At 52.7% G+C, this 140,336-nt stretch overlaps 3 protein-coding genes across 18 annotated transcripts in view; 1 reads left to right on the plus strand and 2 right to left on the minus strand.

Annotated features, from left to right (window-relative positions):
* Positions 1-623: 623 nt before the first annotated feature.
* CNTN2 (contactin 2) lies at positions 624-27,120 on the minus strand. Of its 2 annotated transcripts, XM_053998101.1 has the most exons (23): positions 27,032-27,120; positions 18,236-18,339; positions 13,973-14,117; positions 13,052-13,227; positions 12,671-12,766; positions 12,248-12,457; positions 11,554-11,653; positions 11,186-11,361; positions 9,698-9,834; positions 9,083-9,212; positions 8,076-8,226; positions 7,682-7,809; positions 7,196-7,371; positions 6,187-6,307; positions 5,715-5,873; positions 5,455-5,604; positions 4,875-4,945; positions 3,844-4,078; positions 2,996-3,111; positions 2,484-2,670; positions 2,185-2,297; positions 1,931-2,099; positions 624-989 (listed from the first exon to the last, which is right to left on the minus strand). In XM_053998101.1, exons 2-23 carry the CDS (start codon positions 18,288-18,290, stop codon positions 880-882), a joined length of 3,111 nt encoding a protein of 1,036 aa, XP_053854076.1. In that variant the 5' UTR covers positions 18,291-18,339; positions 27,032-27,120; the 3' UTR covers positions 624-879. The 2 variants fall into 2 exon arrangements, with proteins under 2 accessions (XP_053854076.1, XP_053854077.1); XM_053998102.1 differs by lacking the exon at positions 27,032-27,120 and having other exon boundaries at positions 18,236-18,362.
* A 7,344-nt stretch (positions 27,121-34,464) lies between these two features.
* NFASC (neurofascin) lies at positions 34,465-112,584 on the minus strand. Of its 14 annotated transcripts, XM_053998094.1 has the most exons (32): positions 112,516-112,584; positions 93,307-93,498; positions 92,810-92,827; positions 91,832-91,937; positions 91,483-91,679; positions 90,595-90,717; positions 89,439-89,609; positions 86,212-86,262; positions 82,001-82,112; positions 81,207-81,391; positions 80,503-80,634; positions 79,865-80,008; positions 78,948-79,059; positions 78,682-78,848; positions 77,353-77,500; positions 76,639-76,763; positions 75,801-75,836; positions 74,876-74,977; positions 74,604-74,801; positions 73,248-73,318; positions 72,074-72,296; positions 69,927-70,042; positions 68,641-68,845; positions 66,725-66,847; positions 65,739-65,912; positions 62,172-62,186; positions 53,157-53,462; positions 50,470-50,586; positions 48,746-48,901; positions 43,321-43,452; positions 42,500-42,569; positions 34,465-36,812 (listed from the first exon to the last, which is right to left on the minus strand). In XM_053998094.1, the coding sequence occupies exons 2-32, from the start codon at positions 93,398-93,400 to the stop codon at positions 36,581-36,583; spliced, it is 4,161 nt and encodes a 1,386-aa protein (XP_053854069.1). In that variant the 5' UTR covers positions 93,401-93,498; positions 112,516-112,584; the 3' UTR covers positions 34,465-36,580. The 14 variants fall into 14 exon arrangements, with proteins under 14 accessions (XP_053854069.1, XP_053854062.1, XP_053854061.1 ...); XM_053998087.1 differs by lacking the exon at positions 112,516-112,584 and having other exon boundaries at positions 34,465-36,782; positions 93,307-93,468; XM_053998086.1 differs by lacking the exons at positions 92,810-92,827; positions 112,516-112,584 and having other exon boundaries at positions 93,307-93,466.
* Positions 112,585-135,827: 23,243 nt separating this feature from the next.
* The window catches only part of LRRN2 (leucine rich repeat neuronal 2), a 17,315-nt gene continuing 12,806 nt past the window's right edge, over positions 135,828-140,336 (plus strand). Inside the window, exon 1 of one of the 2 annotated variants that reach the window (XM_053998104.1) lies at positions 135,828-135,882. The gene's annotated coding sequence lies outside the window, so the exon portion shown is untranslated. Of the gene's footprint in view, positions 135,883-135,995; positions 136,250-140,336 lie in introns of those variants that run through there. The other variant, XM_053998103.1, reaches the window with a different exon arrangement.

Below are 140,336 nucleotides of genomic sequence, written 5' to 3' on the forward strand. Positions count from 1 at the left end.
GCTGGATGAATTCTCAGTGCAGGGAGATGAATCCGAGTCCAAATTTTCCTTGTTGTCCCCGTGGTGGCTTCCTGGAGTCTCCCGTTCCTGTTTTAATTTTGTCATTTTCTAAAATTCCTTCTTTAAGCCCCTCTGAAATTGGATTTATTGACACCTCCATTTTTAGGCAGAGGTGCCCGAATTAGGGATTCTGGGAAAGGATCCCCTTCTCCCAAAGAGGCAAACAGGGTGACAAATCCCCAAAAAGCACATGGGATATGGGAAAACACGGAATTTGCACCTCACAGCTGAGACAAGCACCAGGCTGGGGCTGCAAGTGAACACCAGAGTAGTAAAAAAAGCTTTTCAGGCTGGGGCAGAGCTCAACCCTCCTGTGGATTTGTCTCCTTGGGCTGGTTCCTGCAGGGTTTTTCTCTTTTTTGTTGTGGGAAAAAGGATCAATCCCATCCCACAAAGGCTCCGAGCTGGCTGTGGTGGGATGGGTGTGGAACATGCTGGTCCCTGAACTCCTCAGTCCCCGTCCCCCCACGGAATTCACTGTACAGAGTTAAAAAAAAAGTCAAATTTAGCAGTCTGGTTATCTCATACATGGCTTCAATAAGGCAGAAAACTTATGGATACAGTGAGGGCGGGGGCAGCTGGCTGCAGAATTCCCGGAGAATTCTTCATTTTCCTCGTTTTCCTTAAAAAACATTTAATCGGTTAAAGACCCATGTCTTGTATGAAAGCTTTTCTTCCTCCAAACAAACAAAAAAAAAAGCTCTTTTTAATTCCTTCCTCCCTTCCAACCGCGTGGTGCAATCCTCTCCCCGAGGTGGGATTTGTGTCATTCCCATGGGATTGGGAGGAGCCGTGTCCGGAGCCGCGTCCGGGGCGCGCTCAGAGCTCCAGGGAGCTGATCAGGGCCACCAGCAGCAGGGAGTTGGTGGTGACGACCACGACGTGTGGCGCTGGCCTCGTCCCCGAGTCCTCCACCATCATGCTCGTCCCTGGGAAAACACGGAATAGGGATGGGGCTGTGGGGTGGCACGGACACCCCGGGGATCTTGAGGGAGGTTTTGTGGGGTTTTTGGTGTGTTTGGCTCTGGTAGAACTCCTGGGAATGCTGGGAACGGGAATTTGGGCGCTGGGAATTCGCCCCTGGATTTAGGGAGTTCGCTGGAGCTGCGGCCCCACAGAGCTGGGATTTCACTCTTAGTGGAAGACTTGAATCGTTTTTAGCTCTTAACTCCTGGGAATTTGGGTGTTGTGGGGTCTCGAGGCTGCAAATCCTAAAGTTGGGTCAGGCTGGACTGAGCTTGGGAAGAGGAGTGGGGAGAAGGAGAGTCAGGAATTCCTATGAGTGAACAGCACAAGGGAACCAAGGGCTGATTCCAGGAAAAAACAATTCCAGAAAGGACCAATTCCAGAGTCTCAGACTAAAACACTGCGGGAGGATGTTCTCCCGTGGCCCTGGAAGGGAGAGTGGGATTTTAAACCACAATTTACTGGGATCGTGCTGAGGCCTCCTGCTGGGAAGGGATGGACGGGAGGTGTCCGGTGGGTGAGCTCCAGGGCCTTGGAGAACCTTGGAAAGGGGAATTTGGGCATGGAGAGGGTGTGGTCAGGGAGTGGGTGTGGCCAGAGGAGTGGGTGTGGTCAGGGTATCACATGGATGGGTGTGGTCAGTGGAGTCGGTGTGTCTAGTGGAGTGGGTGTGGTCAGAGGGGCAGCTGCGGCCAGAGGAGTGCATTGGTGGGTGTGGTCAGTGGAATGGGTGTGGTCAGTGGAGTGGGTGTGGCCAGAGGGGCACATGGATGGGTGTGGTCAGTGGAGCGGGTGTGGCCAGAGGGGCACGTGGATGGGTGTGGTCACTGGAGTGGGTGGGGCCAGAGTGGCACATGGATGGGTGTGGCCAGAGGGGCGGGTGTGGCCGGAGGAGCACGGGTACCGCTGTTCCGGAGGATGTGAACTTCTGCCGGGGTCCCGTCCCCGCCGGGCCCGGTCACCCGGATCTGGACGAAGGCGTGAGTGAAATCCTCAGGGATGGGGATGTCGATCTGGCTCTTGCTGGCCAGGTACAGGGTGGGGGCCGAGTGGGAATCCTGCCTGTAGAGCATCTGTGGGAAGAGGGAATGCTGAGCTCCTGTTCCCTGTGAGTTCCTTGGATCACCTCCAGGAGAAGCCCAGCCACGCTGGCCGTACCTTGTACCCCGTCACCGCCGACTCGTCTGCCTTGGCCACCACGGGGTCCCACTTGATGCTGACTGTGGAGCCAGAAAAAGTCCAGGAGATGTTCCCAGGTGGCCTTTTCGGTGCTGAGGGATGCGAAACCAGACAGGGATTGGGTAAATGAGGGAGGAGAAGGCTGTGCTGGTCCCAGCCATCCCCTGAGCTGTCACCGCTGTGGGGCGTCGAGAGGACATCAAACAAGAGCACCATGATCAAAGTCAGGGTGATTTTGGGGGATCCTGTGGAAAGCAGAGGGGTCAGGGCTCACTCACGAGGTCTCGTGGTGGTGACGTTGGTGGCGGGGCTGGGGGGGCCGGTCCCTGCCCGGTTGTAGGCTCGCACTGACACGTGGTAGTCGGTGTTGGGGTGCAGGCCGGTGACGTGAGCCGATGTCACCAACCCCGCTGTCCTCACTCTGTCAGCCGCCTCCTCCTTGTCCCCGTCCTTCCAGTACCGGATCTGCATGGAATGGGTTTAGGAAGAAGAGATCTGCAAATCCCAGGTCAGCCCACCCCGAAGGGCCTTTGGGTGTTTGTTTCCGTGTACTTTGCTTTGTGCGTGCCCAGGAATGAGGCCACGGCCTCCCGGGAAAGGCAGGCAGGGAAAATGGGATGATTCCCTTTAATCTCTCCTGAGAGAGCGGTGCCAGCCCCATTAGAACCATGTGGTGAGAATTATCCCCCACCTCTGGAATCAAAACATTGTTTCCTTTCACCTCACATAACCCGGGGGAATTTTCCTTGCTGGGCTCTCGGGGTCTCCCATTCCCATTGGAATCTCCTACCTCGTATCCCAAAAGCACGCCGGTCACTTCTCCCTGCTCCACGGGCTCCCAGGACACATCCATCTCCGAGGACAGGACCGACTTGGCAATGACCCTGTAAGGAGCTGCTTTGGGTTCTGAAAAACAGGAATAAAATCCTTTTCCTGACTTTGGGCCCCGTCGGGAACAAAAGGTTTTCCCGCAGCATCATCCCTGGCAGGCAGCTGCTGTTGTGTTACGGAGCGAGGGGAAGGGATTTAGGGACTTAGGAGGACAAGCAGGGCCACAGCTGTGAGCTCTGGGATCCGTGTCTGCCCCGAGGCTGTGGGGCAGCTCTGGGCTCAGGGAATCGTCACGCTGAGGGTTTGGAGGAGTAGAGGAGCCAAAGGAACGTCCGAGCTCCCAGACGGACACGGATCTGCAGGGGTCTGGCTGAGGAAAGGCTGGACAAAACGGGGAATTCTGAGTCTGTGCATGGATTGTGGAATGGTTTGGGTGGAAGGGACCTTAAGGCTCATCCAGTGCCACCCCTGCCATGGCAGGGACACCTTCCACTGTCCCAGGCTGCTCCAGGCCCTGTCCAACCTGACCTTGGACACTTCCAGGGATCCAGGGACAGCCACAACTTCTCTGGGAATTCCATCCCAGCCCCTCCCCACCCTCCCAGGGAAAAATTCCATCCCAATCTCCCATCCATCCCTGCCCTCTGGCACTGGGAGCCATTCCCTGTGTCCTGTCCCTCCATGCCTTGCCCCCAGTCCCTCTCCAGCTCTCCTGGAGCCCCCTCAGGCACTGGAAGGGGCTCTGAGCTCTCCCTGGAGCCTCCTCCTCTCCAGGTGAGCACCCCCAGCTCTCCCGCTGCTCTTTACCTTCCTCTGCCGAGTACACGATGGCCGTGAGGCTCTCGGGGCCCTCCCCTTTCCTGTTGTAGGCCTTGATCTTCACCTCGAAGGGGGTGTAGGGCGCGATGCTCTCGTTGCGGTACACGAAGTGCAGCGACTCCGCGTGCGGCACCCGCGCCCTCAGCCAGGCCTGGCTGCCCTTCCTCCGGAAGGACACGATGTACCCAAAGCCGTCCCCGTTCTGGTAGTCCCGCAGCGTCGGCTGGGAAGAGAGAGAGAGCCTTGGTCTGTCCAAACCGGGCTTTGGCTCACCCAAACTGGGACAGCGGTGCTGATTTCCCGAAGGAAATGTGCGCTTGGTCCATCCAAACCAGCCCTTGGCTCAACCCCGTGTCCAAAGGTGTTGCAAAGCCCGAACCAAGGGGGACTGGGAACGGTGTCCAAACTGGGATGGTGGCGCTGATTTCCTGAAGGAAATGTGTGCTTGTTCCACCCAAACCAGCCCTTGGCTCAACCCCATGTCCAAACTGGGATCTTGGCACTGATTTCCTGAAGGAAACGTGCTCTTGTCTGTCCAAACCAGCCCTTGGCTCAACCCCGTGTTTTTTACTGGTCATTTTACCGGTTTTGCGTGACAGCTTGTAATTAGTCTTTGTACAGAGAACTCTCTGGTCACTTTGTTCCAGCTTTGGAATTTTCTGTCTTTGCTTTAAAGTTTAAAGGGCCTCTCTTATCTCTTTGGCTTGGAAATTTGCATTCTTTCTCTTCGGCTGAGGTAGGTTTTACAAGCGCAGTAGAAACTGTATTTTACTTATGCTAGCAAGTTACTAATAATTTAAAGTAGCACATTTCACTTAAATCTAAATAGATTTTCACCTTGTAAAATTTACCTTGTAAAATGCCCTGTTTCACGCCGATTTCCCAAAGGAAATGTGCGCTTGTTCCATCCAAACCAGCCCTTGGCTCAACCCCGCGTCCAAACTGGGATGGCAGAGCTGATTCCCCCCCAAAAAACGCCACATGGTCCTACCTTGGTGCTTTCCCTGTTCCCAACTCACCGTCCAGGTGATGATGAGCTCGTTGGGAGCCCCTCCGCCGCCGCCGAGCCCAGACGGTGCCACCGTCGGTGCTGTGAGGTCCCCAAAAAAAGCAGAGTTTGGGTTAAGGAGGTGGGAGCGATGGAGAGGAGCACAAACACGGCGTGACACCGGTGACACCGGGTGGGACAGCTCCCAGGAAAGGACTGGGCTCTGTGGAACTCCAGCTTGCGCCTGACCAGGGGATTTAGGGGCATGGGACAAGGATTTGGTGTCCGAGGGGACAAGGATGGAGCTCAAAAGCGGGGATGTGGAGGGAGTTTTATTGGGAAGAAGCTGGTTTGCATTTGGTGGATTGGGTGCGGTTCTCCTGCTGTTCTCCCATCCTTTCTGTCCAAGCCGCTGGACATGGAATGAACATTCCCAGCTGGATGTAGTGCTGGCAAGTGCAGCTCTAACCCTGCTCATTTTTGACACAGAAATGGGCAAAAAGATGGAAAATCCTCTGGTGGCCTCAGCTCTGGGAGCTCTCCAGGAGATGATTCATCCCTCGGGACCATCCTGGGCAGGGACGGGGACCTGGGCTTGTCTCCACACCCACCTGCTTCCTTGGTGCGGATTTTGCTGGAGGGCAGACTGGGCTCCCCAATTCCCAGGATGTTGCTGGCCAGGACCCGGAACTCGTAATCCATCCACGGGATGAGGTTCACCACCTGCGCTGTCTCCGCGTTGCCCTCGATGTTTACGGGATCTGTAAAATCCAATAGCAGCGGAGGGGAAGGAATAGAGCGAGGAGCAGCATGGAGCCAGGACTGGCCGGTGGCCTCGGCGTGTCACCGGTGCCACCGTGGGGACACTCACTGGTGCGCATCTGCTTCCATTGGCTGGACAGGAGGGTCCGGGCCTCGATGAGGTACCTGGCGATGGGGCTGTGGTTGTCGAAGCCACGGCTCCAGCTCAGCTGGACGCTGGTGTCACCGATGTCCCTCACCACCACTCCCCCCGGTGGGCCTGGAGGTCCTGGAGGGATGGGAAATGTGTCTCTGACATGGAAGATCTGGAGGTTTATCACTCTGTGCATTGTGCAAGTCCTAAATTCTCATTGGGCCTTTCTTTTCTGCAAGCTGGGAAGCCTCACTGAGAGCTTTAGCTCTTAAGCCTGATTAAAAAAGACCTCTGAGATGATCAAACCCAAGTTTTAGGTCAAAATAAAACCCACTGGGTCATATCACGTAATTATTTGGTGTGAGGTGGTTACAGAGCAGCTGATGGCACGGGCCATGTCATTGCTCTGGGTTTGCCAGGAGCAGGGAACGTTCCCACACGGAATTACCTCTGACGGTGAGCGTGGCTGACTCGGACGCGCTGTCCACCACGGTCTGGGCCGTGCAGGTGTAACGCCCCGAGTGCCGCAGCTGCGCGTTGGAGATGCTGAGGTCCCCGATGGCCTCCTTCTGCAGGGCAACGGGAGAACACGGTGGGGACAGCACCAGAAGGTGACCGGTCACTAGCCAGAATTCAGTGTGGGTTGGGTTGTGGTGAAGGTGGAGAGGAGGGAGATGGGAAAAGATCCCACCGTGGGTGATGGAGCTGGATGGATCCAGGATGGATCCAGTGCTGCCAAGGCCGAGGCTGTGCTGGGTCTGTTTGGCTTGAGATGGTGATCAAAGAGTGATCAATGAGTGAACATTGAGTGATCAATGAGTGAACATTGAGTGATCAGTGAGTAATCAATGAGTGATCAATGAGTGAACACTGAGTGATCAATGAGTGAACATTGAGTGATCAGTGAGTAATCAATGAGTGACCATTGAGTGACCAGTGAGTGACCATTAAGTGAACAATGAGTGAACATGGAGTGACCATTGAATGATCAATGAGAGATAATTGAGAGATCACTGTTTGATCATTGAGTGATCACTAAATGATCATTGAGTGACCATTGAGGGATCACTGATTGATCATTGAGTGATCATTAAGTGGTTATTGAGTGATCAATGAGTGGTCATTGATTGATCATTGAGGGATCACTGAGTGATCTCTGCCTGCCTTTATCCACAGGCCTTTCCCTTTCTCCTCCAGTTTAGGAGGGGAGTGATCATGGAATCATGGAATGGTTTGAATTGGGAAGGATCTTAAAGCCCATCCCATTCCACCCCAGCCATGGCCAGGGACACCTTCCACTGTCCCAGGCTGCTCCAAGCCCCGTCCAACATGGCCTTGGACACTTCCAGGGATGTGGAATTCACAACCACTGTGGGCAAAGTGACGGAGCACGCAAACAACGAGCATGGAATTAATTTGCCACCCTTTGGATGGGCCGGAATTCCCTCTGGACTCACTGCGCTGGCTCGCCGGTAGTGCCCCTCGGACTTGTCAAAGTCGATGGGGAAATCATCCAGGGACCAGGTGAAGGTGAGGTCCATGGTGGGGTCGTGGGACGCGTGGCACTGCAGGGTGAGGTTCTCGCCCACGTTGATGTCGGCGCTCGATGGTGCCAGCGTGATCTTGGTGGCATCTGCGGGCAACGAGCGGGAAGGGTCGTTAGCAGCCAACGTCCCCGTCCCAGTATCCAAACCATCCCTTCCAGCTCCTCAACCTGCTCCAACAGCTGGAGCTTCACAGGAGGAAGAGGAAGGATTAGGAAATGGAAACGCTTTCCTCAAGGGCCGTTTGTTGGTGGGTCAGGCAGAAGTTTTGCTGCTCCACCTGAAATCACTTTGATTCCCTGATTACTCTGTTTTTTGGGAGTATAAGGAGAGGAGAAACATCACATCATTCATTCTTAGCTGTTCCTTGCTTGATTGACCCCAAGTGAACATCCCTACCTCGGACAGAGAGGATTCCAGTGCTGTTGGCTTTGCCCATGAAGTTCTCAGCAAAGCAGGTGTATTTTCCCTCGTCGGATTTGCTGATGTTCTGCAGGATCAGGGTCCCATCCGCCGTAATCGTCACCCTGCAAAGGAAGAGGAGCCACACAAAAGAATGTTAAAAGATCCGCTCCTGCTGGACATCTGGGAATTTCCACTGATTTTGGAGAAACCGGGGACAAAATCAGGCAGAAAATATAATGTAGGAGTTTGCTAGAGAAGAAATTGGAGGACTAATAAAATTCAGGGATGCGGCAGCACATTTGGATCATCGAGTCCAGTCTTCTGGTGAAAAAAAAAAAAAAAATTTTTAGCTACATTTTCTAGGTGGAAGCTGACTCTGTGCTGCTACCTGCTGCTGTTGACCAGGAGTTCTGTCCCTTTGGTCCAGAGCACGGTGGCTTTTGGTGCTGCTCGTGGTTGGCACGGGATGATGACCTTCCCGCTCCGGGCTGCCGGGATCAGGCGCTTCACCGGGTTTAGTCTAAAATCTGGAGCTAAGGCTACAGGGATAAAAAAAGAGGATTAAGGCACGATTAGAAACACTGCCCTGGGGGGAATTTCAGCGCCGTGCGAGTGGGAATTGATTTGTTGTTGGATGGCTCGGTAAGAGAAGCGAGGCAGAGCCTGGAGAGCGGGAGAAGGGAGGAATTCCTTGGCTGCCGGGTGGATCCTGATGCCTGCCAGGCAGGAATTATGTGGCACACGAGTGGGACGGAGCGATGGGAATGACCCTAACAAGTGCAAGGTCTTTGAGAGACACAACAACAGCTGCTTTGGAACATGTCGAGGATAATCTCTTCAATATCCTGACCAACGCAGACATCCAGCTTGCCTGAAACTCCTCCTGGAACTGCAGATGGAATCGGGATTTACCTGTTGGCCTCGCTGTGTTAATGTTGAGCAGTTGGTGCTCAGAGCCTTTAATTTATCTTTGGCATCTCCACGAGGAGATGAACTTTTGGACTAATATGGAACAAGTTCGGCAGCAGTTCAGCTCCAGTCATCAAACCAGGTGGAATGGAGGCTGAACTCTTTTTTTTTGGACCTCTTTCCTCCGAAAGAGAGGAATTTGTAGTTGAAGAGAGGTCTTAGTGCTGCTGCTGGGTGTCCTGTCCACTTCCTGTGGCTAAACGGAGTTTTTTGTCCACTTTCACACAGAATTTACACAGGATTTAGAATTTCAAGGCTTGCACAGTGTCTTGTTGAACTAGAAACTATTTCAGTGGTGAGCAAAGCAGATTTTGCCTGCTCTTATCTCACTGCGACATCACAGTGTCAGGATCACATCAGGATATTAGGAAGAGATTTTTTTCAGTGTCCCATTGGAACCCAGAGCTCTGGGAAAGGAGGAATTACCTTGCACTGTTAATTCAGCACTTGCATAAACTGTGCCATGCTTGTTCTCAGCCACACACTGATACATGCCAGAGTCCTCCAGGACTAGCTTGGAAAATCTCAGCTCTCCACCGCTCACTTCGATGCGGTTCTGTGCAAACAAGAGGATGAACCCATTAGATGAGAAAAACAAAACAAAACAAAAAAAAATGGAACTCAGTCCTCAGCTGGGTCAGGGTTGAGTTTCGTCACAGACTCCTCAGGGTGGCCTGGTTTTCCATGGGGGAAAACGCAGGATTTGTTTTTATGTCTGTGCGGTCACTCCCCCGTGTCGCCGTGCTCTGTTTGCCGAGACACCTGAGCAGCAAGGTGCAGGTGACACCAGGACACCAGGACAGGCACAAGGCTCTGTTTGTCCTCCCTGCTGGCCGGCTGTGAGTCCCTGCAGCTGCACGAAGCAATGGCTGGGATGGCAGCGCCAGGAGAGGCGATTTGGGGATGGTGCCGTCGCTTCGCAGCCCGATGGGGGCACATGGAGGAGGGGATGCGGGGTGAGAACCAGGGCGGGGATGCAGGAGCGAGGCAGGAGGAGGGGCTGGGGCTGGAGGAGCAGGATCAGAGCTGGCTGGGGGGTACCTGGGACGTCAGGGGCTGCCCATCCCGCAGCCACCGCACCGTGGGCCGGGGCTTGCCCGAGGCCACGCAGCTCCAGCGCAGGTCGGACCCGATGTCGGCCTCCGTGTCCGAGATCACGTCCAGCCATTCGGGCTGGGCTGCAGGGAACAAGAGAGAGAGGGCAGAGCCAAGGAGCTCAGCTGAGAGGTGGCAGTGCCAGGCTGGCAGAAGGACGTCCCTGTGCCAGCGCTGCCGGCACAGTCGTTGGCACAGCGGGATCTGCCTCGGGAGCAGCCCTGGCCTTTTGTGCAGTGAGAGGCACGGCCGGCTCCTGCTGTGCTCTAGGGCGGAATCCAGGGCTGAGGAATTGGTTTCTCTTCTTAAGGGTAAATTCAACCATTCCTGAGCCATCAAATCATGGAATGGTTTGGGTTGGAAAGAAGCTTCAAGATCCTCCAGTGCCACCCCCTGCCATGGGCAGCAACACCTTCCACCATCCCAGGTTGCTCCAAGTCCTGTCCAACCTGGCCTGGAACACTTCCAGGGATAGGGAAGCCACAGCCCCTGTGCCACCATCCCCATCCACCCTGTGCCAGGGCCTCACCACTCTGACAGTAAACAATTTCTTCCTGATATCTCCTCTGAACCATCCCTCTCTCAGCTTCGGGCCATTCCTGAACTTCAGGAAAAGCTGGAATCAGGATGAGGTAACCAGGTTAAGTTTTTTAGCTTGACTAGATCTGCTCAACAGCTCAGAGCATTACCCCTGGTGGAAGCTCCTCAGGCTTGGAGAGGATCTTGAGCGCGAGCCAGGTTTGATTTTAATCGCTCTCCTTCCTTCCCTGGTTCCCTGATGTTTGCTGTGATGATTTCAGAGCCCGTTAAGATCTCTCTCTCTCTCTCCCCCCTTGCCACAGCCCAAATGTGCCCACCGAGGAAAGGTTTCCCCGATCCCTGCAGGTCTTGGGCTTTGCAACACCTTTAATTAGGGCTGGTAAGAGGCAGGATTAGAGGGGGTGGTTTTAGTCCCAGAGCCTCAGACCATTGCCTGGGGCACCTTGGTGTGCTCTGGGAAGTTAAAATGTGTTCCCTGGGTGAAGGACACGTGTTTAGAAGTGTCCCTTGGATGAAGGACACGTTGGTGTTCCTTGGGTGAAGGACACGTGTTTGGATGGTTTTTCTTGGATGATGGACACATGTTTGTGTCCCCGTGGAAGAAGGACACGTGTTGAATGTGTTCTGTGGGTGAAGGACACGTGTTTGGATGAAGGACATGTTTTTGGATGTGTCCTCTTGGATAAGGGACAAGTTTGGATGTGTCCCCTTGGATAAGGGACGAGTTTGGATGTGTCCCCTTGGATAAGGGACGAGTTTGGATGTGTCCCCTTGGATAAGGGACATGTTTGGATGTGTCCCCTTGGATAAGGGACACGTTTGGATGCGTCCCCTCGGATAAGGGACACTTTTCGATGCGTCCCCTTGGATAAGGGATGAGTTTGGATGCGTTACCGTGGATGATGATGCGGCCCTGGTGGGTGTCCCTCCCTTTGGCGTTTTCCGCCTCACACTCGTACGTCCCCTCATCCTCAAATCCAGCGTGCTGGATCTGCAGCAGGGGCTCACTGCCGATCCACTTGGAGGACTGAGGCCCATCCAGCTTCCTCCACTTGATCCGGGGCACGGGGCTGCGGAAAAGCCGATCCGGTGAATCCGGGCTGAGCTCAGTCCCCGCGTGGCCACCCCGGTCCTGTCCCACCGGGCCTTGGCTTTGGCCAGGCCCTCCCTTTTCCCGTTTCCTTCCATCTCTGGTCTTCCATTGGAGGTTTGGAAGTTCTGCTGTTCCCTCCCCATCCCGATCCACGCGGAGCTGCACTCACTTTCCAAAGGCGAAGCACTCCAGGGTCACCACCTGCCCGGTCAGAGCGTAGGTGTCCGCAGGGAACCTGGCCTTGATGCTGGGTGGGAACTGCCTGGCATCTGCCACAGGGAAAACACCGCTCAGGGGACCTGGGTGACACCGAAATGCCACCCAGGGGGTCTCAAAGGGCAGAGAGACCCATGAGGTGACTTCCCAACCCCTTTGTGTGTTTGGGTGAGGGGACAGAGGTTCCATTTTCTTTTTCAGACAGCTCTTGCTGAAGTGTCTAAAAATCTCTTTTATAACATCTCAGGGCTCTGCAATTCCCGAGAATCCCAGAATCCTGGAATGGTTTGGGTTGGAAGGCCCTTAAAGCCCATCCAGTCCCACCCGTGCCATGGACAGGGACACTTTGCACTATCCCAGGTTGCTCCAATCCGTGTCCATCCAGGCCTTCCTCCTGTTTAATTCCCTTTTCCCTGTTCCAGAATTATCCTTTAAAAATAGAGAAACCCCACGGATGGAGTGGAAACATGGAATCTTGGAGAGAGAGCTGCTTCCCTCCCACCCCAGCCCATCCATGTTTTTGAAGCGCTTAAGAGAGGCTGGAGGTTGATTTGGGTGCTGCGGGGCCCAAATGCTTTGCGGGGGTTTGTTAATTCGGATTTTTCCCATAAGAATTGGCGTTTCTGGGACAATCCAAGAGCACTGACCCTCTGCAGCCAGGCTGAGGCGGGAGAACTTGCTGAAGACACTCTTGGTGATGAAGTCGATGTGGCTCGTGGCAAAGCAGGAGTAGTTGCCCAGGTCCGAGGCCTCCGTCTTGGCAATGTAAAGGTTGCCCGTGGTCTGGGAGATGAAACGTCTCCCGTCGGCCGGGATGAAATTGGGGAACTCATTCAGGAGCCACCGGTAGGATAAACCTGGGGGAAAAAGGAAAGGAATAAACTGGACAGGTTTGTCCTCCCAGCTGGGATGGATCCAGTGGGATTCCAGGCTGGAATTGGCCCTTGCACGGACACTCCCAAGTCCTGCCTCTGCTTTGTTGCGTTACAAACTCTGAATTAACCCCAAATTTACTTCCATGAAATTCCCAGAAAATGTGGGAACCCCGTGCTCTGCCGTGTCCCACTTACCTGGGTAGTGGGGCGGGGGGCTGCAGGTGAACATCACCCCCCAGCCCTCGGTGATCTTCACGGGGTCCCGCTCTTCCGCCGAGAATTCCTGCAAAACTGAACAGGCAGAGTGAAACCTCGACAGAAAAATACAGCTGGAGGAACCCCTGCGCTTTCTCTGCCCCTCCTCGGGTGGGTTTGTGCAGAGGGAGACCCAAAAATGTCATTAGCTTTCTCCATAATACTCCAAATTATCCAAACTCTCCAAATCTCTATGGAAGAGAGTTTTCTCCGTGGGGTGATGTGTTGGAGAGGTTCTCTCCAGCCTTTTCCCAGGCAGGCTCAGTTTAAGCCCAGCCTAACTGGGGTTGTGTTTAATTTACCTGGCCGTGCCAAACTTACAGCCAAAGCGGAGCGAGGCTTCCCTGCTCACCACGGTGCCCCTGGAATTGGATGCCACGCACTGGTAGGAGCCGGAATCCTTGGCTTTCACGGGGTTGCTGATCACCAAATCCCCGGCCACCAGCCTGTAGCGGGAATCCGGCTCCAGCTTCAGCTCCGTGCCGTTCATCTTCCACCTGCCAGGAGAAACAGAGAGGGACAGGGATAAATGCCCACGGCCACGCTCATGGGGCTGGGCCTGGTGCATTTCCAGCTGGAGTGGATTTGGATCTGAGCTGTGCCCTGGGAGGGGTGGAACATCCCAGAATCCTGGGGTCACTGAAGCTGGAAAATCCCTGTGGGATCATCGAGTCCAGGCTGTGCCCGATCCCCACCCTGAGCACTCAGTGCCACCTCCAGGGATGGGGGCTCCAAACCCCCCTGGGCAGCCCCTTCCAGCCCTTTCCATGAGGAAATTCCTGCTGGTGTCCACCCCGAGCCTCCCCAGCACAGCCCGAGGCCGTTCCCTCTCCTCCTGTCCCTGTTCCCTGGGATAAGATCCCAAATCCCCCCCGGCTGTCCCCTCCTGGCAGGGAGTTGTGCAGAGCCAGAAATTCCCCCTGAGCCTCCTTTTCTCCAGGCTGAGCCCCTTCCCAGCTCCCTCAGGACTCTCCAAACCCTTCCCAGCTCCTTCAGGACTCTCCAAACCCTTCCCAGCTCCCTCAGGACTCTCCAAACCCTTCCCAGCTCCCTCAGGACTCTCCAAACCCTTCCTAGGTCCCTCAGAATTCTCCAAACCCTTTCCCAGCTCCCTCAGCTCCTCACAGGAGAAGGAATCTCATTCCCAAGTCAATAATTTTCCATGGGTAGAAGTGGAGGGGAGGAAGCAGAATTCTGGATGTTTCTCTCCCGCTCCAGGTGCAGAGGGAGCCCTGAGCTCACCTGTAGGTGGCGGGAGGATTGGCCCGTGCTCGGCAGGCCAGGGTGACCTTTTCTTCTGCCGAGCCCTCAGGGAAGAGGGTGTGGGACGGCTGCTCCTCGAACACCGGCCCGTAGCTCCTCATGCCGCTCTGGGCTTGGCACCAAACTGCGGGAGAGGGGAAAACCTGCTCAGCTCCGCTCGGCTTTTCCTAAAAAAAACCCCTTCTTTTCAGTTTTGTAGGGCGTCCCCAGCAGCGAGGAGGAGAGAAGGAGCAATGTGACAACCGCACCCCATCTGTCAGCACAGCCCGGGCCTGGCTGTGGGAACACAGCTGCCACTCCCGCCGAGCATCCCGCACCATTCCCGCCCTTCCAGAGGGACCAGCGGCCCTGGGGACTCGTGGAGGAAGGAGTAGGGACCTCCTGGGACACCACAAGTGGAGCTGGGAATGTCCCCTTGTCCCTGAGGTTCCTCCTCTGCCCGCGCAGACTTTGCCTGGTTCGTTCTTCCAAAATCCTCTCCAGGGGGAGGGAGGAGAGGGGAGAACCGGGATCTTCACTGCTCTGAACACACCTGGCAGGTCCCCTCTGTCCCTGCAGCTCCACCGGCTCCTGACACCTCAAACCAGCTGGTTGCTTGTGTGGAAACCAGAGCAAACCAGTAGACACCAGTGCAAACCAGTACAAACCACTCTGCTCCGTGGCTGGGATGAACCTGAAGCTGCTTTTGGGGTGTTCAGACTCAGAATTGTCTCTGGTTTTGAGAACGGGGAGGAACAAGAGGGACAAAGGCCCCACCTGCCTGATCCACACCACGCCTGGGCCACCCTTTGGGGACAATGTGCCACCGGGAAGTGCCAGCTGCCTTCGTGTGTCAGAATTCCAAATTCCAGCAGATCCCCTCTCACACAGGGGAATCCCAGAACCCCAGGCCGGTTTGGGTTGGAAAAACCTTAAAGCTCATCCCGTTCCATCCCTGCTTGAGCTGGGACAGCTCCCACAGCCCAGGGCGTTCACTGGAAGGGACACTGCGAGCCAGAGCCGGGCAGAATCTGCCTGGAAATCTCTTTCTTGCAGGAACAGCCGGTGGGATAATTGCCAGCACGTCTGTCCTGGCCGTCCCCGTCCCCCTGGAGACGCCTGGCCCTTATCAGGGAAGGAGCCACCAGCACTGATAAGCTCCGAGCTGCTTCCCCGGCTCCGGGATCCTTCCCTGCTCTGTAATTGAATTAATGAGCGTCTCCAACCCGCTGTGCCAACGCCAATCTGTCTCCTTCCCCCCCTGCCCAGCAGGGCCGCTCCTAAATGAAGCGATTCCCGGGAGCGGGATGTTTTATGGAGGAGTCACTTCCAGCCGGGAACGGCCTGGGATCAGCGGGGGCAGCCCTTGACCTGCAGCTCCCGGGGTTCGCCTCGCGTTCCGGCTGCTCCGGGAGGAGGCTGGGAAGGGATGGGGAGGGATGGGATGGGGTGGGATGGGGTGGGAGAGGGCTGGTAATTGGCTCCGGGCTGGGAGCAGCTGCTCCCCGTGTCCCTGCTCCAGGCAATTATCCCGGCTCCGCACGGATGTGCTCGCGGGATGGTCCCCGGTGCCGCGCGGGGAGAGGCGCCGAGCTGGGATTCTTTGGAATGAAGGAAAAGCAGCGGGTTTGGGGTTGTTTCCCCTCCCAGCCAGCGATGTTTTCCTTCTAGGATGGTTCTGCTCCTAAAGGAAAAGCTGGGAATCCTCTCCCGTTTGGGTCAGTGCTGAGGGAGTCCCGGCTGGAATAAACTCTGCTGACCGGGGGTGGGGAAACGATAATGAGTTAATGGGGGATTAATGAGAAAGAATTAACTGAGTGCTGATAGATGAGTTAATTGTGCTCTGATAGATGGCGGTGACAGGATCCAGGCCGAACAGCTTTAATTTTGAGATTAATTAGGGAGCGTAAGGTAAATCATTTCTATTTATTTAACAAATAAAATATCTCTTGGTACCACTCCCATCCCTGCCCTTCCCCGTGGGATTTTTTTATTCCAATCAAGCCAAATCAGGCTCATCCTCCCTCCTGATCCCACCTGGAGCCCGTGTCCCCTTGCTCTCCTCTGCTGTCCCTTTGTCCCTGCCAAGGTCATGGCTGCCAGTGCCAGGCATCGATTTTCCCACTTGGAATCGATGCCAGGGGTTCAGGTGAATTTTAATCCACACTTCCAAGGTGCTGGGGGTGAAAAGCTTGGATTTCGCTCATTAAACAAATCAGGGTTTGATTAAGGCAGTAATTAAACAGTTAACGAGGTGGGGATAAGGTTAAAATTAAGAGCTGATAAATCCCAGAACTTCTGAGGCTGATCTGGGCCCATTTTGCCATCCCAGAATTCCCAATTTTTAATGTTGCCAGTGCAGGATCTGTCCTGGAGCTCTGGCATTTGGAAAACAGGGAGAAGACAGGCACAAAGTAAAAGCTTTTAAGGCAAATTTCAAAGGAGCAGAGTGACCTGCTGGGAATTTTCCATGTTCCATCCAGCTGGGAGAGCTGGGATGAAAAACCCCACCATGCCTCTGGAATAACCTTCAGTATCAGGGAAAATGATAACTAACCCCAAAATCATGAGAAACAGGTGAAAGCAAAACACCTGAAAGTGAAGATTTGGAGAAGCAGCTGCAGGGAGGTGACTCCAAAGCCTCCCTTCTGGGTTATTTTATTTTAGGATATTTTTAGGAATTTGCTGAGGGCCAGGCCTGGAAAGCCCAGGTGTGCAGGAGGCTGCACTTTGTGCTGAGCCCAGGAAAGGATGAATTTCCTCGGTGGAATGTTTTCCAAGCTGAATTCCTTTTTCTGAGGACATGCAGAGCACGGCCCTGGAGCTCCTGGATCACAGGGGGGAGCTGAGCAATAAATTGGTTTTACAGGAGTTTTATGCCCAGAATCCAACTGGATTTGGGTTTTTTTTTTCTGAGGATCAGCTCTCTGAGGAACCGAGGCTTTATTTTGGGTTGTTTTTAATGAGCAGCTTTCTGTGGAACAAAGGGTCAGGGCTTGGATTCTCAGATTTTCCAGAGGTTTTCCCAACTGAACAAAGGCTGGGGAAAGTTCGGGATTTTAGAGTGGTCTCTGTGCACTTTAGAAGCTTTAAATATTTAAATCCCCCTCCAGACCTGGAGGTTTTGGCTCTTTTCCCACTCCATAACATTTCCCTGAGCCTCACCCATCTCTTCCATCCTTTTGTCCAGATCCCTCCTCCTATTCCCAGGATTTCCCTGTCCCAGCTGCCCTCAGAGCTCCGTGACACCAGCACCCAAATGCCAGTGAAAATCACCCTCCCAGGCTTCCCAGGGCACGATTTTGGGGGGTTTTCCTGCGCTCAGGTGGTTGATGGGAGACCCCAAGTCCAGCTCCGTGGCCGCTCCGGGGTCAGGCTGATTTCCAAGTGGGATAATTGCCTCCGGATCCAGGGCTCCCCCCCTGCCTGGGCCTCCTCGAGGATGCAGAGAACATTAAAAGGTAATTAGATATTTATGAGGATGGGCCAGCAGGCTCTGCCCGGGGTGATGGATTGGCTGGAGGACATTATCCAGTCTCAGCTGGAGAGGAAATGTCTCCCTGCGGAAAAGGGACCTGCAGGGAGCAGCCTGAGCCTCCCCGAGATCCAGGGATGGGCTCTGAGGTCTGGAAATGGTCCCCAAAATCCAGAAATCATCCCCTAAATCCAGAAATGGTCCTTGAGATCCAGGGATGGTCCCTGAGGTCTGGAAATGGTCCCCAAAATTCAGAAATCATCCCCTAAACCCAGAAATGGTCCTTGAGATCCAGACCTTCTCCCTGAGATCCAGGGATAGGCCCTGAGGTCTGGAAATCCTCCCTGAAATCCAGAAATGGTCCCTGAGATCTGGAAATCCTCCCTGAAATCCAGAAACGTGCCTGAGATCTGGAATTTCTCCCTAAGATCCAGAAATCCTCCCTGGCATCCAGAAATGCTCCCTCAGGAGCAGGGGGATCTTTTCAGGGTATGGCCAGCAAGGAATCCCTGGAAGAAGCAGGATGGGGAGTGGAATGAATCCCACTGGCAGGAGGAAATTCCTCCTCCACCTCCCTAAATCTGGGTTTAGAAAGGGGAAATTGTGTCAAACATTCCCGGCCCAGAGGGATGCTGGGAACAGCACAGACAGGGAGCAGCCTATCGCAAACCACGCGGGGATTTGGGATTCAGCAGCGCTGCATCCCACGGGCAGGAGATTCCCGGTGAATCCCGGGGGATGTCCCGCCCCCGCCAGCCCTTCCCGCCGCTCCCACGGGAATCTCTTACCCAGGAAGGTGCCGACGGCCAGGGAAGCGCGGATGAATCCAGCGGTGCCGCCCATCCTGCGCCGGGTCCTGCGGAGCCTCTACGGGCGCGTGGGGACGGCGGCCCTGGGGGGGACACACAGCGGGATCAGCGGGGCCCTTCCAGCCCCGGATATTCCCTGAGACTGCAATTCCAGAGGATCTCGAATCTGGGGTCAGTGGGGACCTTCCAGCCCCGGATATTCCCTGAGACTGCAATTCTAGAGGCTCTGGAGTCTGGGGTCAGCGGGGCCCTTCCAGCCCCGGATATTCCATGGGGCAGTGATTCCAAAGGCTCTGGAGTCTGGGGTCAGCGGGGCCCTTCCAGCCCTGGATATTCCATGGGGCAGTGATTCCAAAGGCTCTGGGGTCAGCGGGACCCTTCCAGCCCCGGATATTCCATGGGTTGCAATTCCAGAGGATCTCGAATCTGGGGTCAGCAGGGCCCTTCCAGCCCCAGATATTCCCTGGAACTGCAGCTCCAGAGGCTCCACAGTCCAGCTGTGCCTCCCCGCTGGCCGCCAGCCCGAGCGAGAGTCACTCCAGGGCAGAATTCCAGTGGTGCCCGGAGGAGCAGGAGCTGCTGAAGGAGCTCTTTTTGTCCCCATGGGAGGGGACAATCAGGGAGAGGAATTGTTGTCCCTCCTCCTTTGCTATTTCCCATTCTTCCCCCCTCCTCCATAAACGCTCTTTTCCAAGCGTTTTTGATGGAAAACACCAAGGCAGAAGCACACGGGGTATTGGTGGGGAGTGAGAAGGGAGGAATAATTTGAGTTTTTTGCGAAAATAATGAAGATATTGGGAAGGAATTCTTGGCTGGTGAGGTTTGGGATGCCCTGGATCAGGATTCTCCATCCCTGGAGGTGTCTCAGGCTGGGTTGGATGGGGCTTGGAACGGCCTGGGATAAAGGAAGGTCCCTGCCCATGGCAGGGGTGACACTGGATGGGCTTTAAGGTCCCTCCTACCCCAAATCACTCCAGGATTTGGGGATTCTGTGACAAAGGAATCTTTAACTGAAACTCTTTAAGTGCCGGGGCATTTCCTGATGGCCTTCCCAGTCTCTTCCACAGCCTCCTGTGATCCCAAAAGATTCCCGAAAAATCAACCCTCAGCCAAACCCTGAGTTCTTTGTACAGCCCCACCCCCAGCGCCTCTTCCCACGGAACTCCAGCAGGGATTTTGGGCCGCTTTCTCCCTCTTTGTTAACAAACCCTTTGGAAACGGCTGACGGAGCGCTCCCCGAGCCCGGCAGGGCCTCATTTCCCGCTGCCCTCCCCAGAACGCCCCGGCGAGGAGCTGAAGATGCTGCCAAGAGCTCCCGGGCCGCTCCTGCTGCTCACCCCCCCTGCTCCAGCTGGTGCTGCCTGCACTCCTGTCCCTGCCCATCTGTCCGCCCCCGAGCCCCTCGGAGCAGGGATTAGCCCATCCCGGGGGATGCTCTGCCCCTTCCCAACCCCCCCTCATTACCGGCAGCACCTGAGCAAACAGCGGAGCCCAGCCCGCCTTCCCCACCGCCCCGCGCTGCGGAAACCAGCCGGGCTCTTTGTGTCCCCGCCCAGAGAGAGGGCGCTGCTACCAGCACCCCAAAATCCTGGGGGTTTGTTCTGTCTGGGGCCGAGGGCTGGGTCACAGAGCCGGGAGCAGAGCCCAGCCCTGAGAGCCGGGCAGGGGACACGGTGGGGGGACAGAGGGGGGACAGAGAGGGGACAGAGAGGGGACAGAGAGGGGACAGAGGGGACAAACAGGAGGGGACAGAGAGGGGACAGAGAGGGGACAGAGGGAGGACAGAGGGGGGACAGAGGGGGGACAGAGGGAACAAACAGGAGAGGACAGAGAGGGGACAGAGGGGGGACAGAGGGGACAGAGAGGGGACAGAGGGGGGACAGAGAGGACAGAGAGGGGACAGAGAGGGGACAGAGGGGACAAACAGGAGGGGACAGAGGGGGGACAGAGGGGGGACAGAGAGGGGACAAACAGGAGGGCTCAGAGAGGGGACAGAGGGGGGACAGAGGGGACAGAGAGGGGACAGAGTGGGGACAGAGGGGACAAACAGGAGGGGACAGAGAGGGGACAGAGAGGGGACAGAGGGGGGACAGAGAGGGGACAGGCAGAGGGGAGACAGAGAGGAGGCAGCCGCCCTCAGCCCTGCTGGGATTTTGTTCCCTGACAGGCCCCAAAATAAAGCTGGAGCTTCATTATCGCGCCCGGCCGGGGAGGGAGGAACCGCTGCCAGAGGGAGGCGGCAGCTCCAGGTGGGAGAGGCACGAGCTGCGGCAGGGACAGGGAATTTGGGGACGGAGCGCAGCGGGGCGGGAGATGCTCCCACGCAGAAGCCGCTCGTTCCAGCAGCCCTGGAGTGGCTCGGTCACATGGAGTCACTTGATGTCACCGAGAATCCTGCCCCAAACAGCGTCCCGAGCCCACGGCCCTGCAGCCAACACTGTCCCTTTGTTCCCCTGGCCTGTCCCTCCGCCCTGGGGACAAGGGGCAGCTTTGAGCCGGGCGCGCTGTGGGGTTGCAGGAGATGCCAGCCCTGCGCTAATTAATGAGTTGACTTTTCCAAATCTCCGCAGTTCCCTCGCTCCGGGGTTTGGGAGAGGCGGGAGCGACGGAGCTGTTCCTGCACCAGCGGCTGCAAATTAAACTCAGGGAGTTTTTGCTCCGGCGCTTCCAGCCCCGTTTCCCGAGCCTGAATCCTCTGCTGGGCCCCGGCAGCTGCCCGGGAAGGCTCCGGCTGCAGCTTTGCTTTCTTTGTTCCCTCTCCCCCCTACACTTTGAAAACAAAGAGGAAAGAGAGGGGAAAGCTGGATTTTGTTGTTTTTCGTGGAATTCTGGACTGGTTTGGGTGGGAAGGGACCTTAAATCCCATCCCACCCCCTGCCATGGGCAGGGACATCTTTCACTATCCCAGGTGGCTCCAACCTGGCCTTGGACATCTCCAGGGATGGGGCAACCACAGCTTCTCTGGGAATTCCATCCCAGCCAGGAATTCCTCCCAATGTCCCATCTAAACCCACTCCGTGTCAGCTGAATTCCCTTCCATAAGGAGCAGGCAGCGGGAGGAGGTCGGGGTTGGGCCTGTCCTCCCTCCCGGGGGTGAGGGCTCCTTGGGGCAGCTCTGAAATCCAGGGAATGTCTCTGACAGTCCCTGGATTTATCCAACACCAAGCTCCTGGTCCTGGATCCAACCCCCAGCTCCTGATCCTGGATCCGACCCCAAGCTGTGGATTTTGGATCAAACCCCCAGCTCCTGATCCTGGATCCGACCCCGAGATGTGGATTTTGGATCCAGCCCCCAGCTCCTGATCCTGGATCCGACCCCCAGCTCCTCCAAAGCTCGGGAACACTCTGCTGTGCTGGATATTGAGCCCTGCTCTCATCCCTAATTAGGGAAGGGCCACAGGGAGCAGTTTTTCCCCTGTTCCCGGGGTATTTTGACAGCCACCCGAGAGCCTGCTGGCGTCCTGAGAGGGATCTGTCACCGCCGCTAATGGAGGCTGTCACCGATACCTCCGGGAGAGCTCCACACGATCCCTTCCCTCCAGAGCCGCGGTCTGGGAGCGATCCGGGAGCGGGGAGGCAGAGTCAGGGAGCTCGGGGAGATTTGGAGGGGGGCTGGGAGAGGAGGAACTGCCTGGGACAGCACCCCCAGCTCTGACTGCGGAGCTGCATCCTCTGGAGGACGATCCCAGCGGGATTTTGGGGAGGTCAGGGGTGGATTTTGGCAGGAGATGCCGCGTCTGGAGCTGTCCATTACCGGGATAAATCAGTGTAATTCCATCTCCTGCACTCAGCCAGCAGAGGAGCATTTGGGATTAAGTGGGGCAGCTCCTTCTGCCGCAGCATTCCCCAGGGAAGGATCGCTCCGGAGCGGGGCCAGGCTGGATTTCCTCCTGTGCCTCTTTTATTTGGGATCGTGGCTAAAGCTGGAAAGGGCAGGCGTGTGATGTTCCCTGGATCCTGACTCTCAGAACCTTCCCAAGGTTGGGGACATCGTGTCCGTCCCGGCACAGCGTGGCTGGGGAGGGACAAACGGGCTCATGGTCACGGGTTTGTCCTCCTGGAAATCAGGGATGGATGCTGTGGGCACTGCTCCTGTCCCCAGCCACAAGATGTGTCCCCAGAACACTTCTAGAGGGTCCCACGTCCCTCTGTCTTGCCCGGGTGGGTTTGGATCACCCTTTGGATCATCCCATCCTGGGATGGGATGGGATCCACGGGATGGGATGGGATGAGCCAGAAGCTCTCACCCTGCACCAGCCCCTTGTCTGCACTGCTGGCTCATTCACTGGTGGCCTTAAACTGATCATTTAAAACCGATCGTTTAAAATCAATCCTTTCAAATCGATGATCGTTAATGTATTTAATTGGAACAGAACGGGCTTGATAAGGATCAGTATCCGAGGTTTGGCTCCTTTTCCCCTGGCTCTGATGAGATCCCAGCAGGATCTCCGGCCGCTCCCTCTTTCCCTGCTCTTGCTTTTCCCGAATAATTGGCCGCAGCCCCGCGGGTCGCAGCTCCGCTCTGTCCCCGGGGCTCGGGGGAGGTTCCTTTCCATCCAAACTCTGCCTTTGTGCGGGAGACAAAGCCGGGAGGTGCCTTTGGCCCCGGACATGGAAAGGGGAGAGGGCGGGGTGGGCTTGGGGGAAAATCGAATTGTGGAGAAAAAAAAAAAAAAAAAGAATATTTTATTATGAGTGGGACGTTCCTGATCTGGGAAGAGTCAATTTTACATCTGAGCTTTGCAGTGAGCTTTAAAAATTATTATTATTATTATTAATTTATTATTATTATTATTATTATTTTCATTTTCTTATTTTATTTTATATTCTGTTTTAATTATATTTAATTCTCTTTTCCCTCCCCAAACAAACCCGTTCCCATCTCTCTCCTCGGTGCCTCCCGGAGGTGATGGGATTCCAACGTGAGCTATACAAATATCCCTTGGAAAATTCCCAGGGGTTTGGAGCTGGAGCTCCTGGGGGTTCCAGGCTTGGGCCATCTCCAGTGGCACCTCGGGTCCCCCGGGTGGCTCAGCCCTGAGCCAAAGCCTTGGGACAGGTGACAAAGCCAAGGCCACCAGCGGGACGAGCCGGGAGACTTTTCCATGGATCTCCAGCCCCCAGGGATGGGGGAAGTTTGGCCCGGGAAGGGAATTCCCCCCAGGCTGGGCACGGGCCTGGTGTTAAGCCAGGCTGCCGCTCTAAACTCCCCCTCCAGACTCGAGCTCCAACGCAAAGCTCAGCCCAGAGCAGCCAGAATGAGGCTGGAAGTCTGGAAATCCAGCCGGGGGTGATTCCAGCAGGAATTCGGGAGGCGATGCCGGCCCCAAATCCTGGTTAGTGCCTCTTAAAGTCACAGATATTCCCTCAGGCACATTCCCGGTGCTGCCAACCCCTCTCAGGAAATATTCCCTCTTCCCGGGAAATGTTCCTCCTTCCCGGGAAATGTTCCCTTTTTCCGGGAAATGTTCCTTTTTTTCCCCGGGAAATCCTGGCTGCTCCTGCAGGATCGCCCGGGAAGAGGCGCTGGGCCGGGTGGGATTTCAGGCAGCGAGGACGGAGCTGAGCTCCCCTCCCCGGAATAAACTCCCCCTTCCCGCTTCCCGCCGCCCTCTCCAGGCCTGGATCAGCTCGGCGGGGCTCAGCCTAAAGCCGGGACTATCCCGGGCTCCGCCCGCGCTGCCGGTGGCGTCAGAGCGGCGGCGCTTTGATGTGGCTCAGGTATAAATAACTCCCACCTGCTCCAGCCCCTCCCCGCCGCTGGAAGCGCTCCTGGGAGTCGGGAACAACAAGCGGGGAGCTCGGGAAACCTCCTGGAGAAGGGGATGCAAAGGGGAGCCCCGATCCAACAGCAAGAACCTTCCCAAGGTTTTGGGTTTTGGGGATCCCTGCTTGGCTCCAGGGATCTTCCCCAGCCCCCCGGAGCTCCTCAGCCCTCCCAGTGCGCCGCCGGGTGCTTGTACTGGTCGTACTGGGGAGGGGCAGCAGCGCCGAGGGGACGCTGGGGTTGAAATCGCCCCTCAGGGGACGCTGCAGCTGCTCCCCGCGGTGGTGCCGGCTTTGTTTTGCTCCTTGGGATGCTCCAGAGCCGTGTCCAACCTTCTCTCCCGCCCTTGGGTTTGGGGTTCGGGCTCCGAACATTCCCAGCCTTGTCGGGGTTCAGCACTAAACAGATTTTCCTGGTCCCCCCTGTTTTGTTTTTTTTTGGTTTTTTTTTTTTGTTTTTTTTTTTTTTTGGCTCTGAGGGCTGTCCAGTAGATAATAAATGTCCTAATTTAGGGTCAGGGTTGCTGGGCAGGGCTGGGGTTGGGATGACGGCTGGCTTCGGCTGGGAAAGTCCCTCGTGCTCCCTGGGACGCCTCCCTTGGATCATCCCAGTGGGATCCTGGATTTTACAACGGGACCGGGGGTGTTTGTCACGGAAAATGAAAGATTTTGGGTTCAGGGAAAGGGATTTTGTGCAGCTGGAGAGCCGCGCTGAGCAAACACGTGAGAGATGGGGAAACCCCCATCCCAAACTTCCCGAAAACCCCACCCAAACTCCCTGAAAACCCCACTCAAACTCCCTGGAAACCCCATCCCGAGCTCCTTGAAAACCCCACCCAATCTCCCTGAGACCCCCATCCCAATCTCCCTGTAAATCCCACTCCAAACTACCTGAAAATCCCATCCCGAACTCCCTGGAAATCCCATGCTGAACTCCCTGAAAACCCCACTCCAATCTCTCTGAAAATCCCATCCTGAACTCCCTGAAACCCCATCCCGATCTCCCTAAGACCCCCATCCCGAACTCCCCGTAAATCCCATCCCGATCTGCCCGGGACCCCATCCCGAGCTCCGGGCGGCTCCGGGAGCCAGCCCCGATCCCGGGAGCGCGGCCGAGCCGGGAGCGGCTCCCGGAGCTGCCGGGAGATCCCCGGAGGTGCGAGGAGCTCCAGGCGGCCGCGGGGGCTCGCGCCGTGCCCAGCGCTGCCACCCTCACCCTCGGGGCGTGGTGGCACTGCCAGCGACAGGGACGCAGTGACACGGCGAGAGAAACCCCGCGAGGGCTCAGCCTCTCCTCAGGTGTTTCATGGAGAATTTGGATTTTGGGCATTTCCAGCGCACCTTTAACACCTTTAACGTTGGCTCAGCTCCACGTGGGTTCCCATTTTTCCATGGGAAAGATTCCCATTTTTCCGTGGGGTGGACAGTCCATGTGCTGTGGGAAATCCTAACGGCACGGTTTGGGTTTTCTGCCCTTTATGGTTCATTTGTGGCAAATCCGCGGAGAAAATCCTAACCCAGACCATCAAATCCTCTGCGAATATTCCAAAGGGATAAAAGTGGCCGCTCAGTTTTGTAGGAATTAATCAGGGGATGGAGAGGAGCGTTGGGAACCCTTTGTCTCGCTCTACCTGAGCCCAAGTGCAGCTGGGCTGGACAGGACCCCCCCCCCCCACCTCCCGTTTTCTGGAGTTTTTGGGAATTCTGAGCCACCCCTCAGTTATTTCTGGAAAGTTTGGGATCCGCTGCTGAGCAAAGCAAGAGGTTTTTGGGGTTGTGCCGCTGTGATAAATCCCAGCCTGGAGAGGTTCATTTCTTGATCCTAAATCTCCTGCGAGACCCCCTGCTCCAGCTTTGCGCCCTCGGAATTCCTCCTGGATCTGCCTGGGAGGAGCAGGGCCGAGCTCGGGCTCTGGGAAAGCCTCGGGATTTCTCGCAGCTCCGGGATGCAGAGGCTGCTGCCTCCCATCCTCACAGCAACCGGTGTTTCCCGGGAGAGACGCGATCTCCCGGGAATCCGCCCCGGTCCGGCCGCGGGAATAACGCTGGGGGCTGGTGGGAGTCGGGGCCAGCCCGGGGGAGTTTTGGGGTCAGCGTGGGTGGGGTGAGGACGGAGCTCGGGGGGTTTGAAGACACGAGAAGGAGCCGCAGGAAGACACCCCCCCCCACCCCCCCAGTTTTTATCCCTCCGGGAATGGGAACAGAGGAGTGCCCTGATTGTGGGGTGCCCCCCGTGCCCACGGGGGAGAGGATCCGCGGCTCTGCACAGCCCCGCGTGTCCCTGGCACAGCCCCGAGTGTCCCTGGAACAGCCCCAGACACACAAATCCCCCCGGAGCACCCCCGAATCTGCCCTGGGAGCACCCCTGGGATCTGCCCTCAGGAAGGTGAACTGGGACACCACGGCGTTCCCGCTGCTCCCTCCCTGGCGAGGAGACTCTGGGGCTGCTCAGGGCTCTGCCAGCTCCTTCTGGGGCTGCTGAAGTAGTTTTGGGCAGCAGAACCCCCTGCGGACCCCACCAGCACGTTGGAGATGCCCGACGCCCCCAGCGCGCTCCCGAAGTGCCTCGGGCCGGAACGCGCCGGGAAAAAACCCTCGCGACAATCGCTGAGAACCGAAATATTCCCCGTTGTTTTTTTTTTGTTTTTTTTTTTTTTTTTTTTGTTTTTTTTTTTTTCCCGTAAGAGACATTTCTGCTGACAGCCGCCCTGACCTCGGCCGCGCAGCGCTGCCACAAGTGCCACCGCCGCGGCCGCCCCTGCTCCCAACTCCACCCCCGGCTCCTCTCCGGCCGTGTCCGGAACGCCCAAACCACCCCCGGCTGCTGTGCCCGGGCCCGGAATGCCCAAACCACCCTCGGCTGCTGTCCCCGTCCCCGCGGAGCCCAGCGGGACCCCGCGGCGTCCCCCCGGCCGGAGCGGAGGCACCGCGAGGCGGGAGCGATGCCCTGATCCACCCGCAGCCCCCTCCACCCCTCCGGGATGCAGCAGAGCGGCACAAAGCGCTTACCTGCGGCGGGAGGGCTGCGTGGGCATCAGCCGGGGGCCCGCGGGGCCTGGCGGCTGCCGGGGGCTGGGCTGCGAGGCGGCGCTCGCCTGGTGGCTGGCCGAGGGTGGATGTGTGTGCCCAAAGCCACTGCAGCATCTCTGCATTAGGATGTGCTCCTCCCTCTCCTCCCTCCTTGCGTGCGCGCTGCCTCGCTCGCTGCCAACCACCACGCCGCTCCCCGGAGACGGGGAATTGTTGGGTTTTTTTTTTTTTTTTTTCCCTCCCCCCCCCTCCCTGCTTTTACCTCGCTTGCCACAGCGCAAGGAGCAGGCGGGCAGGGAGAGCGGCTCGGGCATCATCATCATCATCATCATGCATAATTCATCCCGCAGCCTCTCCCCCCGGCACAGCCCCCTCGGGGCCGGAGCAGGTGTGGGGCGGGGGGGATTGGAGGGGTCGGAGCCCCTCGCTGTGGGGTGGGAGCAGCCCCAGGGCCCCCCATCCCTGTGTGGGTCCGGGTGTGTGCACCCCCCGTGCCTAAATATATCCACGATTACACAATCGATCCGTAATTACACAATCTACCCGTGGGTACCCGGGGGTTTCTGGGTCTGTAGACAGCCAGGGGTGGGATTCGCGCCGAGGAAATCGCTGCACGGCCGAATTTTGGGATGTTCCGGCCGGCGTGGGTGGTCCCCGACCCTCCGCGAGGCGAGGACGGGGATTCCTCACAGTGACGGAGAGGGAGTGACAGCGTGGTCACCTTTGGGTCACCCTCGGGTTTTCGGGTGTGCCCGAGCCCCCTTTGGCCGTGGCTGTCCCCGAGGGGCTCAGGTTTGCCCCGGGGGGCTCCCCCAGCGCCTTTCCCGGGACGATTCGCAGCTCCCGGCTGTTCTCGGGCCGCCGAGGATCTCCGTGCCGGTGGAGCGACGCGAGGGGATGTGACAGGGACACCCCGGGACCCCCGGCAGGCCCCGAGGTGTGGGGGGCGCGGCGCTGCCCAGGTGGGAAGGGCGCCCGTGCTGGGGGGGCTCCGCTAGGTTGTGGGAACAGAGGATTTGGGATGCGCCAGGGACCCTCCGTCCCTTCCCAGCTCCAGCCCGGAGCTGTTCATGATCTCGGGGGATCAGCGGGCACCGGGGCTGGCCGCAGGTTAATGGGCTGCAATTAGAGAAAAGTAATTAAGGCATTAGTGTCTCTATTGGTTGGCAAAGCTCCCGCGGCCCGGGCTGCGCGCGGGCAGGAGGGGGCCTGAGGGTCGCCTGTCGCTTCCCCTCGCCCAGTTTGTCCCAGTTTGGGCTCCCCGCTGCCAGTTTGGGGGTGAGAATGGAAGAACAGTGCGGGAGCCAGGCCCCCGGGGGGAGGATGGAGGGAGGGAAGGAAATCCAGGGGAGGAGATGAGCCCTGTCCCAGAGGAGGGAGGGGGACCTGCCCTTTGTCCCCTCCCCTCTGTGGCTCCACCAGCAGCAGCTCCGCCAGGGTCACTCTGCAGGTGACAAGGACAGCGGTGACCCCTCGGGTGCCAGCACACCGGGACAGCAGCGACAGCACTCGGAGGGAAGTCCGCTCTGTGAGGAATCCTCCGGATATCCCCGGCTCCAACAGGGAAAACTCAGCCGGGAATGGGCAACAGGCTGGAGCTGCCTCCCGGAGGAGGAGGAGGGAACCCGGCATCGGTCCGGTCCTGTCCCCTCGGAGGTCGGCGACGATGCGGGTGTCACCGCCGGGCCATCAAAGTGCCACCGAGCGCGTGTGGCCCGGATCGATCCCGAGCATCGGCACGGTCCCGCCGCCGCTCCGGGAGGGATAAAATCCCGACGGGAATGCTGGAAGAAGCCCGTGGAGAGACTCAGACCTTGGGTCTGGTGCTTCCAGCGGCTGCGGGCAGCGGGAATGGGGCACTGGGGGATTGGAGGAGCCCCCGGGTTCCAGGCAGATGGAATTTCTACACCAGGAGCCAAGCGCAATTCCACAATTGCACAATTCCACAATTGCGCAATTCCACAATTCCACAATTCCATCCTTCCCTGGGGCACGGACAGAGCGTGACTGGTGCCTCCATCGCGCTGGGAACGTCTCCACTGGGCGAAAAGTGCTTTTCCCCCTCTCTGCTGTTCCTGGAAATGCTGGGAAGGGGCGGGAGAAGCCCCCGCTGCAGCAGGAAGCACTCAGCCCTTCATCCTCTTAGCCGGGCCCGCCGCAATTACATCTCAATTAACCAAATTACTCCGCCGCTCCCGCTCCTTTCAGCCCCTTCTCCGCCCCGGGGAGCCTCTGCCAGGAACACTCTGGAGCCTCGGGCAGGAAGGGCTGGGAGAGAGGGATGGGTCCCGGCGGGAGCCGCGCTTGGCCGCCAGGGATGGGGGGCTGGGGTCAATCCCACATTTTCTGAGCTCTGGGAGCTTCTCCCCCTGTGCTTCCCGAGGGTTTGGGGGCTGGAAATGGGGCTGGAGAGGATCCAGAGCTGCCGTTGAGCGTCCCCCTTTCCCGGCCAGGGAGGGAATTTTGGGAATGCCAAGGACCGGCACAATCCAACCTCTGGTTCTGGATGGGATCCAGAGCTGGTCCAGCTGATCCAGTGTCCCCCTTTCCTGTTTTTTGGCTGGGAATTTTGGGAATGCTCAGGACTGGCACAATCCAGTTTCTGGTGCTGAACGGGACCCAGAGCTGATCCAGCTGATCCAGCGTCCTCCTTTCCTGGTCAGGTTGGGAATTTTGGGATTGCTGAGGACTGGCACAATCCAGGCTCTGGTTCTGGAGAGGATCCAGAGCTGCACCTGAGCATCCTCCCTTCCTGGTCAGGGAGGGAATTTTGTGAATGCCAAGGACAGGCACAATCCAGGCTCTGGTTCTGGAGAGGATCCAGAACTGATCCAGCACCGCTCCCTAAGTATCCTCCCTTCCTGGTCAGGGAGGGAATTTTGGGAATGCTGAGGACCAGCACAATCCAACCTCTGGTTCTGGATGGGATCCAGAGCTGATCCAGCACCACTCTCGGAATATCCTCCTCTCCTGGTCAGGTTGGGAATTTTAGGAATGCCAAGGACCAGGCTCTGCTGCTTTTCCCTCTTGGAATTTGATGGGAATGACTCTCGGGCTCAGCATGAGTTTTGAACAATGTTTTATTATATGTTTAGTGTTTTCTCTATACAAAAAAATCCAGTCTTTTCTTTTTTTACAGTGATTCAAAAAAAAAAAAAAAAAAAAAAAAAGATATCTGAGTAGTTTGGCCTTCTCTCATCTCTCATGCAGTTGGTTTAGAAGTCCTTAAATTAAACCCTTTTTTTTTTCCTTTCTAGTCCATAAATCTAGCTGGAAACTGAATTTTTACAGCCTCAGCTTTACATTTCTCACTGGAACAGGTGGGGTTAACGCAAAGGTTGTGGTTTTTTTTCTTCTTCTTTGTTTTTGTTTTATTTTCTTTTTTGCTTTAAAAAAAAAGGCAAATAAATACACAGGATACTTGAGACCAGCCGAGGGGTTGGACAGAGAGGACAGACAGATCACGAGATATTTACAAATTAAATTAAAACAAAACAGTCCTGGTACTTTCTGTCAGATGTGAGAGGGAGGAACAGACATTTAAAATGATATTTTGGAGGGAGGACTCTGGTCTGGGGGTCTGACATGGGATTTTGGGGATATGACATGGGATTTTGGGGTTGACGTGGGATTCGGAGGGGTTGACACAGAATTTTGGGGGTCTGACATGAAATTTGGGGGGATCTGCCATGGAATTTTAGGATGGTGACAAAATTTTGGAGGGTTGACATGGAATTTTGGGGGTTGACATGGGATTTTGGGGGTCTGCCATGGAATTTTGAGGGTTGACATGGGATTTTGGCTGGGTGACATCGAAGTTTGGGGGTTGACATGGAAGTCTGGAGGTCTGACAGAATTCTGGGGGGTTAACACAGAATTTTGGAGGTTTGACATGGAATTTGTGGGTCTGACAGATATTTGGAGGCTTGACATAGAAATTAAGAGTTTGACATGGAATTTAAGGGTTTGACATGGAGTCTTGGAGGTCTGACATAGAATTTTGGGGTTCGACACGAATTTCAGGGTTTGACATGGAATTTGGGGGCTGACACAGAATTTGGGGGGTCCGACACGGGGTTTAGACAGTGTTGAACAACCAAACCCCGATGCCTGATGCGAGGACACGGAGACACGGGCGAGGGTCGCTACTGATGCCGTGGGTGGCATTGTGAGGACCAGAAAAGCATCGTTATTCTCGTTAATAAAACAGCTTTTAGTGCAAGAAATAGGAGGCGTCTCTCTTTTTTTGTCTTTTTTTTTGTTGTTTTTTTTTTTTTTCCCTTAATAAGGTTTTGGTTTTTTTTTTTTATTGCTTAACTGAAATCTTGGTTGCTGCAGGTACACGGAAAGCCTGGGCAGAGGAGGTGACGTTGCAGGTGGCACTCGCAGCTCTGCTGGGACCTGTGCGATGAGGAGAGAGGGTTTGGGATGTGCCAGGATGGGTGGAGGCATTGGGATGTGCCCAGAAAAGGTGATGGCGTGGCCAGAGCGAGCGCTGTGGTGGCCCTGGGTGACACTGCCCAGCTCTGCCCTTCTCCCTCCTGGATGTTGGTGACACCTGGATTTGGGATCTGTCACCTCCAGGAAGGCAATGCTGGCAGCAGAGACAGCATGTCCTGTTGGGTTGGGTTTCTCCAAGCAGGATTTTGGGGTTTGGACCAAAATTCCAGCTTTTCCCGCTGGTTTTGTGCCTCCAGTTGCCGTGTCACCTCAGGGAGAATGGGAGCAGCCTCCGGATCAGGGAAGCACAGCGGTGTCCTCGTATCCCGAATTCCTGGCGTTCCTGTCAGCTGTCCCAGGGCTGGGTGCCAGAACTGAGATGGAGCCTGGATTCATCTCCAGGACATGGATGTGGAGTTGGATTGGAATGTTGTAGGAACAGGACAAATCTACAACATTTGGGGTTGAGCTCGGCACCTGAGACTGCTGGAATTTGGGGTCTGGCTCTGGAATTTGGGGTTTGATGCTGGAGTTTGTGGTCTGGTGTTGGAGTTTTGGGTCTGGCTCTTCGTTTTTTATTTCTGAATGAGAAGTTGGCTCCTAATTTAAACCCTGGATGAAGAAAGGGTTCTTTCTTCTGGAGAGCTGGAAGTGTTCCCTGCCCCAGAGAGGTCGTACAGATCCCAGGGAGGGATCGTTGTCCCTGTGATGGGAATGGGAGTATCCCTGCTAGTCCTGGGGGCCACCACAGGAATCAGGACAGGAGGTGACTGGGATGTCCCCTCTGGAGAGGGGAGGAAGCAGCAGAGCAGTTCCCAGGGAATGGGATTAGGATCAGGGTGGGGAAGATCCCTCAGCACCACAAATCCTCGTGTGCATTCTCCATCCATCTATCCATCCATCCATCCATCCATCCATCCATCCATCCATCATCCATTCATCCATCCATCCATCCATCCATCCATCCATCCATCCATCATCCATTCATCCATCCATCCATCCATCATCCATCCATCCATCCATCCATCCATCCATCCATCGTCCATCCATCCATCCATCCATCCATCCATCATCCATCCATCCATCCATCCATCCATCCATCCATCCATCATCCATCCATCCATCCATCCACCCATCATCCATCCATCCATCATCCATCCACCATCCATCCCTCATCCATCCATCCATCATCCATCCATCCATCATCCATCCATCCATCCATCCATCATCCATCCATCATCCATCCATCCATCATCCATCCATCATCCATCCATCCATCCATCCATCCATCCATCATCCATCCATCCATCCATCCGTCCATCCATCCATCCATCCGTCCGTCCATCCATCCATCATCCATCCATCATCCATCCATCATCCATCCATCCATCCATCCATCCATCCGTCCATCCATCCATCCATCATCCATCCATCATCCATCATCCATCATCCATCCATCATCCATCCATCCATCATCCATCCATCCATCCATCCATCATCCATCCATCATCCATCCATCATCCATCCATCCATCATCCATCCATCCATCCATCCATCCATCCATCCATCATCCATCCATCCATCCATCCATCCATCCATCATCCATCCATCCATCCATCCATCCATCCATCCATCCATCCATCATCCATCCATCATCCATCCATCATCCATCCATCCATCCATCATCCATCCATCCATCATCCATCCATCCATCCATCCCTTCACCCATCCATCCATCTCCTGCTCCAAGGATGCTCCCGGGACATGGTGTGGGTTCATCCCATCCCTGTCTGGTTTTTTGGGCGCTGTGGGGTCACCCTGTGAGCGCTGTGGAAGGTTTGGGGTCAGGGCTTTTCTCCCCATGCAAACCTTGAACTTTACTCAAAGGAGTAAAGGATGAGAAGCTCAGGATGAGTTTTTAACCTGAATTTTCTTTGGGCTCCAAAACTCCAGGGGAGAAATTTTAAAGAAATGTTGGAATTTTTGCTAAACCTTAGAAATGTAGAGTAATTTTTACACTGAGCTGAGACAGGGCTGCGAGTAACTTACACTGAGTTTTTTGTCCACCTCTGATCTCCTCCCTCATTACTCAAAGTTACCTGGGGAACTTTATGAGGAAATTTGGGATAAGGCTGGGCAGAGTCCAGCTCCTTCCCATCCCTCTTTTTCCAAAGGGATGCTGAGAGACTTCCTCAGGGATGAGGTGGTTCAGGAATACTGGTTTTCATGGGAATGGCACATCATGGATACCCAACAGGGACCCTCTTCCAGCAATCCCGGCCTGATTTCCAAAGGTTTGGAGGTGTTTTGTGGTCCCTGTCAGCAGCGAGGACTGGGAGCACTGGGAAGATCCCAGATCCAGGGGCTGGATTTGTTTCTCATTCCCAGTGGTGCTTGGGCAGGGAGTTGCCTAAACTCAACTGGGAGTTGGGAATGGTTTGGGAATGGGATTGTCCCCATCCCAGGGGTGGTGTCACCTTTGGGAATGGGATTGTCCCCATCCCAGGGGTGGTGTCACCTTTGGGAATGGGATTGTCTCCATCCCAGGGGTGGTGTCACCTTTGGGAATGGGATTGTCTCCATCCCAGGGGTGGTGTCACCTTTGGCCTGGGGGGTGTTTGCCTAAAAGCTGGATGGAATTCTGGGAGTCACCGTCCTGAACGGGATGGGTGGCAGGACCGGGATTGGGGCGTGTCTGTGTCCACACTGAGGGTCACAACTGCGCTGTCCCTGCCTGGGGACACGGCTGGAGGGTCCTGGCAGGGGGTGATGGATGAGGGACATCCCTGGGACAGGTCCCCCAGCTCTGTGAGGGGGCTCTGCCTCTTGACCCTGACCTAAACCATGGAATTCCTTTGCTGTTGGTTTCATGGAACAATCTGGGGGGGAAGGGACCTTTTAAGGTCACCAAATCCAACCCCATGAGCTCCATCTTCACCCTACGTTTGACCTATCAGAGAAGACGACCAAGATAAATGATAATTATTATTTTAAGGAAGGCATTTGCATTGGATTAATTTGCATCCATCTCTCCTGTCGGCCCGGTCCGGGCTCTTCCCACGATCCATTGGGATGTGGCAAAGTCCCTCTCCACAATCCGTAGCAGTGGGAGTATCCCTGTCACCGACGTGTCTCCAGAGCAGAAAGAATAACTGCGTGAATCCCGTTGCATCCCATCCAAAAAACCCTCCATCCTCCTCAGAAAAAAAAAAAAAAAAAAAAAAGAAACAAAAAGAAAATCCGTCCAAAAATCCATCTTTTCAGAAAGAAACCCAATCTCTCACTCTTCGCATAGGTACCTTTGGTTTCAAAAGTGCAGGAAGTGGGAGGATTCATGGGACGCAGTCCGTTAGGAATCCCTGCCTTCTACCCTGATCCATGCTGGGAGAGCTGGGAACGCTCCCAGATACCCCATTCCTACTGCTCGGGCAGATCCAAGGCCGTCGGGGGCGCGGAAGCGGAGTGGGAAGAGCATCCTTGGAGTAACTCCCCGGCAAGTCCCAAGCTGTGTAAGGCATGTGAGGGAGCGCTCAGGGGGGGTCGCTGAAATCCTGGGAGTCTCCAGGCGGGATGGGGGTCCCACGGTGGCTTGGCTGAGTGCTGGAGGGGGGAAAGGCCACTGTCAGAAAGGAGGAGGGGGTTTAGTGGGAAAAACAGCGTCTGTCCGGCTCATCCCGGTGCCCTGGAAGTGTGGATTCCAGTCCAGTGTTCATTCCTCGTGGTGTGGCCCTGAATCCTTCAGGGATTCCTCCACCTGATCCCAGGGGTTTTTTTTCATCCTCAGCAGCTCACTTGGATAATTTTTTTGTTCATCATTCTGGTCTCCTCATCCTGTTCTGATCCCGCTCCTGCTTCCAGGCCCTCTTTGCTACATAGGATTTATGGAGTTGCCTTGGAAAGAAAGCAGGCGTGGGGTGGGGGGCAGGTCCCCCCAAAATCCCTACAAAGCAAATTTAAACCCAAAAAGGCTTTTCTGCAGTGCTGTTACCCTGGGCTTGGCAGGGGAGAGGCTCTTCCCTGTCCTTCCACAAATCCCAGAAGTTCCTCCACAACCTCTTCTCCTCCCGGGATGCTCCGGAGCTCAGTGGGAATGGGGGATGAGCTCCTTGTGGTTTTTCCCAGCCTCAGCAAGAACAAATCCCGGTGCTGAGGGAGGTGGTGGGGACCTGCTCTTCCCTGCATAGGTTTGTTCAGGAAGGAGGGTTTTTTTGGGAGAGGTTATGGGCAAGGTGCTGCCATGAGGATGGACGGCTCAATAATCCGGTGTTTTCACCCCAAAATCCACCCCTTTCCTCCTTCCATGCCTTTGCTCTGCCCAGGCCCCTCTCACCCCTCTTCCCTCCCCAAAATTCTTTGATTTCTTTCCCCCTTCCCCTCTGATCCCAAACCTTCTTGGAAAAAATAAACCCAAAAAGTTGGAGCTCCCTCCTAAAAGAACAAAAAAAAGCCTTGGGGAGCCGAGCCCAACACGGGGCCCCTCCAGACTGGCCCTGAGGAAGCCCCAAACTGGGGAGCAACCCCAAAACTGGGGAGCAACCCCAAAACTGGGGAGCAACCCCAAAATGAGGAGCAGCCCCAAACTGGGGAGCAACTCTAAACCTGGGGAGCAACCCCCAACTGGGAAGCAATCCCCAACTGGGAAGCAATCCCCAAGTGGGAATCAACCCCAAAACTGTGGAGCAGCCCCAAAATGAGGAGCAACCCCCAAAACAGGGGAGCAACCCCAAAACTAGAAAGCAGCCCAAAATCTGGGGAGCAGCTTGAGCATCTCCTCCCCTTCAGCCGCTCCAGCTCAGCCCCGATTCCCACTCCGGCTCCCGCCCCGCGCATCCTCTATCGTTGGCTCGTTTGCTAAGGATAAATGGCATCGGCGGCCGCCTGGGCTGCCTCGTTGCTTGGAATATTTTTCTTTTTTTTTTTGTATTTTTTGCTATTTTAATTTTTTTTTCTCTATTATTTTTTTTTGTTTTTTTTTCAGTCCTCGCTCGATTCCCTTTCCTGTCGGAGGCAGCGGCGGCGGCGGCTGCCGGCGGAACCCCCGGCCGCTCCGAACCCCTCGGGCTGTGGGTGTTTTTCCCGGCGTTTTTGCTATGCCAAGGAATAAATGGCATTGACGGGGGACGTGGCCTCAGAGCTCTCATTGCCCTCGGTCTCCTCTTTGTCCTTCTTGACCGTGTACTGGCCGATGAAGGAGCCATCCTCGTTGAACTGGCCCTCGCCCCCTTCTCCGTAGTCCACCAAGCTGTCGTCGCTCTCCTGCTGCTTTATCGTCCCGTCCAGCGAGGTCTGGCTGTTGGGAAGAGGTTTGTTGTCTTCATCGCTGGCAGCAGAGACAGACAGACACGGCAAGGGTTGAGAAACGGGGCTGAAAACCTTCCCCAGAGGGATGGAGATCCTAAATCAATCCACAGCGGGAATACGGCTTGGTGGAGCCCTAAATAATGGGGGCTCGTCCGGGTGTGGGCGGAGGGTTGGGGGGGTGTGGGAGGTGGAGGTGATTGGGATCTCTGAACACCCAATTTTGTGATTTTTTAGCTCGGAAATCTAATTTCTCAACTTGACTTTCCTCATCTCAAATTTCTTAAACCTCGATTTCCTCATCTTGATTCCTTTCCCTCAAATTTTTTGCTGTCAAATTCTTACTCTCAATTTCTTTCTCTCAGTTTCTTGACTTTAATTTCTTACTCTCAAATTTCTTCCTCTCAATTTCTAAATCTCAAGTTTTTAACCTCATTTCATTAATCTCGGTTTCTCACTCTCAGTTTCTAAATGTCAATTACTAAAGCTCAGGTTTTTTAACCTCGATTTCTTGCCCTAGATTTCTTAACCTCAATACTCCACCCTAAACTTGGATCAATGGGGCTGGATGAGTATCAGGAATATCCTTCCCTTGGATTCTTTCTCTCTCAGTGTTTTAGCCTCCCTTGGTAACCTGGTTAAGTGGTTTGTTCCCAGATTTCCTTGAGAAAACAGTTTTTCCTTGAAAAAACCACATTTTTTTTCTTGGAAAACATGGTTTTACCTTGAAAAAAAAATGCAGTTTTTCCATGAAGAAACACATTTCTCCTTGAAAAATAACATTTTTTCTTGAAAACAGAGCTTTTCCTTGAAAAAATGCAGTTTTTCCTTGAAAAAGTGCAGGTTTTTTTTCTTGGAAACCACAGTTTTTCCTTGGAAAAAACCACATGCAATGGGGAGCATTGCGGGGGGACACTTTTAGGATGCCAAGTTTTGTGCAGCTTCCAAAACTCCAGGGAATTTCCCTTTCCCAGTTTATTTCTGGGCATTTTTTCCTTGCTCACTTTGGGTTTTTCTCCTTTTCACTAAAAACCAGGTCACTTAAAAATAAAGACTTCGACCCAAAAGGGGAAAAAAATTCACTTTAAATAATTCCTTCTAACCAAAATCTAACCAGGGAAAAGCTGTTTTCCCTTGGAGGGCAGGGATAGGTATCCCATAAATTGAGATACTTTGGGAATGAGAGTGGATTGCTGTAAATTGATATAAAAATTAATTTTTATATCAACTATTCCTTAGTTCATGCAAATTCTGTCATATTCCTGAAGATATCCCTAAAATATTTGTCCTCCCACCTTTATTCCTGTCTTTTTCCAGTTGTTTTTTTTGTAGCTTAGGATTTGCCAGGCTCGCTCCACTCCATTCCTTTATTTTCCTTAAAATTGGTGAAAATTTTGGGATTTTTTTTTTTTTTCCACTTTGCTTGGGCTCTTGAGCAGGGCGAGGCATTAATTTTCCCTCATTCCATGGGATTAATTCTCCCTCATTCCATGGGATTCATCAGCTCCCTGAAGTGGGAGAGGAATTCAGGATCCCACCACGCGTTTCCTTGGATCAGCGCTTTGGGAATTCCATGACAAAACAACCCCAATATTTGACACTTCCTATTAACTTGGCATCACAACAAAAAAATTAATTTGTTAGCTCTGGAAGCAGATTTTGTTTTGGGAAAGAGGAGGAATAATTCAGTGAGGAAGCAGGACTGGTTAGAAAGCCCCAAAAATGCGGAGTGGAGAGCGGCAAAACGCAGATCGGCGATTCCCAACGCACCTTCCCAAATTTTGGGGGGCAGCTCAAGCCGAATCTGGAGCTGGATCATCCCTAACCAGGGGGTTTGTGGCACCAAATTCCCACCAGGAATGCATTCCTGGAGAATTCACACTGGTTTTACCTCTCTCCAGGACCATTTATCCCATTAGCGCATTAGGAGGGAGCAGCGGTTTTCTGTCAGCTCCTGATGGGATCTAACCCTGTTAAAATGGATTTCTGGGAGCGCGGCTGAGCCGGGCGTTAGGGAACTGGAGTGCTCAGATGGGAATCACGTGGGAAACGCTCTCCTGAATCCCATAAATCATCAAGAAGAAGGGGAGGCTGGAGCCGGAGGGAGGATTTTCAGGACTAAGAGTGGGCAGATTGGACAGGATCCAACGGTTTTGGCTCATGTCCCTCATCCCCATCCCCTGAGATGCACTTTTTATTGGAAAACAACAGTTTTCCCTTGAAAATCCACTTTTTTTTTTTCTTGAAAAATCCCACATGCATTCCCATGTTCAAGCCTGCTCCACCAGGAGGGATCAGCAGCTGGAGCTGGAGGGCCTGGCTGGATTTGGGGGGTGCACCCAGCCCACGGAGCAATTCCACGCGGGATCTGAGTCTCCGGAAGCCCCGATGGCAGCGGGAATTAGAGGGATCTTGTTTAATGTGTTAGGCAGGGATGTGGGAAGGAGGATGGGGGAGTTTTGGCCGTGAAGAAATCAACGGGAGGAGGGAAGGAAGGAAAATAAAATTCCCAAAAAAGCGGAATGTGCCGGACTTCTGGCAGCACGCGGTCCTACCTTTCAAGAGACCTTCACGGTCCATGTGGATAGACCAGGTGAAAAGGAGGAGAAGGAATGGGAATAAAACAGAGAGAAGCAGAAAGAGCCTGATCAGAGAGAGAAATGAGGAGGTTCTGCATTCACAGGGGCAGTGCTACGACCCAAAAAAAAAAAAAAAAAAAGCCGTGAATCATCGCCTCGTTATACCAAATGGAGCCGGGAGAACCATTCCCGGCAGGATCAGCCTCCTTGGAAGCCATCCCAGCATGGAAAGGGCAGTCCAAGAAGGGCTGGGGATGGTGTCCAGGGGACAGTGGTGGCTCTGGGGAGCCGCGTGCAGCAGGACAAGGGTGGCTGGGTTCACCCCAGCGTCCTGCTGGGATTCCTTGGAATGGCCCTATGGATAAACCTGCACCTTCCCAGAGCGTTTCCAGAGCTTTCCTCCCTCACGAGGCTCCTGGGACAGTTCTGTGTCCTCCCCTCTCGCTGCCTGCTGAGATGTCCCCTCCTCAAGTGGCACTGCCTGCACTGTGTCACCTGTGCCCTTTTCCTGGAAATCCTGACTGGGAATCTGAGCCCTAAATCCACTCGGCTTCCCCTTCCCGGCATCCGGAGTTTCTGGCCGCCTCCCCACGGGCAGCACAGGACATTTGGTATAATGAGGCACCGGCACTGGCATGGAACGCTGTCCATGGATAATGGTCCTGCCTCGGGAAGGAGCTTCCCTGCTTGGGAACACCATTATCCTGGGATCGGAGCGGAGAGATGTGATGGGATCTCGGGATGAGGAGCACGGAGAGTGGCATGCACAGGGCACTGGGGACGTGAGGGTGACGAGGGCACAGCAGCCATGCCATGGGGAGGAGGGGATGGGAGCCGGGGTGGGCTCAATTCCTGCCCTTCCCTGAAATCCTAAATGCTGCCCCTCCCGGAGCCCGGCCCCACAATCAGCCCTGAGCTTGATCGGCCAACAGCTCCACCTTCCCTTCTGCCTCCCAGAGGGAAACCTTCTGGAATTCTCCCAGGAATCCTGGTGTTCCTCAGGAGGAGGGGGCAAAGTTGGTAGGTTTATGGGTTGTAGGATATTTTTTGTTGTTGTTGTTGTTCTTATTAGTTTGGTGTTTTCCCCCCTTTTATTTAGTCCATAAAACTCCATGGACTCCATCCTAGAGTTTTATTGTCTTTCCACTGACTCCTGCCTTTCCCTTGGAAATTTTGGGAATGGGGTTTTCCATAAAAGTCAGAGCTCCAGCTGAGCAGAAGGATGAAGGATTCACCCCAGTCCTTCCCCTTGCCCGGAAGGACACACCCCTTGGATGGTGCCAGGGGATTTCTGCCAGCCATTCCAAGAGTTTGGATTCCCTTCGGAGAGGGAAGGTGCCTGGCCAAGGATTTGCCTCAGGAATGGTGGATGGGGCCAGGAGGGGGTGGCTGGACCCCCCTCTGTGGGGTCCAGAGAAGCAGAGCCAGGAAATCCGGGAGTGCTGCCAGAAGCTCGGCCTGGGGGAATCCCTGTGGGAATCCCTGTGGGAGTGGTGGGGGGTTCAGGCTTCCCACAAAGCACTCCACAAATCTGGGAAGCATGAGGCTCCTTATCCTGACTGGAATCACCGTTTGGGGCCAGGCTGTGCCCTGGTCATGGCTCATTCCCGTGCCAGGAGTGCCCCATAAAATCCTGCTTTGGGAAGGGATGGGTCTGACCCCAAAACCTGCAGCAGGACCAGGCTGGGCTCATTCCTTCTCTGCTGTTTTCCCTGTCCCAGCCTGGAATGCAAAGGGAGTATCCCAAAAATTCACGGGTGGAATTTTTGGCCACCCCTGGAAGCGCTGAGCGGCAGGGAGGGGAGGAAGGTGTTGGTCCTGGGTGTTGTTTAGGGCATTAAGGAATACCAGCTTTTCCCCATAACATCCTGCTTATATTCCATGTTTTTTGGGAGTCTGGGGAGCTTCATGGAATCCTCTGGAATAAAAAACACCCTCTGAAATGGAGTTTCTGTGCCTCTGATGAAATTAATGCGATCCCTGGTTCTGTTCCATTTCTGTTTCTGATTCATTTTGTTTCCCCTAATTCCTCTGGCAGAATCCATTCTTATTCCATCCCTTCCTGAATCCCAAACCCATTATTCCCATGCTGGGAATAACACAGGATTCAATGAACCCCTGGTTTAAGTAAGGAGGAAAAATTCCCACTGGGTTTTGGCTCCAGCTCAGGTGGGAAAAGGAATTTTAATTCTTTAAGAAATTCAAATTAAAGTGTCCCAAATCCCCTCGGCTGCTGGGTGAGCCCTGACAGCAGGACCTGCTCCCGCTCCCAGGGGATCACGGAACGCTTGGGAAGCTCCTGTCCCTTTCTGACACATCCCAGGAGTTTTCCTGGAGGGAAGAAGGCTCTGCTGCTCTTTAAGGGTGACATTTGCGTGCAAAGAGCAGGATGGAGCCAGGGCAGTCGGGGAGGTTCCGGCTGAATTCCTGCTGGAGACCTCATGGGGCTTTTTGTGGGATTGTGTGGGGCTGGAGCACAGGCAGACCCCAAACCATTCCCCTCTCCTGCTTCCAGGGCTGATCCCTACAGAGCTTTGGACATTTCTCCCATGGATATTCCTTTATGGGAAGGACAGGGGCTGAGCTGCGGGGTCAGAGTCCAGAAATACCCTCAGGCTGCTGTAAAGTTTGGGGTTTTGGGGTGTTTTGGGGGGTTTTACTTGCCAGGAATTCTATTAAGGTTGTTCTGCTCCTGGTGGGATCTGTCCCAGGGAACTGATCCCAAAATCCCAGCTCTGCCCAGCCTGATCCCAACAGAACTTTGGGCATTTCTCCTTTAGGCTACTCCAGAAATACCCTCAGGCTGCTACAGAGTCCGGGTTTTTTGAGGTGTTTTTTGGGATTTTATGTGTCAGAAGTTCCGTTAAGGTCGGTTTACTCCTGCTGGGAGCTGTCCAAGGTCGCTGATTCCAGAATCCCAGGAAAAGGAGGTGGAACCCCACAACCTGGCGGCTCCGGCAGCGTTTCGGGAGCCGTTTCCTTCGGGAATTACAGCGGGAAGGCGGCAGGAGGAGGAAAGGGGGGACAGGGATCGTTCCGGGGGATTCGTGGCACCACGGGGTGGGGGAGGGGGCTGTGATGGTGGGGGAGGGGCTGATGGGGGGGGGTCGGACATTCCATGGGGTCCCACCTGTAGTCGAAGGATCCGTCCTCCACGTTCTTGTCCTCGGGATTGAGGTGCTCGTCCTTGTTGTCCCGCACTGCGAAGGAGCAGAGCCCCCCCAGTTAAACCAGTAAGGATTGGAGGGATTGGGAATGGGGAGGAGCTGGGGAAGGGTCCTGGGGGGGTCCCTGAGGGGGAAGAGCTCGGACAGGTGAAAACTGCACTGGGGAGAGCTTGGAAAGGGTTACAGAGGGGTTACAAGGGGTTTGCAAAGTGAAAAAGGGTTTGCAAAGGGTTTGTGAGGGGTTTAAAAAGGGTTACAAAGGGGTTGCAAAGGGTTGGTAAAGTGAAGAAAAAAAGGGGTCTGCAAAGGGTTTGAGGGGGTTTGAAAAGGGTTTGCAAAGGGATTGCAAAGGGTTGAAAAGGGTTGTCAAAGGGGTTACAAAGGGGTTACAAGGGGGTTACAAGGGGGTTACAAAGGGATTGCAAAGGGTTTGAAAAGGGTTGTCAAAGGGGTTACAAAGGGTTGGCAAGGGTTGCCAAGGGTTTACAAAGGGTTTGCAAGGGGTTTGCAAAGGGGTTACAAAGGGGTTACAAAGGGGTTACAAGGGAGTTACAAAGGGATTGCAAATGGTTTGAAAAGGGTTGTCAAAAGGGATTACAAGGGGTTTGCAAAGGGTTTGCAAAGGGCTTACAAAGGGGTTACAAGAGGTTTGCGACGATGCCACACTCATTTCAGTTTTGGGATTTCCCATTCCCAGCTCTCCCCTGGATATTCCCCACCACTGGATGATGCCGAAGAATCCCAGACGGACTGAAATTCTGGGAATGGCCATTCCCATCCTCACCTGGATACTTCCCGCCGCGGCTCCTCTTGATGAAGCAGACGATGAGGAGGATGAGCACCAGGAGGGCGATGGCGCACATGAGGCCGATGAACCAGCCCTGCGTGGCGATGTCCACCTGGTTCTTGGTGTAGGCTGCGGAAAAAGGGGGAAATATTCCTAAGGAATGGAGCCAGCCATGCAGGGAATGGAGGAAGAGGAATTCAGGGCGCTGGTTCGGGAATTTTCTTTACTTTGGGCATGTCTGGGTGTGTGGTTGAGGTTGTAGCGCAGGGATTTGTGGGTTTTTTTGGGGTTTTTTTTGGTGTTTTCTTGGTGTTTTTTTGATGCTTTGTTGGTGATTTTTGGTGGGTTTTTGTGTTTTTTTTTTTTTGTGTTTTCTTGGTGGTTTTTTGGTGATCTTTCGGTGGGTTTTTGTGGTGTTTTCTTGGTGTTTCTTTGAGGTTTTTTGTGGGTTTTTTTGTGTTTTTTTGGCATTTTTTCCACAATGTTTTGGTTTGTTTTGGTGTTTTATTGGTGTTTTTGATGTTTTTTTCCTGTGGGTTTTTTGGGTTATTTGTGGTAGGCTTTTGGTGGGGTCTTGATATTTTTTGATGGTGCTTTGGTGTTTTTTCCATGTTTTTGTTTTTTTTTTTTCCTTTTTATGGTGGAAAATAAAATCAGTTTAATCAGGAATAACAAATAGCAAAGGGGCCCAACAGAAAGGAAAATCTTGGAAAAGGGAATTGCAAAAAAAAAGGCGAACGAAGCTGGGGAAGGAATTTGATGGAATTTGCTGCATCTGAAAACAGCCCTGGGTACAGGAAGATCCAAGAGGAACATTCCGAAGTCCTGCTGTTCAGGGATTTTGGGCAGCACAGCTGGGTCACGGAACTGCTGAGTTCTGAGGGTTCATTGGATGACATCAACTGGGATGAACTGGGATGAACTGGGATGAACTGGTGGCCCTGCAGAGGTGACAGAGGTGGCTCTTCTGCCACCACCACCCAGCTCCTGCTGCCTCTGGTGGTGACCGAGGGTCTCGGGGCTGGGGAGGGCCTGGTGGAAACCCTCCCAAGACCTGGGAACGAGTGGGAACTCCTTGGAATGCCAGCGGGAATGACACGGATCCAACCCCAGTGTCCGGGGATTTGGGGCAGCACCGGTGGATCGGGGAATCGCTGAGCCCAGAGGGTTCATTGGCAACCTTGAACTGGGATGAACTGGGATGAACTGGGATGAACTGGGATGAACTGGGATGAACTGGAGCGTAGAGGGGTCTGATTGCTCCAAGGGTTTTCTCCTGGAGCAAATTCCTGCTTCCAGCGCCTTCCCAAGGCTCCTGCCTGTTTATAGGATTAATTCCAAGCCTGTTCCCATCCTCCAGCTCCCGTGTCCTCTCTGCCATTCCCCGGCTCCCGGCTCGCAGCTCTCCCACATGGTCAGACAGAAAAATCCATGGCCTATAAATAGCTCCAAGGCTGCCTTTTCCAGCCTCTCCTTGGAATTCAGTGAGGCAGAGGAGAAAATAACCTTCTGCACGGTGGAGGGGCTGGGTTTATCCAAGCTGAGGGAAAACCGAGGCGTTCCCGGCGGGAATGTGGGAGAACCAGAGTGACTGGGATGGGGTTGGGAATGGAGATGGGCAGGAGATCCTGAAAATCCCGAAGATCCTGAAAATCTGGCAAGAAAAAGAAGGATAAAGAAAGCAGGGAGCAGCCCTCCCTTCCTGTGTTTGGGGAAAAAGGATCTTGGAACAGAGGCAGCGAAAGGAAAAATGGGTTGTATTGGTAAAAATTCCTAACCCACAAAATTCCAGGGACCAAACTGTGCTTATTCCATTGGAATTGGGGCCAAGAGAAGAAGTGCTTTCCTCAGGATGAAATCCAGGGAATTGCAGGTGAACCATGAAGGGAAATTCGGATTGAAGAGGAGAATGACACTGAGGAGAATCTCTGGTCAAGAAGTGATGCCAAACCCGGAATGTTTTGTGGATTTTGGGCAGCACCGAGAGGGGAAGGAGCTGCCAAATCCCACATTTCCTTGATCCCAGCCTGAGGGGATCCTGGAGGATGTGCTTTTAGATGGAGAGAGAATGAGATGACAACAAAAAAAGGGATTTAATTATCCGAGTGCTGGGGAAGGGAAGGGGAAGGAAGCTGGAAAGCTTGGAGATGGAAAAATTCCATGAACAGCAATGGGATGGGATTTTTCCAGGGAGAAACAAGGAGGTCTTCAAAATATGAAATTCCAGAGAAGCCTGAGAGGCGGGGTGGGGGGTGGAGCTGGGTTTGGGAAGGAGGGAGGATTTTAAACCCCGAGTCCCCAGGAGATCTCACAGGAGGGTGAGGGCACTGCCTGAAGGTAAGGGGAAAATTCCCATCCTTCCCCAAAAAAAGGGGGGAAAAATCCACCTTTCCCAAATAAAGGGAGATAAATCCACCCTTCCCAAAAAAGCAACACTTGAGGACCAAATCAAAGTCCATGCAAAGGCAGATTTGGAGTAAACGAGTGACTGTGGCTGTCCCAGGGGATTTTGTGATTTGCTTTAAGGTTGAGGCCAACCTTAAGGGAAAACGAGAAAGCAGCTGCAGGATCTGACAGGTCCTGATTGGAATTGCAGCTGCAGAGCCTTTTTTAAAAATAATTAATGATAATTTCACTGCAGAATTTTCGTTAGCTCAGAGTCATCATTGACGTGCCAGGAGCAGAGCTCAGCTCCACTGAGTTTTTTCTTGGGTTGCAAAAGAGATCTTTGGGTGTGAAAAGTCCTCCCTGGCTCCAGCCCTTCGTGATTCTATTCCCAGAATCCTGGAAAATCCCTGTGGGATCATCGAGTCCAGGCTGTGCCCGATCCCCACCCTGAGCACTCAGTGCCACCTCCAGGTGACACCTCCAGGGATGGGCACTCCAAACCCCCCTGGGCAGCCCCTTCCAGCCCTTTCCATGAGGAAATTCCTGCTGGTGTCCACCCTGAGCCTCCCCAGCACAGCCTGAGGCCGTTCCCTCTCCTCCTGTCCCTGTTCCCTGGGATAAGATCCCAAATCCCCCCTGGCTGTCCCCTCCTGGCAGGGAGTTGTGCAGAGCCAGAAATTCCCCTGAGCCTCCTTTTCTCCAGGCTGAGCCCCTTCCCAGCTCCCTCAGGACTCTCCAAACCCTTCCTAGGTCCCTCAGGACTCTCCAAACCTTTCCCCATCTCCCTCAGGACTCTCCAGACCCTTCCCAGCTCCCTCAGGACTCTCCAGACCCTTCCCAGCTCCCTCAGGCCTCTCCAAACCCTTCCCAGCTCCCTCAGGACTCTCCAGACCCTTCCCAGCTCCCTCAGGATTCTCCAAACCCTTCCCCATCTCCATTCCCTTCCCTGGACACTCTTCCCAGTGTTTGGACAAGTTGAGAAACCCATTTATTTATTTATTTAAAATTTAGCAGCCCTCCTTCTTTACTCTGCTATTCTTGTCATTTCCAAGTGCCCTTTGCTCCTGGGAGGAAATTTTTTTGGCTTAATGAGCTGCCAGTTAATCAGGAATGAAATCAGAACTCGGCCTCCTGCAGGGGAATATTTCTTATTTATCTGCCCCCCAGCCTGAAGAAACCTTTAGAACAACGATTTACCAGATATGAAAAAAGAAACCCCAAACCCCTAAAACTGCTCGGTTCCTTTTAATCCAAAGCATTCCCGATGCCATAGGATTGTCAGTGGGGGTCTGGCACTTGTGTCAGCAGCATCCAGCCAGGAGAGAAATGGATGTGGAGCGTTTATTCCTGCAGGGAAGGCGACAGCTCCGTGCATCCCACAGGGCTCAGGTCAGCACCAGCCTCAATCCCAGGGATAAAGGTGGCTCCATCCCTTATTCTCCATGAAAATATCAGTAGGAACCTCTCAATTATGGAAAATATATGCAGAGTCTTCCCAGCAGGAATCAGCCAAGGATGTTGTGCTTTTTTTTGGCTGTTTTTTTTAATTCCCGGCCCCTTGCTGTCACCTTCATTACCCCACGGCTCCCAACATGGGGGGAAAAGCAGGGGAGGAAGGAAAAGAGGCGGGTCCAGGTTGGGAACGGTTTTCCAGAGGGATAAAATGGTTATTCAGAGGGATAAAGTCGTTATCCATCGGGATAACTCCCATGGGAGGGCGGGAGCTGACGGAGATTTCAGACTCATGGAAAGATCCGGAAAGAGAAACAAAATTGGGGATTTAACTCAAAACTGGAGCTGTGCTGGGAAGGATCTGGGTCCAAAATCAGCTCTGATGGGACAAGAATATTCCAGAGGCTGCTGTGCCATGGATCCGCTCAGTCCCGGAGCAGTTTGGGGACAGAGCCGAGGGCAGCCCCAGCTGGGGCTTTGTCAGCCTTGAGCAGGGTTGGACACTCCAGAACCACCTGGACGTGGCACCTGGGGACATGGTGACCTTGGCAGTGCCAGGGAATGGTGGGACTCGATGATGGCAGAGGCTTTTCCAACGTTAATTCCATGGAACACCAGCAGCCGCCATCTGTCCCTGCCAGGGAATTACCGGGTGATATTCCAGATTTTCTGACAATTTTGGCTGCGCATGGGGGTGTGGGGAGCTCTGCTCCCCAGTTCCCACAGCTCTCTCGCACTGGGATTCCCATTTTCCTTTTGCCGTTCTTTGCATGGCCTGGAAATTGCCAGAGCTTCTCATTCCACAGCTGGAGCCAAGCAAAACCATTTTAATTCCTTGGAAATCCCCAACCTCTACCTACGACACAGTCAGGGAGGCTGCTCCAGGGTTTCCTGCTCTGTGGAATTCCAGCAGAGTGGAACTGACAGGAGCTGTGCACAGATCCCTTTGGAAAAGCCCCGGGTGGATACGAAGGGATTTAGGGCTGTTTGGATTTACTGGGAATCGTCAGGAGGGAACGGCGGAGTTTTACAAACGTATAAAGCTCCTGTGGGACAAAGGCGGGAGCGTCTGGAGCCGCGTGGGAAACGGGGGAATCCACAACCAGGAAGATGCGGAAACCACACGGATACAAAGCCTGGAAAATTCCACCAGAGGAAACGCCCCAGGAGTATGGAAATCCCTAGGGATACTCTTGTGCCAACACCACATTCCCACTCCCAGGCCTGCATCCCGTCAGTGACATCTCATTGTCCCCCAGAGTCCCAACGGGCACGAAGGGGCCGCAAGCAGAGGCTGTGACAACACGAACGCGCTCTTCTCCCTTTCCTTCATTCCAAGGAATCCCATCCCGGGGGATCCCCATCCAAAAGGATCCCCATCCCTTCCTGGGCTTCTCCATGCAACACCGAGCAACCCCTGGATTGAGAAATGCCAAGAGTTGAGGGCGGTGGGATGAGGGATTTCCATGCAGCCATGGCCAAAGCACCATGGGGACGGTGGGGCCATGCCGGGGCCATGCCGGGGACACGCCGGGGACACGCCGGGGACACTCTGGGGACACGCGGACGACGCCTGTCTCACCTGAGCTGGTGGTAAAGGTAATGTACGAGTGCTCGCTGGGGTGGGACCATATGGGGAACACCCACAGCTTGTACATCATCCCCGGCGTCAGATCCGCCAGCTGCACCGAGGACGGGCCCTGAGCCTTAACGGGGATTGATTTCTCTGTCTTGTTACCTGGGGAACAGAAACCGCACATCAAACCCCGCCCGGACACCCCGCGGGGACACCGGGGACACTGCGGCCCAGGCGCGGGGCTGGCCCTGCGGGCTGGCCAGGAATGACGCGGCTCCTGGACAGGGAGCTGCTGGTTTGGGGTCGGTACTGAGCCAAGGAGCTGCTGGTTTGGGGTTGGTACTGACACAAGGAGCTGCTGGTTTGGGGTCGGTACTGACACAAGGAGCTGCTGGTTTGGGGTCGGTACTGACACAAGGAGCTGCTGGTTTGGGGTTGGTACTGACACAAGGAGCTGCTGGTTTGGGGTTATTTCCCAAGCCAAGGAGCTGCTGGTTTGGGGTCAGCACTGACACAAGGAGCTGATGGTTTGGGATTGGTCCTGAGACAAGGAACTGCTAATTTGGGGTCATTTCCCAAGACAAGGAACGGCAGATTTGGGATCGTTATACTGCAGGCAAGGCATTGTGAAATCCCTGGGATAGAGTGGGAATAATGCAGCTCTGGGGACAAGGAGCTGCTGATATGGGATCTTTTCCTGAGCCAAGGAACTGCTGGTTTGGGGTCACCACCCTGGGGACAAGGAGCTGCTGGTTTGGGGTCACCACCCTGGGGACAAGGAGCTGCTGTGGTCGTTACCCACTGAGAATTGTGGCTTTGAGGTTTTGTTCCTTCAAATGCCACCAAAGAGGGGTGGGACAACCACGTCCGTCCAGAAAGGGCTGAAATCTGCAAGATTTCCTCCCTCAGCCAAATCCTGGAGAGGGAATCCCAAGGGATTGATGCTGCTGCATGGATTCAGCACCTGGGCCTGTTCCTTGTGCTTCCCAGTGACTGGGGAAAAATAGGGGTGGGTTGGGAGCTGGGATATTTGGGATTTAGGGCCTGGCAAGCTCATGCATATCCTGAAATATGGGAATTTTGGAGACCAGGCACTGGTTTTGCACAGGGAATAGTTTTAAACACAGTTCAAGGTCATCTCCTCAGGGAAGCTGGAATGGCCAGGAGGGGTTTCCTGCCTGGAATTACAATTTCAGGGATTCCAGACCGGCACAGCAGCGGATGCGAGGGCTGGGAAATAAACTCGGGGATGAGCAGCAGCCAGCACTGCCTCTCCAGAAACCCCAAACCAACCAACAAGACAAAAACCTCTCCCTAAACCGGCACCAAACCCAGAGATCCCAGCTCTGCTTCCAGCCCAGGACGGAGCCGTACAACGCTAAGGAACACCGAGGAGGAGGTTTGGGATCTTAGAGGATTCTGCCAACTCCAGGTTCAGGAATCCCATCAATTTCACTTTCCTCTCTGTTTTCCACCTCTTCCAACATTCCCAAGGATCATCAAACCCCACGGCCGTCGGCGCACGGAGAGGGAACCCCTCGAGAACCACCTCTGATCTACCCCAACCGCCACAACCACCATGTTTTCCCCTCCCGTTTTTTTGTTGTTTTTTTTTTTTTTCCCAAGCTGGCCATGGAATCATGGAATTAAATCCAAGGAAAGGGCGGGAGCTGGCAGGATCTCTAAGGGCAGCGCCACCCCGTAGAGTCCCCATGCGATCTGATGCTTACTGGTGATATACTTAACCACAAAGTCAGTTCCTGCCGAGAAATTGTGGCTCCAGGTGATGTTTGCCCAGTTACTGTTTGCCATGGCTCTGATGTCCCATATGGACGATCCATTGGCAGCTGGGGGACAGGTTAGAACACGAGTTAGTCTTTAGTGGGGTTAGGCCCGGCTCGGAGCTCAAAGCTCGTGAAAATCTTGAGAACCTGACAGAAACCCTACAAAACTTGACAAAAACCTCACAAAACCTCAAAAAAAAAAACCGTAACAAAACAGTACAAAAACCTTATAAAACCTAAAAAAAAAACCATTAAAAAACTACAAAAGCTTTGTAAAACCTCATAAAAACACATAAGCGTCAAAAAAAGTCATAAAAACCTTAAAAAGCCCTACAAACACCTTACAAAAAATGTCACAAAAACCTCACAAATCCTTACAAAATCCATAAAAAAGACCTTACAAAAACATTATGAAACTTCAGGAGAACGCATAAGCATCATAAAAACCTTAAAAAAAAAACCTTACAAAATCTCACAAAAACCTTACAAAATCCTTTACAAAAACCTCACAAAATCCTTACAAAATCCTCACAAAAACCTCACAAAAACCTCACAAAAACCTCACAAAATCCTTACAAAGACCTCACAAAAACCTCACAAAATCATTACATAAACCTGAAGCGAACACTTTGGTCTCAGCCTAAGCATGAACGAACCTCAGCCTAAGGTTGGATCGATTTTTTTTCCAAGATTCCCAACATTTTTAGGGAATTTTGGTGGTGCTTAAACCCAACGGCACTCGGCTCATCCTGGAATTCTTCCGGGCCACATCCCTGAGGATCTGGGCCAGCAGGGAAACCTCTTCCCGGAATTCCTGCATGGATGAGCACGGATCCAGTGCTGGGAGTGGCAGGGAATTGTCACTTTGCTGTGGCCCCGGTGGGACAACGAGGTCACCCGTGTGTGAGGTTGAAGTTAAGGGATCTCGACGTTGCTTGGGATGAGTCCCGTTCCTACAGAAGTGGGAGCCGATCCCACACTTTAGTGGGGTTTTAAGGGACAGCGGAGAAGGAACCCCTTGGGGTTTTATTGTCATTTCTCCTTGAGGTATTTCAATGTTTTGATGCCACAAATCTGGGCTCGACCACCACAATCCCTTGGAAAAAAAGCCAGTTTTGGGGTTTTTAGGGCATTACAAGGACCTGGCTCTGTGGGATGACCTGGAATTTCTTAAATCCCAACCTGGGTTGGATGGGAACACCGGAGGTTCCTCGTTGCCTCCTGTCCTCTTTCTCTGCTCCGTGCCTCACGCTTAATTCCCTATTTCTAATTAGCAGCGTTTTTCCATGGATTAATGACTGGTGTGGGGGTGATTTCACTTCGTCACCAACCCTGGCCTGTCAGGTGGGGGCAGATCCCCCCTGCAGAAAGTTTTGGTGGCTTTAAAGCCTTTTTAACTGATTTTATGCAAAAATATGGAGAAATGGCTTTGAACTCAGTCATGGAATCATCCCATACTCATTTGAGCTGGAAGGGACCCTAAAACTCTTCTCATTCCACCCCCAATCCACTTTTCCCTCTATCCCAGGCTGCTCCAAACCCCATCCAAGTTTTTAATCCAGATTTCATTCCCTTTTATTGCTCGATTGATTTTTTGAACAACCCTAATTATTTATAAACCGTCAATTCCGTTATCCTGGCGTTTCAAACCCAGATAAATCCTTCCAGATTTATCCCTCAAACACATCCAGGAGGGAAGATTTCCCCACCAGAGCCGAGTTTGATTCTCCTGATGTTACGAGAAGACCTGGGAAATGCCCGGCACAGGGATGGTGCTGGAACTCCCACCCTTCCCCAGCGTTCCCGGGGGCTCCGGCAGCGCAGGGAGCAGCGGGATAAACCCAAGAACTCGGATAAATCCTGACAGGTCTCCTTGCTAACAGCTGAGGTGCTAAATCCGAGCTGACATCTCCTGCAGGAGCACCAGAACCCGTTTGTAACAGCTCTGAACACCAGATCACACTCTGGGGGGAATTTGTAGGGTTGTCCACCTCTTCCCGAACCGCATCCGGCATCACCACAACACCAGCAGGGCTGGGTCGTTCCCTGGTGGCGCGGAACTCTCCAAATTCCCGCTTGTGCACTCAGATTCCACAGAACCCTCCAAATCCTCACTGGTACACCCAGATTCCACAGAACCCTCCAAATTCTCACTGGTACACCCAGATTCCACAGAACCCTCCAAATCCTCACTGGTACACCCAGATTCCACAGAACCCTCCAAATCCTCACTGGTACACCCAGATTCCACAGAACCCTCCAAATCCTCACTGGTACACCCAGATTCCACAGAACCCTCCAAATCCTCACTGGTACACCCAGATTCCACAGAACCCTCCAAATCCTCACTGGTACACCCAGATTCCACAGAACCCTCCAAATCCTCACTGGTACACCCAGATTCCACAGAACCCTCCAAATTCTCACTTATGCACCCAGATTCCACAGAACTCTCCGAATTCCCACTGGTACACCCAGATTCCACAGAACTCTCCAAACTCCAGCTTGTACACCCAGATTCCCGTCCCAGAGCCGCGGGATGGCTCCGGTTTTCCCGGTATCCCAAGGAATCGAGGTGGGGAAGGGTCCCAGTAGGGTTAGAGAGGGGTTAGAGGAAAAGGAAAGCTCAGTACCCAACTCGTGCCTGGTGGTGGCTGCCGGAGCCCTCTCGGCAGCGGCGCTGGTGCTGGCGGCGGTGCTGGCGGCGGTGCTGGTGGTGGTTGTGGTGTCGGTGGTGGTTGGGATGGTTGTAGGACTGATTGTAGGACTGATTGTAGGACTGATTGTAGGACTGATTGTAGGACTGGTTTCAGGACTGATTGCAGGACTGGTTTCAGGACTGATTGTAGGACTGGTTTCAGGACTGATTGTAGGACTGGTTTCAGGACTGGTTTCAGGACTGGTTTCCTCCACTGTGGTTGGAGGCGGCCCAGTTGCCTCTGGGAGAGGGAAACACCGGCTTTGTACCTCAGGTGGCGTCTCCCGAGCACTGCCCTCCCCGGAGCGGCGTGGCACGGAGCAAATCCCACTGGGAACACACGGCTGGACCCCTTTTCCTACCCCTGACCCCATGCAGGGATGGCTTGGGCTGATCCCAGGGGCTGGAGCAAATCCCACTGGGAACACAAGGCTGAATCCCTTTTCCTACCCCTGGCCCCATGTAGGGATGGCCTGAACCTGTCCCAGGATCTGGGAGAGGTGCAGGAGCAAATCCCACTGGGAACTCATGGCTGAGCCCCTTTTCCTACCCCTGTCCCCCTGAGCCCATCCCAGGGGCTGGGAGAGGTGCTGGGGCTGCTCCTGTTCCCCCAGTTCGATCCCAATCCTGATCCCAATCCCAATCCCAGGCCTGAAGGAGCTGCTTGTCTTCTGCCTTTCCCGTGCCCAACATCTCCTGGGATAAACCAGCACGGCCAGCCTGGCAAAATGCAGCTGAGGGGACGCTCAGGTTTGTCCTCACCCCATTGTCCCACGGCATTCCAGGAAAGGGGATTTAGCTCACAGAAAATGCACTAATCCCATGAATTCCATTAATCTGGCTGCTCCTGGACTACACCTCCGGCATTTTTGGAGCTGCCAGCGCAGCCTGCAGCTTCCCAGCTTTGTCCAGCCTGGAGAAGGAGCAGCTTCGGCATCGAGGGGAGTTTAACTGGTGGGGGAGGGAGGGTCGGAGCCCGGGCAGCGCTGCCCCTCCCAATTTACACTTAAATCAGCATCCCCCCGAGCTGTCCAGGGGGATCATTGGGAGCGATTTGTTTGTTAATTGTCTCACTCGGGCTGTGACCCCAAGGAAAAGCGGGAATGTGCTCTCCAAGGAAAGGGGGAAATGTGTCCTTTAACCCACCCCGAGTGGGGTGAGGGTCCCAGAGGGAGGGAGGGGGGCATTGGAATGGGGCTGGAACCTTCCAGCAGAAAACGCAGCCGCAATTCAGCTCCAAATACCAAAGGTGACTCCGAGGGGACTCACCCCGGCACGCTCAGGTTAAATGATATTTATCATCATCATTCCTGCGGGCCACGCGATTCCAAATCCCTCTGATGGGCGAAGGGAGCCAGATTTTATAAATATCGCCCTCAAACCACGACAGCTCTAGGGAAGCACTTTAAAACCAGTCCTAGGACCAAGCCAGGCTTTTCTTTCCCACTGACCCTGTCCCCAAGGAAAGCCAAGCCCTGAAACTCAGCATCCAAAGGCTGAGAGGAGCAGGAGCTCTCTCAGTCCGAGATGCAAAATTAGAGTTCGAGCGTGGCTGAAAGCACCAGCCCAGGTCGGGGGTGCCCTCAGAGCAGCCCCAGGTACTCAAAACCTCCAGCCCAGCTCCAGGGGTGCCACCAGAGCACTACCGAGTCCTCGAAGTGCCCCCAGAACTCCAGGCCAGCCTCAGGGATGTACCCAGAGCACCCCTGCTTCCTCAAAAGTGCCCCAGGAGCAGCCACAGTCACCCCAAAACCCATGTCCAGCCCCAGGAGCAGCCACAGTCACCCCAAAAGCCCCATCCGGCCCCAGGAGCAGCCACAGTCACCCCAAAAGCCCTGTCCGGCCCCTGGAGCAGCCACAGTCACCCCAAAAGCCCTGTCCGGCCCCAGGAGCAGCCACAGTCACCCCAAAACCCCTCCCGGTGCTCTTGGGCTGACCCCACAGCGTCCCGATCTCATGCACCCCAATCTGAAGCCCCCCGTGCCCAGCCCGTCCCTGGCCCGGCCTGGGGGGTCCATCCTGGGCAGGGGGAGGTGACAGGGAGGTGACAGGGAGGGGACACATCCAAAGGCTCGGCTTTGCCCTCGTGTGTTCATGGTGAGCCAAAAAAGAACAAAAGGGATTTTTGCATTTTGCCCTTCTGGGTTTGCTCCGCAAGGACTTGGCGGGGTCCAGAGGCCGCTAAAAGCTTTTCCTGTGCTGGGATTTGTCCCCATCCATCTCCGCAGATTGCTGGCGGGTTTTTGGGGTTAAGAGATTGGTGTCGCCGGGTTAATGTCCCCATTAACGGGATGGAGCCGCGCCGGAGGCTGGGAACACTCAGCTAATGCAAGCTCGGCATTCCCACGGGAATCCCGGCTCCCCTCGGAGGAAAACGAGACCTCGAAAAGCACAAAGTGAATCTGGGGAATGAGACCTCGAAAAGCACGAAGTGAATTTGGGGAATGAGACCTCGAAAGGCACAAAGTGAATTTGGGGAATGAGACCTCAAAAGACACAAAGTGAATTTGGGGAACGAGACCTCGAAAAGCACGAAGTGAATTTGGGGAATGAGACCTCGAAAGGCACAAAGTGAATTTGGGGAATGAGACCTCAAAAGACACAAAGTGAATTTGGGGAACGAGACCTCGAAAAGCACGAAGTGAATTTGGGGAATGAGACCTCGAAAGGCACAAAGTGAATTTGGGGAACGAGACCTCGAAAAGCACGAAGTGAATTTGGGGAAGGAGGGAGCTGGTGGAAAACCTGACACAGCTTTCCAGCTTCCAGAGGGGCTCTCCCAGGAGCAGCAGAAATTCAGTTTTAATGCTCCTCCAGACTTCAGATGGGAAGAGATTATCCGGGGGAAATCTCTGAGCATCCCTCACGCACCCAAATCTGCCCTGCCTGGAGCACCGGGATGAGTTGCCCGCGGTTCCAGGTTTGCCCTCCCTGCCCCTGTGAGTTTGTGGTTTTAAGTTGGGTAATTTTTTGGGGGCTCCCCTGGTAGGGGAGATTCTTTTGGAGTAGTTTTGTGTCAGGAATGAGGGATGTATTGGATTTTTTTTTGGCTTTTAGTTTTTGTTTATTGTTATTTTATCAAAACTTTAGCATACTGTTTGTACTAGACTCCGTGTGTATGAAAAACAGTACAAAAACGGTTAATAATTTTTTGTTATAAGGTTTTTTAAGTCTAAGCAAAAACTAAGCTACTTAATTAAGAAGTGATACTTAAATTATTTTTTTTTCCTAACTTAATAACTGACTTCTAAAGACTCGTAATGTGGATTTTTCTACTTAATTACAAGATATTACTTAAACCTAAGAAGAAAGAGGGAGAAGAAGAAGAAAGAAGAAGGGAACTCAAGACAACGTTTTATATCTTCTATTTTGAACCCATCTATAACATACTAAAAATCTTACATTTCTCACCCATGTGACACACTACACTACTCCCTACAATCTCGAATTTCACACTTTTGTGGTTTCTGGTTTACCTCGAGGCTTTGGAAGTTTTCTCCATGAATGAGGGGCAGAGCCAGCGCTCCTCTGGGGGTCAGGACACCCCAGAGCAGACAGAGAAATATTCCCATGCCTTGGGTTTCTACAGTGCCCCACTTCCCTGGCTCTGGGGGAAGCGCTCCCCGCCAGCGGAGCCGTCACTTCCCATCAGGATAACGGGGCCGGCTCCGAGCGAGATCGGGAGGGGATGGCGGGGGTGGAAATCAGCCTGGCAGGAGCGGGCCAGGTGAAGAGTGGGATGGGGTGAGCTGGAAAACTCGGGGAGGGCAGGGTGGGATGCGGCTCCCACGGAGAGGGAGGGAGGGAGGGAGGGGTGGGCTTTGATCCTAAACCGCCCCGGGATGCGGAGCTGGGGCCTCGTTTGGGATTAAATCTGAAATGGATGCGGGAGGAGAGCTCAGGTTTGGGGAAGGGGAGATTGGGGGGCCTTTGGAATCCAGACCAAGGGCTGGAGGGGATCAGAGGGATCAGAGGGATCTCAGGGATCAAGGGGGATTTGGGGGATCTCAGGAATCCCACAGATCCAGTATCCCCCAAAGAAAAGGGATCCCGGGGATCAAGGAGGATTTCAGATATCCCATGGATCTCATATCCCCCAAAGAAAAGAGATCTCAGGGATCAAGGAGGATTTCACAGATCCCAGGGATCAAGGAGGATTTCACAGATCCCAGGGATCTGACATCCCCCAAAGAAAAGGGATCTCAGGGATCAGAGGCATCACAGGGATCAAGGAGGATTTCAGGGATCCCAGGGATCCACTATCTCCCCAAAGAAAAATGATCTCAGGGATCAGAAGGACCACAGGGAGCAAGGAGGATTTCAGGGATCCCAGGGATCCGATATCCGCCAAAGAAAAAGGATCACAGGGATCTCAGGGATCCCAGGGATCAAGGAGGATTTCAGAGACCCCAAGGATCTGACATCCCCCAAAGAAAAGGGATCTCAGGGATCAGAGGCATCACATGGATCAAGGAGGATTTCAGGGATCCCAGGGATCTGCTGTCTCCCCAAAGAAAAAGGATCTCAGGGATCCCAGGGATCAAGGAGGATTTCAGTCATCCCATGGATCTGATATCCCCCAAAGAAAAGGGACCTCCAGAGATCCCAGAGTCCCTTCCCAGGGTCCCCTCCCGCTGCCACCAGGAGTGACCAAGATCCCAAAGGGAGACAGGGTTGGCATTCCCGGCCCTTTGGAAAGCCTGGAAATCCCATCCACCCTCCTAAAATCGGCCGTGGTGCTCCAGGCACGGCGTTCCCGAGCTTGGAGGAGCTGGAGTTGTTCTCCTGCATTCCCAGGGCTTGGACAGAAAGTTTGGGGCCAGGACGGAGCACCTGGAATTTGTGGGATGGGGTGGGGGGGGAAATCCCTCTTTTTCTTTTCCGAAAGAGAGCAGCCAATTCCCCACATCCCAGGCGGGGCAGCACCTGGGAATTGCTCCAAGCGGGAAGAAATCACCCGGGAAATTCGGAGTAAAAACCAGCTGCAGCAATTCCCAGCTCTTTATCCCATTTTAGCCGAACCCATCTTCCTGGAAAGCGCCAAACGAGCACTCAGCTCTTTAATTGCCTCCCTTGTAAGGCTTTTTCCATCTCCAAGATCCATTATTCCCTCTCAGGGAAGGATGGGGGGAAGATGATGGATTGAAGATGCAGCAATTAATAATTTCACTAATGAGAGATGCTGAGCTCTTCGCTGCCTCCCCAGCCGGGAGTGAACAGGAAAAAAAAAACCTCCAAACCTTCCACAAAAACCTGTTTGAAGCTCGGATTAGGGGGAAAAAGATCCCAGAGAGGGAGAATCCTGAAAGAAAACCAGGATTTTTTGAAGGGAAGCTCTAAGGAAAAGACGCAAATCCTGCTTGGAGTAGCATAATTCACGAGAAGTGGCTTTTTTATTTTTGCAAAATGCGGGAAGCAATCCCAATCTGTGCTGCTTTTTAATTATTCAAAGGTGCTTTTAATGTGTTGTTGGGCTGTGGCTACAGCTTTCCCTGGGGTGTGTCTACAAAATAATGAGGCTTGGAGAGATTGGGATGAATTTTTCATGATTTTTGATGATTGGGCTGAGGGCATTGGCGGAGATTTATTTTTAATTCTCCTGGTTTTTACCAACAGAATGGAATTGGGAGTCCTTGGCCACGAAGTTCTGAAAATTCGATGTGGAAAGAGAAGAAATTGGAGAAGAGAAGGGGGTGATGAAGCAGAAAGAGAGGGCTCAGCAATTCCTTCTGTTTTTAAAATGAAAAATGGGATTTTTCACCTCAAATTCCCATTTATGGACAGAGAAAAGTCAGGATTTTCCGTCTGAGTCTAAATCCGATTTCCTTATGGTCCCTGATGAAGTTTTTTCCATAAGGATGGAAAATCAAAAACCCGGTTTTGGATTTTTTTTCTTGCCCAGAGCATGAATAAAAACTCCTTTTTAATCTCCTCTTTTACCCAAATCTCCTCTCCTGTTTGTCCAAAGCCTGGCTTAGGAAAGGTGAAGCCTTTCCTGGGGGAAAATCCCTGCACTTCACTTCGATTCCATCACCTGCTCCGGTTCCTCCTGGCCCTGTGTCAGGTTTTCCCTGGAAAATGAACTTTTCATTCCCTTTCAGCACCAGCCGTGGCAAGGAGAATTTTCCCGCAACTCAGGACAAATTCCAGAAAAATCCACCCGAGCTGGGTCAGCCAGTGGAGATGGGGAAGGTCAGGGAGAATTTCGAGGATTTTTTGGGAAGAGGAACATCCTCTGGAGCCCGAGGAGGCCTGAGGAGAAGGAGATCCCACTCTGGAGTGGGATTGGGGTAGGAAAGGGAATTTTCCATGCCCTGAATCCCCTCCTGGTGCCTGGAATGGGGAGGAAGATGAGGCAGCAATTCCTGACCTCCAGCTCCACTGCCCGACTCTCCAAAGTGATATTTCTCCTTTTGGAAAGGGGGAAATGGAGGGATGGGCTCTGGATAACTGGGGGATTATCCCTGAAATCACAAATCATTCCAGTGGGGCAAGAAGTGAAGCCGGGAATGATTCAGCGCTGGGAGGATGAAGAGATCAGGGCACGATTCCAGAGTTCAGCAGGACCCTCTGGAAGCAGAAAAGGACTTGAGGTGATCCTGATCCACAAAGAAAATCCGGATTCTGGTGGCTGAGCCAGACCCTGGATGGAGAAGGAGCTGGAGGAGAGGGTGGTCCTGATCCCGAGGGTTTTTATGTGCATTTTCAGGGATTTTGTGCTCATTTCCAGGATTTATATGTGCATTTCCAGGATTTTCGTGTGCATTCCCAGGATTTTTAAGTGCCTTTTCAGGTCCCCACCACCTAAACCTGACCAATCTGTTATTCCTCTTTTTTTGGGGGGGAGGGGACAGTGGAGGAAGAGAAAAAGAGAGGAAGGAAAAAGATTGGCTTCTGTTCAGGAAGAGGGGGGAAAAAGCAAAATAATATCGGGAAGAGACATCGCTGCAGCAAAATCCAAGGCAAAGGAACATCCACAAGGCAGGAAAGAGAATCCTGCACTTGGATCCTTGGGGAAAACCTTCCCTGGGAAGCTGTTCCTGCTTGGAATGTGCAGAGGCAGAGCAGGACCTGCTGAGAGCTCCCATTGTGAGGAATCGGGAGCTGCTGCTGCTGCTCCCAAAAAAACCTTTTTTTTTGGGATGAGTTTGGGGCGGCTGCACCTCCCTGCTTGGCAATTCCGGCTTTCCTGAGCTGGCAAAAGGCTCTCCCGCTGCTTGGAATGTGGGGAAATGGGAATTTTCCAAGTCTGGGAGAGGTGGGGATGCTTCCCTGGGTGATCTGGAACGGTGTTGGGGCGATGCAGGGCGGCGCTGGGATATCCGGGATCGGGTTTTCCATGGAGGCGGGAGGAGGAGGAGGAGCTGTCCCTGGTGCTGGAAAAGGTCTTTCCCTGCTCCCACTGTTTTTTTGGGAATAGCGAGGAGGGCAAAGCCAGCAGAAGGCTCCATGCAGAACATGCACAGCTCAAATTCCCGCTCAACCCTTCCAATGGACACCGGGAATGGGAGGAACCTCCTGGATCAAAGCCCTGGGAGAGCTACAGGGAATCCCAAAAAAAACCCATCCCAAATCTCCAGCTGCGATCCCGCAGGTGCTGGAAGGACCCCATGGAGCCAGAAATGTTCTGGGTTTTGTTGGGTGGGGATGGTGAGGGTTAAAAAGGGAGAGGGGTTTGTGCAGAGCTGAGTTAAAATCCTCTGTGAGAGGGGGGAAAAGCTCTTTAATAGGGGAAAAAGTTCTTTAATAGGGAAAGCCCCTCTTTAATAGGGAAAAACCCATTCTGTAATAAGGAAAAATGCCTCTTTAGTAGGGAGAAAACCCCTCTTCAATAGAGGAAAACCTCTCTCTCATAGGGGAAAAAAACCTCAAAAACAGAGGGGAAAGTCTTCTTTAATAGGGGGAAAACCCCTCTTTAATAGGGGGAAAACCTCTCTTCTTTAATGGGGAAAAAATGTCTTTAATAGAGGGAAACAAAGTCTTCAATAGGGAATAAAACCTTTTTCATATGGAAAAAAAATCCCTCTAAAATAGGGAAAAAGCCCCCTCTAAAATAGGGGGGGAAACCCCACATTAGGAGGGAAAAAACCCTGATTAATAGGTAGAAAAAATTGTTTAATAGGGAAAAAACCCTCTTTAATAGGGAAAAACCCCTCTTTAATATTGAAAAAAGTCCTTTAATAGGCAAAAAATGCCTCTCTTTAATATGGGAAAACACACCTCTAAAATAGGGGGGAAACCCTCTTTAATAGGGAAAAAACTGTCTATATTAGGGGAAAAAAACCCTACTAATATAGGGGAAAAAAAACATTAAAATATGAAAAAACTTTCTTTAACAAAGAAAAAGCATCTTAAATATTAAAAAAAAACCCTGTCATAGGAAAAAAATCCCTGTTTAACAGGGGAAAAAAGCCACTTTAATAGGCAAAAAAAACCCTTTAATAAGGAAAAAACCCTCTTTAATAGGAAACACTTTAATAGGGGAAAAAACGCACTTTAATAGGGAAAAAAATCCCCAGTTTAATAGGGAAAAACCTCTTTAATAGGGAAAAAAACCCTCATTAATAGGGGAAAAGCCCCTCATTAATAGGGGAAAAAAACCCTCTTTAACAGGGCAAAACCCCCACTTTAAAAGGGGAAAAAAAAACCATTTTAATAGGGAAAAACTCCATTTTAATGGGAATTTGACTCTCCTTTGGGCTCGCCCAGCCCACGGCCACCGTGGTTTGGTTTTCACCAGATTTTCGAGCGGCTTTTAAGCCTGGCTTAGAGACCTTTTAATCTTCGCCCGCCCCGCTGTGGAGCCGCCCCGGTCCCCTTTGTGCCTGCAGGGATTGAAATGCCCAATTGGCGTGGCCATTGGAAGGGTTTTAATGAACTTTTCGGCTTAATTGGCAGCTTAATTGGCAAGCTCCGCTGCCCCCATGCCGGTTACCTCCGGGTACGGTACCTGGGCTTGGCGTGGCTTCGGAGGCAGCGCCAGGGATAGAGAGAGAGAGAGGGGAAAAATGGGAAAACGGAGAGAAAGAGGGAAGAGAAAAACACAGGAATTTATCAAACAACCCCAACGCGCCGCCAGGACACTCGGAGTCAGCGGAGAGCGGAGAGAGAGGGGGAAAACGGGATTAAATCCAACCTGGGACAGCCCCTGGAATCCAGGAATCTGGGATAAACCGGGAATTGGGGATAAGCCAGGAATTTGGGATAAAGCACGCCAGGGAATATGGGATAAACCAGGAATCAGGGATAAACCATGCCAGAAAATCTGGGATAAACCAGGAATCGGGGATAAACCATGCCAGGAAAGTAGGATAAACCATGCCAGAAAATCTGGGATAAATCAGGAATCGGGGATAAACCAAGCCAGGAAATCAGTGATAAACCAGGAATCAGGGATAAACTAGGAATCAGGGATAAACCATGCCAGAAAATCTGGGATAAACCAGGAATCAGGGATAAATCATGCCAGAAAATCTGGGATAAATCAGGAATTGGGGATAAACCATGCTAGGGAATCTGGGATAAACTAGGAATCAGGGATAAACCGAGAATCAGGGATAAACCATGCCAGGGAATCTGGGATAAACCAAGCCAGGAAATCTGGGATAAACCAGGAATCAGGGATAAACCAAGCCAGGAAATCTGGGGTAAACCAGGAATCAGGGATAAACCATGCCAGAAAATCTGGGATAAACCAGGAATCGGGGATAAATCATGCCAGAAAATCTGGGATAAACCAGGAATCAGGCATAAACCATGCTAGGGAATCTGGGATAAACCAGGAATCAGGGATAAACCGAGAATCAGGGATAAACCATGCCAGGGAATCTGGGATAAACCATGCCAGAAAATCTGGGATAAACCAGGAATCAGGGATAAACCAAGCCAGGAAATCTGAGGTAAACCAGGAATCAGGGATAAACCATGCCAGGAAAGTAGGATAAACCATGCCAGGAAATCTGGGATAAACCAGGAATCAGGGGCAAACCATGCCAGAAAATCTGGGATAAACCAGGAATAGGGGATAAATCATGCTAGGGAATCTGGGATAAACAAGGAATCAGGGATAAACCAGGAATCAGGGATAAACCGGGAATCAGGGATAAACCATGCCAGAAAATCTGGGATAAACCAGGAATCAGGGATAAACCATGCCAGAAAATCTGGGATAAACAAGGAATCGGGGATAAACCATGCCAGGAATCAGGGATAAACTAAGCCAGGGAATCTGGGATAAACCAGGAATCAGGGATAAACCTCGTCAAGGAATCTGGGATAAACCACACCAGGACCCAGGTTAAACACGCAAGAGGGGACAGAGGTGGCACTGAGGTGACAGCAGTGGCATCGAGGTGACAATGGCGTCGTTAAGCCGAATTTTTAAGCAGGTGTTTAGGTCTAATACCAACAAAAACCGGTTTTGACACTGAATTTCGAGTTTCACCTCAGTTTCTCCTTGCTCGTCTCACCTGATTTAAAGTCTGCGTCTCAGCTTTTATCTCAGATTTTTATCTCAGGAGGAGTCTGGTGAGCAGGAAACCTCCTCGGAGCAGGCAAATGGGTTTAATTTCCTTGATCTGCTTATTTTCCTTTAATTCCAGCCTCGTCTGGGTTTAATTTTCTTAATCTGCTTATTTTCGGCAGGAAGTCCCATCAAAGTGAGCAAAACTCATCTGTTTTGTGTTGTACCTCGTGTTTGGAGGGCAAATTTCGGTGGTACTGGAGTAAATTACTCAAATTTTATAATTTTTTGTGTTTTGGCAGCCAAACCTTGTCTCTTTGGCAGCATCAGGTGCCACTTCCTCACCCCAAACCCCACAGAGGGGGTTCCTTGTCTTGTCCAGCAGGTTTGGGCACCACCTGATATTTCTGATACACGAAACTGATCCAAATCAACTAAAATTTATACACCACCACTGTTATCTCGCTATTATCAGTGTCCAAAATTCGGGTGTCAACCAGCTAAAAATATTCAATTTTTAGGCTCTCACAATTCCTTTTAAAGCAATTCCAGGCCCCTCTCATGTTTTCCCTGGCTGTTTTCTCCCCCCCCCCATCCAATAAATTTTGTTGGATCCCATTGCAGGGGTGTTGGGAATGGTTTTATTCCCACTGGGTCTGGGCAGGAATCGCTTTCCCCACTCAGAGCCATTAGCTGGGGTGGGGGATGGAGGGAAGGAGAGAAAACCCCATTAAATCCCAGCTCTAACCCAATCCCAGCTCTGTCAGCCGAGCTTAAAGAGGGGAAAGAGCCGCCCTTGGCTCCCTCAGGGCTCCGGAACTTCCACTTAAATTTGATGGATGTTCCACAAGGGGAGTTTTATCTGATTATGGGGCCGAGATTGGGGCTCTGGAGGCTTTTAGGGTCAGGTGACACCCATGGGGTGACAGGGAGGTGGCACTGGGAATTTTATCTGATTATGGGGCCGAGATTGGGGCTCTGGAGGCTTTTAGGGTCAGGTGACACCCGTGGGGTGACAGGGAGGTGGCACTGGGAATTTTATCTGATTATGGGGCCGAGATTGGGGCTCTGGAGGCTTTTAGGGTCAGGTGACACCCATGGGGTGACAGGGAGGTGGCACTGAGTTCCCTGCACTCAAAAATCCCCCGAAGCTGCCCCTGTTGAGCTGACACGGAAACACAGAGGGGCAAATCAGAGCTTCACCCTCAGCACAAGGAGAGCGAGATCCCAAAATCAGGGATTGCTTCAGGTTGGGAAGGACCTTAAATCTCATCCAGTCCCACCCAGGGACACTTCCACCATCCCAGGTGGCTCCAAGCTGACCTTGGACACTTCCAGGGATGCAGGAGCATCCACAACCTCTCCGTGCCAGCGCTTCCAAACCCTCGGAGCGAGGAATTCCTTCCTGAATCCCATCTCGCCCTGCCCTCTTTTGGTAAAAAACATAAAATCTACAAATATCCTCCTGCTCCAGGGCACACAAGGAATGTCCCTCCCTTGGGGACAGCCAGGAGCTTCCCTGGGACAGTCCCCAGGTCACCTCAGTTGGGTTTGAACTGCAGCATTTGGCCACCTCCACCTCTGCAGGAAAAGCTCAGCGGCCATCGCTGTCCTGCACTCCTGGTTTTTGGGATTCCCTGATTCCATTTTTGGGCTCTTCCATGGCCCGTTGTGATGCCATTTTTGGGTTTGCCATGGCCTGTCACAATGCCATTTTTTGGCTGTTCCATGGCCTGTCATAATAACATTTTTGGCATTTGCCACATCCTGTCACGATGCCATTTTTTTTGGCTGTTGCCTGACCCGTCATGACGATATTTTTGAGATTTCTCAAGGCCTGTCTTTGTGCCATTTTGGGGTTGCCACATCCTGTCACGATGCCATTTTTGGGCTGTTCCACGGCCTGTCATGATAACATTTTTGGGGTTTGTCACATCTTGCCACCGTGCCATTTTTTGGCTGTTCCACGGCCTGTCACAATAACATTTTTGGGGTTGCCATTTTTTTGGGTTTGACACATCCTGTCCCCTCGGCAGAGCCGGGTGCTGCCCTTACCTTCGTCCAGCAGCGCCGGCGACTCCTCCACCAGGGCGTCTCCCTCTCCCACCTGGGTGCGGGCGCGGAGCACGAAGCGATAGCGGGAGATGGGGTCTGACCTCTGCAGGGTGAACCTCGTCTGGTTGGGGGACAGGTTCTCCACCACCGTCCGGCCCGTCCGCGACCCGTTAACTGCAGAGAGAAGGCAGCGCAGGCCAAGCTCAGCCTGGGCCAGGAATTTTGGGGTGTCCAGTTCATCCCTCACCCCCCTGGAGATTCTGTGAGGTCACTGTGGGGTCATTGAGTGACTCAGAGCTGTTGCTGCTCTTGAGTGTGGCCAGGTTGGGGCACTTGGTGACATCATGGCTTGGGGACCTGCTGGGGGGGACATCATGTGCTCTGTCCTGCCCCAGGTTCTGGGGTATCACTTCCTAAATCTTGTGTTTGCATGAGCACCAAAATGACTCTGGCTGCACCTAAAATCTTCCTAAATCCAAGATCCAGCTGATTTTCCCTCAAAAACGGAGTCTGGGGAGCTGCTGAGCACCCACCCCCTCCTTGATTAAGTGCAGATGTCTCCAGCTTGTCCCCTCACCCCAGAGAGGCTCTGTGGGGTCACCGTGGGGCTCAGGGCTGTTCAATACACCCACTTTGGGGCACCTGGGGACCTGCTGGGGGGGACATTCGGGTGGGCACAGAAGGTTCAGGGTCATTCAGGCTCTGGGCATCACCTCATCCAATTTGTGTTGAGTGAGCACCAAAGATGTCTCAAGCTGCACCTAAAATCTTCCTAAATCTGAGATAAAACCGATTTCTTTTCAAAAATTGAGTCTGGGGGGCTGCTGAGCACCCACCACCCCCCCTGCAGATGGCCAGGACCCCTCCCAACACCAGTTTGTCCCACCATGGAAGTCTCCAGCTCCTCGTGGATCTCCCCGGCCTGGCAAAAAGCAGGAAGGGAAGGATTTCCTGATTTATCAGCGGGAAGAAGACGCGGCACGTACAGGGCTGGTATCGGAGGGTGTATCCCGTGATGATCCCGTTGGGATGCTCAGGGTGATCCCACTCCAGGTTGATGATTTCCAGGTTGGGCTGTCGGATCCGCAGGTACCTGGGGGAGCTGGGCACTTGGAGGGGAGCGGGGAGGAGAGGGGAGGGAGGAGAAAACACACACGGGGTAACGAACCTGGCGCTGCTGCACCCGCCATGGCCGGGCCACGCAGAAATCCCCGCACAGACACACCCCAAATGGATCATGAAGGATTTATTCCAAAAACCAGGAGCCAAGTCGGGTTTTGGGCAAAAAAAATCCCGTGGGATCCTCCAGCGAGGCCACAGAAGCAAAGTTGGAATGCAGCTCCAGCCCCACTTCTCCTGTTGGGCCCAAACTTCCCGGCCTTCCTTACATCCCTCTCCCATCCCAAGGTTTTCATCCCAAAAATTTCTCCTTTAGAGGCACAAAAAGTATCCCAAAATCTTGTCTGAACTCCAGCCCTACTTCTCCTCTTGGACCCAAATTTCCTGACCTTCCTTACACCCCCCACCCATCCCAAAGTTTTCATCCCACAGATTTCTCTCTTAGAAGAATGATAAATATCCCAAAAATTTTTCTTAACTCCAGCCCCGTTTCTGCCTGTTGGAAACAAATTTCCCAACCTTCCTTACACCCCCACTCCCATCCCAAAATTTTCATCCTACAGATTTCTCTGTTAGAACCCCAAAAGTGGCTTCTCTTATCCCAAAAAAATCACTGGGAGATGGAATTCCAGAGATCTCCCCCAGGGAGATGCTTCCCACTCCTCCTCACCCAATGTTTGGGATTATCGCAGCTTTAACTGCTGAAGGAAGGAAAGAATTATCCAGCCTGGAGTTAAATTATTCTCCTGATTTCCTCCTAATTGCGGTGTCTTAATTGGGGGAAGAGAGATGGGAGAGCTCAGGGATTTATTTTTAGTTGTTCAGGATATCCTTCAGCCTCCTCAATGTCAGTTTGAGTTGATGAAAGGGCTTGGTGGTGTAGGAAAAAATAAAATCCGCATTTTCCCCTTGATAAGAGTAAAATCCATAATTATTAATTAACGCAACCCGCATGTCCTCATCATCAACCCAAATGTCCAAAGCCAGCCCAAATCCCCCAGAAATAGGGTCACAATGCCCCTGCCTGCAAAACCTACAGGAATTGAACCCTTTCTTCTGAAACAACCTCAATTATCCACAGAAAATCCTTAAAAAACTGGGATTTTTCCATGGAACTGTGAAGGAAGAGACAGCGCTGAAAAGAAGAGAAAAGGGGAGACCCCAAAATATTTTGTGACAAGACTTGCAAACATTTTCTTGTGTTTTTGTGACCTTCTGTGCCTGAATTCCCTCCTGTGCTGTAGGAAAAGTCACTTCAGCCGTTGGAATTGCGGCTCCAACTCGGAATTATCGGTGTGTCTATAAATAGCTCCTGTGCCAGCGACAAAATTAAACCCTTGAGTTCATCCTTGACACAAGAACGAGGTGCTCTTGCCTTAAAAGCCTGGCAGTGATTCCTGAAGGTCCTGGGAAGGTTTTCCTGCCTTTTCCAGGATGGATCCAACCACTGCCACGTCCCCAAACCGCGGCTCGGGGACATTTACAGCTCAGGCAGCAAATCGAGGGCGCTGAGCCGTGCCTAGGAAAGGGTTTTGCAAATATTCCTCTTGTCCAGCCCAAAATCTTCTTGGCTGAGGTGTCCAGACCCCCTGCCTGAGGGATTTTTGGGAATGCTGAAGGGGTCAGGAGCCAACTCCAGTTGTGCCTTCAGCGACGTCACCGACGGCGACAGCGCCCAGGTGACGCTCAGCTAAAATCCCTCCTCAGCTGCGGCTCGGCTCCCTGGATCTGCTCCACCCAAACCTCTCCTAGCAGGGAAAAAAAGCTCCCTGTGGGAACGTACCTCCTTCAGGGGTGGGGAATTCCTTCATTTCGCTGCGGGGCCCGTCCCCTCGGCCGTTGGTGACCACCATCTCCAGCTTGTAGTTGCTGTAAGGGAACAGCCGGGACACGGTGCCCCGGTTGCGGTCTCCAGGAAAACTCACAAACTGCCGTTTTTTGGAGACCCACAGGTTCTTCAGCAAGCTGCTGTCTCTCCAGAAATAGGCCTTCAAGAAATAGGCAGGCCAGGTGAAGCCTTTTCCCGTTTAATAACGGGTTTTTGGGGTTTTTAGACGTTAAAAAGCAGATTTTTGCCTTTAAGCAGATTTTTGCCCTCGAGGCTGTGGGAGTTTTGAGAGGAATTAATGAAGCTCCATGAGGAAAATCTGGGTGTTACCTCAGGCTGAGCAGGGGGTTAATAACTTCCCAAAACATTGAGCAAAACCACTGAGCTCAGACTAAAGCTGCTCCTAATTCCCAAAGATTAAAATCCGAGTGGTTCTCCCTTTCCGCTCGCGGAGGACAAGGAAAGGTGGGACACACCCAGGCACGAATAAAAGCCTGAATTTGGGAAATCTCCCATTCGAGCTCCTGACTGTAAATCCTACTTCATGCAGAAACAAGAATCCATTGAGAAAATCCCTCAGAATCAGGAAAAGTGGAGCCAGCAGATGATCGGATTGGGAACGCTGGGGTTCTTTGCTGGACATGAGGTTTTGGGAATGTTTTAACGCCTAGGGAAGGGTCCTGCTCAGGGTTTGGCTTGGTTTGAATGGCTCCATCAGCAGCAAGTATAAATATTAGATATAAGTCTGGAAAGATAGACAAATATTAAATATAAACCTGGAAAGACCTGAAAAGACACGGATCCACGCTGGCTTTAGTGCTCAGTTAGTCCTGACCGCAGGTTTAGGCTTTGCAAGGCTCGTTGATGAGTAAAAAACGCTGTCAGTGTTTTGGGGATGACACAAAACCTGACCTGGTTGGGGTCACTCCCTCAGAGCCCCTGTGCTCTGTGGCCAGGACCATCCCAATCCCTCCCTGTTTTCTTGGAGCATCCCAAATCCTGCAGCCAAGCCCAGAGGAAGCAACAGGAGGCATCCCCAACCCCATCCTGACACCCCAAAGAGCAAATCCTTGGTGCTGCCCCAAACCCAAGGGCTCCTGGAGACCAAAGGAAGTTTTCTGTCATCCCCACATCCAGCAGCTCCACCCCCGGGAGCCAGCTGGGAATTTTGGGAGGTTTAGCTGTGTTAATGGTCAGTGCTGGGCGGGGATTTGGGACTGGGGAGTTTGGGATTTGCTCACTCGGTACTCCTTGAGCTGTCCCTGGATGGTGTCCAGGTGCACCCGGGTCCAGGTCAGAGCTATGGCAGTGCTGTTTAAGACTCTGATCCTGACATCCGTGGGCGCAGCCTTGGGATCTGGGCGGGCAGGGATAAAGCGGAGTGGCCGTTAGGAACCTGGAGTGACCCTGGAGCTCGGACAGATGGACAGCTGGACAGCTGGACACCCCCTGCTGTGCTTTTCCCATCAGAAATCCGGCTAGCAGCATCCCCACGATGGCTTCGCCCTCTTCCGTGGGAAGAAAATAAATCTGATTTCACACCTCCAGCCTTCAGGAGAACATTCCTGATCCAGCTAAAAATGGAAATTCCTGCTGCAGGGAAGGGTCTGGCTCACCTCCCTCTCCAGGTGAGGGATCCCAGCACATCCAACCCTCTCCTTCCTCACTTGTCCCGAAGTTGGACCCCAAAGATCAAAAAAAACTTCATTTCCATATTTTTAATCATAATTTGGTCAATTTCTTGCTGATCCAGCTGGGATTTTGCCTCTTTTCTACAGTTTTTGCTGTGTGGGGAGATCTGGAGTGAAGCAGTTTGGATCTGACTATTTTTGGGACAGTTTTTGTTGATTTTTGGGATTTTTGACCCATCCAAACCCTCAAACAGAGGCAGGAGAAGCTTTGATCTCCCTGCTTTGCCTTCATACAACACACACACACTTGGAGGCTCATCCAGATCCTCCCAAACCTCCAAATTATTGCAGGAATTTCCACGAGAAATTAAAAAAACTCACTGGAAGGGCACAGAAAATGGATCTTTCCCAGTAACAACCCCTGAATTGGGTCCAGTTTGCTTCCAGTGCCCTGATTCCCACTTTTTCACCCCATTTTCCTTGCCCTATCTCCTCTTGGAGATGCCCAGCTGGAGGAGGTGTTGTCTGTGCCATCCCAGCCCCAAAATTCCAGCTTTTCATTCAATTTCCATGCTCTGTTTGTGCCCCTTGGCTTCAAACCTGGGGTCATGGATGGTCACCTAGTTTATCCCAGAATTCCAGCTTTTCTTCCAATTTTTGTGCCTTGTTTATGCCCTTTGGCTTCAAACCTGGAATCTTCTGCCTCATCCACCTTCCTTCTTTAAAAATCCCGAAGTCCCACAGCCAGGGACTCCCTGACACCACGAAGTCACATAAATTCCTTTAAAAATCCAGCAGCTGGGAACAAACCCCATTATCCCAGTGGGATCGGGATAATGGAAGTCGAGAGTCTTGGAAGTTACAAGCATAGGAGCTGATCCCAGCCCAGACAAAGATGGAAAGGGAATTAAAGCAGCTGGGAGTTGTCCTGTGTGGTCATGAAAGAGGATTAAGGAAAAATAAGCTGAGCCTAAACAGGAAACCAAGCTGGGCTTAGTGGAGTTTTATCACAAAAATCCAAGCCAGGATGGATTCAGGAATTTTGGGGCTGTTGTAGAACCTTTAATTTGAGCTGATCTCGATGCTCTGCAGGTGTTAGAGTGGAAAAATTCCTGCCACTCGTTGGGACATGGCCAGAGGTGACCCAGAGTGGAATTTTGGTGGTTTCCACACTCCAGGAATGGTTTGGGTTAGAAGGGACCTTACAATCATCCGGGCCCATGGGCAGGAACATCTCCCATAGCCCAGGTGGCCATGGACAGGGAGATCTTCCACAGCCCAGGTGGCCATGGACAGGGAGATCTTCCACAGCCCAGGTGGTTGTGGACAGAGACACCTTCCACAGCCCAGATGGCCATGGACAGGAACATCTCCCATAGCCCAGGTGGCCATGGACAGGGACATCTCCCATAGCCCAAGTGGCAATGGACAGGGAGATCTCCCACAGCCCAGGTGGTTGTGGACAGAGACACCTTCCACAGCCCAGGTGGCCAAAGACAGGGACATCTCCCATAACCCAAGTGGCCAAAGACAGGGACACCTTCCACAGCCCAGGTGGCCATGGACAGGGAGATCTCCCACAGCCCAGGTGACCATGGACAAGGACATCTTCCACTGTCCAGGTCCTCCAAGCCTTGTCCAAACTAGAACTGGGTTTTTGTCCCAAATCCCTCAGTGCCTTGCCCACATCCCGGGCACTCCTTGCCCTTGGATGGGATCATTCCCGAAATCCCACCTGCAGCTGCGGGAATACTCACAATCCTCCCCGGAGTATCCGATGTAGGTGTCGGGCTCCGGGGCTCTGCCGAAGTCGTTCTCGGCCTGCACCTTGATCTCGTAGGGGACGTAGATGGGGGTGTTCCACACCACGTGCCGCGCGCTCCGCACGGTCTCGTTGTACCAGCTCCCGCGGGGGTCCCGCCGCCGCCACCTCACGATGTACCTGAGGTTGGGCCCGTAAGCCTGAGTTGCGTTCAGAGGCTTCAGTGGAGAAAAACAGAGAAGGGAAAGTGAGAAGGAGGGGAAAAAAAAAAAAATTGGATTTTTCCGCCAAGGAGATCCCAAAGTCCTGCTCAGCAGTGGGGTTGTGTTCCAGGCTCCACCAGCAAATCCCAAAGGAGGGCGAGGTTTTGCTCCCAAGGAGAGGCAGAACGAGATTTTGCCCTCCAGAGCCATGGCAGGACCGGGAAATTTTATTCACAAAATCCAAGATTTTATTCCTGGAATGATTTGGGTTGAAAGGGATTTAAATTCCAAGCCCCTTCCATGGGCAGAGACACTTCCAGTAGCCCAGATTCCTTATCTATATATTACATGAAATAAATCAAATATGTGCATAATATCAAATTATACAGTATATATTACATATCTACTATCCCCATGTTCCAGCCTCTATTCCCGCTGTCATTCCAGCCCTCCCCACGGCTCATCCCTGATTTGTGGCTGACACCTGCTGGTGCAGGGAGCAAAGCAGGAGCGGCCCCGTAAATCCTCTGAGCTGCTCAAGGACTCGACTTCGGGGCATCCTCGGATCTGACATCTTTGGGTGCCACGTCTTTGAACTATTTTATTTTCAATTTTTTTAATGATTCTTTTTATCACAGCACTGAAAACGGCCTTTCTTGCACCTTCTGCTTTTTATTTCATGGAATCCTGGAGTGCTTTGGGTTGGGAGGGACCTGAAATCCCATTCTACTCCACCCCCATGGGCAGGGACACCTTCCACGATCCCAGGTTGCTCCAACCTGGCCTGGGACACTTCCAGGGAAGGGACAGCCATGGATTTTTTGGGAATTCCATCCCAGCCTCTCCCCACCCTCCTGGTGAAGGATTTATTCCCAGTATCCCACCTATCCCTGCCCTCTGGCACTCTGAACCCATTCCCCCCTCATCCCACAACTCCATCCCAAAGGGCATCCAAGAAGAACTCACGGTCCACGTTATCTCCATGTTGTTTTTTTGGGTCCCTGCCCCTTGAACTCCCGTTGGATTTATTTCAGGACCTGAAATTCACATTGGAAACTGAAACAATGCATTTTTCAGTGTCAAAAAACAACCACTGAGGGGTTAAAACCCTGCAAGCCGAAAGTCCTTCCAAGGCAGAAGTTAATGGCCTGATTTTTCCAGAAGTTCCCATTCAGGTTAATGGGACACAAAACTCTCAGTCCTGTGGAAAACCAGGCCATTTATTTCGGAGGCTCTTTTTTGTCCCCTAAATGTCCTAAATCTTTGAAAGGAAACCATTGTGGAGGGAGCAGAGTTTGTCATTTTGAAACACGGCGGGCGCTGCTGGGAGCCAACACTAGATGCCAGCAGATCCTCCAACAATCGCCCCGGAATGGGCAAAGGAAGAAATGCAGCAGAACTGCTGAGATTCCTGTGAATTCCTCATGTGGAATTTTCCCAAATGTTCCGTGACAAAGCACTGGGCGGGCAAACTCAAGTCTTGGTTGTGGATTGGAGATTGTTTTGTTCTTTTGTCACGGAATTTGGGTGGAAAGGGATCTTAAAATCACCTTAAATTCCACCTTTCCCTATCCCAGGCTGCTCCAAGCCCCATCAAACCTGGCCTTGGACACTGCCAGGGATCCAGGGGCAGCCACGTTTTTTCTGGATAATCGGTGCCAGGGCCTCGCCACCCCCACAGCTTTAATAGGAGCCAATAATTAACAATATTTGCACTTGAGTCTGATTTTCCTACAGATTTCTGAGCTTCCTGTAGTCTGAAAGGACTGGAAGCATTCCTTTAGGAATCTTCCCTTTAGGGAAAAGAAGAAAAACCAGATTTTCCTATAATGAATGAGTGATTTTTATATAAACCTCTGCCCTGAAGGACATCACTCACAGGCTTGAGAATTCCATACAGAAAATCCCCCTGCAGCCTGCCGCCCTGTTCTTTTGAGAGTTTTAAAAGTTCTTCTGAAAGTTCCTGAACCTTCTGATATTTACATGTTTGAACTGAGTTTTCTCACACATGTTCAGGTAAATAATGATTGGTTTACATTCTTCTTTGTGGGTGGAGAGAACTGATGGACTGTTGGTTTGACCAGTGTGGTTGGAGAGGTGGCAGTTCCACCCTCCAATCCACTGTCATTTTTACTATTGTATATATAACAGAGTCAGAAAATAAAGTTTGCTTTTTTAGGTTCTTTTTCTTTCCTTTAACATCTAACCTGCTTCTGTGAGTTATTTCGTGCCGCCCTTGCCAACCTATTCCTGGCATCGAGGGAGGAGCCTCAGTGGAGAGTGGTGGATTCCAAGGACAAAAAAAACCTGGGAAAAACTCACGTGCCCCGTTGGTCTGGTAGCGCTCGGAGGGCAGGCTGGGCACGCTGCTGCCCACGTCGTTGACGGCGATCACCCGGAATTGGTAATTCACGTACGGGGACAGGCTCAGCACGGCCGAGTTGACGCTCCCGGGGTACCTGGAGTGGTTGTGCCACATTCCCGGCTGGAAGCGGTCCTCCTCAAACTGGACAATGTAGTCTGGGAAGAGCAGGAAGAGGTGGGTGGAGGGAAGGGATTTTCCATCACGGGGATTTTGGGGACAGGGGGCAGACCTGTGATGGGGCTGTTGTTGTCATCGCCAGGGATCCACGTCAGCCGCACGCTCCTCTCGGCCAGATCCGTCAGCTCCAAGTCCCGGGGCCGGTCAGGTCGCTCTGTTGGAATGGGATAAATGAGGCTGGAATTGTCCCAGGAGCAAGTCCCAGTTCCCACCACCTCTCCCAGCCCTGTGGGCAGGATGTGCTCCAGGGCACAATCCACATCCTGCAGCTCTTTAGGGGACCGGAGTGATTTTTAAAATAAAAACGTGGTCATTTCTGACAGTGTCTTGCCTGGAAATCTTGTCTTTCCCAGGAAAAATCCTGCCTTTCCCCCCCAAAAATGGTGGGGAAAGTCCCAGGTGCTGGTTTAGGGGGATTTGTGACCCTACACAGAGAAATGCAAATGAACAGCAGCAAAAGGACACAAAACCTTAGTGGAAGCACACATTTTTGATAGAAAATCCCCATTTTTTAAAATGTGATCACAAGGACCAGCTCATGCAGTAACAGGAATAAATTCCAGGTAAAAATTAGGGGATTCTGTGAGTTGTTTTTTTTTTTTTCCCCATCAGGATTTTCAAGTACAGATGAAGTGATTCCTGCACTCAGGAGCTGCCACAGTGGGACACAAAATGTGGTGGAACAGAAGCTTTCTGCCCATCTGGATGGGTTTTCAAGGACAATTTGGATGGGACTTGGAAAAATCAGCTCCTTCAAGGACAGCTCGGGCAGGACTTGGAGCTTCAGCTCCTTCAAGGATAACCTGGAAGCATCAACTCCTTCAAGGAGAACTTGGGCATGACTTGGAGCTTCAGCTCCTTCAACCTGGAACCCCCATTTTTTCCAGCTGCCACCCATTTCCCTTGGAGTTACTGGTGAGGGAAAACCAAAACCAAGGTGGGAAATCAAAGGAAGGCAGGGAATTAGTGACGATTACCTTTGGGTAAATCTCTCAACCGATTAGCGGGGATGGCTGCAAGGTAAGACAGTGCTTGTTAAATCGGGTTAGTTTAAGCTTGGGAGGCCAAAGGAGCACCTGGCAAACATAAAGTTCCAGATTTCAGCAGGAATTGATCCAGTTTGGGAAGCAGAGCAGGAATATCCTTCCCCCAGAGACCTCCATGCTTTACCCACACTCGTAGTTGGCAGCAAAAGGGAAATATCAGTCTGATGTGGGGTTAATGAGCCATTAGGGGAAAGGAAGGGAAATAAATCAACCCCAGGGGAATTATTTGGTATTTGGGATTCCTGTTCCAGCTGTGGAGGGGCACTGGCAGGTTGTGGCGTTCCTGGGAATCTGAAGTGGCCAGGGGATGACAAATCCCTGTTTGCCAAGCAGAGCTTGCAGTGGCACAAATGGAGAATTGGGGTGAAGTTTGTCCCTCCCTGGTGCTGCAAAGGGGACACAAAATGGGGGAGGAGCTGGCTCAGCCCCAATCCCATAGCTCAGCATCCCAACACCCCACTAAATTCACCCCCAAATTTAGGACTTTTCTCGTGGATCTTCAACATCCACCTGGGGATATTTTGGGCTGTGTGCCACAGTTCCTGTTTAATTTTTTACCCTCAAATCCCAGGGCTTTTTGCAGCACTTCTGTGCCATCATCCGAGACGAGGCAGCGAATCCTGCGACAGCGGAACCCCTGCTCTGCCAGCACCTCCCTGAGCACCCAGGGGACAGCCTTGGAGCCCAGACCCCCCTTCCAGCCTGACCTCGAGGTTGGGGTGTCCCGTTCAAAGCCAAGCACTCAGCTCTGGGGCCAGGGGGGCTTTACCCAGCACAGTGAGATAGGCCTTGGCGAAGTCCTTGTCCAGCTCCGTGCTGGCCACGCACGTGTAATCGCCCTGGTCCTTCTCAGTCACGCCATAGATCGTCAGACCATCCTCTTCCTTCTTCATCCTTCAAGGAAAAAAACCTCCCAAAATTCTGCCCCAACATATTTAGGAAACAGTGTTGACAGCTGGATGTTCCTTGACAAAATCCAGCTGGAAACCCAACCAGAGCAGGAGAACATCTCCGGTCTGGAAGTTTTATCAGCTGAGGACGTGCTGGGTTATTCTGGGAAAGCTCATTTCCTAAGGAATCACGCGCCCTGGGCTGTATCTGGGGAATAATCACATTTTTAGGACAACAGCCAACCCTGGGCTCGTGCCCTGGGATCAGATCTTGCCTCACAAGAAACAGGAGTCAGGTACAGAAAGGAAATTAAAGCTGTGCCAACCGCAGCAGAGAAACATTAATTCTGGAGTGGCTCGCTATGAATTCTCAGGTTTTATCAAGATGTGCTAAAATATCTGGAAATAAAACCCGCAGCGAAGTCTGGATTTACTGATAAATCAGCTGGAATTGCTGGAGGGAGCCAATGAGATTAAAAGTGTCAAAAACATCAAACATTGTTTAGGTGGGAACTCAATATTTATCCCTGGGGACTCCTGCTAAAAATCCAACAATTCTGGGAGAGAAATCGATGGAATTTTTGGGCACATACCTGCTGCCCAGGTACAGGGGGGCATCGTCCTTGAGCCAGGTGACCATGAGCCGCAGCGTGGGGTCGTGCTTGACGCGGCAGTGGAGCCGGGGCATGGTGCCCCTCTTGACCACCTGGTCCTCGGGGCCCCTCACGATCCTGGTGGGGTCTGTATGGGGTCACAAAAAAAGGGTCACGTTCCAAACTCCTCAGGACCCCTCGTGATCCCTGTGGGGTCTGCATGAAATCAGGGGCTACGCCCCAAACTTCTCGTGTCCTCCCATGATGCTGGTGGGGTCTGCACAGGGTCAAGGGTTAAGTCCCAAACTCCTCGAGTTCCCTCACAACCCTCGAGGTGGGTCTGCACAGGGCCACAAACAAAGGGACACACCCCAGACTCCTCAGGTTCCCTCACAACTTTGGTGGGGTCTGCACGGGGTCAAGGGTTGTGTCCCAAACTCCTCAGGTCCCCTCATGGTCCTGGTGGGGTCTGCAGGAGGTCACAAAGGGTCACGTCCCAAAACCGCGGGGCTTGGCTCAGGGACTCAGCGGAGAGCAGGGTTACTTGGGAAGGGCAAGCACAGTTGGGGTGTTTGTCCAGCTTTGAACAAATAAATTAATTTAACGAGTCATTAATTCGTGCTGAGCCTTTAAAAGAACTCCATTTTTTGGAGTCAGCAGCCAGATTTGCTGAGTGATGTAAAAACAATTCCAAAACTGTTTTACTGTCCTCGGCTAATCCCGAGGAACACTTGGGGTCAGTGGTGGTGTTGCTGATGGCATCTCCCAGCCTGACACCCAACCCAAACCCTTCCACCATCCCCAGCCTTGGCTTTTCCCAACATTAAAATGGAATCTCCACCATTTTAAGGCTCCCAGCTCTGACCTGCTGGAAGGTCAGATCAGCCACAACCAACCCCCTTCACCTCAAGGGTTATTCCTGATGCAACTTCCAGAAAATCCAAGACATTGACCTCAACTACTTCTGCTGCAACTTCCAGAGGATCCAAGATTTTGACCTCAACTACTTCTGCTGCATCTTCCAGAGGATCCAAGATTTTGACCTCAGCTACTTCTGCTGCACCTTCCAGAGGATCCAAGATTTTGACCTCAACTATTTCTGCTGCAACTTCCAGAAGATCCAAGATTTTGACCTCAACTACTTCTGCTGCAACTTCCAGAGGATCCAAGATTTTGACCTCAACTATTTCTGCTGCAACTTCCAGAAGATCCAAGATTTTGACCTCAACTACTTCTGCTGCAACTTCCAGAGGATCCAAGATTTTGACCTCAACTGTTTCTGCTGGAACTTCCAGAAGACCCAAGATTTTGGCACCTCTCTGCCCCTACCTTTGACCTCCAGGCGGACCTGGGCCTCAGCTTTCCCCAGGATGTTGGTGGCCACGCAGGTGTAGATTCCCTGGTCCTCCTTCCGAGCCATGAACATCTCCAAGCTCCCGTTCTCGTGGGCTTTGTAGTTGCCTCCATCCAGCGTGTTCCCCTGGCCGTTCTTAAACCTCCCAACACCACAAAGTGCTGTTGGAAGGGAAGGAAAAGCAGGAAACCCTCCCCTTTCCCATCCCTTGGGATGGAGCGGGATGGGATCCGGCTCTTACCAGCGCAGGGTGGGGATGGGGGACCCAAAAAAGGGACAATCCAGGCGCGTCCTGTTGTTCTGGATCACCCTGATCAGCTGGTTCCGGGGGCCCAGGATCCGGGGGGGAACATCTGCCAACCACCAAAATTCCAGCCATGGAGAAGGAGGAAAAATGGATTCTGCTGCTCTTTTCCAGCTTTTCCCCTGTTTTTTTTTTTTTTTGTTGTTCACTTTTCCTACTGGCACTTTCAAAACCCAGTAGAGCTTCTCAACTCCCGCTCACCTCACCTTCCCTCTCCTTCCAGCCTCGTTATCCCTGGATTTGCCCTGGTTTGAATCCATGGCAAAGCCTGGGATTCATCCACAAAGCCTGGGTGCCTTTGTGCATTCCCTCAGAGCAGCAAAGGGGAAAACTCATGGAAAACTTCAGCAGGGAAAAGGGGGCTTGGAAAAACCAGGGAGAGCGACTTTTACATGGGAATATGGTAACAGGATAAAGGGGAATGATTTTAAACCAAAATAGGAGAGTTTCGGTGGGATATTGGGAAGAAATTCCTGGCTGGGAGGGTGAGGAGGGGCTGGGATGGAATTCCCAGAGAAGCTGTGGCTGCTCCTGGATACCTGGAAGTGTTCAAGGCCAGGCTGGACAGGACTTGGAACATCCAGGGATAGTGGAAGGTTCCAAGAGGGTGGAATTTTAGATGAATCCCAGAATGAACTAGTTGGAAAAAGGTTGGAAAAGGTTTCCAGCAAGGCTGGAAAGGATCTTTAAGGTCATGAAGTCCAACCTATGACCCAACACCACCTTGGCACTAAGAGCCATATCCAGCCTTTTAAGATGAGCTTTGAGCTGAGCTTGAGGTCCTTTCCAACCCAACCCACCCTCAGATTCCATGGAAATTTGAGTTTTGGGTGCTCCCACTCCCGCAGACTCACCCAGCACGCTGACGAAGGCGTTGGCCAGCAGGTAGCCGTGCTCGTTGGACGCGTTGCACTGGTACACGGCGCTGCTGCCGATCTGCGTGTCCCGGAACACGATGGTGTCCCCGGCCACCTCCCGGCTCGGGTTGGGGGGAGACGCTTCAAAACGAGAACAGCTCCTTCAATTTGATTCCGAGCGAAAATCCACCCCGTAATATCATGGGGCGTCCTCCCAGCCCAGCCCAGTTCAAACCCGGTGATGGTGTGTGAGCTCCACAGCCACAGCTGGGAGCCACTGGGTGAACTGGGCCCATCCCAGACAAGCTGGGGGTTCACGCAGAGCCCACGTGGGTGTTGGATCCCACCAGCAGCTCTGGCTCATGCTCAGCCAGGAGATCCTTGATTGGGATTTGGGCTAGGATTTGGGCTGGGATTTTGCCTGGGATTTGGGCTGGGATTTTGGAGAAGGAGGCAACTCTGGCCCATGCTCAGCCATGAGATCCTTGGCTGGGATTTTGGTGGGATTTTGGCTGAGATTTTGGAGGGGGAGGCAACTCTAGCTCATGCTCAGCCAGGATATCCTTGGCTGGGATTTTGGGCTGGGATTTTAGCAGGGATTTTGGAGAAGGAGGCCCAATCTCTCCCGCACTCACCTTCGATGGGCTCTCCGTTCACCAGCCACTGGATGGATGGTTTGGGGTTGCCGTTGGCCCGGCACACGAGCCTGCCGTCCTCGCCGGGGGCCAGGATCAGGTTCTCCGGCTCATCCAGCCAGTAGGGAGCAGCTGGAAAACAGCCCCGTCCCGGTGACACAAGGACAGCGGCACCACCCCCGAATTCCCCCCGCCAACACTCCCTGGGGGTGGAAGGCAATGGAAAAACCGAGTGGGTTTCCCGGGATTCAGTGAAGGAGGAGATCCCTTTCCTATCCCTGGCCACACAAATCCATCACCATTTCTATCAGTGGGATTCCATCTCCCGCTGCTTTTGGGGCCGTTTGGACAAGATTTAATTCAAAAAAGGGAAGATTTAGACGGGATATTGGGATGGCATCATTCCTTGGGAGGCTGGGGAGGGGCTGGGATGGAATTCCCAGAGAAGCTGTGGCTGCTCCATCCCTGAGAGTGCCCAAGGCCGCGTTGGATGGCGCTTGGAGCAACATGGGATCATGGAATGTGTCCTGGGTGATCTCTAAAGTCCTTCCAACCCAACCCATTCCACGATTCCCTGAAGAACACAGATGCAGCACAGACCCATCCCCAGGGAAAGGCCCCGCTGTCCCTCCCAGCATTCCATGAGTGTCCCCTCCCGGCTCCAGGCGGCCAGGACCCAAAGAGGGAAGGTAAAGGTGACGTACCCTTCACTCTCACCGAGATCGTGTGGCGGATGCTGCCCATCTTGTTGGAGGCCAGGCAGAAATATTCCCCGGAGTCCTCCTCGGACACGTTGGAGATGCGCAGGGCCTTGTTGAAGTTCTCCAGCTTGGTTTTGCCCACCGGGAGCTCCCCACCTTTCTTGTACCACATGATGTCCGGCGCTGGTCTGAGGAGAGCGGAGCAGATCAGAGCTTTTCCAAAAGTTAGGGAATGACTCCCAAGTAAAGAGCTGTGATTCCTAAACAACAGTGAAATTCCCATCCTGGGAGCCACTAAAACCCAGGGAGAAGGTCTGATCTAACTGGTGGGCCACCCTTATTCCCACCACCCTCCTTCCCACCACCACCACCCCTAAACCACGGCCCTGAACATTCCCCGCGGGTCAGGAATGGTGTTCTCCTCCTGATCCTCCTGGGAATGCAGGATCATGGAATTCTGGAATGGTTTGGGGTGGAAGGGACCTCAAAGCCCATCCCTTATCATGGTCTGATGGTGTGGGCTGGACCACAAGCCCAGGACACTTTGGGGGGACACAAATCTCCTCCCCCACAGCGTGGCGAGGAGCTCCTGGGAAATTCCCAAATTTTAGGACAAACCAGCGGGACAGAAGGAAATAATGGAAACCTCAGCATTTCTGTTTGCTCATCAAGCAGGTTACAGGAGCTTTGTTAACAGCTAAAAAGGAGGGAATGATCCTTTTTTCCTAATCCAGAGGTGATTCCCTGCGCTGATCCCGCTGGGAATTGCTGGGAATCGCCCTCTCCGTGGTACATACACTCCAGAGGCGATGCATTCCAGCAGGAGATCCACCCCTCGGAGCACCATCTGGCTGCTGGAAGTGCCGTAGGGATACATGAAGCTGGGAGTGGTTTCCGTGATCCCTCGGGCTGGAATCAGTGGGAGAGAAGGAAAACCAAAACCAAACCAAACCAAACCAAACAAACAAACAAAAAAAAAAAAAAAAACAAAAAAAAACCAACAACAACAAAGAAAGAAAACAGAACACGTTTCTTTTAAAAGCGTCTGGGAATTCACGGAAGGTGTCACCTCCCCGGCCATCCCAGGATTCTGAACTCACCCAGGAATGTGCCTGGAAAGGGAAGGAGGGCTCCAGATGGATTTGGGGATGAAAAAAAGAAGGGGAGAGACAGGAAGTTTGGCAGGCAGGGGAGAGAAGGAGCAGCAGAGGGGACTGAGCGTTGGAGATCGTCCCCATTCCATCAGTTCCTGCTTTTCCTGCCCTCCCTGCCTCTGGAAAACGGGCTGGAATCAGATGGAATTGGGAAATATTGATGGATGTAACATGTAACGAAGGACAGGAGGAAAAATGGGCACGGAAAGGGTTTATTCAGACCCGGAGGCGCTTTTCCACAGAATTCTCCGGGATACAGAGCATCCCCGGGGCTCCAGCAGCACCAAGGAGGTTTTCCAGCTTTCCTGGAGGCCTGGAAGGATGGTTCCCCTTGGAAAGGGACAGCTCAGCCACCAAAATGACCCATTGAGGGCTGGACAGGGAAGTTTAACGGGAAAAAAAACAAAGGGAAGACACGAGACAATTCCCTATGGATCCACACACAGTGAAGGCCTCTGTGCAGGGGGAAAAAATTAATTATTCATGGAAAAAATTCCATTAAGGAGTGGAACGATTGACCTAGATCTGGATCAGTGAGGACAAAACAGGATGAGATGGGCGGGAAAGCAGCAGTAGCAGGGATGGAAGTTATGGGATTAGGAAAGGGGTGGGATGGGATCGGAACAGGGACACAAAAAATCCTGGAATGATCCATGGGGAGAGACCATCCCAGTGCCCCGAAACTTCCTTGGCTCAATGAGTGGGAGGATTTTGGGAATTTTGGGAAACTTCCAGAGCTGCGGCAGGGGAAGGAGGAGGGGAGTGAGGATGGGGGCTCTTCCTGGAATTCCCACCTTAGGGAAGGAAAACCCAACCCCAGGATTCATCCATGGAATCCTTGGAATTGGTTCCACACCCACATCCCGCCGCTCCCACGGGCTCCGCGTGCGGTCCTAGTTAGTCAATTATGGATTAATGGATTACCAGGGCAGGAAAATCCTGACTTTATCCCAAAAAGCTGAGTTCTCCGGGTCTGTCTGCATCCCTGCTCCAGAAGAAATTTTCATTCCCGGTTAAACCAGCTCAGCCCATCCCAGGGCAGAGCTTCCAAACCTCCACCACATCCAGGAGCTTCTCCCGCCAAATCAGAAAAGTGGGAATTCACTCTTTTATCGGCCAAGATTGGCTTTGATCAGGATTTATTCCCACTCCAGATCCTGTGGGATAATTGGAAGTGCTAAGCAGAGCAAGCCAGATTTTACAAGCCTGTATTAATGATGGCAATTAAAAATCTGGGAGATTAATTAGTACCCTCCTGGCTTTAATGAACCTAAGGACAGCATGGAAAAAAAACTGGTTTTTGCCTCAGCACAGCACCATTAATAAATAATAATTAATAAATAATATAGAAAAATTAATAAATAAGAAATGTTTTGCTGTTTCTAACAGGGAGCAGCCAGAAATTCCCTCAGAACCAGAGGCTCTGAGCATGTGGAAGTTCCAGCTGGAAGTGTCAAGGTTTCCCTCATCCCTCTGGATGGATCCAAGCTGGAAAAATAAATCCTGGGGCTGTTAATTTCAGCTTAAAAATTCACTCTGCTCCCAAGCTTTGCTGTGGACTGGGTTCATCCCAGAAATATCTGACTCCTACCCCAGAGCTGCCAACTGTCCCTTTCCCATCTAAAATTCCCCCATCAGCTCTCTTTTCCAGGGATGTGCTCATCCTGACACGTCCCAGCTGCTCAGCCTGGCACAGTCAGGCTCAAACAGCCTCAGGTTTGCCAAAAAAAAGAGAGGAAATGGGACAAAACAGGGTTTTAATTCCATTAAAAAGGGGGGAAAAAAAGTGGGAAATTCTGCTAATTAAATGTTCCATTTATCATTTTAGATTGTTTTTCCCTGGTAATTGCCCACGGAATTCTGGGAATCGTCACTCCAAGCCCTGGGGACAAGGGGTGGGTGACACTTCCTGTGGTTATCCCAGCCCTAGAGAGGAATTTGGGACAAGTGTCCCACAAATCTCCCGTGCTCCACGTCCCCACCAGCAGCTCCCCCATTCCCAAGCTCAGGAACATCCTGGCAACGGGATTCCCAGCCTTCCAGAGCCCTTTTCCAGCTGCCTCTGGAGCTGAGCTGGGATCCTGGGGATCTGCACCCCAAGGAAGAACAGCCAAGAGCCCCAAATCCCCCCCAGCACCCCAAATCCTTGGGATTCACATCCCTCTCCACATCCAAAGCTCCAGCATTCCCAGCCAGGTCATTCCAGGGAGGAGCGCTGGGGCCGCCACAAGGAAAAGGACTGAGGGGAAGAATTGCAACCCCCAATTCATTAATTATTGAGCTAATTAAGGCCTGGGTTGGAGTCCAGGTCTGCACAGGGGTGGGAGGGGGGGATTCAAATCCTCTGGAGCCAGGAAGTTTTCCAGGGAATGTTACAACACGAACAGCAGGAAGTTTTGCCTGTGCACCCATGAAATGAGGGACAGAAGGGGATTGTGCGGATAAAATCCCATTTTCCTGATGGAGCGACTCTGAAGATCCCATTTCCCTGAACGAAGATGAAATCCAGAAGCCCAGGAAAACTCTCCACTGGAATTCCCTTTGTCCTGTTTCTTGTCCCCTCCCTTCTGGGTGGTTGATGTCGCTCCCACCAAAGCTGATTTTGCTGACGATCTCTTTTCCCAGCCATTTTTCCAAGGATTCCCAGACTGTCCAGCCCATTCCAGCGCTTCCTCCCAGGCTGATTCCGCTGCTGAGCCTTTCCCAGCTCCTCAGCTCCCTCCAAACTCTCCAGCTCCTGATGCCAGGATCCCAATTCCCTTGGCCGTGCCCTGGCCCGGCACATCCCGCTCCTCTCCGGCTCTCCCTGCTCCCAGCTGGCAGCTCCCTCCTTGTCCCCAAAAGTCCCTGCGGGATGGGAATTGTGCCCTGGACTGTGCCAAGCCCTGAGGAAGCTCCGGCTCCACAGGGATTTCACTCCAGGACACGGTGGGGACAGCAAGGGACATTCCCAGAGCTGACCCCGCACAACCCCGGCCCCAAAAGCAGCAGGAAGGGCAGGAAGTGAATCCTGCCCAGGACAGCTCCGGATCTGGGAGCAGTTGTAATCCATGGTGGCTTTGGAGAGGTGGTGACATTGGAATCCGTGGTGACATTGCCAGGATTCCCAAACCAGCCCCATCTCCCAGTCCCCAAAATCCCTGACGGCCGCCCTTGTCATCCCAACACATCCCTGACAATTCCAACCCATTCCCAGGGCAGCCATCCTGGGGTTGGGCCTGAAGCACCATTTAGGATTTTGGGATGGGATCCTCCCAACAGCTACAGAATCCAGAGGGAATTCCCTGCCCAGATTTAGGATTTTGGGATGGGATCCTCCCAACAGGCACAGAATCCAGAGGGAATTTCCTGTCCCAACAAAGGGCAGGAGCCTGTGGAGGCATCCAGCTCATGTCCAACCTCTCTGCACTGGAATCACCCAGATTTCAGGAAAACCCAAATATTCCTCTTTTTCTTCCCTCTTTTTATCCCTGCCTGAGTTCAGATGGAAATTCCAGAAATTCTCCCGCTGGAAATATTCTTCTGGAGACACAGAAAAGAGGGATGAGGATCTGATGTTGAAAGCCTGAGCTTTGCTCAGGAGGGACCAAACTCAGCTCAGCCACGTGGGGCAGACCCTGTAAACCCCAAACCTCCCGAGCTGGGCTTAACTCGCTTCAACCCCGCTCAACAGAAATGGGGAACCTTGTGGGGTTTTGTGGTCGCTTGGATGGACTCATGCCGATAAATTCTGGCAAAGCTGAGGCCACGATGGGGACATGGCGACAGCAAAAGGGACACAGGCGGGGAATGGGGTCAGTGGGGTTAGGCGGGACTGGGTTAAGCCGGGACTCCCAAAGCCAGCGTGGACTCACCGCGGTACATGGCGGGGGAATTTCCTAAAGACGTTTCGTTATGGGACTTCTCTGCAATTGAACAAAACACCGTGAGCAGCGCCGGGGAGGCGGGGACAGCGTGGGAAGGGGACACGGGAATTCCCAAAAAACAGCCAGGGTGGGGGACATCCCAAAAAACAGACAGGATGGGGACACGGGAATTCCCAAAAAACAGCCAGGGTGGGGGACATCCCAAAAAACAGACAGGATGGGGTACACGGGAATTCCCAAAAAACAGCCAGGGTGAGGGACATCCCAAAAAACAGACAGTGTGGGAGACATGGGGATTCCCAAAAAACAGCCATGATAGAGGACACAGGGACATCCCAAAAAGCAGCCAGGATGGGGGGACACAGGAATTCCCAAAAACCAGCCAGGTCAGGGGACACGGGAAATTCCCAAAAAAAATACCAAGGATAGGACAGGGTGGGGGACATGGGGACATCCCAAGAACCAGCAAGGACAGGGGACATGTGGAATTCCCAAAAAAACAGCCAGGGTGGGGGACACAGGGAATTCCCAAAAAATAGTAAGGATGGCAACATGGGGAATTCCCAAAAAAACAGCAAGGACAGGACAGGGCGGGGAACACGAGAATTCCCAGAAATCAGCAAGGACAGGACAGGGCGGGGAACACGAGAATTCCCAGAAATCAGCAAGGACAGGACAGGCGGGAGCAGGGATCCAAAAGCACTTGGAACACGAAACCTTCCAGGACAACACAGGAGGAAGAGCAGGAAAAGGGGCTGATTTCCCTCTCCAAGGGGTGGGAAGAGCTAAAAGTGTGGAAATTCTAGAACAAATATTTCCTTGGAATGTTTTTTCTCTTTGGAATCTTTGGGAAAACCCAAAAATCAAAGCAATTTGGAGGGGGGAAATGGGTTTTTTTTTCTCTGTTTGTTGACTACAAAAATTCCGTATTCCAGCTGCTTTTTCCCATGGGATGGGCGCAGCTGGACAATGATGTAGGAAGGAATGGAGGAGATGAAATAGTAATAATAATAATAATAATAATAATAATAATAATAATTTATCATTATTATTATGTTTTAAGAACACAATCTGCTGAATAATAATAATAATAATAATAATAATAATAATAATAATAATAATAATAATTTTTTTTTTAAGAGCACAACCTCTGTAAAATCCCTTTAAAGTGATCCCTCCCTGGAACCTTCCCATTTTCCTCCTACATCCCATTCCATGATTTTTCAGGAGCTGGGGAAGACTTTTTGAAGGAGCCGAACTCAGGGATTAAGGCTGAGATGATCCAAGAGCTTGGGACAAATCCGACCTCATCCTCTTCCAACACTTTATGGATAAAGAATTTTTGGGTTTTTTTGCCTCAGTTCCCAAATTTTTAAAGGAATCTGGGAGGCTCCTGGGGTGGAATTTGCCTCTGATCCTACAGCAGCTTTTTCCCAAGGAAAACTGGAAGAGGAGGATTTGATTTTCCAATGTCTGGGAGTGAAGGGAAGTAGGGACACCTGAGGGGAGCTCAAATCCGTGAAAATCCACTGGGATTTCATCCAGGTCACTTCCAGAGCTGGATAAATCATCAGCGTGGAGCCCTTGGAGGCTCCAAACCCCACAGATCTTTGTTTGCCAGGATTTTTCGCAAAAATAAACACTGGGATTTTCTTTTCCCAGCTCTGCAAACAGATAAATATTCGGAATTCACAAATAATATCTGGAATTTACAAATTATATCCGGAATGAACGAGCTGCCCACGTTCCCAGCACTGGAAAAGAAAGACCTTTTTGGAATGATTTAAATCCCTGATTCCCTACTCCAGCTTTGCACCGAGGAGGAGCTGCTACACCGAGGTGGAAAACTCATCACTTCCAGGTCCCTCTCATCACATTCCTGTTCATTCAAGCTGCCGGGAAATCAAATTAAATTCCTCCCACCAGCATTCAGGAGCGCCTGGTGCTTCCCAAAAAACCGCCAGCACCTCCCAGTCGGATCTTCCTGGGGATGCTGGGAATGGGTGGGAGCTCCTGCCCACTGGTGGTTGATGTCCATGGAGGATTTTGTCCCCTCGAGCCCCTGTGGCAGGTCAGGGTCCTCGTGTCCCTCAAATTGGCGCCATTCCCTCTTACAGAGGCACCGGGATTTCCTTTTCCTTCAGGAATTCCCATTCCCAGAGGAAAACATGCCCTGGAAGGGCCCGGAGCCAACGGAAAGGCTCCGGAGAGAATTTCTGGTGTCCCCTCATCGGTGCTCGGTGGGGACACCTGGGGATGCCCATCCCGAGTGTCCCACCAGATTCCAGAGGCTCCCACCCTCCTGGAGGCACTTCCCAAAGCAAAGGAGGCCCAGGAATATCCACAGCCATATTCCACACTCGTTTTTCCACATCCAATCCCCACCACGGCCAGCTCCACCTTCCCAGAGCAGGGAATGATCCCTGGATGTTTCACATTTCCCTGAACCTGGTGGGAATGTGGAAACACCCCCAGTTTTATCCCAAAGATGTGGAATTGGAGATTCCTGCTCCAAGTTACCTCTGGATATTTTACACTTCCCTGGAGATGAATTTCCCTGATGATATGAAAATGCTCTCCAGCTCATCCCATGGAATTGGTGATTCCTGCCCCAAATCACCTCTGGATATTTCACATTTCCCTGGAGACATTCGGAATGCTCCAGACATGTCAAAACTCTGCAATTTATCCCAAACACATGGAATTGGTGATTCCTGCATTTCCCTGGAGATGGTGGGAATGCCCCATTTGTGAAACACTCTCCAGTTTACCCTGAACCCATGGAATTGGTGATTCCTGTATTTCCCTGGGGATGGTGGGAATGCCCTAATTGTGCTGAAACACTCCCTGTTTTATCCCAACATCAGGATTTGGTGATTCCCATTTCCCTGGAGACAGTGGGAATGCCACATCTCTGTCGAAACATTCCCTATTTTATCCCAAATGCAAGGAATTGGCAATTCCTGCATTTCCCTGGAGACAGTGGGAATGCCCCATCTGTGAAACCCTCCCAGTTTTACTCCAAACACACGGAATTGGCAATTCCTACACCAAACCACCTCTGGAACCCTAAAACCAGGAAGCTCCCTCGCCAAAACCACCCAAACCCCACTTTACCCCAACCAAACCACGGGAGCCACTCTTCCCTTGCTGGATTCCTGGCCGGAAAACCCTTTGGGATGGAGCCCAAACTGGTCCCCCAGTGAGCCACTTACTGGTTTTGACCTTGAGGGTGTAGGGGTTCTTCTGCTGGATGGTGTGGGTGAAGTGGAAGCGGGCGTTGCAGCTGTAGTCGGTCAGCGCGTCCTGCGCCAGCACGTTGGAGAAGTAAAGGTCCCCGTTGTGGCCCTGGGACACGCGCTTGTCCTGCGGGATCGGCTCCATGGCTGCGGGAGAGCGGCGGGAATTCAGGGCCACGCGGGATTCACGGAGAACGGGAATGGCGGAGGGATGGGGCGCGCGAGGCGCGGAGCAGGGGTGGTGAGCCTGAAGCAGGAGGAAGGGCCCTAAGCTAACAGAAGCCGTCCTAAATTAGCAGGAAGTGCCCCAAATTAGTGGTTATGACCCTAAACTAGCAGAAAGTGTCCTAAGCTGGCAGAAAAAGACCCCTAAATTACCAGTAACGACCCTAAATGAGCAGAAAGTGCCCTTTATTAGCAGTAATTACCCTAAACTACCAGAAATTACCCTAAGCTAGCAGCCACGATCCTAAGCTAGCAGAAAGTGTCCTAAGTTAGCAGAAAAAACCCGTTAACTACCAGTAACGACCCTAAACTATTAAAACTACCCTAAACTAGCAGAAAGTGCCCTAAATTAGTGGTAATTACCCTAAACTACCAGAAATTACCCTAAGCTAGCAGCCACGACCCTAAGCTAGCAGAAAGTGTCCTAAGTTAGCAGAAAAAAACCCCTAAACTATCAGTAGCCACCCTAAACTATTAAAACTACCCTAAACTAGCAGAAAGTGCCCTAAATTAGTGGTAATTACCCTAAACTACCAGCAATTACCCTGAGCTAGCAGCCACGATCCTAAACTAGCAGAAACAACCCTAATCAAGCAGAAATTACCCTAAACTATCAGGACCAGCCCTAAAGTAGCAGAAAGTGCCCTAAACGAATAGAAATGACCCTAAACGAATAGAAATGATCCTAAACGAATAGAAATTACCCTAAATGAATAGAAATGACCCTAAACTAGCAGAAACAACCCTAAACTATCAGGACCAACCTTAAACCAACAAGACCAATCCCAGGCTGACAGAACCAACGCCAAACTAGCAGCAACAACCCCACCCATGGTTATTTTAAACCCTACAGGTGATGGAGCTGCCATTCCAAGAATTCCCGGTGGGAAAGGCGCTCCCAACTCACAGCTGCTCATCCAGAAGATGACGGGCTCGGGGAGGCCGGGCGGGGGATTGCACTGCAGGCTCAGCGGGGCCCCCTCGTCCACCTCGATCACATCCACCTTTTCCTTGGGCCACAGCGGAGACTCTGCCGTGGGAAGCAAAGGAAAGTGAGGAATGGAGGGAAGGATTCCTGCGGAGTGATTCCCGCTGGATCCGGCCTGGTTTCAGTGCAAAATTCATCTGGGTGTGTTCAAAACTCCCTGGAATTCATCCCCCTGAAATCCACGCCCTGAAATACATACCCCAAATCCTTACCCTCAAATCCACACCCCTAAATTCATCCCCCAAATCCATCCCTGAAATCCACATCCTTAAATTAATGTCCTCGATTCCATCACCTTAAATCCATGTCCTCAATTCCATATTCAAATCCATACCCTGAAATCCATCCCTTTAAATTCATCCATCAAATCCATCCCTGAAATCCTCACCCTTAAATTCATATCCTCAGTTCCATGCCCTCAATTCCACACCCTCAAGCCCATCCCTGAAATCCACACCCTTAAATTCATATCCTCAATTCCATCCCCTTAAATCCATGTCCACAATCCATACTCCAATCCATCCCTGAAATCCTTACCCTTAAATTCATAACCTCAGCTCCACACCCTCAAGTCCATCCCTGAAATCCACATCCTTTAACTTTATCCATCAAATCCATCCCTGAAATCCACACCCTTAAATTCATATCCTCAAATCCAACCCTTCCACCCCGAGCAATTCCCAGCCACAGCCTCATTCCTTCCCTGTCTCCTGGGCACATCTGGACACACCTGGAGCCATTTGAGCGCTGGATATTCCCCCCACCAAACCTCCCGTGGCCCTGCTCTGCTTCCTGGGAATCACTCACTGGAAACCTGGAGGTGGATTTTGCTGGAAAGGGCCGTCCCGTAGTCGTTCCTGGCAAAGCACTGGTACTCGCCCTCGTAGTCGTCGGGCCGGCCCCCGCTGTGGAAGTCGATGACCAAAGTCCCCGATCTCCTCCTCATGGACACCTTGGGATCCTTGGCCACGTTGAAGAACTTCCCGTTCCGCGTCCAGGAAAAGCTGGAATGGCAAGGAAAAGCTGGGTTTGGAACCGTGTCTCCGGGGAGGTCCTTACCTGTGCCGTGCCAGCAGTGGGATGGGCTGGGGAGGGACAGTGGGAGAGGCTCCGGAGCGCCGAGGGACAGCGGGATGGGCGTTGGGAATGCACTCACGTGGGAACGGGGTTGCCTTTGGCTTCGCATTCGATGAAGATGTTATCCCTGGGATCCACGATGTAATCCTTGATGGATTGCTTGGTGATCGTGGGGGGCTGCGGCACTGCGGGGAATGGGAAATCCGTGAGGAACCGGGGCAGATCCCTCAGTGCCGTCCCGCAGCAATTCCTGTTGGGATCTCAGCTCCTTCCCCCGGCTGGGTGTGTGATTTGGAGGTTGAATCCTGAGGAAATTCCTGTGAATTCCCTGAATTCATCGCCTCTCGGAGCATCACAGTGTCTGGACTCCCTTTAGGTACCAAAAATCCTCAATTCCCTCTCTGTATCTTGGTCTCCTTCGGGAATGTCCCAGTTCCAACCTCCTGTTCCCACAGGGTGAATCCAGTGGGAATTCATCCTGGATCTGCAGCTCAGAAGGGGCTGGGTCAGGGATCCTGAGAAATTCCTGGTGCAAGGAAAAGATTCCAACCCCCCAAGGATGAGCCCAAAGGAGCTCAGACCTGGAATTTAGGAGGGCAGCGATGGAAAAACGGACACAGGAACCCCATGGATGGGATGGGACCCAGCCCTGATCTCCAAAGTGCAGATCCCATCTCTTGGGGTGAAGATCCAAGGCTGTTTCTTCATCCTCTGAGATCCAGGGATGCTCCCAACTCGTCAGGATGTGGGGCTGAGCTTGGCACAGGTGCCAGGGGAGGATTCCTGCCCTTCTCCAAACCCAAACCCTGCAGGAACAACTTTTCCACGGCAAACACAGCCCGGCGCCCGCTCCGGGGCCAGCACAGAGAGCTGGGAGCTCTTCCCAAGTTGCTCCAGCTTTTCCACACCTCTCCCAAACTGAACGTGAGGGAAAAGTGGCTCAGAAGGGGCCACGTCCCCCTTGTGCCACCACCGCCACCACCAGGCCCTGCTCAGGAACCCCTCATGCAGTTTTGGGGACAAGGACACGGCCACCCGGGGGGAAGGGAACACTTACATTCACTCTGGATATTTGCTGTTATTCCCAAAGGGAAAGCATAGAGGGAAAAAGACAGGAGGTTAATTCGACCTGTTCCAGCCCTGTTCCCAGCACAGCCAGGAAACAAATCCAGTTGTTGCAGGCCTTGGAAACCCTACACGAAAAACCCTTTTCCTTCCAAACGTGGAGGAGAAAACCCAAGTGTGGAGGAGAAAAGCCCAAATTTGGAGGAGAAACCCCAAATGTGGAGGAGAAAAATCCAAAAGTGAAGGATAAATTTCAATTGTCAAGGAGAAAATCCAAGTTTGGAGGAGAAAACCCAAATGTGGAGGAGAAAAATCCAGATTTGGAAGAGAAAACCCAACTGTGGAGGAGAACAATCCAAATGCGGAGGAGAACAATCCAACTGTGGAGGAGAAAACTCAGCTGGGATGTTCCCACCTTCGTCCCACCTCCTCCCCATCCCAGCGAGGAATTTTTGGGAAGGAACTGGAGAGGATAAATCCCAAACTTACAGTCCAGGGGGACCTCGATGGCGCTGACGAGGTGCTGGAGGCAGAGGGCGAAGGCAATTCCGGCGCAGGTGACCTGGGCTCTCCTTGGGATCATCTTGGAGCTTCCCTGGGTGGCCTCAGGACCTCGGGATGTCCCTTGGGGTGACTTTGGGGTGTCCCCTGGGGTGGTGGCACGTGCAGAGGGATCCTCAGCTGGGAAAAAAACAACCCCAGAGTCACATCACTGAGCCAATCCTGGCGTTTTCCCTTTGGAAACTTCGGGAACACGGCGTTTCCACCTAAAAAAATGGTGGGAATGGGGCCAGGAATGGTGGCCAGCATTTGGAGAACACGTGGGAACAGCTCTGCTGAGCCCAGGATTGTCCTGCTGGAAGGATTTATGGGGTTGTTTGGGCTCCAGTCCTGGAGTCAGCGCCCAGGGACCAAGAGAAAATTCCTGGGAGCAGTGGGATCCAAATGGAGCCCGTGGGATGGAATAAAAAATGTGGATTTGCTGCTGAAAAAATTCATAATAATTGTATTTTATGCATCAAAAAAAATACTGAGGAATATCTGATCCCTCAGGGCATCGGGATGAGCTCAGGGGTCTGGATTTTTGTCCCAAAAATCCTGGCACTGATCCAGTGGAATTCTAGGATTGGGATTTTTCCCCACTGGTCTCCAAACAGGATCCAGATGTTCCCCTCGCTGCTGCCAGATCCCATCCACGCTCCCAGGATCACATTTTCCACCCAGACAACAAATGCAGATGCCAAAAGGACAACGAAAAGCTTTAAATCCATTTCAAACAGGGATATTTTAGGGGAGGGAGGCAGTGGGGGCTAAAAGGGGTCCAAGTAGGAACAGTTTGGGGCTGAAAAGTGAGGAATCTTTTGTTTTCCTTGGATTTGGGGGTGGGGAATGGCTGAGAGAGAAGCAGGAAGTTCCTGGCACAGATTCCTGGGGGTTATTTGTAAATATGAGAATATGAAAGGGCTGAGCCCAAGCTCTGATGGGAAATCACAGAATCCTGGAATGGTTTGGGTTGGGAAGGGAATTTAAAGCTCATTCCAAGTGCAGGGACACCTTCCCCTCTCCCAGGTTGTTCCAACCTGGCATTGGACACTTCCAGGGATCCAAGGGCAGCTTCTCCTACAAATCCCTGTAGACCCCACTGCAGTGGGGCTGCAAAAATCCAGGAATATCAGGAAGAAATGAAATTCCAGACAATTCCTGAGCTGTAAAAGCAGCACGGAATCTCTGGCCTGATCCCAGGGGCAGAATCCTGCGGGAATGCCCCAGCTGGATGATCCAGGGACGATCCATCGGATCATGCTGGCCGGGAGCAAGGAAAAGCACACAGGGAATTCATGCCCTGGAAAATGCCAGGCTCCTCCAGGCTCCTCCAGGCTCCTCCAGGGCCCCTTTGTCCGGAGCAGATGTGGGCAGCGGGAACAATCCCTGGGAACAATTCCTGCACGTGTAGGTGGCTCCTGGAGAACACAGCCCCGCATTGTCCTGGCTGCTCCCGCCGGGAACGGGGAATTCTCCCGGCACAGAGAGGCTGGAGCTGCCACAGGGATCAGGGACATTCCGAGCTGGGGGTGCTGGAGTCGGCGGAACGGCAGGGGAGAAGCTTTTCCTGAAAATCAGCATTTTTCCAGCTTTTTTCCTGCATAGAAAGGATCTGACGCCAGCCCAAGAAGCAGGAGAAATCCGTCAGCCTCGTCCCCGCATCCCAAAGGGAGGCACGGAGAGGGGAAGGGGAAGGTTGGGGTTGGTCCCTCACCAGCAGGACCAGGCTGAGCCCCGCTCTGCTCCTCAGAATTCCATGGAATTCTCTCTTTTCTCCCCCCAGGATCTGAAATAACAACCCATAGGAACAGCTCCTCTTCCTGCAGAAATTCCCAAGGAAATCCCACTCTGGCACCAGCCAGGACACGGATCCCTCTGCAGGGGATCTGCCCCCAAAGTCATCTCGTTGTCAGAATTCCCAAAATCCCTACAAACAGCAGCACCTGGAGCGTGCCCTGGTCCCCTGGGATCCACTGGGTGCACAAACCACTCTGAGGACGGGCTGGAATTCATTTATCCCCATTCTTTAAAATGAGATTTTTTTGGGATAACCAGGGGCAAAATCCCTTCCCTACACCCCCGCTCCTGGAAAACAACCCCAGCTCCAGAGCAGGAAATGGGAAGCAAAGGGAATCTGGGCTTGGAATTCAACAAAATTAAACAGCGAGGGATTGGATTGGATTGAATCAGCTCGTTAGGACCAGCGGGATGCTCCCAGCAGCAGCTGGATTTTTATCCCAGTTTATCCCGATTTTTCCCGATTTATGGCTGCAGGAGGAACAGTAAAACTTTGGGAATTGCTGTTCCTGGGGAACATTCCAGCAGCTCCGTTCATTGCTTCATTAAATCTGATTGAGGAGCACGGAGCAGCTTTGCCACCAGCAGAAAATCCCCTTGGGTTGGCGTGGTGGTTTTAGGAATAAATAATAAAAACTTTTACCTTTAAACAACTCATCTTTGGAACAATACCCCGTAAGTCAACATAACGCACAAACAAGCTGTGAAAAAGCTTGTAAAAAATAAGAAAAACTTCACAGTTACGAGTTTGCCCAAGCTATGATTCATAAAAAAAATAAAAACCACAAAAAACTGGTTTTTCTTCTTGTAGAAACATCTCCATAACATTAACAAAAAATATTTCCCTCCTTAAGTAAACTAAAAAATTGCTATTTTAAGGGTAATAAACTGACTAAAAATTTTAAGTTGTGGTTTTTTTACATTATCGATAGGAAATAAGAAGTTGTAATGTGTTCTAAAAGATTTGTTTTAATTCTTGCTACATATTTTCTTCATATTTTAAAATTTTTAAACTTACTTTACCTTTCTCCTAATCCCATCTTCCTATCTCACAACCGAAAGTAAATAAATTAGCAATTAACCAACACTAAAACCCATCACACTCATCAACACATTAGTTAAAAAACCTCAAAAATTTTTTTAAAAATTCTTATATTAACAAACCAAAACCACTACAGTTGGCATAAGGGGAATCATGGATTTAAAAAGCACCCATGGGTGGATTTCCCACTTTGGAGCCAGGCTGGGAGAGCTGGGAATGTTCAGCTGGAGAAGGGAAGGATCCAGGGAGAGCTCAGGGCCTAAAGGGGCTCCAGGATTTGGGATAAGGGATGGAAGGACAGGACACAGGGAATGGCTTCCACTGGGAAGAATTAGATGGGATATTGGGAAATTCCTGTTTTTTCCTTGGAATTTTGGAGGGAAAATCATTCACAGCCCTGCTGATATTGGAATTTTTAATTGGAAAAAAACCAAAAAAACACACGGTGGCTGAATTAGGATGAGATTGGTTTGGGAGGAACATGGAAAGGAAGTGAAGGGAAAAACAGGGATTGGAAAGGGAAAATTGAGGTGGGAAAGGGAAAAGTTTGGTGCCACCCAGGACCCTCCCTGTGTCCCCTCACTGGGGGGCACTGGGGCTGCTCCAGCACCATTTTTCCAGGAATCCCAGCAGAAAATCCCAAAGAGTCTGTGGGGTGGTGACTCAGGGACACTCCAGTCCCCTTGTCCCCTTCCCAAGGGAGCAGCAAATCCCATCCCAGCAAATCCCATCCCGGCAAATCCCATCCCGGCAAATCCCATCCCAGCCCCCCTGGCAGCTCAGGACAGGTGGAGGTGACACTGTGCCATTGTCACCTCCTTTCCAGGGCCATCCATCCCACGCTGCTCCCAGAAAACCCACGGAGCTGGTGGCACGGGGGGACACGGGCCGTGCCTGTCCCCGGAGTGTCCCCAGGCCACCCCTCCCTGGTGGCATCTGGCCCTGGGATCAGCCAAGGGTTAATTAGGTGGGAAAACAGCCCTGGGATGGATCCGGAGCCTCTGGAAAAGCTTTCTCAGCTCCCACCTCCGCTCCTGCTGCCGGATTCTGGACCCGGGCTTGGAACAGCCCGAGCCTCTCCAAGGATGGGAATGTTTGGATGAGCTGTGGGATTTTTGGGGTCCCCAGGGGTCCCTTCCCACTTGGGATGTTCCATGATTTTGTGAATAAAATGATGGGTGCAACACTCAGAGAGAGGAAAACTCCGCGTTTCTCCGATCACACCGAGCTGGGAGAGGGTTTGGCTGGAATTCCCTTCCCTGCTGGACACAACTCACAGCTTGTCCGTGCCAGGGGCGTCTGTTCCCACGGGAAAATCCGCCTGGGGAAGTTGGGACACTTGGGATTCCTCTCCTGTGCGAGAGGAACCCTCGGACACAGGAACAGCAGATCCTGATCCCATCCTTGGATCCCAGACCCGGCTCTCCCTCCTGCCAAGGGCATCAGGCACGGCTGATCCCAATGGGAATGGAGTGATCCCAGTGGGAACCGAGTGATCCCAGCGGGAACCAAGTGATCCCAGCGAGAACTGACTGATCCCAGCGGGATTCCCAGTGGGAATTGACTGATGCCAGTGGGAACAGATTTATCCCAGTGGGAACCAACTGATCCGAGTGGGAACTGAGTGATCCCAGCAGGAACCAACTGATCCCAGTGAGAACAGAATGATCCCAGTGGAAGCCAACTGATCCCAGTAGGATTCCCAGTGGAATTGACTGATCCCAGTGGGAACTGATTGATCCCATCAGGAATCAACTGATCCCAGTGGGAGCCAACTGATCCCAGTGGGAACTGAGTGGTCCCAGCGGGATTCCCAGTGGGAGCCGACTGATCCCAACAGGAACTGACTGATCCCAGTGGGAACCGACTGATCCCAACGGGAACCGACTGATCCCAGTGGGAACTGACTGATCCCAGCAAGAACCGACCTGGCCTTGGACATTTCCATGAAGTTCATTCCCAAAAAACCCAGCTGGTGACCCAAAGTTGATGCTCCAGATGTGTCCCATCATTCCTGGCAGGGTTTGGTGATCCCATTCCCACTTCTTTTCCCAGGAATTGTGACAGCCCTCGAGGACATTTTCCACGGGAATGCGATGAAATTCCAAATTTGTTCATTCCCCGGAGCTGGGAATGAGGGGGGGCAACACCCTTCCCTGCTATTTCCCACCATTCCCTGCTTTTTCTCACCATTCCCTGGCATTTCTCACAACTTTTCCCGTCGCTCTCCACGGAATTGTCACCCTTTGTCACTCAGTCATCAAATCCTGGTGTCACCACCTCTCCATCTGCCGCCGGAGCTGCCTCCGGAATGGGAATAAATTAACTGGGAGAAGCTTTTGGCTCAGGGATAATGAAGTTGGCACAAACCCAGCTCAGGAGGGAGCCCAGGGATGCCGTGGTTAAAAATTCCATAAAAATAAAAGGGATTTTGGGGAATTAAAAGGCCGGGTTGGAATTTAGGGTTTCCTTGGAAAAGGTCGAAGGATGGATTGATCCAGGGATGAATGAAGTGAGGATTTTTATCCGCCAAAACTTTCTAAAAATCTCTGGAAAAGGTGGAATCCGTGTCCTGCAAATCCTTGGAAATACAAATCTCCCCTTGCTGACACTGGAAGCAGGAGAGAAAATCCGCAGGAAAATCGCGGAGTTTAAAGTTGAGGGAAAAAACAAAGGAAAGGGAAATTTCAATATTTAACTCCTCCCACCTCATCTCTGATCCACCAGTTTCCTGCTGGGAATATTCAATGGAAAAAGCGTGAAAATCCATTAAAACCCCTGAGCTGAGGGAAACAAAGAGCAGGGATTGGGATTGAGGGCTGGATCAGCAAATTCCTTGAATTCTGCACGTCGGAATTGGAGCTGGAATCCAACTTTGGTAAAATACCGAGAAGGTTTTCCATGAAAAATTCAGGAGGAGGAAGGATCCCACCTCTGGCACAGCTCAGGCACAGGATCTGGGCAAAATCTGTCCCCAAAAAAAAACATTCCAAGTTTTTCCTGCCTTTCCCAGGATAACGTGGGAATATGGAGCATGTCCTACCTTGGCTGAGGTGATGTGGAAAATTTGGGATCTCCCTCACGTGGCTTTGGGAAGGATTTCTCTCCCTTTTTCCAATGTCTAAATGGAATAAGTGCTCAGAGCATGGAAAAACTGGAATTTCCATATGGGAGGGATGAATCCCACAAAATCCAGGCACAAAACCCCTTTGAGATGTCAGGGAATCCCACAAAAAAACTTGGAGCGGAATGATCTGGAGCATCCCTGCGGATGCCAGGCCGCTTTTTGGGATTTTCCCATTTTCCCAACCCTTTTCCTCCTGCTCTCCCGCATCCCTGAGGATTGTATCCCTTGCTGGTGGCCATGGCAACACCAATCCATGCAGGAAAGGGGAGGAATCTGGAAAATTATTCATGAGGAATGAGGGAGAGCTCGGAGCAGACCCTCTGGAAGCCGGGAAAAGGCCCTTCCTCGGCATTCCCATCGGGAAAACGCTCCTGATTTATTATTAAAAAGGGAAAAATTCCTTTTTTGTTGTTGCTGTTGAGCTTAATTAGGAGGAAAATCTTCCTGGAGGAATCCTTGGTGATCCCAGCCCTGCTCCCAGCCCCTTTCCCGCTCCTCAGGTTTTCCAGAGCTTCTGGAGTCAGAGCATCTGAGCAGGAGGGGAGTTTGGGAAAGCGGAGCAGGCAAAGCCTGGCTTTAAACAGCCCTGGAATTGCCCCATTCCCGGGTTCCTGAGGGAATTCTGCTCTGAATTCCCAAACCTCCCGCCTGTGCTTCCCACTGCTCCATCCCTGCCCTTGGAGGGGAATCCCGACTGCTCTGGAATTACCCCCATCCCACACCAGCAGTGAATCCAAAAATCCCACTTGGCTCCAAATTCCTGAGGGCTGCAGGGAGCTCCAAACCTTCTCCCGTTGTGCTTCCCACTGCTCCGGAATGACCCCATCCCACAGCAGGGCCGATCCCACCATCTCCAAGGATTTGATTTATTCCACCTCCTCCTCCTCCTCCCTTTCCCTCTCCCATGTCCGGCACAGTTTTCCCTCTCCAGAGCTCAGGTTGAGGCTTTCCCTCTCTTTATCCCAAAAAAAAATGTCTCAAATCCAAGGACTGACAGGAAATCTCCACCTCCTCACAGGTTACTCCAAGGATGAGGAGCCTCTTCCCTTTCCCTCTCCTACATCAGGCACAGTTTTCCCCTCCAAAGTTCAGGTTGAGGTTTTCCCTCTCTTTATCCCAAAAAAAATATCTCAAATCCAAGGACTGACAGGAAATCTTCACCTCCTCACAGGTTATTCCAAGGGTAGGGAGGCACCTCCCTTTCCCATTTTTTCCCCTCCGAAGTTCAAGCTGAGCTTCTCCCTCTCTCTATCCCAAACTCAAGGATTTTCCACATCCTAAAAAGCACGCCCTGAACTCCCCACATCCCAAAAAAATCCCCATTTCCCCCTAAAATTTCCCACATCCTGAGAACATCCTGAGCCCCTCACATGCCAAAAAATCCCCATTTCCCTCTAAGATTTTCCACATTCCAGGAAGGATGCCCTGAGCTCCACACATTCTAAAAAATCCCTGTTTTCCCTAAGATTTTCCACATCCTGGAAAGGACACCCTGAGACCCTCACATGCCAAAAAATCCTCATTTCCCTCCAAGATTCTCCACATCCTGAGAACACCCTGAGTTCTCCACATCCCAAAAAATCCCGTCTCCCCCAAAGGTTTTCCACATCCCAGGAAGGACACCCCGAGTTCCCCACATCCCAAAAAATCCCTGTTTCCCCCTAAAATTTCCCACATCCTGAGGACACCCTGAGCTCCTCACATCCCAAAAAATCCCTGTTTCCCCCTAAAATTTCCCACATCCTCAGGACACTCTGAGCTCCTCACATCCCAAAAAATCCCTGTTTCCCCCTAAAATTTCCCACATCCTGAGGACACCCTGAGCCCCCCACATCCCAAAAAATCCCTCCCCTGGCTTGTCCCAACCCCTCCACGCCGGAGAAGCGCCGAGGCTCCGGAGCCCTGATCCGTAATTCCGACTTTCTCCGTCCTTCGCGCTTTTCCCCCTTTTCCCGCGGGAACAATGGGGCCGTGGCAGCGGACACTGCCCACTCTGTGCCCTCCCCGTGCCCGAGTGCCAGCCTGGGCCTGTCCCCGTGTCCCCGGCGGGTGACAGCGTTCTGTTCCCAGATGCAGCTTCCTTTTGTTCCCGACCCTGTGGAAAAGCAGAGCAGAGACATCCCCACCACTGAGAGTTCCCAGCCAGGAATTTCTGACTCTCCCACCGATATTCCAGCTTGGAATTGTTTGGTTTTTTTCGCCTCTGCGACGACGGCAGCTCCGTTTCACAGCGAGAAAATTCCAGAGGAATTAGGGAGTGGATCACAGGGATCCGAATTTCCCAACTTCCCGCACCCTCATCGCTCATCCTGGGATTTTTCAGCTGGGAAAGAGCCAACCCCAGCCAGGGAAAAGGGGGAATTTCACTGAAAATAAAATAAAAATCCATACGAGGCCTGGCTGTGTATCCCGGCTCCAGCAGAAATCCGGGAATAGATGGGGGAAGGAGGAACTGGGGAGAGGAATCTTTGTTGGGATAATTGTCCGGGATTTCCCTGGAGGGTGGTGCAGGAACTTTGGGAGAGACTTCGCAGGGAATAAAAGCAGGAATTTCCCAAGGAAGGGCAGCGGGAGATCAGGACTAATCAGGCGGGCCCAGCAGCGATAAACCCGCCTTAAAAACAAAGCTCCGCTTTGTAGCTTTAAACGAGGAATCGCCGGATCCCATCCACGGCTTCATTAGCATCTCATTAATATGCAATTCCCATTTTCCTGATTAAACGGTTGGGAGTAGGGAAGGCAGGGAGGAGGAGGTGCCCCGGTGCCGGCTCCGAGCCCTGGGGTCACCTTTTGGGGCAAGAATTCCCATTTTCCTGCTTTCCAAGGATTCACCTTTTTCCCGACTTGGGTGTATCCAAACCCTGACATTTGGGAGCGAACACAGCAACATTCCCGGTTTTCCAGCTCCTGCATCCCAGTATGGAATGAGCATCCTCCAAGGGGAATGTTCTTATCTCCACCACCAAAATTCCCGCTTTAGGGCGATTCTGAGAACTTGGAGCTTCCAGGAGCTGCTCCCAAGGTTTTGGCGCTTCCCTGGATCCCATCCCAGCTCCCCCCAAATCCTCCCTCCCCCACCACAAACCCTTTTCAGTTCCACTTTGAGTCTCATTAAACCCTCGGGAGCCGCCAGGATAATTCCAGGCTGGCTGATCCCGGATTTTCTGGGATTGGGCGATGCCCACCGTGCACAGCAGAGAGATTTCCAACAGCTGGAAAATTGGAATGGGGCTGGGGGGGATAAGGATGGGGCAGCGAGAGGAGCAAAACTCAGGATTTGAAGCCATCAAACCCCATCCCTGCCGATGGATTTGTTCCTTCTCCTGGTATTCCCTGGATTTGCTGGAATTAAAAGCCGCTCCAGCCTCTTGGAACATGAAAGGGAGACAAGATCTGAGCGGGGTCGAGCAGGTTTTAATTTTATTCCCTAAAGCAGCTCCTGGGATGTTCCATTGGGATATCAAAGGAAAAATGGGATGTTGGAGAGGATCTGCTCCCACCCTGGGCGTTGTGGCCATTCCGTGATTTCCGAGGGAGAGGAGGAGGAGGGAACAGCAGCATTCCCAAGGCTGGCCATGGTGGCACTTCCCAGACCCGCCCAGGTCACTCTGCCAGTTCTGGCCTGGTGCTCCACAAGGATTTTTGGGATTTCCCAGTGCCCAGAGCCAGGAAATCCCACCTGGAGAAGCCTCAGCTTCCTGATTTCCTGGGTTTGCCTCTGGCTCTGTGGGGCTGGAGCTGCGGTGGCCATGGGACATCTCCTGGTGGTGTCCCCAGGATCTTCCCTGGGGAGCAGAGATGTTCCCAGGAATTTCCCCTGACCCTGGAGATCCCTGCAGGAATTCCTACTGATCCTGGAGGGGGGAGATGTCTCCAGGATTCTGGAGACACCCCCGGGACTTTCCCCAATTCTGGAGAGTGGAGATGTCCCCAGAAATTTCTCCTGACCCTGGAGATGTCCCCAGAAATTTCTCCTAGGGGGGAATAAAGGGAAGAACAGGGTGGAATAAAAGGAAGAATAAAGGGGGATAAAGGGAAGAATCTTCCTGATGATTACTTGACGCTGAATCCCAAAAACCCTCCAGAAATCTCAATTAACACTTCAGAAATCCCAATTATCACTTCAGTGCACCTTGCACTCCTCTTCCTCCAGCATTCCCAGCTATTCCCACATTCCCATTTCATCTTTCCCTGCTTAAAACCACATCCCACACCCCTCTCCTGCCTCCCAGGGGAACCCTTTGGGTCCTTTTCTCCCAAAAATCCCCTGAGATGAGGTTTTGGGATGAGATTTGAAGGGTGTGGCTGGAAGAGCCGGATGAATTCCACACTCAGCTCCACTCCAAGGCACCATTCCTGCTCTTCCCTCTCCTCCAGCGGAGCACGGGGTTAAAATTATCCCTGAGCAGCTCAAATCCCAAATCCTGGGGGTTTTTATGGCCTCTGGAGCCCGATCCCAAGGACAGCTCTGGCTGCGGCACAGATCGGGAGCAGAAATAGCAGGAGGGTGGCACGGAGCGCTCCGAGGTGGCACAATTTGGGATTGGCACATCCCAAATCCCCAATTGGCACATCCCGAATTGGCACAACCCCCTGCACGGGGTCAGAGCTGGGAATCTCCTGGGAACGGCCCCTCCAAAGCCTCTCCCAGCTCAGCTTGGTGGAAATAAGATCCTAAAATTCCCAAAGCCCCTCCCATGGTGGGAGAGGGATCCCAAAGCTTCCCAAAGCCCCTCCACAGCTTTTCCCAGCTCTGGTTTAATGGAAAAAGGATCCTAAAACCTCCCAAAGCCCCTCCATGGCTTCTCCTGACTCAGATTTAGTGGGAAATGGATCCCAAAATCTCCCACATCCTCTCCTGGCTCAAGTTTACAGGGAAGAGGATCCCAAAATCTCCCAAAACCCCTCCTTTAGTGAAAAGGAGATCCCAAAACCTCCCAAATCCCCTCAGCAGCCTCTCCCAGCTCAGGTTTCCAGGGAAAAGGATCCCAAAGCCTCCCAAACCCCACACTGCCCATCCCATTCCGAATATAATTGAGCCATCTGCCCTCCCACATCCCAGCAGCTGTTCGGGATCAATCCCAGCCATTCCAGCCCCCTTTCCACCAGACAATAGGGCAGGAACTGCTGTTCCCTTGGGAAAGAGGGTTTTGTTTTGGTTCCTGGGGGGTTTCATCCCTGGATATCCCTGTTTTTCACCTTGCTCTGTTTTGGAAGAGGAATTCTGAGAACCACCCACGGATGGGAATTCCCAGGAAGTGTCCATTCCCACCTCCATCCCAAATTTGGGATTCGGGTCAAAATCCTGCCAGGAACACTTAGAAAACCCCAAATTCCCCCCCCCAACCCCCCCTTCAGCTCAGCCGTGCCACTCCCAGGAATCATTCCCAGCCCCAGGCCTGTCTGAAAAGGCTGGAAAAGGGAGACAAAGAAGCCAGAATCCCTGGAATCAAACATTCGGGGGCAGCCTGCTGTCCTGGGCCGGGGCCAGCTCAGCCTCGCAGCTGTCGCCGGGGCCAGCATGATTCAGACGAGGTCAACCAAAAATCCCCAGGCTGGTCCCAGCTGCTGGGATGGCCAGGAATAAAATCCCTGGGGAGCGCTGGCAGCTGGATCCCGGAGCTGTCAGCAGGAAATGGCAGCCTGGGACGTGCAGAATCAGGTTTTGAAGGACGTTCGGGAAAAATCCGCCCTCTAAAATGTGTGGTTCTGGTGTGGGGTGTAAAAAAAATACCTGGATGAATTTGGCCAAATCCCAGTTTTTCTGGGAATTAAGGGGGAGCACTGAGTTTGGACAGGAAGTTTGGGTTTAAGTTATTTTCTGTTAGAATTGAAATTTTCCAGATACAGGGGAAGACGGAAATGGGATTATCAATTTGTTGAGTGGATTTGAGGTGGAATCGTGGAATCACGGAATGTTTGGGTTTGGAGGGAGATTAAGGTCCCCCAGTGCCACCACAGGGACACCTTCCATTATCCCAGGTGGCTCCAACCTGGCCTGGGACACTTCTGAGGATGGGCCACCCATGGATTTTCTGGGAATTCCATCCCAGGGCCTCCCCACCCTCACAGGGAAGAATTCTTCCCAATATCCCACCCAATTTTCCCCTTTTTCAGCCTGAACCCATCCCTTTGTCTTGTCATCCCAATTCCTGCCGCAGATTCCCTTTTCCTTCCTTGTAACTCCTTCAGATCCCGAGGTTTCCACACAAATCAAATCCTGAGGTTTCCACACAAATCAAATCCCGAGGCTCCCACACAAATCAAATCCCGAGGTTTCCACTTCCAGGGATGGGGCAGCCATGGATTCTCTAGGAATTCCATCCCAGGGCCTCCCCACCCTCACAGGGAAAAATTCTTCCCAATATCCCACCCAAATCTCCCTGAACCCATCCCCTTGTCCCACCACCCCAATTCCTGCTGCAGATTCCCTTTTCATTCCTTGTAATCCCTTCACATCCAGAGTTCTCCACCCCAATCAAATCCCGAGGTCTCCACACCAATCAAATCCTGAGTTTTCCAAACAAATTAAATTCCAAGGTTTCCACACAAATTAAATCCTGAGGTTTTCACACAAATTAAATCCCAAGGTTTTCACACAAATTAAATCCCGAGGTTTTCACACAAATTAAATCCCGAGGTTTCCACATAAATCAAATCCTGAGGTTTTCACATAAATCAAATCCTGAGGTTTTCACACAAATCAAATCCTGAGGTTTCCATACAAACCAAATCCCAAGGTCTCCACACAAATCAGATCCCGAGGTCTCCACACAAACCAAATCCTGATATCCCCACACAACCAAATCCCAATTTTCCCACACAACCAAATTCTGATATCCCCACACAAACCAAATCCCAGTTTCCCCACACAAACCAAATCCCAGTTTCCCCACACAACCAAATCCCAGTTTCCCCACACAACATTCCCTTCTCCAGGCTGACCATTCCCACCATCCTCAGCCTGTCGGAAGTGTCACCAGAGGAGCTCCCCGAGTGTCCTGGCACGTGCGGGTGGCACAAAGCCCCGTCCTGTCCCTCCCCTCCTCCCGCTCCCAGCTGGGATTGCCTCAACCCCATCCCAAAGGAGATCCCAACAAGGAGCCTTTGTGGCGGGGTCTGCTGGGAATGTCAAAGCCAGATTTCAGGAATGTGACACCACCGAGGTGACAGCAGGGACGGGAGCTTCTCCTGGGCCCCGCACTCCATCGGCGCCCGGCCGGCTCACAGAGGGGCCTTTATCCCGCACGGAGCGGGATCGGGAGCGATCCCGGCCCCACAAATGGGGCTGTGTCTGCAAATCCAGAGTGGCTGGTGGTGTCACCACCCTGGATAGCCAAGGCTTCGGGAAGAGGGGGGAAAAAAATGGAAAAGATGGAGCAGAACTCATCCAACAATGAGGGAAATGAGGTTGGAAAAATGGAAAATGGAAAATGGAAAATGGAAAATGGAGAAGATGGAGCAGAACTCATCGAAAAATGAGGGAAATGAGGTTGGAAAAATGAAAATGAAAATGAAAATGAAAATGAAAATGAAAATGAAAATGAAAATGAAAAATGAAAATGAAAACTGAAAATGAAAAATGAAAAATGAAAATGAAAAATGGAGAAGATGGAGCAGAACTCATCCAAAAATGAGGGAAATGAGGTTGGAAAGGAATTCCCTCTGGGGCAGGAAGGGATCCAGACCTCCCTGACAAGATTTGAGAAAGATTTTGAGGGAATCCAACCCCTGGATGGATCCTGGCGGGTTTAAAATCCAAGGGAATACTTTGGGAAGGGCAAAGAAAACCCAAGGGAAGAGCCCGCGGGACTGGGAAGAGCCCGCGGGAATGGCTGATCTTCACCTGGGAAAAAAGGGAAGGCTGGAATTCTTTCCCTGCCCACAGGTTGGGGGAATATCCTATAAAAACTGCTGGGAATATCAAATAAAACCTGACAGGTATGCAAAGAAAAACCTGCTGGGAATATCCAAGAAACCCACTCTGAATATCCAACAAAACGTGCTCTGAATTTCCACCAAAAACTGTTGGGAATATCTAATAAAACCACTGGGAATATCCAATAAAACTTGCTCTGAATATTCAACAAAAACTGCAGGGAATATCCACCAAAAACTGTTGGGAATATCTATAAAACTGCTGGGAATATCCAAAAAAAATTGCTCTGAATATCCACCAAAATCTGCTCTGAATATCCATCAAAAACTGCTGGGAATATCCAATAAAAACTGCTGAGAACAACAAAAAAAAAGCGCTCTGAATATCCAATAAAAACTGCTGGGAATATCCAATAAATCTACTCCTACAAGGATGGGCAGTGGAGCTTTGTCCAGGAGAAGAAAAATCCCCAAAGCCACACGAAGAGGGAGTGGATTTTGTTCCCTGCTCCCAAAAATCCCAGAGGAAGCCAGATCCCCAAACAATTCCAGCTGGAATTACCTCAGGTCACCACCATCCGGAGCAGGATCAGCCCTAAGCTCAGCCCAGCTGAGCCAGGCTTTACCCAGGTGGGGTTTAAAATCTGTCCTAAATCGTGGAGACCGCGCGGCATCCAAACTCCAGCTTGAAAACCGCGCTGGGGGTGGGAAAAGGGGAATTCCCACATTCCCTGCGTTCTGTTGTTCCCATGTATCCCTGTTTTCCCTTTTTATCCCGGATTCCAGTGGGAACAGGGAGATGGGAACTCAGGGAATAACGTGGAGTTCCCAAATCCCCAGGAGGGGCTTCAGCACCCTGGAGAGCGGCCGGATCCAAGAGGATTTTCCTACTCACGGACGTTCCCGGTCTCGGCATTCCCAGGTTTTCCCGAGAATCTGTGGCTGCCCCATCCCTGGAAGCGTCCAAGGCCAGCTTGGAGCAACCTGGGATGGGGAAGTTGTCCCTGCCCGTGGAATGAGATGAGCTTTAATTTTCCAACCCAAATTATTCCATGATTCTGCAGCTCTTTGAACTCGGGGATCTTTGGGAGAAGCAGGAAAAGGGAATAATTCAGAGAGAAAAAGGGAGTTTTGGTGCGTTTTCCACAGATCCAAGGAGAACCTTCCAGCGCTCCCAGCTCCCACTGGAGCTGCCAGCCTGGCCTATCCATGCCAGGAAATTTCAGGAGGAATTTGGGATTCAGGCTGACAGAGCCACGAGATCAGATTCCGACTGTCCCTGGGAAAAGGAGCAAAATTCCACTGCCAAGGAGGCGGAAAGCGGCAGAAAACCTGCCAGGAATTCCGATGAACCTCCGGCTTCACCTTGCACCAACCCCGGGGTTGTGCTCCTGTTTTCCCACTCCCTGTGGGGTTCCAGGTTTGCTTCCAGAGGTGGGAAAGGAGCATCCCAGAATCCAGGACAGGGATTCATCAGCTCTTCCCAAGCCTGGATTGCGCAAAGCTCCCTCTCCCCTTTGGATGCTCCTCCAGCGAACTGGGAATGTGCCAGCCTCTTGCTTAAGGTTTGCAGGCAGAGGAATGCAAGGAAAAAAAAAATCCCAAATTCTCCTTTCAAGGGAAAATCTCCACTATTCCCTCTCTCCTGTGCCCTTTGGATGCTCCCTCCCAGTTGCATCCCTGAGGAAAACAGGACCGGGTCTCAAAATTCCAGGATGAGATCCAAAGGAACATAAGGAGGCGTTGTCAGGAATTTCTGTCCACCTGAACTCATCCCTGTTTTTTTTCCGTGGATAATCCTTGTCCTCCGATCTCATTAAGTGGGAATGGTGATCCCGATAAGCCGAGGGATAAATCCTCCTCTTTTTTAATCCGTAATAACCCAGCCCTGTTTCTTTCAGCTTGGGATTAAAGGAAAAAAGGGAAAGGGAGGGGGACGGGGATTACAGAACATTTAAACTTCCAGCAAGTTCATTCCGAGCCGCAATCGCTGGAATTGCGCAATAATTATCCCGGACAGCCTGGAAAGGAACCAAGGGGCTTTGGGAAGAGGGGGGAGAAATGGAAAAGATGGAGCAGAACTCATCCAACAACACGGAAAATGAGGAAAATGAGGTTGGAAAGGAATTCCCTCCGGGGCAGAAAGAAATCCAGACCTCCCTGACAAGATCTGACAAAATTGTAAAGGAATCCAACTCCTGAATGGATCCTGGCAGGTTTTAGGAATATTTTGGGAAGGGCAAATGAAACCAGAGGAGTAAAGGGAACTGCCAGAACCTTTTCCCTTGTTTTTTTAGGAGTCTCCTCACAGGTTTTGCTGTTTAAATTCAAATAAAACCTGATACTTTTTATCTGAAAATCGGATTTTTCTCACTGGGTTTGAATCCTCCCAGTTCAGCTGCTTTTGTTCCACCTAAAAAGTGTGGGAAACAGGGAATTCCAGAAAGCAAAGAAATGAAGGAATTTTGCCTGGACATCCAGGTTTTTCTCCCTGGGAATGAATTTCTGCTGGGATTTGCAAGGCTGGTGCTGCCCAGACGAGTAAATTACAACCCCACAGAAAATCCACCCCCACATGGAAAACAAATCCAGAAATTCCTGCCAAGCGCTCCCAGATAAAATCAGAGCCTCAGGAACGTCCTGGGAATGGGGCTGTTCCATCTTCCCAGATTCCTCAAACAAATCCCGAACTTTTCCCTTGGAGACTCCTCCTTCCCTGAGCAAGGGCGGGATGGAGCTGAAAAATTCCAAAGCTCCAGATGGAAGCAACAATTTCCAAAGCTTTGTGTTCCCTTTCCAAGCTCCACCTGCCCAGGTGAGCTCCACTGGTCTTTATCCAGGGAATATTTCCTTGGAACACCCCAGAATTTCTCCATTCCTGTGAATTTCTGCATTTCTGGATAAAACTCATTTTTATCCAGGGAATGCTTCCTTGGAGAACCCCAGAACTTCTCCATTTCTGCAAATTTCTGTATTTCTGGATAAAACTCATCTTTCTCCAGGGAATATTTCCTTGGAGAACCCCAGAACTTCCCCGTTTTTCTCAGCAGGGCAGAGCAGGTGATGGGAACAGAGGGAGGATCCGATCCAGGGCCACGATCCCTACGGATATTTCCTTTTCCCAAGGTCACCCCAGCTGGGATGGAGCATTGGGATTAAGAACAGCTCCACTGGGAAGTGAAACTTCCTTAAATCCATTTATTCCCCCTTTTCCCAACAAAAAATTCCCTTTTCCTGATGCCCCATCCCTTTCCTCACATTCTTGGGAATCTCCAAAGGTTTCCTTGGATGGAATTCCCAGCTTCCCATTCCCATTCTGATCCAGACTCACTTGGTGGTTCACACCTGATCCCAACCCCTTCCCTGCTCATCCCTGAGACTGGAGGGTACAACCCCTCTACACCCAGGAGTATCCCATGAGTATCCTACTCGGAGTATCCCAACCACCTGCCAGGAGCAAAAACATGGGGGAAAAAATCCACATTTTTCCCATTATTATTCAACTTTTTTTTTGCCCCATTTTTTGGGATCCTTTGTGGTGGAGTTTTCCCAGAAGATTTTGGGGGATTTTATTTCCCCAAAAAATCTTGAGAGAATGAGAGGAAAACAAATCCTTATTAATTAATTTGGAAAACTGGGGATATTCCCCATTGAATCATCTGCTGGGAGAAGGGACGATTGGATTGGGCTGGGTTTAAACCAAATCCCTTGGGATGAGGATGAGGACAGAGCTTTGTTAAGCCCAGAATTAACACAAAACCAGGCCCAGGTCCCAGCTCCTGTAAACAAAGTCACTTTTCCAACCAAACAACTTCTCCCTGCCAGCCCAGCGCTTTTCCATGCATTATTTATGTTGGATTCACGTTACTACCACACACAAAAAAAAAAAAAAAAAAAAAAAAAAAAAAGGGAAAAGCAGCAAAGGCCCAGCCTGGAACTGGGAAACGGCAAAATTAAAAATAGGAATTGAGTAGGAAATGACAAATTTGAGTTTTCTTTCGGGACAGAAAGCAAAGTTTTTTGGAACAAAGCAGCCCCTCGGTGTCTGCCAAAGAGGGGGAGGTTTTCCAGGAAAGAAAGGAGTCAGCATTCCTGGAAAAGTCATAGGATTCTTGCTTTTGTCCTCGGCAGCTGCCAGGAGCATCCCGGAAACACCACAGCGCCACAGGATCCATCTTAAAGCAGCCGGGCCTCTGCTGGGCATGTCAAAATTCCAGCTTTTCCCGCAATTCCCGAATCCTCCCGGCCCTCAGCACTGCCCCTCCGCCGGGACCCAGCCGGGAACAGCCCGGGGTGACTTTGGGGAGTGCTCCTGAGCCATCCCAAGGAGCTGACCTTGAGGAAGGAGCCCACAGGCAGCATTCCAAAGGGGAAAGCACAAACCCACCCGAGCAAGACGCACCGGCCATGCCCAGTTTTAGCAGGGATGGGATTTTTTGGACGAAACCTCCGTTTTCCCACCCAAACCTCCTCTGGGTGCCGTCCCCTGAGGCCTCCCCGGGATGGAATGAGCGTTTTCCCTGCTCCCTGTCCTCCAAGGAGCACCTGAGGCCACGGAAAAGGGAGGATCCCTGCTCCATCCCTGCTCCATCCCTGCTCCATCCCTGCTCCATCCCAACAATCCCTCTCCCCCAGGCCCCAGCGCTCCCTCACGGCCTCCTCGCCCTCCTCAGCCCCATCCCCGAGCTCCTCGCGGCCATGGAGCAGCGGGAGCGCCCGTGGAGCCGGGATCCCAATGATTCAGCACTTTGCCCGCTCTTCCCGAAGGGACATCGATCCCCGGGAGCGGCTGCGGGAGGATGCGGATCCCGCACCCGCCACTCACCGCTCGCCGCCGGGGCCCGCCGCTTCCCGGCGCCGCATCCCAAGCCAGGTGCGTTTTCCCGGTGGATTTTTTCCGGCCCGGGATGTTCTTCCGGAGGGAAGGCGACAGGGAAGGAGCGAGGCGCGTCCCCCGCGGAGCAATCGCCGCTCCCCGCCAGCTCTCGGCGCCCCAAAGTTGCGCTGTCACCCCAAGGTCCCCACCCGGGCTGCGCTCCCCGTGCCCCCGCGCTGCCACCGCGGGGTTTTGTCACACGCAGGGACACGAAGCCGTGACGTAAGAACCAAAATCCCATCACATGCCCCAGCTCCCCCCGCCCGGGGTCCTGACAGCAAAAACCGGGAGATTCTGGGGGTCACCGAGCAGGTTTAGGACCCCAAATCCGCGCTGAGGATGCGCGGACCCCCCCGCCCCGCACCGTGCGCATCCCCGAGCATCCCCCGAGCGCTTCCCGCATCCCGGTGCGTCCCGATCCCCGTTTGTCCTTACCCGGAGGAGCGGAGGTGGCCGCAGCCGGGGCTCGGTGCGGGCTCGGTGCGGGCTCGGTGCGCCGCACTGCGCGCTCCCGGGCGCGGCCGCGCCGCACTGCGCGCTCCCGAGCGGGCGGAGAGCGAGTGCGGCCCGGCAGCGGCAGCAGGAGGAGGAGGAGGAGGAGGCAAAGGAGGGAGGAAGGCACGGGCTGGAGGGGAGGGGGCAGAGCAGGAGGAGGAGCTCATTAGCGGTGCCCTTAATGAGCAGCCGCAGGCGCTCAGCGCGGGGCTGAGCCCTGCCAAGGCTGGAGGCGCAATCCGGGGACAGAAACGCGGATTTTGGGCAAGGGGAGGACGAGTTTGGGTCACCCCGAAGAGCTGACCCCTCCCAAAGCCCCGCGCGCAATCCGGGGACAAAAATAGGAATTTTGGGCAAGGGGAGGACGAGTTTGGGTCACCCCGAGGGTGCGGAGGGTGCCCGGGGTGCTCTGTGCCCCCTCCAAGGGCGAGGAGCGTCCCCCGGTGCCGCTGGAGAGGAGCGCGAGTGGCACAGCTCGGCTGGGGGGCGACAGCGGCTGCTGGCACCCGTGACACTGCCGGTACCGGTGGCACTGCTGGCACTGCTGGCACTGCTGGCACCCGTGACACTGCCCGTACCGGTGGCACTGCTGGCACTGCTGGCACTGCTGGCACCCGTGACACTGCCCGTACCGGTGGCACTGCTGGCACTGCTGGCACTGCTGGCACCCGTGACACTGCCGGTACCGGTGGCACTGCTGGCACCCGTGACACTGCCGGTACCGGTGGCACTGCTGGCACTGCTGGCACTGCTGGCACCCGTGACACTGCCGGTACCGGTGGCACTGCTGGCACCCGTGACACTGCCGGTAATGGTGGCACTGGTGGCACCTGTGGCACTGCTGGTACTGCTGGCACCCATGACACTGCCCGTACCGGTGGCACTGCTGGCACTGCTGGCACTGCTGGTACTGCTGGCACCCGTGACACTGCCGGTACTGGTGGCACTGCTGGCACCCGTGACACTGCCGGTACCGGTGGCACTGCTGGCACTGGTGACACTGCCGGTAATGGTGGCACTGGTGGCACCGGTGGCACTGCTGGTACTGCTGGCACCCATGACACTGCCAGTACCGGTGGCACTGGTGGCACTGCTGGCACTGCTGGCACCCGTGACACTGCCAGTACCGGTGGCACTGCTGGCACTGCTGGCACTGCTGGCACCCGTGACACTGCCCGTACCGGTGGCGCTGCTGGCACTGCAGGCACCGGTGGCACTGGTGGCACTGCTGGCACTGCTGTCACTGGGGCACCAGTGGCACTGCTGGCACTGGGGCACGGTGACACTTCTGGTGCTGTTGGCACCGGTGACACTGTTGGCACTGCTGGCACTGCTGGCACTGGGGCACTGGTGGCACTGCTGGCACTGCCGGCACTGCTGGCACTGCTGGCACCGGTGGCACTGCCAGCACTGCCGGCACTGTCCCCTCGGGTGACCCCGCAGAGGTGACCGAGCCCGGACGTCCCCGCGGCCGCTCGGCCATCAGAGCTCTCGGTTTAATTAAACCTCCCCCACTCCCCGCTGGATTTGTGGCCTCGCCTTCCCGGGGTTTTTATTAAATTCCCGATTTTCTGCTGAGGCTGCAGGGCTGGAATTGATGGAGGGGGATGTCGGGAAGCGCCAGAGGGAGCCTGGGTTTCATCTCTTTGCTGAATTGAATATAAAATATGAAATATTTGATTTTAGAGATGGATTAATGTATGAATTAAATATATAGAATTTGCCAGTGGAAATCATGGAATCGGGAATCAGGGAATAGGTTGGGTGGGAAGGGACCTTAAATGGATCCAATTCCATGGGCAGGGACGCCTTCCATGATCCCAGGTTTTTCCAACCTGCCCTGGGACACTCCCAGCCACAAAATTCTCTGGGAATTCCATCCTCACCCTCCCAGGGAGGGATTTATTCCCAATATCCAACTGAACTTTCCCCTTTTTCAGTCTGAGCTCATTCCCCATTTCCTTGTCACTCCAACCCTTGTCCAAAGTCCTTTTCCTGTCATTCCCTCAGCTCCTGGAAGGCCACAACTGGATCATCCCAAAGTTTCCCTTATCCAGATGGAACAATCCCAATTTCCCAGCCTTTCCTCACTCCAGAGCTGCTCCATCCCTGGATTTCCTTCCTGAGCCGGGAATTCCGGGGCTGGAGCAGCTCTGCAGGGGGGTCTCACCTGAGGGGGCAGAGGGGCAGAATCTCTCCTGCTCCATTCCCTCTTTATCCCAAAAATCCATTTCCAGATGTCACCAGCACATGGAAATGAGAGAGGAATTCCCAGAAATTCCATGGGGATCCCCTGGATCGCCAGAGAGGGAAAAACTTCCTGGGGGGATGTGGAGACACAGCTGGAAACGCCAGGTTTGGAAATCCCGGTTTCCCTATGGAATAACAGATCCAGGGAGCAGCTGCTGGGAAAGGAGGGAGTCAAATCAATCAGGAATATTCTGGGATAGAACAGAATTCCAGACACCTGTCCCCAGCTGCTTGGAGCTGGGGAAAACCAGGGAAAAGCCATGAGGAAAAACAGGGAAGAGCCATAGGGAAAAACAGGGAAGAGCCATAGGGAAAACCAGGGGAAAGGCATGGGGAAAACTGGGAAAAAAAAACAGGGGAAAAACTGGGGGAAACCAGGAAAAAGCCATGGATAAAACTGGGGATAAAAAAACGTGGGAAAACCCGGGGGAAACCAGGGAAAAGCCATGGGGAAAACCGGGGAAAACCAGGGAAAAGCCATGGGCAAAACTGGGAAAAAGCCATGGGGAAAAGCAGGAAAAAAACATGGAGAAAATTGGGGAAAAAAAATGGGGGAAAGTGGAGGAAAACCATTGGAAAAACAGGAGGAAACTGGGAAAAAGCCATGGGGGAAATCGGGGAAAAAAATGGGGAAAATTGGGAAAACAAGGGAAAAGCCATGGGAAAAAAAAAAAAACATGGGGAAAATTAGGGAAAATCATGGGGGAAAGCTGGGGAAAACCAGGAAAAAACCATGGGGAAAACTGGGAAACAACCAAACCATCCTCAAGGATCAGCAACAAAGGGCAAAAAAAATCCGGGAGTTAAATTTGGGGACGTTTTTCCACGGATGCCACCGAGGTCAGGGATCTTGTCCCTGACGCTGCAGCTTTGGGAACATCAGATTTCACCGGGCTGTGCCTTTTCTGCCCGGATCCTGCTGGATTTGGGGTGGGAGAAGGGAATTTCACTCCGGAGCTGCCTCTCCAGCAGTGCTGACAGCTCCTCCAAGATGCTGATCCCACAGAATTCCAGAGGGATCCAAGGGCACGCTGCGCTTCTGGAGATGCTCAGCACCTTGAGAAGTTTTTTCTCCTTTTCCCCTTTTTCCCTTTTTCCTGCAAGGGTTTTTCCCTTCTTTCCCATTCATGGCCACAAATGGCTGGGAAGGAACTGAAATATCCCTTTTTTTGGGGCCGTTTCCATGGAAAATCCCATCTGGAAGAGGCCACAGCCCTCATAAAATCTGATTTACACATCACAAAATCTGATTTACAGGGCTGAGCTCTCTGGGCTATGAGCCAAAATTCCCTAATTTTTTCCATGTAGATACCTCTGGAAGAGGGAGAGAGCAGGAGGAAAAGCTTGGAATTTGTTCATGGAAGAAAGAAAACCGGGATGTGTCTCCTGGCCTTATGGGAACAACCAAATCCGGTGTAAAAATGATCAAAACTCCTCAAAGAAAAATAGTTGGAAACACCAAAAAATTCACATAAATGGGCTGGAAAATGCATCCTGAAATTCCAGGATCTGTTTGGGACAGGGGAGCGCTGGCATCAGCTGGAATTTGGGCATTTCCCAGCAGGGAAATCCCTTCCCAGATCCAGCCTGGATCTTCACCCTCGCTCCAGGCCCCGTGGAAGGTTCCTTCCCTTGGTTTCTCCCTGGAGATTCCCAGCAATCCAATTATCCCGGTGAAGCACGGGATGGAAAAGCGGGAAAATGAGATCCTCCAATCTCTTTGGGAAAATATTGATCCGCCTGAAAGCCTTTGGAATGATGGATTTGTGGGGAGGCTTTAGGGACAAGCTGGTGATGGATGTGCATCCCAGGAACTGGGATTTTATGGATGCACATCCCAAGAACTCAGATTTTATGGATGCACATCCCAGAATCTCAATTTTTATGGATGCACATTCCGGGAACTTGGATTTTATGGATGCACATCCCAGGAATTGGGATTTTATGGATGCACATCCCAGAATCTCAATTTTCATGGATGCACAACCAGAATCTCAATTTTTATGAATGCACATCCCAGAATCTCAATTTTCATGGATGCACATTCCAGGAACTTGGATTTTATGGATGCACATCCCAGGAATTGGGATTTTATGGATGCACATCCCAGAATCTCAATTTTCATGGATGCACAACCAGAATCTCAATTTTTATGAATGCACCTCCCAGAATCTCAATCGTTACGGATGCACATCCCAGGAATTGGGATTTTATGGATGCACATCCCAGAATCTCAATTTTTATGGATGCGCATCCCAGAATCTCAATTTTCATGGATGCACATCCCAGGAACTCAGATTTTACGGATGCACATCCCAGAATCTTGGATTTTATGGATGCACATCTCAGAATCTCATTTTTCATGGAGCAGCCACTTCTCCCACCCCAGGACATGGATGATCCCATCCAGGAAATCCTGGGACACGGAGCTTCTCCAGGAAATCCACACGAGCACGGGCAGAGGGGTTTGGCCTCATCCACTGTTTATTCCCTGTTAATCCAGGAATTAAAACCTGGATTGGGATTTAAATGGACTCATCCCGAGTTTGTTGTTCCAATACCAACGGGGAAAGCGGCCCAAATTCCAAAGTGGATTCCCTCGGGAGCCAAATATTGAAATTAAAGGAGAAGGGATCGCTCCTTTCAGCGATCCAACTCCGGAGCTGTTGGAATTCCCAATCCCAGAAAAGAAAGGATGGAAAATCCCACTTGAAATTCCCAAAAGTCCCAAAAAGCTGCGTTTTGGGAGCTGCCCGTGATCCGGGAGTGCCACCTGCTGTCCTCGCCTGTCCTTCCCAAATCCCGGAGCTGCGGCACCGGGAATTCCTGGTCATTCCCAAACATTCCCATGTTTGGGTGGGGTACGGCAGCGGGATGGGAAAATCGGTGACCTCGTGGGGATCCCAAAAAATATTCATTCATCCCGCTGGGACAGCAGCAGGAATTTCCTCCTGGAAAAGGAGGAATCCAGGCTTTGGAAGGAGATGCTCAAAAAGCTTCGGAATCCCGGCATTCCTGGAGGTATCCAAGGAATTCTTGGATGCAGCACTCAGGGTGGGGATGGGGCACGAGTTGATGATCCTGGAGGGATTTTTCCAGCCTCAGGAATCCGGGAATTCTACACAGCCACAGCTCCTGGATTCCATCCCTGGCAGTGTGGGATATCCCAAGGAAAAGGCCAAAATTCCCAGGGAGCAGAGACTGGGATGGGACCGGAGCTGAGCAGGATTTAGGGGAAGGAAAATCACCCGCAGGAAAAAGGGAAAGAATTCCAGCCGGGCAAGGTCGGGGAATGCAGGAAAAGCGGGAGAAGCAGCAAAGCTGAGCTCGATTGTTAATTAAAAACCTGCCTCTAATTAAGGATATTCTCCCCTCGGGCAGAGGGATGATCCAGAGCTGATCCCATGGAGCATTCCAGGCAAAATTCCCGCTTGGATTTGTTTCCTGGGATGTGTCCGGAGCGTTCTGGGAGGGATCCGTGCCCGGGCAGGCTCCAGGAGCAGAGCAGGATTTGATGGAGGAACTGGAATCTCTTGGATCCTGCAGGGATCCGATTTTCCCGGGAAATCAGCCTGGAAAATCCTGCTTGGGAAGGCTGAATCCATCCTGGAGCGAATTCCAGGATCCTCCTTCACCACTAGATCGCAGCACATCCCCAATTTCTGCTGCCAGCACATTCCCGGGCAGGGAAAAGGAGCCGCTGGAACATCTTGGAATTACTGGAGCAAAAATCCAGGTGGGAAATGGTGCGGAAAGAAGGACAGGGCCGAGAACATTCCTGCCCTCAGGATGAATCCAACCCGCGGGAATTTCCTGGCCCTTGGATGGGATGGGAAAAAAAGCCCCAGGCAGCATCCAGCATGTCCAGAACTTCCCAATTTCCCTTTTTCCACGGGGGAAATGTTGGAATGGGGTTACCGGTGTGTACTGGCTCCCCAAAGTCCTTGGGTAAATTTGTCGGCATTCCCAAAATCCCAACCCTGGCCAAAACGAGATAATCCCTTTGGGAATGCTGAGCCCTCTCCTTGGAATTTGTGGGATTTGGTGGCCACAGTCCCAGGAAACATCGAATGGCTCCAGAATCCCTCACCTGTGGGGTTTTTTTGGGATATTTCTCCCAGTTTAAACCCAGATCCCGTTAATCCCATCTATTCCTCAGCAGGGAGTTGCATCCAGCTCCAAAATTCCATTTATTCCCGTCAGCAAGCGGAGAAATCCCAGAACATCCCTCAGTTAATAAAATCAATGTTTAAAATATCGGGATTTTATTCCCTTTTCCTCCTTTCCAAGCAGATATCTGGAGTCATTTCATGGAAAAGCCGCCGTGATTCCAAATTGATCCCAACCCCCTTTCCAGCAGAACCCACGGAATTTAAAACACTTCCAGCTCTGCCTTTCCCTCCGGAGAAAAATGGGAATAAATCCTGGGAGCCGGCCATAAATCAAAAATTAATCTCCCCGAAGTGCCCGGCCTGTCCCGATCCCTCAAACAACAAAACAGCGGGAATTTATCACGGGAATTCATCCCGGTGCCTGCCAGGGGAGGATGGATGAGGGTGGAAAAGCAGGGAGTTAAAAAACATGGAAAAAAAAATCCATGGAAAACACTTGGGGTTGTAGTTCTGAGGGGGTTAAATGTCACTTCCCATGGGATTGTCCCCCTCAAATCCATGGAATGCTGTCCCAGAATTCCCAGGGGAGCTCCAGGGAATAAATATCCATGGGGTTTTTTTAGGGATTCAGCCCTCACAGGGAGCAGCACAGGGAGGAGGCAAATTCCAAGGTCCTTCCATGGAAAAGGGACACAAGGAAGGGAATTCCAAGGTCCTTCCATGGAAAAGGGGCACAAGGAAGGGAATTCCAAGGTCCTTCCATGGAAAAGGGACACAAGGAAGGGAATTCCAAGGTCCTTCCATGGAAAAGGGGCACAAGGAAGGGAATTCCAAAGTCCTTCCATGGAAAAAGAACACAAACAAGGGAATTCCAAGGTCCTTTCCATGGAAAAGGGACACAAGGAAGGGAATTCCAAGGTATTTTCCATGCCCAAGGTCATTTTTTTGTCCCGAATATTCCCATCCCACTGGCACATCTGGACAACAACCCGTTTAACCTCATTTTTTAGGGAATATTTCACTTTTCCTTCTCTCTTTGTGCCTAGGATCAGGGATTTGTCCCAAAATCGGGAATTTCCTGACTCTGAGGTGCTGCAGGAGGGTTCGGGTCACATCCCACGGGTGGGAAAACGTCCTGGAAAACAGAATTGCTCCAAGTTTTCCAGGAAAATCAGAAGGGAAACAGAACAGGAATGAAAGGAAAGAAATCCCAGGATTTCTGAGGCTGGAAAAGCCTTCCAAGGTCACCGAGTCAAATCCTTGTCACCCAGAGCCCGGAGTGCCACTTCCAGGAATTCCTTGGACACCTCCAGGAATGGGGATTCCAGGCAGGATGGAATTCTTGGAATTCCGAGGGGCTGAGCTCCAGCTCTCCCTGCCGTGGGGTCATTCCTGCCCTTCCAGAGGAGCAGAAATCCCGGATTTTCCAGGGAAGGGGAGAAAATCTGCCCAGATTTCTGTTTGGATGGGAACAACCCCGCAGCCAGCGGAGCTCCAAGGAATCCTTGGATGCTTTGATGTGGGAATCTCGTGGGAAGGGGCGAGGGGGGAACAAAGAGTTCCATGAATTCTCCAAGGGTCTCCCAGGAATATTTTTCCAGGGTGGGAAGCAGAGGAGAGCCCCAGGAGCAGCTCTGGAGCTGCAGCCTCCTCATTCCCACGTCCCAAATCCCTACGGATCCGTCCCAAACTCCGGCAATTTTCAAGCTGATTCCTCTGAATCCCAAAATAGCTTTCCCCTCCCACAATTCCCAGCCTTTTTCGCCACTTTTCCTGTAAAAAAATTCCTTTTGATCTTTATTTTTCCCATCCTCTCTTCAACAAACAGAGCCCAAACTCAGCAGCAGGAATAATTCCCGCTGGAATTACTCCGGGAACCTCCGGATCAGGACCGACTTGTTCCATCTCCTAAAAAAAGAGATGGATGAAGAAATTAAAGGAATTTGTTGAAATAATTCCCTGGAAGTGGCTTTGGAGTTCCCTGGAGCGTTTGGGGACAGCTCGGACACTTCTCCCTCAAATTTGCCTTTTATTGGAGCTTCTCCTCCCGTTCGGAGCCCGGATTTTTGGGATGTTGCTTCTAAATATTGGAATATTTTAAGGAATGGGATTTAGAAAGCGTCAGGGCTCCGAGACTGCCCTGGGTTATTCCCAGAGGATCCACCCAGTGCTTCCATTTCCCTCCTTCCCACCCCAATTCCCACCCCAATTCCCACTCATTCCCATCCCAATTCCCACTCCAATTCCCACACATTCCAACCCCAATTCCCACCCCAATTCCTACCCCAATTCCCTCTCATTCCCACCCCTTTCTGCCCATTCCCACCCCTTCCACCCCCATTCCCACTCATTCCCATCCCAATTCCCACCCCAATTCCCACCCATTCCCATCCCAATTCCCACTCATTCCCATCCCAATTCCCCCCCATTTCCCACCCTGATTCCCACTCATTCCCACCCCTTCCTGCCCATTCCCACTCCCTCCCACCCCAATCCCCCCCATTTCCCCCATTCCCACTCCTTCCCTTGCATTCCCACCCTTTCCCACCCCCATTCCCAAGGATTTCCGCGCCACCGTCCCACGTTAACCCTCGGAGCCCGGCACGTTCGTTTGCTGGATGCACAAACACGAACTCATTAGCAGCACTAATTAGCAGCCCTAATTAGCGGGATGCTCCAAAGGGAAGGGAAATGAAGGAGAGGTGAAGGAAGAGACAGAGCGGAGGGGGGAGGGATTGGGAAGGGGGAAAAGATGGGAATACAAAAGGCACGGAGAGAAAAGGTCGGGATAAAAATAGAACCGGGATTGTTCCCTGGTTCTGCCCAGCTGGGATCTGAGTTCCAACGGCTCTGGGAAGGATTCCTGATATTCCCGATATTCCCAATATCCCTGATATTCCTGATATTCCCGATATTCCCGACATTCCCAATAGTCCCAATTCCCAGTGGGAGCTCAGCATTCCAGGGAATTCAAACTGCCCGAGAGGAATGATAGAGAAATCCTTCCTTCCTCTCCCTTCTTCCCTCATCCTCCTCCTCATCCTCCTTCCTCCTCCTCCTCCTCCTCCTCCAGGTACCAAAAGCTGGAGTTTATAGGATCCAAATCCAAACTGGGATGGGATCCGTGGGATAGGATCCATGGGATGGGATGGGATGGGATGGGATGGGATGGGATGAGGATAGGATACGATAGGATAGGATAGGATAGGATAGGATAGGATAGGATCGGATCCATGGGATGGGATCCATGGGATGGGATGGGATCTATGTGATGGGATCCATAGGATGGGATCCATAGGATTGAATGGGATGGATAGGATGGGATAGGATGGGATCCATAGGATAGGATCCATGGGGTGGGATCCATGGGATCCATAGGATGTGATCCATGAGATGGGGTGGGATGGGATGGGATGGGATCCATGAGATGGGATGGGATCCATGGGATGGGATGGGATCCATGGGATGGGATCCATGGGATGGGATCCATAGGATCCATAGGATGTGATCCATGGGATGGATTGGGATGAGATCCATGGGATGGGATGGGATGAAGTCACAGAGCCCAGGGCCCTGCAGCAGCCTGGAGCTGAGCTCCCTCTCCTTTTCCCACCAGGATCATTCCCATCTCCCGTCCCATCCAGCAAATCCACGGCTGCAGAAGCGGGGACAGCTGAGTTTTCCTAAAACACCTGGAAATCCCAAAATTCCAGCACCGGCTCCTGCACAAAGTCATTCCCTCTGCTCCAAACACTCCAAACATTGACCCACTCCAACCCCAGTCCTGCGGAGCACAGGACAGATCCCAGCTGGGGCTCGGGAATTCTGGGGTTTATATTTGCCCTGTTTTCCCTCATTTTTCCCTTTCCCCGTTTTCCCTCTTTTTTTCCTTGTCCTTGTTTTTTTCCCCTGTTTTCCCTGGGTTTTTTCCTTATTTTTTCCCCCCTGTTTTCCCTCACTTTTTCCCCTGTTTTCCCTAATTTTTTCCCCTATTTTCCCTCTTTTTTTCCCCCTGTTTCCCCTGGGTTTTTTTCCCTGTTTTTTCCCCTTGTCTCCGTTTTTTCCCTGTCCTTGTGCCGGAGCCGCTCCGACAAAACCGTTGGAATGACAAACGCTGCCCTCGCCTGCGATTCCGCTCACGGCACACGCGACGGATTCCTGACCTCGCCGCCCTTTCTGAAGGCATAAAAATCCTTCTTTCCATCCCTCCCGATGACTCCTCACCCATCAGGGCCGTTAATTGCCGGGAATATTCCAAAGGGCGACGGAAAATTGCGGATCAACGGCCTCTCCCGCCTCGCTGGAGGAATAATTGGGGACCTGGAGGTTGCCCCACGTGTCCCAGCCGAGTTTTTCCAGATTTGATGGCTCGGTGTCGCGATGGGAGCGTGGATGTAAAGCAGTGGGAATGTGGCAGGGAATGGGAAAACTGGGATTCTGGGATTTTTGGCGCGCGAGGAGCCGGTCTGTGATGTCCGTAGGGGTTTGGGATGATCCATATGGACACGGGTCCAAACAAAACTATTCCTGTGGCTTTGTTTTGGATAAAAAAAAAGCCTCGTGTTGAGTTCCATTCCCATCAAGTGGACAGGAAAGTGGGATTTTCCCATTGCTCCAGACCCTAAATTGGTAAAAATTACCCATTTTTGGGGGGAAGTTGGTTGGGACTTAATAGGGAGAGAAATTAAGTTAATAAATCCAACATTCATCCTGGAAATGCCTCTCCCGTAGGACTGGGGCTCTCTTCTGCCTTTCCTGTAGGATTGGGATTCTTTTCCTGCATTTCCCGTAGGATCAGGGCTCTTTTCCTTCTTTTTCCGGAGCCCCCAGCAGGCCTGGAGTGCGGATTTGATTCCCAACCGGAATTTGAGCAGCAGCAAATCAAGGATTAATCAGGTGCTATAAATATCAGCGTCCCTCTCCCGGTGCCTTCCAGCAAACCTCAGGATCTGCACATTCCCAAAAATCCCCTCGGATCCCTCCCGGCCTCCCATCTTCCACCTTTTTTCACTCCACATTTTTCCTCCAGCTCGCCCAAATCGCAGCCATGGGAAGGGAGGGGGAATTTCCATTCCCAGTTCCTGGGCACTGAGGGTTTAACAGGTGGATGAACTTCCCAAGGATATTCCAGAGCCCTTCATTATCCCGGAATTCCTGGTTTCCTGCATCCAGGAGCCCCCGGCGTGGCCATGGCAACTGGTTTTGCTTAAGTGCAGCTCGAGAGCGGAGTTAATTTTAGATGAAGTGAGGAGAGAGCTGCTGCAATCCTTGGATTTCTCCTCCCAGAATGATTCCCAGGAATTCCTGCACCACGGCAGCCGCCTAAACTTCATTATCCAGGGAATAATTCATTATCCATGGAATTACAATGAGGTTTGGGTTGGGAGGGGCCTTAAAGGTCTTGTTCCAACCCCAAATTATTTAATTCCGACTGACCCGTGGAGCAGATCCTGAGGAAAGGGAATTATCCGTTATTCCCTCAGTTCAGGGAGGACATTTTGGGCTGGAGCGTGTCCAGGGAAGGGGATGGATCTGGGGAAGGGGCTGGAGAATCCTGAGGGAGCTGGGAAAGGAGCTCAGCCTGGAGAAAAGGAGACTCAGCTGGAATTTCTGGCTCCCAGCATTTCCCAGTGTCTGAATTCCCAACATTTCCCAGTGTCCAAAGTCTGAATTCCCAACACTTCCCAGTTCTCAGTGCCTGAATTCCCAACATTTCCCAGTTTTCAGTCACCAATCCCGACGGAGGAGCCAAATTTCTTCTCCTTGAGCTCCTCCAACTCCGTTTTTTCCCATTAATATTTTGCTGATGGATTTCTTGGCTCCCGAGCTGGAGCCAACAGCCAGATCCAAAGGAACTTTTGGAGAGAGCTTTCCAGAAAGTGCATCCACAGCTGCCCGTCCCCAGCAATCCCGGAGTTATCCCGCTGGGAAGGGGAAAGGATGGAAGGAAAATGGAGCCAGAGCTCAGAGTTCATCCCAAAAATCTCTTCCTGTGCAGCTGCCGCAGGAGTCATTCCATAATTTATTTTTATCTGGCCAGGAAAACCCAAAGCTGCTCACAAGGAAGTCTTCCAGGTGAAATTTGTCCATGGAATTATTTTCTGGGAGGAATTCTCTCCATTCCAGCCTTGCCCCAACAAATCCAAGCCGGTGATGCTCCCGCCCGGAGCTGCTTCCAGCAGCGCCAGCCTTGGGACAATTCCATGGGAACAATTCCATCCTGAATGGTTTGAGACTGGCCTGGAGCATCTCCAAGGACTTTCCATGAGAGTCCTGAGCTTCCCAAAAACCCCAGGGTGGTGTTGGATGCATGGAGCTGTCTCCTCCCAAGGAACGCTCTGCGGGATTTGCCCTCATTAATCTTCACCCTGTCATTAAGCACAGCGTTTAATTAATAAATTAGCATCTGGTTAGGCACGGACAGGACGTGGATCAGCAGGAATGAGTCTCCAGAGGCCATGGATTTGCTGCAGAGTTGGGAATACCAGGCAAGGACAGGAAAATCCCATGGGAAGCGGCGTGAGATGGATCCGGGATGGTCCTGCTGTGGTCGCCTGCCAGGATAATTCCTGGAATCTGGAAAGGGAATCTTCACCAGGAGCTGGAGCGCCAGGACACAGGGAATGGCTTCCCAGTGCCAGAGGGAAGGGATAGACGGGATACTGGGAAAGAACTCCCGGCTCTGAGGGTGGGGAGGGGCTGGGATGGAATTCTCTGAGGATCTGTGGCTGCCCCTGGAATTTCCAAGGCCAGGCTGGATGGGCTTGGAGCAACCTGGGATAGTGGGAGGTGTCGGGGGAGGAGTAGGATGAGTTTTTGGGATCCTTCCTGCCCAACCCACCCCGGGATAATGCCATTCCAGCCAGGAAAGGAGCCTGGATGCATCCCAGTTCCAGCAGCCACATTCCCATGCTTCCATCCCATTCCGGAGCTGTCCCCTCTCCCCTGAGACTTCAGGACGATCCCAGCCAGGATCCCGACCCCATCCCGGATTTGGGATAAGCAAACAGGGGATTTATCCCTTTCCCTGATCCTTTTAACAGCTCATTTCCCCCCTTTCCCTTTCACCTCTGGCGTTCCTGGGAATGCTGTGCCGGTGTTGCAAAAGCACGGAATTATTATTCATGGAAGGAGTGGGAGAGAGGCTCGAAATGCAAAGCGCGGGAGCGATCCTTAATCATCCCCGTCGTTAGTTAATTGCCGGAGCCGAGTCCGTTCCGAGGAGAACATGGAATGTTAAATTTAGCCGGAGCAACAGGATCTATTTTGGGGGATTCGTGCTCTCCCCGCGACGGATTCTGCCTCCTGCTCTTCCCAGGAATGTCAACACCGGGACTGGCGGAGCAGCGCCAGCCTCGCATTCCGTGGGCTCCCAGCAGGAGTTCCTGGGAATGTGGGAATGCGGCAGTGCCTGGGAGGTGGCTGGAAGGAGGATCCTGCTGGATCCTGCGCGCGTCTTTTTGGGAAAAACCTGGTCCATGGCCGGTTCCAATGGCGCCATGGCCAAAAACACCTCGGGATGGGATGGGATCCATGGGATGGGATCCGTGGAATGGGATGGGATGGGATGGGATGGGATGGGATGGGATGGGATGGGATGGGATGGGATGGGATGAGATGGGATGGGATGGGATGAGATGGGATGGGATGGGATGGGACGGGATGGGATCAGTGGGATCCATGGGATCCATGGGATGGGATCAGTGGGATGGGATTAGTGGGATGGGATCCGTAGTATCCGTGGGATGGGATCTGTGGGATCCGTGGGATGGGATGGGATCTGTGGGATGGGATGGAATGGGATGGGATGGGATGGGATCAGTGGGATCCATGGGATGGGATGGGATCAGTGGGATCCGTGGGATGGGATGGGATCTGTGGCATGGGATGGGATGGGATGGGATGGGATGGGATGGGATGGGATGGGATGGGCAGAATCCCGCCCAGTGCTCCAGTGGGGAGGAAACTATGGATCCATTTTCCTCCATTTCCTCCAGCCTGCTAGAATTCCTTCTTCTCCTCATCCCCTGCTCCCCGTTGTCAGAGCCATTTTCCAGGTCCTCCTGGAGACTTTCAGCTGGAGCTCCAGCAGAAGGGCTGGGATCTCCCACACCCATCCCTGATTCCCAGCGTTCTCCAGGAGCAGAGCTGGGATCTCCCACCTTGATCCCTGATTCCCATTTTTTTTCCATCAGCAGGGCTGGGCTCTCCCACACCCATCCCTGATTCCTTCTTTCCTCCAGCAGCAGCACCTCCCAAAAATCTGCCTCTGTGGCCACGCCCCCTCCTCTCCCTGTTCCCCCACCTCAACCCACGCATTCCCAATTTTCTGGGAGTCTGGCAGGAGCCGTGCCACCCCTGCCCCTCACCCCTCCCATCCCTTTGGATGCTGCTATTCCCGGGAAAACTGGCGGCGGGGTGGGGTGGGGGAAAGTCAAAACTTAATAAGACATTGAGACAACAGATTCATTAAAAAGTCGTTAATCCCTGTCAGGAGCAGCTTTAATTAACAAATGCCAGGAACTGCGGCACTGCCACCGCTCCTGTGACCACCTGAGTGCCGCTAATTAAATGCCAGTTAAAATTCCCCGGAATCTGGCAGCGCGTTTTCCGCCCGCTGCCAAGATTTTCTCTGCAGCCTCCGAGTTCACCTCGTTTGTCATTGTCCTCCCCGTGCCGGTGCAGGGGGGTTCTTGGAAAACATTCCCAGCTTTCTCCTCCCCTTCTCAAGAAAGGCTGTTTGCTTCTCCCGGGGTATTTTTTTTGCCAAATTCTGGGTTTTTCCTGGATTTTTGGAGGTGTGGGGATGTTGGCTGTGCTGTTTTCCATGGAATATCATCCTGTTGGTGCTGGGATAAGGTTTAGCAGGAGATAAAAACCTGCCCAGGGGCTCAGTGACCTCCATTCCAAACCATTCCATGATTCTGGGAAGTTTTTCTTCGTCCAAGGCTCCTTCAGCATCCACAGCCAGGAGAAACCCTCATTCCTCCTCCCGCCCGTGGGTGACAGCTCCGGTGGGACCCTCATTCCCTGAGGATGCTCCTTGGCCTTCCCAGAAATCCCTTGGGAAGGGAATGGGGTTCATCAGCTCCGTTTATTCCTTCGTGTCGCGTTTCTCTGAAGAATTCCCAGGAATGGAAAAGCTCCGGAGGGGCCGTGGGCAGCGGGAGCTGAGGGCCTGGAATAGCCGAGCCTGGCACCATCCGGAGCCCAGGAATGCCCAGGGAAAACAAAACCTGCTCCAAGAAATAAAGGAAAGGCAGCAAAGCCCTTTGGAGAGGAGGTCAAAGTGGGAGAATCCATTGTCCAACAGTTGGAAAAGGGATTTGCTTCCCTTCCCTTCCCTTTTCCCCTTTCCTTCCTTTGTCCCTTTTCCCTTTTCCCATCCTCCTCCCAAAACATTCCCAGAATAATGGGATTTCTCTCCCCAGTTCCAGCCTCCTCCCCACTTCCCGCTGACCTCTGTTGGCCAAATCAAATGGAAGCGATTTTTCCACAAGGCTCCCGATTTCCCGGAGTTATTTTTCCCCGTCCTTTGATGCGACAATCCAAGGTGTCCCCTCAGCCGCGCAAACTCCGCATCCATAAAATCCACGGCATTCCCACGCTGGGATTTACATAACGGGGACACTGGAGGCATCAAAAGGAATTGGAGATGAGCTTTAGGAGCAATTACAGATCCCATGGAAAGGAGGGAGCGGGAAGGGGGGACATGGCAAACACCGGGATGTTCCCGGTTCTCTCGCTGCCACTTCTCCTGTTTTATCCCGGAATTCCAGCCCCAGACACCCTCAGGTGTCCCGGTTTTCCTTGGGAGCGGCAGCAGATGTGCAGGGACACATCTGGAAGGAGCATCCTGGAAGAATTCCTGGAATGTCACCAACCTGGCACAGGGGGCTGAGCCCCAAGGAGGGGACACAGGGTGGTTCTTCCCAGGGGGATTTGCAGCTGGATACAGCTGGAAGCGCCTGGGATGCTCCAGTGCTCCAGGAAGGGACGGAGGGAGGTGATGTTTCATCCCAGAAGTCAGAGGATCACTCCATCAAGCTCCTCTGGAATTTGGGAAATGGCTTTGGAAAGCGTTCCCAGCTGGCTCCACAGACAGCCTGATCCAAATCCATCCACACACCCAAATGAATCCCAGTAAAGCCTGGATTCCATGGGCCAGATCCCACAAGGGAAATCCGGGGCAGATTTGGGATCACAGGATCCCTGAGAGGGCAAATGCCCTATGAACCATCCCAAACTCCCCATTTTTTGCTGCTCCAAAGGTTGGGCTGAGCCCCAGAGCTGGAATTTTAGGATTTCCCCTCTAGGATCAGAATTCCTGGACTCCCACACTGCTCTTCCTCATATCCCAACCCTCTTCCCACCCTCAAGGCTTTCCCTCAGCCTAAACAAACCCGGGGATAAATAATCCGAGGATTTGGAGATGCTCAATCGCCATGGCAACCCCGCAGGGTCCTCCTCCTCTTCCTCCTTCTCCTTTTCAAGCATTCCCAATCTCCCACCACCCTTCCAGGGCTGTGGAACTGCCAACTGCCAGGAACTGGGGCAAACTGGGAGCAAAACCTCGTCCTGCCCAGTCTGAGCCTCACCAGCCCCTCCAGGATGTGCCAAAGCCACGGAAAAAAAAACATTTCGGGGCCTCCCAAAAAGAAGATCCCAGTTTTTTCTCCCATTTTTCCAGTTCCTGTGGATTATTCTCCGATGGGTTTTGCCTCTCGGCAGTGCAGTGGTTCAGGCTGATCCCAACGGGAAGGGACCGGGATCAGAGCCCTGGAAAATCCGCTGGGTTTGTGGGAGTTGAGCTCAGAACCATCCAGGGGTGAGCCCTGATCCTGGGGAGCTGCTCAGAGGGAACGATCCGAGGAATCCAAGGACGTGCCTGGGCTCCAGAGGAGCAGAGGAAGGAGCAGGAGTAGGGCAGGAGCAGGAGCAGGAGCAGGAGTTGGGCAGGAGCAGGAGCAGGAGCAGGAGTTGGGCAGGAGCAGGATCCCTCTGCCAGGAGCAGGAGTTGGGCAGGAGCTGGAGCAGGATCCCCAGGGTCACTTGGATTTAACTCCCCGGCATCACCTGGATTTCCATTCCCAGCATCACCTGGATTGAACTCCCCACCCTCACTGGGATATCCAGAGGAATTCCCAGCTCCCCCCGCACCCCTCGGCTCAGCACCATTCCCATTTCTCCCTCCTGCTCCAGCTTTTCCAGCAGCCATTCCCAAAACAAACCTCGTTCCAGCCCTGAGGAAACCCAGAGCTACTCCCAGTAATTGGTCCCTTTACTGTGCAGAAAAAAAAAACCCAAAAAAGCTGATTTTTATTACAATTTTTTTGGAAATCCCAGCAATGGGCTATTCCCTGGTGAGCTGGGGCAGTGCCAGGATGGGAAGAGCAGAGCCAGGGAATGTGAGTGAGGAGAAATAAACAAATTTGGGGTTTTGTAAACACAGTTCTAGCCTGTTTTCGTTGGGATTTATCCCTGTCAAGCCTCCAGCGAGGGTTTGTGAGGAACCAGCGGAGCCTGGAGCTCCGGGATGGGCGGGGAGGGCTGGGAAAAGGAGAGGGAGGGAAACTCCGAGGGTGTGAATGGAATCAGGGATCCATGGAATGGGTTGGGATGGAAGGCGCCTAAAATTCCAAGTTTAGGATTTCCAATGATCCCATTCCATGGGCAGGGGCACTTCCACCATCCCAGGTTTTTCCAGCCTGGCCCTGGACACTCCCAGGGATGGAGCAGCCCGGGATTCTCTGGGAATTCCATCCCAGCCCCTCCCCGCCCTCCCAGGAAGGAATTCCATCCCAAACCCCACGGCCCCACCCCCGCTTTGTGACACTCAGGTGTGTCCCCACAGCTCGGAGGGAGGGACGAGGTGGCTCCCGTTGCCATGGGAACGGTGACACCGCCAGCGCGGGCTCTGCCGCCCACCCGGAATGTCCCCAGTGGGAAAAATGTCCCCGAGCAGAGCTCCGGGGGAAGGGCGGCCAAACACGGCTGGGGTGAGGGGAACCCTGGGACGGTGACACCCCGTGATGGTGACAGTGACACCCCCGTGATGGTGACAGTGACACTCCCATGATGGTGACAGTGACACCCCCGTGATGGTGACAGTGACACCCCGTGATGGTGACAGTGACACCCCCGTGATGGTGACAGTGACACCCCCATGATGGTGACAGTGACACCCCCATGATGGTGACAGTGACACCCCGTGATGGTGACAGTGACACCCCCGTGATGGTGACAGTGACAGCCCCATGATGGTGACAGTGACACCCCCGTGATGGTGACAATGACAGCCCACTGTCCCCTGTGACAGTGACACCCCCGTGACAGTGACAGTGACATCCCACTGTCCCCTGTGATGGTGACACCCCCATTATGATGACAGTGACACCCCCGTGATGGTGACGGTGACACCCCCGTGATGGTGACAGTGACACCCCCATGATGGTGACAGTGACAGCCCCATGATGGTGACAGTGACACCCCCATTATGGTGACAGTGACATCCCCGTGATGGTGACAGGGACATCCCACTGTCCCCTGTGACAGTGACACCCCCGTGATGGTGACAGTGACACCCCCGTGATGGTGACAGTGACACCCCCATGATGGTGACAGTGACAGCCCCATGATGGTGACAGTGACACCCCCATGATGGTGACAGTGACACCCCCGTGATGGTGACAGTGACACCCCACTGTCCCCTGTGACGGTGACACCCCCGTGACGGTGACATCCCATGGGCCCTGTGACAGTGACACTCCACATTATCCATTAAAAAATGCCCCCACTTTATCCATAAAAAAACCCTCATTATCCATAAAAGAACTCCCCATGTTATCCATAAAAACCCCCTCCATGTTATCCATTTTAAAAATCCCATGTTATCAGTATAAACCCTCATTACCCATAAAAAAACTCCCCGTGTTATCCATAAAATAACTCCATGTTATCCATAAAAAAACCTCGTTATCCATAAAAAAACCCCTCATTATCCATAAAAAAACCCCTCGTTATCCATAAAAAAAATCCCCATGTTATCCATAAAAATTCCCACATTCTCCATAAAAAACCTCCATGTCATCCCTTAAAAAATCCCATGTTATCCATTAAAAAATCCCATGTTATCCATAAAAAACCTCATTATCCATAAAAAAACTCCCCATGTTATCCATTAAAAAAATCCCATGTTATCCATAAAAATCCCCACATTAGCTGTAAACCCCCCCCATGTTATCCACAAAAAAACCCTCATTATCCATAAAAAAACTCCCCATGTTATCCATAAAAAATCCCATGCTATCCATAAAAAATCCCATGCTATCCATAAAAAAACACTCATTATCCATAAACCCCCCTCATGTTGTCCATAAAAATCCCAAATTCTCCATAAAAGCCGTCATGTGATCCATAAAAAAACCCCATGTTATCCATTAAAAAATCCCATGTTATCCATAAAAAAACTCCCCATGTTATCCATAAAAAAAACCTCATTATCCATAAAAAAACTCATGTTATCCATAAAAAAACCTCCATGTTATCCATAAAAAAAACCTCATTATCCATAAAAAATCCCATGTTATCCATTAAAAAATCCCATGTTATCCATAAAAAATCCCATGCTATCCATAAAAAAACACACATTATCCATAAAAGCTGTCATGTGATCCATAAAAAAACCCCATGTTATCCATAAAAAAATCCCATGTTATCCATAAAAATAACCTCATTATCCATAAAAAAACTCCCCATGTTATCCATAAAAAAACTCCATGTTCTCCATAAAAAAACCCTCATTATCCATAAAAAAACTCCCCATGTTATCCATAAAAAAACTCCCCATGTTATCCATTAAAAAATCCCATGTTATCCATAAAAATAACCTCATTATCCATAAAAAAAAAATCCCATGTTATCCATAAAAAATCCCATGTTATCCATAAAAAAAACTCATTATCCATAAAAAAACCCTCGTTATCCATAAAAAATCCCATGTTATCCATAAAAAATCCCATGTTATCCATAAAAAAACCTCATTATCCATAAAAAAACTCCCCATGTTATCCATTAAAAAATCCCATGTTCTCCATAAAAATCCCCATAAACGGGGAGCCCCACCAGGTGTGTTCGCCCCTGGAATTGCTTCCCAAGGTGGATGTGAAGATGTCTGGGAATGAGGAAAGGATAAATCCCGGCACATTCCCAGCAGTGGCAGAGGGAGCCGGTCCCATTTGGGCCCTAATTCCCGTTATTCCTGGTTTTTATGGGATCGGCCCTGATTTATGGGCAGCTTTTATGGCGGCCATAAAGCAGCCCCAAAACGCAGGGAATAAAGGAAGCAGAGGAACATTTCCCATCCCTGGATCATGGGAAGGGCTCTCCAGAGGATTCGAGGATCTCTCCATGGGAACAAGCAGGAGGTGGGAATTTGGGGAGGCTGCTGGGATTTGGGATTGGGTTTAAAAATGGGATTTGGGATGGAGCAAAAAGGTGGGGAATTCCTGGAATGTGGGAAGGGAGAGGGACAGCCCTGAATTCAGGGCTCTGGATTTGGGAATTCACCTCCAGCTTGGGAAAGGGGACGGGATCCCATTCCCATCCCTGCCACACGAGTGACCTTGGCTCACCCCAAATTTATGGGAATTTGCTTAAATTTGGGATGGGGGGGGCAGAGTTAAAAATGGGATTTGGGATGCCTGCAGGCTTCCTCCATCCATGAGGTTTTCCTGATCCAGACGGGAATAAAAGGTGCTGGAGCCCTTTGTTCATCCAGGTCTGGTAGAGCTGAGCTTGGCTGAGCCTGGCTTAACCCTCGAAATCCCCTGGTTCTCCAGGAAAATTCCTCAGGACAGCTCCCCGAGGAGCTCACCTCGTGTCCTAAGGGATAAAACAACGGGAATCTCACAACCCCACAAGTGTGAGAGGGAAAAACCCACTCCAGACGCCAAGATTTTATTTTTTTTCCTTATTTCCAAGGGACATTTTTAACCCTTTCCCAGGGAATATTCTCCAGGTGGATCCCGGAGCCGGCCGGGGGGAAGTGCTGGCACAGCAGGGAGGATAAATCAGAGCCATCTCGGCTGCAATCCCACGCAATTAAAACCTGGATCGGGATGTGCTCGGCTGCCTGAGGAGCATCTCGGGAGCCTCAGGAATTACTCAGCCTCTGCAGCAGCACGGCAGGAGCCGGGCGAGGCCGGAATGGGCAAGGACAGGCTCCGGGATACCTGGGAGAGGCTTCTCCACCCCCCGGGAATGTCTGGAGCAGCGGGCAGGGGCACAAAATCCACCTGGAAGGGCTTTCCCAGCCCACCAAATCCACCTGGAAGGGCTTTTCCAGCCCACCAGGAGCTCCACAGGGCCTTCCACAGAGATTCGGGAAATTTCAAGGGGCATTTCCCTGCCAGCCCCACAACACAGGGGGTTGCAAACCAACCCCTGCTCCGGGTATCCCCAGCCCTGGCAGCGGGCACGGGCACAAAATCCACCTGGAAGGGCTTCCCCAGCCCATAAAATCCACCTGGAAGGGTTTTCCCAGCCCACCGGGAGCTCCTCAGTGGTTTCCACAGGATGCTAACGGGATTTGGGAAAAATAAACGGGTATCTCCTCGAATGACCCAGTGCTGGCTGAATCCTCCGATTTTTCCTTTTGCTGTTGGAGAATCCTGGAGGGGCCGGTGCAGCTGAGCCCCCCTGACCGCGGGGACGCGCTGCAAAGCCCGGCAGCGGCGCTAGACCCGAGCGCAGCTCCCGTTCGGCGCCTGCAGAAGGGCTCTGCTGAGGGGGGGCCGGGCAGGGACTCGATGCCATTGAAGTGCTGCCAATTAAATCAGGTCACTCCGAGCTCTCTGCGAGCTCTCCTCGGCGTGTGCGCGGCCCCGCTCCAGCTCCGAGATCCAACCCTGATCCAGCCCCGCTCCGGTCCTCTCCAGCCCCGAGATCCAACCCTGATCCAGCCCCCAGCCCCGCTCCAGCCCCGAGATCCAACCCTGATCCAGCCCCCAGCCCCGCTCCAGCCCCGAGATCCAACCCTGATCCAGCCCCCAGCCCCGCTCCAACCCCGCTCCAACCCCGAGTTCCAACCGTGATCCAGCCCCAGACCCTCTCCAGCCCCGCTCCAACCCCGAGCTCCGGCCCCAGCCCCGAGTTCCAGCCCCGATCCAGCCCCAGCCCCGGGCGGTGGCTCTGGGAAGGAGCCAAGCCCCCGGCTCCGCTCGCCAAGCCGAGCGTGAAATGGGGACTCGATGGCCGCTGTCACCGCCCCCCTCCCCAGGGCCCTCTGTCACTCCCCGGGGATGGGAAAAGCTTTTCTGGGATGAAAAAAAAAGCTGGGGGTGCTGTGCTGCCCTCACCCTAAATCCCGCCCTTGTCCCAGCCCCACAGCTGCCGTTGACAGGTCCTTGTCCCCGTGTCACGCTGGCTGTCACCGTGGGTGGGGGTCTCCATCCCCCCTCTGGGTGACACGGCTGCGACCCCGGAGCAAAAGGCAGATTTTCCCCAGTTTCTCCCCAAGGATGAGAGTCCCTGAACATCCCTTTTTGGGGAAAGCGAGCCACTGGCAGCGCGTCCTGCTTGGGGACCGAGCCGGGAAACCCCGCGGGGCGGCCGCGCTGTCCCCTCGGGGAGGGACACGGGGCTGCCGGGGCCACGCGCGGCCGGATCTTTGGAAATGCCGAGAAATCCCGGTGGGCAGAAGGCGACTTGGGACACAAATCCCAAATCCACCGAGCGTCCCCTTCCCCTCCCACCCACCCCCGCAGCCCCCGGGCTGGGCGACCCCCGGCTGCGGGGAGGGGACGGCGGTGGCGCAGCGGGGGCACTGCGGATCCCGAGGGCCGGCTCAGCATTCCCGGGAGCGCTTTCATCCCTCGGGAGCATCCCCCGGGAGAGGCCGCGGGGGCTGCCAGAGCCGCAGGGGTTAAGGCTGGAGCTGCCTCGGGTGGGTGGCACGTCGTGGCGACAAGGCTGGAGTGAGGAGGAGGAGGATTGGGGAGGGAGGGGAGAAGGGAGGAGAGGGAGGAGGAGGAGGAGGAGGAGGGGGAGCGGGGACTGTGCGGCTGCGAAGGCGCCGGGCGAGCGAAGGGTGAAGGGCTCTGCCCGCCGCCTCCAGCCCTGAGGGTCAGCGTGGCCGGAGGGTCCTGCTGGCCCTGTCCCCGTCCTAAACGACAAGGACAGACCCCGCCAGCGGTGACAGCTCCGAAGCCACCCGGCCTTTTGTCTGCCAGCCGAGCCAGATGTGCGGGCAGCTGTGGCGGGGGGTGGCAGGCGGTGACAGCGGCGCCGGGGGACGGGGACAGACTCGGAGGGTGAGTTGGGGGCCACCGCCGTGGTTTGGGTTTTGGGCCGGGGGTGACTTTGGGGGGGCTCCTGCGCTCTGCAGCACCGAGCCGGCGCCTCGGCAGCTCGCTCGGGGTTGTTTTTTTGGTTTTTTTTGTTTTTTTTTTTTTTCCCCCCATTCCAGAGCTTTGCTTTCCCTGCTCGATGGTGGATTTGAGGAGAAATGGTGCGTTTGGAAATAAACGGGGTGGGGAAGAAAACAGGGAATGGACGGAGAGAGGCGCTCCGGGGGTGGATAAAGGGACGGGAGGCAGGCAGGGATGGATCCCAGGTACAGCGGGGAGCTGCAATCCCGCTCCTGGAAACTCCTCCGGGATCGAGCGGATCCTCAGCCCGGCACGGGTGGGAGTGGGGGGTGACGGCGGCGGGCCCGGGGGTGATGCGCTGGTCACGGAGCCGCCGGCGGGGCTGGAATCCAGGGATGCTGGCAGGATGCGATCCGGGCGGGAGCGGCGCTTCCCGGCCATTAACCCCTCGGTGCCCGAGCGACGCGGAAAATGTGACGGGAGGGACATTGGGTGTGAAACAGAGAAAGAACGCGGTCCTTGCGGCTCCTGCCCAGCCCTCCTTCGCCTGCTCGGCCACCCCGGGGAGGGGACAGCCAGCCGAGGAGGGGGGACAGCAAAGGCGATGGCAAAGGACACGTCGGGGACGGCCGTGGTGTCATTTTGGTGTCATTTTAATGTCATTTTCCTGCTTTCTGTGCCGGTGCCGTGTTTACCTCCCCCCGCTGCCCAGCCCTGCCCCTCCCCGCCGCGGCTGCACCCGCCCGCAGTGCCCGGGTCCCTGTGCCAGCGCCCAGCCCTGCCCGGGGCTGAGCCCAGCCCTGCCCGCGGCTGAGCCCCGCCGGCCTGGAGAGCCCCGGGGCGACCCCGGGAGCCGCTCCGGGAAAGGGCTCGGGGCCGGCAGGGACCCCGCGCTCCGTGTGTGGCTGAGCCAGCGCTGCCCTCGCCTCTCCCGGTGCTCAGCCCGGCCCTGGCTTCTCCCAGAGCCTGGAAAAAGGGATTGGAGGCAACCAGGAGGAGCGGGAGAAGCCCTGGACACGCAGGGCCGGTCCCAGTGAGAGCCCGGAGGGGCGCGGGGCGTGCGGGGGGCCGGGAGAGGCGCCTGGGAGCGGCGTTCCCGGGAATGCTGTGCCTGGAGCTGCAGGTGGGCGCTGCCATCGGGATCCGCTTCCTCCAGCCTGGATGTGCCAAGGCTGGCAGCGCCGGAGCCACACGCGGGTGTCACCTCTGTCCCCTCCCGTGTCCCCTCCGTGTCCCCTCCTCGGGACGCGGCGCTGGTGCCGAGCCAGGACCCAGCCCTGCGTTGTTGCCCGGAGCCCCGATCCTGCAGAGCCCCTGGAAAAGCTGGGATGGGAATGGCTCATCCCTGCCTCCCTCAGCCCGAGCCCGCGGTGACAGGAGGAGGCTCAGGACAAGATTCCCCGTCCTGGGGATTGTCCTGGGATGTCCCTCAGGTCACTCCTGGCACATGGGGCTGCGCCTCCCGGCCCCAGCCCTGGCTCCCTGTGCCAGAGGATGCCGATCCCGCCCTGCTGAGGCTTGTCCTGGCATTCCCGGCTCTCCGTGTCCCCTCTGCGGGCAGTGGGAGCGGCTTTGTCGCCTGCTGGCACCGCTGGAAGTGGCAGAGCAGGATCGGGATCTGAGGGCCGGGCTCGGCCTCTGCTCCTCAGCCGTTCCCAGCTCTTTCTTTAGCTGGGATCTCTCTTCCCAATCCCAACCCTTTTGTTTGGCTGGGATCTCTCTTCCCATTCCCAACCCTTCCTTTTGACTGGGATTTCTCTTCCCATTCCCAACCCTTCCCTTTGGATGGGATCTCTCTTCTCATCCACAAAGGAAAACCGGGAGCTGAGCCGTGCCCAGAGCCTGTGGGATCCCTCTGGCACAGGGAAAAGGGCCAGGAATTCTGCAGGACCCCGATCCGACCCCATCCCGACCCCATCCAGCCTCGGAGCTGCAGGAATTCGCTTTTCCCAAAACCCCGCGGGAATTTGAGCTGGAATTACCCCCTTGAGGGTTCAGAGGAGCTGTTCCCATTCCCATGGAATTCCCATTCCAGAGGTGGAGCAGCTCTCCCGCCGCCCTGCCCAGCCACGGCTCCTTCTCCTGAAGCCCAGGGATCATCCCTGCTCCTGCTTCCAGCTGGAAAAACATTTCCGTGCCGTTCAGGGACGTGATCCTGGATTTCCTGCCTAGGACAGGGATTGGGGGGATGCTGGGAATGTCCAGAGCTGGCGTGGGAGAGGTTGGGAATTCCACCCGTGCAGGTGAATCCCAAACACGAGGCTCTGCCCCTTTATTCCCAGATTTTCTCCTGGATCACCCTGGTCATTAATGCCTCTTCTCTTCCCCGGGACATTCCATGGGGTGACATTCCCGATGTCCCAAAGTGCCGGTCCAGGACACAAAAATTCATCACCACCCCCACTTCTGCTCCCAGATCCCTTTTCCAGGACATGAAGGAGCTGTTCCCGCTGTCTGTTCCCAATCCCGAGGTTCCAGCCCCTGGAATGAGGGCTGGGATCTCTCTCTCCCCCGTGAATTTGGTTTTATGGGATTATTCCCAAGTGAATAATTCCCAGCCCAGCTCCGGAAGGAGAATCCCAATCCCAGCTGCTGCTTCCCGCCAGGGCATCGGGATGAGCAGGAAAACGGGATGAGTTTAAAACTCCTGAAATTTGGGGGCGTTCCCTGCGGATAAAGCCCCGCACTGGGATTTTGGGGTGGAATTTTGGGATTGGGATCGCTGCTCCGGAGTCGGGGAATAAACCTGGATAAACCTGGCCACTTCCAGCATCCATTTATGCAGGACCCAGGCAGCCTCTGGAATTCCCAGCCGCATTCCAGGCCATCCTTTTATTTATGGAAGGCTTTGGAAAAGGCGGATCCAGCGGCTGAGTTTCAGGATTTTTTTGGAATATCGCCTCGGGAGCCTTTGCTGTCTCCTCTCCATCCAGCCAGGAGATCTTGGGGATCATTTCCATGAAAATTCCCACAGATTCCAAGGTGGGATAGGGGCTGGAAAACCCCGGCCCCCCTCTGAATCCTGGCAGTGGGAGCTGTTTGCAAACACTCGGGAAAAGCAGGAATTGTGCGGTGGCTCTGTTTGGAGCGCGATCCCGGATAACAAATAAATATGGGAAAAATTGGGATCCGTTCCCAGACAATTCACAAAGGCCTTAATTGAGACTGAAGTCTGGGGCTCTTCTCACCCAGACTGGATCCATAAATTATTCGGGATAAATTATTTGGGATAAATTATTCAGGATAAATTATTCACCAGCTCTGCTCGGAATTAAGGCTGGGTTTTCCCTCCGGGAATGATTCTGGATCTTCCTGACCCTCTCCAGGCTCTGGAGTCTCCCAATCTCTGTTAAAAATCCCATTTTTAATGGAATTTAGAACGATCCCTACAAAAAAAAAAAAAAATCAATCCCGGGTGAAATTTGAGAGCTGGTGCTTTGTCCTTCCTGGTGGCCAAAATGAGGAGAATCCAGGCTGGGGAAAAAAAAAATGGATTTTTGGGGAAGAGAGAGGCTTTAGTAAGGAATTTTAAATGAGTAATTTGGAATCAGCAGGAAGAGGGGTTTTGCATCTTAACCATCTTTTCCCAAAGGATCAGAGCAGCCTGATCCAGATCTTTTTTAGGAAGGAAAAAAAGCAGCTTTGCTTCCCTGATTCCCAGCAGAACCTTTGGGAATAAAGAGGGGGGGAAAAAATCATTAAAAGTACAAATTCTACCTGGAAAAAGGGAGGAAAAAAGGGATTTTTCCTATTTTTGATCCATAAAAAATGCGTTGATTTGGTCTGTGCCAGGCGAAGCTTTTCCAAAGCTTTTCCATGGTGTGGTTGTCACCCTTTCCTTACATTTCAAGGAATATTTTGGCTGCTCCAAGCGGCGTTTGACGCCTCATCAAAGCCTCTCCCTCGCCTTGAAATCCCAAAAAAAAAAAAAAGGAAATAGGGCGGCGGCTTTGATCCCGATCTGCAAATCGCTGCGGAGCCGCTCTTTTCCCAGGAATGTTCGGATTCCCATGGAAAATTCTGAGCTCGG

This window comes from Vidua macroura, chromosome 24 (assembly GCF_024509145.1).
Source record: "Vidua macroura isolate BioBank_ID:100142 chromosome 24, ASM2450914v1, whole genome shotgun sequence".
NCBI classification, from domain to species: Eukaryota; Metazoa; Chordata; class Aves; order Passeriformes; family Viduidae; genus Vidua; species Vidua macroura.

What these genes read in the sequence shown, in the direction of transcription:
- CNTN2 (XM_053998101.1), bottom strand. Translation starts at nt 18,290, where the DNA reads ATGGGCGGCACCGCTGGATTCATCCGCGCTTCCCTGGCCGTCGGCACC. An exon ending in GGCAGCCCCTGACGTCCCAG is followed by an intron (nt 9,213 to 9,697) that starts GTACCCCCCAGC and finishes TTGTTTGCACAG; the next exon opens with AACCGCATCGAAGTGAGCGG. An exon ending in TGCTGAATTAACAGTGCAAG is followed by an intron (nt 8,227 to 9,082) that starts GTAATTCCTCCT and finishes TTATCCCTGTAG; the next exon opens with CCTTAGCTCCAGATTTTAGA.
- NFASC (XM_053998094.1), bottom strand. Translation starts at nt 93,400, where the DNA reads ATGATCCCAAGGAGAGCCCAGGTCACCTGCGCCGGAATTGCCTTCGCC. An exon ending in GATCTCGGTGAGAGTGAAGG is followed by an intron (nt 80,635 to 81,206) that starts GTACGTCACCTT and finishes GCTGTTTTCCAG; the next exon opens with CTGCTCCCTACTGGCTGGAT. An exon ending in GGTCCGCCTGGAGGTCAAAG is followed by an intron (nt 77,501 to 78,681) that starts GTAGGGGCAGAG and finishes GACCCCATACAG; the next exon opens with ACCCCACCAGGATCGTGAGG.